The sequence below is a fragment of the Grampus griseus genome (assembly GCF_964374135.1).
Source record: "Grampus griseus genome assembly, chromosome: 20".
In the NCBI taxonomy this organism is placed as follows: domain Eukaryota; kingdom Metazoa; phylum Chordata; class Mammalia; order Artiodactyla; family Delphinidae; genus Grampus; species Grampus griseus.
Window position 1 is genome coordinate 19912523 of NC_139014.1, and position 140415 is coordinate 20052937.

At 51.2% G+C, this 140415-nt stretch overlaps 6 protein-coding genes and 1 pseudogene across 7 annotated transcripts in view; all 7 read left to right on the plus strand.

Moving 5' to 3' along the window:
* Positions 1–568, plus strand: part of LOC309838213 (keratin, type I cytoskeletal 14-like) — a gene marked incomplete at its 5' end in the record, with an annotated part of 4274 nt that extends 3706 nt beyond the window's left edge. The window contains one exon of the mRNA XM_082679234.1: positions 435–568. Within this exon, the coding sequence (XP_082535360.1) occupies positions 435–532 (98 nt within the window). The 3' untranslated portion in view covers positions 533–568. The remainder of the gene's footprint in view (positions 1–434) is intronic.
* Positions 569–38592: 38024 nt separating this feature from the next.
* LOC309838218 (keratin, type I cytoskeletal 19-like) lies at positions 38593–42267 on the plus strand. Its single transcript, XM_082679239.1, has 6 exons — positions 38593–39077; positions 40586–40668; positions 40896–41052; positions 41359–41520; positions 41633–41758; positions 41890–42267. The coding sequence occupies exons 1-6, from the start codon at positions 38658–38660 to the stop codon at positions 42142–42144; spliced, it is 1203 nt and encodes a 400-aa protein (XP_082535365.1). The 5' UTR covers positions 38593–38657; the 3' UTR covers positions 42145–42267.
* Positions 42268–47598: 5331 nt separating this feature from the next.
* On the plus strand, positions 47599–62866 carry LOC309837868 (uncharacterized protein; the record flags this gene model as incomplete). Its single annotated transcript, XM_082678762.1, is given in 16 exon segments — positions 47599–48060; positions 48882–48964; positions 49048–49204; positions 49679–49840; positions 49926–50051; positions 50229–50461; positions 50901–50926; positions 51624–51709; positions 57772–57856; positions 59440–59507; positions 59510–60103; positions 61198–61280; positions 61828–61984; positions 62172–62333; positions 62423–62548; positions 62642–62866. Coding segments are annotated over 16 exon segments (2835 nt in total).
* Positions 62867–76263: 13397 nt separating this feature from the next.
* On the plus strand, positions 76264–79796 carry KRT36 (keratin 36; the record flags this gene model as incomplete). The annotated part of the gene is made up of 7 exons (XM_082679236.1): positions 76264–76722; positions 77417–77499; positions 77760–77916; positions 78461–78622; positions 78724–78849; positions 79017–79238; positions 79626–79796. 7 exons carry the CDS (start codon positions 76264–76266, stop codon positions 79794–79796), a joined length of 1380 nt encoding a protein of 459 aa, XP_082535362.1.
* A 924-nt stretch (positions 79797–80720) lies between these two features.
* Positions 80721–106125, plus strand: LOC309837869 (uncharacterized protein; the record flags this gene model as incomplete). The annotated part of the gene is given in 20 exon segments (XM_082678763.1): positions 80721–80727; positions 84080–84315; positions 84318–84542; positions 85264–85414; positions 85417–85426; positions 85614–85770; positions 85877–86038; positions 86312–86437; positions 86946–87166; positions 87794–87934; positions 92858–93051; positions 93054–93298; positions 93302–93340; positions 93976–94058; positions 94221–94377; positions 95699–95821; positions 95823–95861; positions 95941–96066; positions 97477–97697; positions 105993–106125. Coding segments are annotated over 20 exon segments (2796 nt in total).
* A 7967-nt stretch (positions 106126–114092) lies between these two features.
* On the plus strand, positions 114093–117833 carry LOC309837870 (keratin, type I microfibrillar 48 kDa, component 8C-1-like; the record flags this gene model as incomplete). The annotated part of the gene is made up of 7 exons (XM_082678764.1): positions 114093–114440; positions 114645–114727; positions 115065–115221; positions 116252–116413; positions 116508–116633; positions 116805–117025; positions 117680–117833. 7 exons carry the CDS (start codon positions 114093–114095, stop codon positions 117831–117833), a joined length of 1251 nt encoding a protein of 416 aa, XP_082534890.1.
* An 11835-nt stretch (positions 117834–129668) lies between these two features.
* On the plus strand, positions 129669–133256 carry LOC309837871 (keratin, type I cuticular Ha3-I-like; annotated as a pseudogene). The gene is made up of 4 exons: positions 129669–130016; positions 131258–131339; positions 131832–132033; positions 133203–133256. The product of its transcript is annotated as a keratin, type I cuticular Ha3-I-like (transcript).
* Positions 133257–140415: the final 7159 nt, after the last annotated feature.

Genomic DNA, 140415 nt, shown 5'->3' on the forward strand with positions numbered 1-140415 from the left:
GGGTTTTCTCACCCAGTATCCCTTATGCATCTCTGTGGGTAGAAGAAGCCATTTTCTAAACCCTCCTTATGGCGAGGAGTTGGTGGCCCCCTATATGTGGCAGATCCCATAGTTCTGGCGGTCAGCATCAGGGACAGAGCCCCACATGGGTCTTCCCACCAAGACCAGTCCATTTGGGCAGATCTGGATGGAACCATTTTGGGCTGAGTTATTAGGAAGCTCCAGTCTGAAGACACAGACTCTGCCCCTGACCTTAGGGAGCTCTAGTCTGAAAGAAACGTGCTGATGATATCCGTGCCGGGGCGAGAGCAGCGGGTGAAGTGGTAATCAGGGGAGAGGGCAGCAGGGAGACAGTTTGTTTAAGTGCCCTCGCACTCCTGATTTCTCCATTGCCTATCCGCCGCTGATAACACCCTCTCTCCCCTCTTCCCCAGTGACCTCCTCCAGTCGTCAGATTCGCACCAAAGTCTTGGATGTGCAGGATGGCAAGTTGGTGTCCTCCCACGAGCAGATCGTTCGCACCAAGAACTAAAGCTGCTCTGCGCTGTTCAGGCCTAGAAAGCTCCCCATGTGGACACAGATTTCACTGGGTGAATCCCCTGTCCTGTCCCCCACCCCCCCACCGCAAGCACTTCACACCTGAGCCTTGTTTCACCCTTGCCCCTCCCAGCAATCAATAAAGCTTCATTATCTGAGTTGCACAGCTCTCGCCTCTGCCTGGTCATTGTCAGGAGGGGTGGTGGGGAGAAAGCGGAGGAAGCATCTCTTTGGAGCTCTCATAGCACCTGGCTATGTCATCCGGGACTGGGAGAAAGGACCTGGGGGCAGATCAGGCCCAGGTCCCAAGATGGCTTTCGCCATCGCAGAAGATAGATGTGTGTACCAGGTCATTTGTGGTGTCTCCTGGGGCATGGAGGAACATGCATTCATTTACTCACTGATCCATTTACTTATTCGTTCAACAGGTATTATTGAGTGACTTTTGTAAGCCAGGCACTGTGCTAGGTGAGGGATTTCTTAACACTTTGGTCTTCAGGGATTCCTTTGAGTATATATTGAAAACTGTAGATATCTTCCCATGCCCAATAAGCATACACACATTTGCATATAATTCATGAGATTCACGGGCTCCCTAGAGCTCATCAGTTGAGGTCCATGAACCCAGTCAGAACTCATGTTTTACTGAGAGTCTTGTCTCCCTCCATTCCACCTGCCCTTGCCTTCACAGCTGGGTCTGAATCCTGCCTGCTCTTAGTTGACATAGAGTAAGTTGATTAGCATCGCCAAGCCTCAGTTTCCACATCTGTAAGGTGGGCACAATGACAGTACCTACCCCGGGAGCTTTTTGTGAGGGTTTGCATGTCAGGCCTCTACCACAGTGCCTGGGACAGTGCAGGCTCAGGGCACGGCTGTGTGAGTGACACTGTGTGAGTTACCTCTTGTCCATGGTGGCTCTCGTCCATAATGAGAGCTTTTCTTAGAGGCTTGGGAACAGGCTGACTGGTTTCTAACCCTGGCTTTGTTCTTCTTTTACATTTTAAAAATATCTTTATTGGAGTATAATTGCTTTACAATGTTGTGTTAGTTTCTGCTGTACAACAAAGTGAATCAGCTATACGTATACATATATCCCTCCCACCCTCCAACACTTCCTATCCCACCCCTCTAGGTCATCACAAAACATCGAGCTGACTGTGTCTTTATTCCTGCCCTGCCTGGCTCTGTTCTGAATCAGCTACATGACCTTGGAGAGTCTCTGTTTCCCCATTTATTCAGGAAGCATGGTGAACTCTGCTTCTCGGAGTTATATGGGAATCCAGGGAGTGAGTGCACATCTAGAGCCAGGGCTGTAGGAGGCTCCTCCGGTGGGGAGAGTCTTTTCCTCTCTTTGGGGGGTTGGAAAAGGAGAAGGAAGGGGAGGACATCCACCTGAGTGAGGTGGGGAGGGCTCACCGCCCCAAGCTAGGGAAGAGTTGACTAGTAACTGTGTCACTTTCTACAGCTCATTCATTTAGCCACGTGAATGAAGCTTTGAGGGGGAGTCAAGGGTGGGACTAGGGTTAAAGAAAAGACTTAGTCTTTGAAGGCAAGGGGACTAAAAGCCTGGGCTGGAATCAGACATCCTGAGTTGGAGTCACGGCTCCTACCCTGACTAGCCGGGAAGGATCTGCGCAAGATCCCCTTTTGCAAAACAGGCAACGACAACCCTCCCTGCACGAGGCCGTGGAGGATTAAATGATCTCATGTAGGAATGGGTTTAGCGTTGTAGTTGGCACGCAGCTCGTGCTCCATAAATGGAAGTGTAAGAGTGTGAGTTATTAGGAAAAGGAATGAAGTCATATTGGTTTCTTTGACCTCATTTTCACCTCAGGAAAGGAGGCCTGAAGCTCTGGGATGTCTCTTTACCTGAGTTTTGGCTCTAAAAAGGGTTTATCTGGGGTGATCTCTGGGTGAGGGTGAGCCATTCTGGAGGTGAGTGACAGAGTTTTGGAGGAATGAGGGGACAGTTCGGGGAGGCGGGAGGTTTGAATGACCTTCCTCGGAGACTGGGAAGGGATGGTTTTATGGCCCTAAACGTGATAGGACCCTGGTGGGGAGGGGCTGCGTGATGTTCCTAGGGATGCTGGACCCTGGGGACCAGCGTTCTCAGCTGGGCAATGAGCTCAAATGGCATGGAGTCTGGGGAGTGGTCCACATTTGGGAGGCCACGTGGGCCTGGGCAGAGAGCAAAACATACCCTTAGTCACCGATGAGGACTGCATTAAGAATCCCCAGACATCGCTCTGCCTTGGAGGTGGTACCAGATTAAAGTTTCCACCCCCAGAGGAGAGCTGCTTTAGAGGAATATGGAAATGTGAGATTTCTTAGACCTGACTGTGGGGGGCTGGGCTTCCTGTCCTTGTGGGTAGCTGCTAGATGGGGAAGGTGTAGCTGGGGGCCGCCTGCCAGGAGGCAGGCTCAGAGGTGGGAGGGAAGGAAGTCAAGCAGTGGGCTTTGAGGTGGTCCCACCCTGTATGCTGGGCCCTAGAGGGAAGGAGCAGACAGGCAAGTGTCTCAGAGTCCCACACAGAGCCCACTGGCTCACCACCATACCCCACTAGGGAGAGTGAGACCAACACTTTATGTCCAGCTGCTGACCAGCGCTCTCGTCCACAGGCCCTGGTGCCACAACTACCCACCCAGCTAAAGACCTGGGCCATTCCCTCTGACGAAGGCAAGGCCGCCTACCCCCTCGTCACCCCAGATCTAGATGATAGGAAACTAGGAGAGTGACTTCATAGCACAGTCTAGTGCAGGCAGCAGGAGCTGTCTCTCAGAGTCCTGGGGCCGGTCGCGGGGCCCCTCTGGCTCCACTTCCCCCAAAGCAATTAGGAAGGATGACCCTCTCTCCGCCCTCAGAACACAGCACAGAAGGGCAGTGCTGAAAGGCTGCAGAGATCGCTCCTCCAACCTCCTCCTCTTCGGAGCCGGCTCCAGGTCACACAGACGGAAAGTGGCTAAGCCCAGCCCCGCTTCCTGGTCAGGCTTGTGCTCATTCCTGTTCTGTAGTCTCTCGGGATGAAGCTGAGAGCCCAACAGGACCAAGATGAATTTCTCCTAGCTGACTCCAAGGTTTTTGTTTCATGGGACAGTGCCCATTTTGATATTCTGGGTCTCCTTTAGTTTGGGGGGTGCTCCTTTTATTGTGAAAAGACCTCAAACATGTCCAGGGGCCGGTACAGGCAACAGGTGGTCTACCTCCCTATATGGTTGTCTGATCAGGTGAAGGGCACGTCCTCACGGCAGCAGGTGACCTGGTTTGGGTAATGTAGCCAGCTAGTCCCATGGGCTGGTGTTGGACGAGGCAGCCCCAGGGAGGCCTGAAGCCCAGGAAGATGGCGGTCCCGACGTCCTGACGGGATCCTCACTGAGATCGGATGCTGCCATAAAGGGGACAAGGGGGCGCTAGGGACTTCCAGGGCAATGCCTGGACTCAGGCAGACACAAGACAGGCACCAGCTCCGAGGGCTGCCCTTTGCCAGGCCAGCACTTTCCTGATGGGGTTCCCAGTGCAGTACTAGCCACTGTAGGGAATGCCTGGGAAAGAAAGTTTTCTTCCTTTTTCTGATGAACTTTGGGGTGACGGCATGGGAGAGAGGGTGAAAAGAGACACAGAGAGATGGAGAGAAATAGACATGCATATAGACAGAGAGAGAGAGGAGTCAGAGAAAAGGGGACAGAAACAGAATCAGAGAAAGACAAGAGTGAAGGCCCTGGGCTTCACTGGAGTCTTACCTGGAGGCCTGGAGGGTCTTTGACGGAAGAAACCATGATCCTCCAACCTTTGTGTGCCCTTCTCCTCAGCGCCGCTTAGCACAGGTGGATGGGAGCTCAGCAGACTAGGAGGATGGACTTATTAACGAGAGGGCTGAGAGCTGAAGTTGTCCACATAGTCCAAGGGGAAGCTGGGGGCAGACACTGCCATTGACAGTCGGGAAAACGTCTTGCTGTGTGCCAAACCCCCACCCACAGATTTACAATATTAGCTCTTTTGAGCCTCACAGCAACCCGGTGAGGTCAGAACTGTTTTTCACCACCAAAATCCTTTGCTTGACAACTCACTGCCCTTTGGCCATACTGGCCTCTGTTCTGTGGCCGTATTGCTTCTCCTCACCTCAGGACATTTGCACATGCTCTGTCTCACCGCCCCCCCAACCCACTGCATGGCCCAGGATGCTCTTCTACTGGCTCATTCGTACTCACCCTTCACTCAAGGGTCTCTTTCTCATGGCGACACTCGCTGATCTTCCTGACCGGGCCACACCCTCATTATGTGTATCCCATTCGCCTATGGACAGCACTGCCCTTGTTGCGGAGTACGGGCTCTAGGCACGCGGGCTTCAGTAGTTGTGGCTCATGGGCTCTAGAGTGCAGGCGCAGTAGCTGTGGCACGTGGGCTTGCTCCGCGGCATGCGGGATCTTCCCGGACCAGGGGTCGAACCCGTGTCCCCTGCATCGGCAGGCGGGTTCCCAACCACTGCGCCACCAGGGAAGTCCCGAGAGGAACTGGAGGGAGCTGCAAGTGTGCACATTCTCTGAGGTACACAGGGTGTGTGGGAGCACTGTATGGTTTAGTTAGGGGGTCTGGGGAATTGTGGGAGATGGGGCTGGAATGAAAGATTGGGATGGGCCTTGGATGCCAGGAATGTGGACCCTGTCTTGGGGGTGAAAGGAAGTCAGCGACGGTCAGATAGGAAAGTCTACTCCGCTTTGTGCGTGGAGAAGGAGTTAGAAAGCCTGAAAGAAGCAGGGAGAACAGCCAGGAGCTGGTGGCAAAGGTCTGGGTGAGGGCAGAGTGGAGAGGGACTCAGGGGGCTGAACGAGCAGAGGCCAGTCTAACATTTCTCGGGTGCTTCTCATGCATCTCTTACTAGGAGATGGGCTGATTACTAATATCATCATTTTATAGAAGAGGGAGCAAAGGCATAGAGTAGTCAAGTAACTTACCAAAGTCAAACAGCTAGTGAGCTTTGAGCTGGGATTGAACTCAGGTAGCCTGGCATCAGAGCCCGCTCTCTTCTTGCCTTGTCCACCGGAATATGCTCTGACTTTCTGCCAGGGACAGTGGCTTGTAAATTCCAGGAGGGCAGGATAAGTCACACATCTCAGTATCTTTCCCAGGGCTCAGTATGGGAAAGGTCAATTCCATACCCATTGCTGGGCCCTGCTGAGCCACTTGCCTTCCTGCTGCAAGGTCAGCTAGCGTTAGCAGTACTTTTATTCAGTCTACTCTCTCCCAATTCCTTCGTGTGAACTCTGCTTGCTGTTTTCAAGTATTGGGGGGCACGCTGCTTTGTAACTGTCTCAGCCTTTCTGCCATGCCACTCGTCTCTTCCATCAGACTGGAGACTCTGAGAGCAAAGACTGGGCTCCCCATCAGGTTGGGGCTCCATGAGACCGGGGGCCGGGCTTTCTACCCACACAGGCAGCTCCCCCATCCTCTGTAACAGCTCCTTGGTGGCCTGGTCCCAGCTCACTCACAATGGGCACCAGGTGGGAGCGGGGAGGGGTGCGGACCGTATTGATCCTCAGTGGGGGAGGTGACTCTGTTCCTGGGAGTTTCTATCCCAGAGGGGCCAGCGGAGACCAAACTCTAGGATCTAGATCACCCCCTGGTGGCGGAGCTGATCTATGGTGCCCATGACAGCCTAATATCGTCACGTTACCCCACACGATGGAGAGAGGCTGGGCCGCCTCCGGGCAGTCAGCAAAGGATGCTGAGCCTGGGGCGGCTTGGGGCAGTCCGGCCACCTCCTGGATCTCAGACCTCCTTGGGAGTCTGTCTGGGGGAGAATGGAGCAGATAGCGAGCACAGCCAGGCGTACCACCATCACGGAGGGTATAAGTAGGCAGCTTCGGGGACTGCTCTGCATCCTGGCTCCAGAGCTGGCGGCACTCCTACAACTGCTTTCATCCACAAGCTGCGGGCAGTGCCGTGAGTTACAGACAGTTCTCATCGTCCTGCTGGAGCCGGGTCGGGGAGGCACGAGGTCCTGCTTTAGTCGCTTCAGCTCCTCTGGGGCTGGTGGAGGAGGGGGCCGATTCAGCTCTACCAGTAGCTATGGTGTGGGGAACTCTGGGGCCTGTGGGAGGGGAGGTGACGGCAGTTCTGGCTCCAGTTATGGCAGAGGATCTGGGCGTGGTTTCAGTGTTGGGAGTTTTGGTGGAGGCTTTGGTGGAGGTTCCAGGGGCTGTGGGGAGTGGCTTTGGCGGTGGTGCTGAAGGCGGAGATGGGGGCCTCTTTCTTGCTGATGAGAAGACCGCCATGCAGGAACTTAATAGCCGGCTGTCCCCCTACTTGCCTAAGGTGCAGACACTAGAGGAGGCCAATGCCGACCTTTAGAGTAAGATCTGGGACTGGTACAACAGGCAGGGGCCCGTCCAAAAGGATTACGCTTGTTATTATGACCCCATCCGGGATCTCAAGAACCAGGTAAGCCCGGGAAACTCGGATCTCTGTCTCCCCATCTCTCTCTCTCTCACACGTGTACACACATGCTCACACACTCACTCACATGCTTTATCTCCCCCCAGAAGGCAAGATGCTGGACTCTAAGCTTAGACAGTAGCTGGAGAATCCATTCCTTGGAAACTTTAACTTAAAAATTTTATTTTTTTAAATTGAAGTATACTTCTTTACAGTGTTGTGTTAATTACTGCTGTAAAGCAAAGTGATTTAGTTATACATACATATGTACATTCTTTTTATTTATTTATTTATTTAATTTTTTGCGGTACGCAGGCCTCTCACTGCTGTGGCCTCTCCCGTTGTGGAGCACAGGCTCCGGACGCGCAGGCTCAGCGGCCATGGCTCACGGGCCCAGCCACTCCGCGGCATGTGGGATCTTCCCGGACCGGGGCACGAACCCGTGTCTCCCGCATCGGCAGGCGGACTCTCAACCACTGCGCCACCAGGGAAGCCCAGTACATTCTTTTTAAAAATATTCTTTTCCATTATGGTTTATCATAGTATATATAGTTCTCTGTGCTATACAATAGGACCTGTTGTTTATCCATTCTCTATATAACAGCTGACATCTGCTCACCCCAACCTCCCAGTCCATCCCTCCCCCAACCCCCTCCCCCTTGGCGACCACGAGTCTGTTTTCCATGTCTGTGAGTCTGTTTCTGTTTCATAGATAGGTTCATTTGTGTTATATTTTAGATTCCATGGAAACTTTAACTTTTATCAGAAACAACTCTTGGCCTGGCCTAGGTGGGGAATGCAGAGGCAGCGTGGAGGGAGCATAGCAATGGGGCAACCCGGTCCTGAGTCTGACACCAATTCACTATGTGATGTTGGGAAGCCCGATGCCATGTCTGGGCCTATTCTCCTATCCTTTTTTTTTTTTTTTTTGCGGTACACGGGCCTCTCACTGTTGTGTCCTCTCCAGTTGCAGAGCACAGGCTCTGGACGTGCAGGCTCAGCGGCCATGGCTCACGGGCCCAGCCGCTCTGCGGCATGTGGGATCTTCCCGGACCGGGGCACGAACCCATGTCCCCTGCATCGGCAGGCAGACTCTCAACCACTGCGCCACCAGGGAAGCCTGATCATTATTTTTGACAGAGCCTTAGATAAGGCTAGGACACACATGGCTTAAGTCTCAAAAGCATAGGAGATGAGTTGGAAATGGTGTATTATCTAGTCTATTTCTCCCCACACCCTACGAGGTGGGTATTGTTATTATCCCCATTTTAGAGATAAGGAAAAAGAGGTTCAGAGAAGATAAGTAACTTACTTGAGGTCATACAACTCATAAATGAGAGATCAGCTCTGTGGGGCCCCATAGCCAGTGCTTTTAATCATCATGAGGCTGGGGGTACCTGGGTCAGCCACGGTTCAGGTAGAAAAGAGGCTCAGGGGTTGTAGTCAGTGGTTGGCTTGGACAAGCCAGTTATACGATAAAACTGCCAAAAGGAGCATATATTAAAAATAAAGTCTAAATGCAGGAAAGAGTCATACAGGTGAAGTGGTCTCTAGGTCAGAGAAAGTTTCCCTTGTGCATGTTGAATCTTGCAAAATAAAAATTTACTATGAAGTTGTAGCGAAAGGCTGGGTAACATGATTGGGAATGTTTGGCTCAGAGAAGCCTTGAGGTGCCTGGGAGCTGCTCTTCTCTAGAGAGTCTGGTGTGGTTTGGTGTGTCGGGTGGCACTGCAGGGTCATGGATGTGCATCTATGGGCAGAGGCTGAGACCGTCTTTGCCTCAACATGCAAGGGATTTACTAACAAAGACTGTTTCATGGAGGAGGGGGCTGCCTCATGAGCCTCCATCCTCAGATATGGGAGAGCACCTGCCAGCTGCTGCAGGAGATCTTCAGGAATTGGATGGGGGCCACTAGGGCCCAAGGGTCCTTCCATCTCAGGATTCTCCAGCTCTTTGAGCTCTAGCCTCCTTGCTCCCAGTTGCCCATCTTCCTGCCAGTTGCCCATCTTCCTCCAAGTCTTTCTGTCTCTTGCTCTAAGTCCTCTCTTTTCACTCTCTCCACAGGCTACCAGCTGCGATACTAGAGCCCCTGTAAACTTTCCCAGCCCCGCCTCAGCTGAGCATCCTCCAGACAGGCAGACCTGGATGCAGCCTGCTCATTGCATCGTGACATTGGGAATAGCTAGTAACAAGCCTCCAGGCCCATTTGGAACTGGGCTGACTGGGCATGTCTTTCCTCTGGCTGCCCATTGGCTCCCTCCTCTGAGAGGGTTGGGGAGACCTCTCTCCCTCTGTCTGGTCTGGGAGTGACCCACTCCCTGTCTTATCTCGACTTCCCAATAAAGCTTTCTTACTGCAAATCAAACTTGGACTTTGACCCATTTGTTCTTTGGGATTGAGGTGGGGCAGAAAGGACGTGAAGGGAAAATCAAGTGAGTCCACTCTAAGAGTGTTGGTTAGCTTTTCTATCAGTTAACTTTGGCTTGTAACAAAGCAACGCACAATTTAGTGGCTTAAAATTACAACCATTTATTTACCTTGTGCTTTTGCAGTTGACAGCTTGGACTGGGCAGTTCTGTTTTCCTATAAGCATCTGTGGTCAGCTCCAAGTCAGCTGCGTAGCTCTGCATCAGGGGCTAGGCTGAAAGGACCACATGACTCTCATCCTCCAGCCAGCTGGCTCAAGCAAGTCTGGATAATGAACAGAAGTGTGTAAGGTCTCTTACCTACAGAGGGAGACAAGACAAAAATGATGTGGGTTTTGCTTTGGAAGATTTCACAGATGGTGAAACATATGGGCACAAATAAAGTGCTCCAAGGCAAAGCGAGGAACATTCTCACAAGACAGCACCTGACAGAGTTCTCCAAGGATTCTGACTAGAGACAGAGCCCTCAGCCTGTGTTCCAGATGCTACAGCTGTGTATCAAACCTCCCCAAAGCTTAGAGGCTTAAAAGAACAATGTTGATTTGGGGGCTTGGTGGGAACAGCCCACTTCTGCTCTACTTGGTGTCACCGTGGCTCACAGGCTGGGGGCTGGAGTCACCCGAAGCCTTGTTTGCTCACATGTTTGGCCCCTGGGCTGGAAACACTCAAACCTAGGGGCTGGCCCTGCAGGGGCTCCCTGGCATCTCTGTATGAAGACTCTCAGTGTGATCCCTCCAGCAGGGCAGCCTCAGGGTAGCCAGACTTCTTAGATGCTGGCTTAGGGCTCCCAAGACATATGTTCTAAGCAAGAAAGAACCAGGAAGAAGCTGTTTTTCTTCATTGCCTAGATTTGGAAGTCAGGCAGTGTCACTTCTGCTGTACTCACAGCCTTGCCTAGGTTCAAGGGGAGGAAGCATAGACCTTGCAGTAGGCAGAATTCTAAGATAATCCCAGTTATTCAATCAAAGACAACTTAGGTGTTGCTGTGAAGGGATTTTGGAGAATTCATTAAGGTCTCTACTGTGTTGGCCTTAAGATAGGGAGGTTATCCGGTGGGCCTGACGTAATCACGTAAGCTCTTTAAAAGCAGATAGCTTTCTCTGGTTGGTTACAGAAGAGGAAGTCAGAGATTTGAAGCATGAAAAGATTTCAATATTCCATTGCCGGCTTGAAGATGGAAGGGGGCATAAGGCAAGGAATGTGGCTGGCCTCTAAGGGCTGAGAGCCACCAAGGAAACGGGGACCTCAGCCCTTCAGCTGCAAAGAACTGAGTTTTTCCAAGGACGAGAAAGAGTTTGGAAGTAGATTTTCTCCCAGAGTCTCCAGGTGAGAACTCGACCTGGCCAACACCTTGGTTTCAGCCTTGTGATACCCTGCAAAGAGAATCCGGTCACACTTGCAGAACTGCAAGCTAAGAAATGGGTCCTCTCTGAAGTTGCTACATTTGCAGTAATTTGCTTGGCAGAAATAGAAAACAGAGACCCCATCTCAAGATGGAGGAGTGGCAATGTCACATTGAAGGACAGCATGTGGAATGAGATATATTGATCTTTGGAAAATATAATTTGCCACAGACTCTGAATCATTGGGGGAGGGATTATGTAAGGGTAAACTTAGGACATTAAGCAAACACGGAAGCTCAGGAAAACCCAAGATCCTGGGATTTATAGAGATGGAAGCTGTGTGGTGTCTCTGGGTCCAAGATGGCTCTAGCAAGATGCCCGAGCAGTGAGAGTTTGTGATCCTTTCTCTAGCGCTTTGCCCTTAGTGTGCAACTGGTGACAATCTTCTCTGGTTCTCTTCCTGCTACCAGCTCTCTTCCTCGCCTATCTTCTCTCTATCTCTATTTGGGGAATGCTCCATCTTGAGTCTGAGACTCCCCAAGAACTGGTTTTCCCAACTTCCCTTGCTGCTAGGGCATGGCCATGTGGCATAGCTCTGCCAATCAGGTGCTCCTACAAAAGGCTTCGATTTGTATGGGAAGGAAGCATTGAGTGGCATCTAATATGGCAGGAACAGGGCTGGGGCAGAGACAGGGAGTTTATTAAGGCTACAGTAGCGGTGGTTCTGCAGGGATATGCAGTGCCCAACAGCAGTGGTTCGAGCTGCAATGTCTGTGGCCAGCAGTGACAGCAGTGGTGTCTTCCTGGAGCAATTAATTAGTGTGATTTGGACAATGGCTTCTGTTTGCATAAACCCCAAGTCTGATTCTCTGCAAATGCTGGAAAAGATGTACTGCTTTCTCTGTAGGTGAAAGCAAACACATTCTGGTATTCTTTGCTTATTGGGATAGAGAAAAAAGAGGTTTCCACGTCACGTGCCTAGGATTATTGTGATCCAATGTGGATCAATGATTGCTATTAGAATAGACGTGTAATAAGTTGTAAAGTAATCCTTCCCTAACATCTGCCCATATTCTGCACAGAGAAAACGACAAGTTCATTGGGAAGTGATCAGAGTCATCAACCCTGAATTTATCAGACCTTTCATATGGCACTAATCTCTCTCATTCCCTTAGAGATGTAGTGTTGTTGATGCTTCTCACCACAATAATCCTTACTCCATGGATCAGGGAGCCATTTACTGTCTTCTTCTATTCCATTTCAGAGACTGGGAAAAAAAAACACAGGCTGGGTCCAGGGTACTATTGGGCTCAGGAGAGGCAGACTTAGGTCAAAACTCCATTTGCCGTATGATCCTCTGTAATGGTCAGATTCTCAGCTGCAACCAACAGAAGCTACTCTGGCTATGTTAACAAGTAAGGGATTTATAGCTGCTCTAGATAAATCAAAGAATCATTAGGAGGGTTGGAGAAACAGGACCTAGGCTGAATTTCTAACATCTCCCCAAATGACACAGCAGAATGGGTCTGCCAAGGGAGCTGTTGCCTCTGCTGAGACTAGGAAGTTTTCAAGTCAGGATGCAGCCTTCTGAATCAACAGCCTCCCCAGCCTGGGCTTCAGGACAACACCGTCTCTGCCATCCATGCCAGCAAACTAGATGCCCCAAGTGGAGCCCATACTTCACATACGTCCCTTCTAAGTCTCACATGGTGCACCTGATTGGTAGAACCTAAATCACCTGGCTTATCTTAGTGACAAAGGAAGCTGGGAAATGTAGTTTTTGGATTTACCTGGGAAAGAATAGTGATCGGAATGACAGATATAACCTACCCCCACATAAGGTTTCAGTCTAATTGGTGAACCACAGTGTTGTTCTACATGTTCAGAGATTAGAGTTAGCTTGGAGCCAGAGTCCAATAATCCCCAAAGGTCTGGATATTTTCCTTCCCCCAGCACACAGCTACTCTTGTAAGTGCCCACAGGCTCCTATGTGGAAGGTTAGGAGGTAGATGTACGGTTCTTGCTTGTGATGTTATTGCAGAGCCCTTCCTCGGGGGTACCTGGACTTCCCTTTATTCAAAGTCCTCCGGGTCTAGGAGCTGATTCTGGTCTTGGAACTGGATAAGAGTCTGTCCTTCTCTATCACAAGGCTTAAGACAGGCCTCTTCCTGGCCTAAAGTTTTCTTTTTGGGGGGTGGGGTAGGAAACTATGGCAGATATGACAGACTGACTTACTCATATCAGCTCCCACATCCTTCTAGTGAACTTTCCTATTCTCTAGAGGCAGATAATCTTTAACCCTACTTTTTCTAAACTCCCTTACAGTTACAGATCTAGGTGTAATTTGGGTTTTTCCAATCAGATGCACTTCTGTGGGACATGAGTTGAGCGGAAAGAGATCTGGAGGAAGGAAGTGTTTTTTGTTGGAATAGATCTACCAGTTACTGTATGGTCCTAGGGCCACTTATTGTGGCAGACCAGGAGTTCCTTTGGGGGGTGGTTCTGTGGTGTTAATCTGGGAGCCCTTCCTAGGGGCTCAATCTAGAGTCTGCTCCTCCAGCCTTCTAATGATTTTGTAAGCAGCCAATGCTCTGTATTAAATTCCTTTCTGTTAAGAAAGTGAGATTGTTTCTGTTACTTTAAACTGAATGCTCACTGAAGCAGGATTTTGGTGGTCTGCCCTCATCTTTTGGTCATAGAGATCCATGATGAACTAATCATCATATACATACCTACAGGTCTTATCATTCTGCTTACTATTTCAGCCCTCCAGAACTGAAGGGTCCCTACTTGTCCTCTGCCACCTGGGACCCCATTTCTATAGAAATCAGGGACGCGAATTCAAATGTAGCATCTCCCATCCACAACCCCAAAGAACAACTGCTACCATGTTTTCCTGGTAGCAGAAAAAATTCAGGGTTGATGACTCTGATCACTTCCCAAACAACTGCTACACTGTGTTCCCTCTTGTCTAGGTATTTCTTAATTGTCAGAGTCTAGAAGTGTCTTCTGGGCTCTCATAGTTAGGAATTGGTTGAATGGGTTCTACATGATAACCCCACCCCGACATTTCTGTTTCCCTGGCTGGTTGCATTTCTTCTTCTTTATTCCTCTTCCCTTATTATTATTCCTTCCTTCTTTGCAAGGATTTTATGGAAACTCAAGTTTATTTTGTATAGGCCACTACCGAGTTCAGTCTCTGCCACCCAACTGAACGAATATTTTAGACCCACTCCTAGACAGTCCAACTAGCAGCTGAACTGTGAATCTCTGGTTAATGCCTCTATATGGATGAATTTAGCCTGATCAAAAATTAGGGTCCATTCCCAAACCCAGTATTCACATTTCTGCTGATACAGATTAGTAACATCTTGACATTCTCTTGGCGAGTAAGCCTTTTTCTCTCAGCTTTCGCTTTATAATGGACCTCTTCCCTTGGGGGTCTGATTTATAATTCTGGAGACGATAAAGGATGGTGGGGGGGAGTGTGAGGATAATTTGGAGCTTGGGGGTACTATAAGTCGATTAAATTGACTCATATATTTCTCTTCCAGTTCTGTGGGTGCCCCCCTTGCCTGGTCGATGGTCTAAATTTTACATGAGAGAATTGGCAAGATTATGATTTCAACTGGTGCTGTGGTTTGGCAGCTTGGAGAAGTCCCCCGCTCTCTGCAACTAGAGAATGTCCACACACAGCAACAAAGACCCATCTCAGCCAAAATTAAATAAATAAATTTATTTAAAAAAAAAAAGAAGAAGATGGGTGACTTCCCACACGCGGATTCTTTCCCAGGACCTCAGATTCCCCGCCTAAGGCCCTGGCTCAGTGCTGGCCAATGGGAGGTGTGGGTAACTGAGCCGATAGTGGAGGAATGAGGGTAACAGCTGGATGGTCTCCAAGAATCCTCTTGGCTCCAGCATCTGTTACTCCAACACTCATAAGCCCCGAGTGCCTTGATCTCCCTGCGTTTCCCTCCCCTTCGAGTCTCTGCTACATGTCGAGGCTGCTGCTGGCCCTCTTGGCCTCGGGGCCCTGAGGCTCTCTCTCTGTCTCAGGCCCAAACAGGAAGATAATCAGCTCCCTTCTCTGTAACTCTTACTAGACTGAGAACCACTGGGACTGTCGGAGCGGGTTCCTGTGAAACCGAAAATAAAGTTCAAGGGGACAAGCCACCAGCATCAGCAACAAATAAAACCCAGCAGCGACAGTACGGTGTGAGGTTAAAAGATGGTGAGGAAAGGTGGGTGTGGGGACTGTGATTCTATGAACATCTCTAGCTGGAGTCTCTATTTTAATTGCTTCTTCAGATCATTCATTCATCTGTTGATTCATTCGACGAATATTTATTGGTGCCTTTTCTGGGTCAGGGGGTGGAAATCAATAAAACTGTGAACAAAACAGATGAGGTCTGTTTCCCCATGGGGCTGGCGGTCTAGTGCTGGAGGCAGATAAGCAGCCTGGTCATTGCCGGACGATGTGCTGTGTGTGCAGTCGGTGATGGGAGGGAACAGGGGCTGGGAAAGCACACAGGCCCCCTGACCTGACCATGGCGGCAGGGGACGCTCCCTATGACAGGTGTGGGACAGGGATGTTCTGTAACATGTCATTATTTCTCACAACGCCTGTGAGAGTTAGCTATTGTTGTTTCCATTTATAGATGAGGAAACCAGGGCTCAGAGAAGGAAGGAAGTTGCCCAAGTCACACACACCAAGGTTGTCCTGGCTCCAGATACTGCCATCCTAGTACTGTCTATGTGACCTCTAACAATTTCTAGCACTTTTTAAAAAAAACTTATTTTATTGAAGTATAGTTGATATATAATGTTAATTTCTGCTGTAGAGCAAAGTGATGCAGTGATACATATATATATTCTTTTTCATATTCTTTTCCATTATGGTTTATTCTAGCACTTTCTAAGGTCAGAGATGGGCTTCTGAAGAGCGGAGAAGAGCTGTTTTGAGACAACTGTGCAAATAATTAGGCAAGCTCTGCGATGTCTGGCCTCAGTTTCCCCCATGAAGGCATTTTGTCTGAGCTTGTTGAAGGAATGAATGACACTGAGGAAGGATGAGGGTTTTGGACCAGATGGTCCCTAAGAACTCCTGTGCCCCAACACTGTCTGGTTCTGACACTCATACATCTTCAGACGGCTTTGATCTTCCTGAACTTTGGGGAGCCTCTAGTCCTGGAGACTCTCGATCCATCTTTGCTGCCACCAGCACCCTCAGTCCCAGGCACTTGCCATTCTCACCTTAACTCAGGCCCGACCCAGCCAACTGTGATCCGTCTCATCTGCTCCCCTCAGCATGACTGAGACACGTGGGCCGTTATCAGAAGTACTTTCGTCAAGGGAGAGGGAAACCTCAGGAAAGTGAATCAAGAAAACACAAAACCTGTAAGAAAGAGTCAAGTTTGAGATTCAAAGGTGGGGTAGGGGTGGGGAGGAAGCTGGCTTCTCCGAGCCTCCTGCTTTTGGGGCGTCCCCAGTGGAGCCCCTGTCTACCTTTACCAAGTTATTGACGCCTTCATTCACAACACGCACTTATCCAGGGCCTGCTCTGTGCATGCTGCTGGTTACCGGGGCTACGACAGGGACCCAGGCAGACACGGGCTCTGCCCCGGAGTCTTACGGGGGGAGACCAACGAGTAACAGCGGCACAACCTAGGGTGCTGAGCTCCACTCTGGGAAGCCCGGGGGCTCTGGGGCACACAGCAGGAGTCCTGACCCAGTCTTGGGAATCAGGGAACATTCCATGGAGCCAGGGCTGGGCCGAGACCTGAAGGACCGGTTGGATTCATCCTGGTGAAAATTGATGGAGGTGTGGTGTTTATGTGCGTGTGTGTATTGCAGGAAGGCCAGTGTTCTGGGCAGGGGCAACTGTCAAGGCCTGGAGGTGACACTGAGTGTGGCCTAATGGAGGAACTGGAACCCGCTTCCTGGGGCTGGTGAGAGGGCAGGGTGGGTTGGTGGGGGCCGGGGGTGGGACAAGGGGAGGGCTTGTTCGGTGAAGGGGAGGAGACTGAACTGGATCCCGAGGGCCCCAGGTAAGCCCGTGCCCTCTCTACACTCACGTTTTCCCAGCCCTGTGTGGGGGACAAAGCCCTATTGGCCAAGAAGTGCGACCATCTTTGGTCCAGTTGCAATCCTCCTAGTAGAGAATGAGTCTGGCAAGGAGACACATGGTCTCCAATCTGGTCGGAAGCTGCACTAGAGTTGGGAAGCATCATTTATCAAACTCCCAGCACCTGCTTTCTCTGCGTAAACACCATGGCTGAGTTGTATCCACAGCTTTGGCTTCAATAGCTCCCTGTGTGTGTGTGCCCATGACACTTATCACTGGTGAGGACCCTGCCCCCCAGCTTACAACTGTGCTTGAGTTGGGTCCCTTCCCCTCTCCAAAGTTATGCTCCATTGGTAACTATAAGTCTCCTTGTCGTTTTTGTCCTCCGCCTCCACCCCGTCTGCATGTCCTCATCATGATTGCAGTTGCACCCCTTTTATGCTGGCCCCGTGGCGGGCCTTTACGTAAGTCATCTGCTTGATTGCCCACAACCACCCAACTTCACAGATGGGAAACTGAGGCTCAGACAGAGGACATAACTCAGCTGACTAAGGATCTGGGTTGGTCTGGCTCTCAAGCCCACCCTCATCATCTCATGCTGTCTAAAATAATCCCTGGGCACCTACTGGGTACAGAGATGAACACCTCTCACGAGCAGAAAAGCTTTGGAAATTCTCTTCTTAGGAAGCAAGTAGCCACAAAGGAACAATGAGTCCCTGTCTCAGCTGTTTCTTGTCTCTGGACCTCAGTTTCCCCACTAGAGATCTTCAGTGTGTGGAACAAATGGATTGACACTGAAGGGATGAGGGCACTGGGGTGGGTGGTCTCCACGGACTTCCTGAGCCAGGGAAATCCATCACTCATAATCCCTCTGGATTTTCTCTGCCCCTGGGGTCTTATATCCATCTGTCTTGTTGCTCCCCCCTCAACCTCAGGGCCACACCATCTTCTTTCTCTCAGGCCCAAACATGAACCAAACCAAGTCCCTTCTCTCTGTTCTCTTCAACATGACATGCTGGGATTTTCCAAGGGAACTTCTGTCAGCCCTGGCAGATACCTCAGATAAATACAAAGGAAACAAAATTCAAAATCCACTGTAAATAGTATTGTTTGAGGTGCAAAAAGTATGTATGTGTGTTGGGGTGGGCTTGCTCAAAGCATCCTCTCTATAATAGTTCCTAACAGAAGCCCCTTCCTAGATTCTTTGAGGCTCTCAATTTTCCAATGTATTTTCCCGGGGGTGCCAATAAATATAAAACACAACCCCCCAGCCAAAACTCTTGAGATCAAATCCAGTGGGAAACATGGAAGTAAACAAGTCAAACAGTTTTCTGTATTTGCAGGACTTTTTAAAGCCTTTGTTTTCTTAAAGTGCTTTGTGTGTTTCCAAGAGGAAGTAACAGTACCCAGAATTCCCTCAACAATTTGCTGAAGAGCTGGTGCTCTCTGAAGGAGGCTGATGGGGTGAGTGGGGTCCCCCAACCCACCTTCCTCAGCTGGTCAGAGAACTTCTAGAAGGGGCCCCCACTGAAAATGGACACAGGTCATCTCAGAGTTTCTGAGAAACTCCAGCCCCAGGGCACGTGGGACAAGGGAAAACAGAGTGGTGGCCCTACCTCAGTGTGTAGAAGTGGAGCGTGGGGAATGGTAGAAGGATTCCTTGCCTCCACCACCACCTCCCAGCATATCTCTCCTCCCAGCAACTATCAAGGCACAACCTTGTCCTTGTCCCAACGGATGTCTGTGTCAGTTCATCACGCATTGTTTTCACCATCACGTACATTAAGCCCCTGAGCTGGGGACCTTCTCTCTTGCAACGTGTGCTACAAGAACCATATGACAACTACCACTACTAATAAAAAGAAAACAAAGTAAATGACACCCATTGGTCGAGTTTCAGCTAGGTCCCAGCACTGTCCCAGGCAGGTTAGATATGCTGTTTCATGAATTCTCACAACCACGATTTGAGGAAGGTCTTGCTGTCTCTAGATCCTGAGTCTCAGAGGTTCACCAACTCGCCCAAGGTCACTTAACATATAAGTGACCAGGTTTGGCATGGCTCCAAAGTGGCAGAGAAGACTTCCCATCAATTCTCCGATGACGGGGGTTCAGATAGGTGAGAACCCAAGCTGTGCTGACTTCTAAACCAACCCCTTCTCCTCTGTGGAGGGGCTGAGGTCTATGCTTGTTGAAGACATGTTGAAGTGTAACTGATGAAAGAACAGCGGCAGCGTAACAGTGCTGTTATGAACATAGGGATGTGTGTATCTTTTCAAATTAGAGTTTTGTCTGGATATATGCCCAGGAGTGGAATTGCTGGCTCATATGGCAACTCTAGTTTTAGTTTTTTGAGGAATCTCCATACAGTTCTACCTAGTGGCTGCACCAATTTACATTCCCTACAGCAGTGTAGGAGGGTTAGGCTGAGGAATCTTCTAATGTCACATCTCTAGAGTGATCTCAAGGGTTGCTCTGAGGCTGCTATGAGCCCCTTGCCCATGCCCACATTTCCTATCTGTGCAGGGCAACTGCTGGGGATGGGGGGAACTTGGGGGTGGGTCCCCCAGTTCAAATACTGACCCCACCTCCAGAGGGTTTCCTCCTACCAGGTGGTTTTGGGAAGAAATCAAAGTTCAGAGAGGGTCATTGACTTGTCTAAGGACCACCAGCTAGTTGGGGACTCCCTACCCTCCTGGATTTGAGCCCACGTACACGGGATTCCATGGATGACTGGATTTCCTTTTGGCATCTTGTCTTAGCCCCTTGCAAGGGATTTAGGGGTGTTTCTAGGTCTCACTGGATATATGCTCCTAGCTTGCCCAGCTTTCTGTAGCTGCATCTCCTAATGGTCCCACTAAGCTCCACCCCCAACAGAACTATGAATTGAGGGGACTGTCCTATTCTGGGAAGGTTGTAAACATTTGGGTTACATTATGATTCCAGCAGGGATGGTACTGGGAAGAAGGAGGCTGGGCTGACTGCCCTCGAGGTCGTGGCGGGGCGTGGTGCGGCCAGGTAGTTCAGCTGGGAAGGTGTGTGGCCAGTTTCTATGAGCGCCAGCTTCTTTCACAGCTGTGGCTGCAGCGGCCCCTTGTGGCCATTTTGCGCTGGAGGCAACTAAATGTCAGACAAACTACAAATTTAGAATTGGGAGGGGAGGTACGTTTCCTTAGATGGCCTCCTCCACTCCTCTGTTGCCCAGAGAGGGAAAGACACATGCCCAGGGTCCCACAGCTAGAATCTGGGCCTTTGGACTTCCAGCCCTTCTGGGGCTCGCTCTTTTGTACCACTCTCAGCTCAGGGCCCGTTTGCTCTCCATAGGGAGGCCAAGGAGTAGACTAGAGTGTAGGGCCTGCCCTTGCCCAGACAGACCTCTCTGACCCTTTCTTCTCAGAATTGAGCACAGTCAGAGATGCAGAAAGGGGAGGGCCGCCTCCCGTGGCAGGGCGGCGAGTCCCCATGAGGCCTCCAGAGGGCGCTGTGGCACCGAGTTGGCCTGGTCCTGGGCGCCCGCTGCACAGGCGTAATGAGCTCAGCACGCTGAGGACAAAAGGGAGCTGCACGCGGCCGGGGAGCTTGTAAAGTCAGCCCGGTGGCCCGCGTCCTGCTCTTTCTGAAGCCGTGGCTGGCTCGGGGGCGGACACCACCGCCTCCTTCCGTGGCCCAGATGCCAGCCTCTGATCCGCCTTGCAATTCCCTCTTCTCTCAGAGCCCAGACTCCATCCAGTGCTTAGGGCTCGACACCCAGCGCCCTTTCCTCCATACTGTTGACTTCCCTGAGTTTGGCTCAGGGTAAACGGGAAAGCTGCCGTGGCTGGAGGCAGAGGGCTTTGGAGTCCGCTCCACTGCCACCTGCCCCTGTGGCTTTCAGCAAGTCACTTACCTCTCTGTGCCTCAGTGTCATCTGTAGAATGGGTGGTGGTGATCTCCCTTGGAAAGTTGTGCAGAATGGATGTAACGCGTTACATCCGGGCGCCTGGTCTAGGGTAGCTAGTGTTGGAAATCGGGGTGGGGGTGGGGGCGCCGGGTCTGGGCTGGGACGTCCGAGGCCTGCTGTTTCTCCGTGAGGCAGGGGTGAGCTTCCCTGGATTCTGGGGGTGCAGAGCGTGGGGCAGCATTGCTCAGGCTGTTGGAACCAGTGTGGAGATGGGGCTGACAGGGGCCAGGGCTGGGGGGGTCAGGGACAGGGCAGGGTGTGAGGGATGTGGGGTGAGTCACTTAGCAGCCCAGACCCTGGGGAGTGAAGGGGAAGGAGTACGGCAGCTGGCCAGGCCTGGTGGCACCAGGCACTGCGCCAGCCCCACCCCACCAGCTCCTGCCCTGCCCACGTGCCCCAGGAGCAGGGATGTGGCTGGGATCTGTCAAGGTGTGGGCAGTGGGGTCCAGAGAACCTGATGGGGGTGAGGGCCAGGCTGCTTTGCCCCACCTGCTGCCCACTCCCTCCTGCTCTCCCCCCTTGCTAAGGCTTTTCTCCCTGCCTGCATGGCTGGGGGTGGAGAAGAATGCTCCGTGGGCCTCTCCCAGCCCTGGTGGAGTCACCATCTAAGACAGAACAGACAGAGGCGGTGTCTACATGGGCAGCAGGTCCATTGCAGCTGACTGCCACACCTGCATGTGTCAGGGTGCCCGCAGGATACAATGACTCTCGGGGTCAGCTGAAAGGACTTTAGAGAAAGAACTATTTTTGGAGGTCTGGACAGGAGCAGGGATGGGGTAGCAATGGGGTGGGGGTGGGGTGGGGCGGGGAGCATGGGAGCTGAAGGGACAGTGGAGGAGGGAGCAGTGTGATGGGAGCTGGTGGGGGCTGAGGCCAGGAGGGCTGCTCTGCAGAAGCAGCTGCCCTGGGGGGGGGAAGTATAGGCCCAGCGTCTTTCTTCCCTCCTGTCCATCTCCTGCAGCTGTCCCCCATTGGCTGATCCAACGGGGGCAGCCAGAGATTAGCTGTCGGGGCACGGAGTAGGGCCAAGAAGGGTGGAGAATACATCTGGAAGGATGCAGAAGAATTATCAGGGTGGTGGGGACACAAACCCAAATAGCCAGACCTTGCCCTCAAGGAGCTCACCGTCTAGTAGAGGAGATAAGAGCCAACTAACTCTCACCAGGTGGGGAGAGGATAGCCGAAGGAGAGGGTCAGATAAAGCACCAGATGGGCTAGAGGAGGGAAGGAGCTGGGGTGGACAGGGTGCCAGGGTCGCAGAGGCTTGAAGGAGGAAGTGGTGTATTGGTTTCCTATTTCTGCTCAAAAAAGTTACCTCAAACTTAGTGTCTTAAAACAACACAATCTTAGTATCTTATAGTTCTAACGGTCCGAAGTCTGAAATGGGTCTTCTGGGCTAAAATCAAGGTGTCAGCAGAACCGTGTTCCTTCTGGAGGTTTTAGGGGAGATCTGTTTCCTTGCCTTTTCCAGCTTTTAGAGGCCACCTGCGTTCCTCGGCTTGTGGCCCCTTCCTTCTTCAATGTGCGTTGCTCCAAACTCTGTTTCTGTGGTCACATCTCCTGTCTCTGATTTTAACCATCTTGCTTCCCTCTTATAAGGACACTTGTGATTGCACTGAGCCCATTTAGATGATCCAGGATAATGTCTCCATCTCAAGGTCTTTAACTTAATCACATTCGTAGACTCCCTTTTTGCCATGTGAGGTACATAGTCACGGGTCCCGGAGATTAGGATTTGTACATCTCTGGAGGGTCACTATCTGCCTATCACATCGGGCACTGGAGAAGGGGTAGGGTTCGAGCTCTGATGGCTGAGGGCAAGGACACTGCAGGTGGAGGGGATGGTGGAGCAGAGGCAGGAGCGTGAGGACATAAGCAGCTCCTGCCGGCACCTGATGTCTGGTTGCAGGAAGGTGTGGTTTTGGGGGATAGGCCTGGAAAAGCTGAAAGGCCAGTGCCTGCTCCATTTCCAAATCCAAATAGGTGGCCTCTGAGAAGAGGAGGCAAACATTGCCCCAGAGGGATGGTGGGGCTGGGGCGGGCCCTGTGGGTACCGGTTAGCATCGCTGTTTAGCTTTCATTCCCCTGCTTTATTGAGGTACCAGTCACGGCCAGTTTGGCCTTTGTGATTGTCCCTCAGTGACTGTTCTCCATTTATCCTGCTCCCCTCACACCCATGTGACCCCCGCAGCTGACGGCTTTAGAATCAGTACCACTCTCTCCCCCGCGGAAGTGTGGGTCTGGACTTTGCTCCCCTCCATGGCCTTCCCCAGCCTCCACGCCTCCAACTTTACTCCACAGCCACACTGAACTGCTCCCAGCTGCCGAATGCCCTGCATTCACTGACAAAAACCAGCACCTGCTGAGCGGCCGTCCACGCAGGGATGGTGGACATGTCACATCCTATCCTCCTATTGGTGTTACAAGCTATCGGCTGTTGAAGGCTCTCCCTGTGCCAGGCACTGTTCGTTACATATGATTTTTATTTATCTCGCACAAACCCTCTCAGGTTGGTGCTGTTAACCCCATTTCAGAGATGAGGAAACTGGGGTTGTGAGATGTTAAGTAACTGGCCTTGGATGACATGGCCTTAAAATAAATAGTGGATCCGTGAATCAAACCCAGGCCACATTTTATAGGGGAGGAAACGGAAGTTCGGGGCAGTGAAACAACTGGACCAGGCTAATGAGTAGTTCATAAACTGAGGTGTGGCTCGTTTCAAAGGCCAGCTTGTCTGGCCTACTGGCCTACTACACAGTCACTCATTAATCTTAACTGCTGCACTAAACTTCTTAGCTCTGCCCCGTAGTTATTTGTACGTATCTTCCTTTGCTCCGTCTCCACCTTGCCCGCTATACAGGGAGCTGGCCAGGGGCTGGGCCTGGGTCTCTTTCATCTCTCACTGTATTCTGCACCTGGTGCAGGGCCTGGCTCAGAGCACATGCGTGGCAGAAAAATGAGTGAGGCAGTGAATGATGCTTTCTGGGCATGGCTCTGGACGCAGGTCAGGGAGGCCACCTGCAGCCACCGAGATCCAGAGGGGCTGAAGTCTTGAGGCCCTACTGGGCCCAGGCTTGGGGTCCCAGGTCATCCAAATTTCTTGGCAGGTCTGAAAGCCCAAGTTTGGTTTTTTTTCACAAATGTATTTTATATGTAGTTTTTGGAAGAGGTACTACATGCACAATATAGTACAAAATTTAAAAGTAGGAAGGATAGGGCTTCCCTGGTGGCGCAGTGGTTGAGAGTCCGCCTGCCGATGCAGGGAACACGAGTTCGTGTCCCGGTCCGGGAAGATCCCACATGCCGTGGAGCGGCTGGGCCCGTGAGCCATGGCCGCTGAGCCTGCGCGTCTGGAGCCTGTGCTCCGCAACGGGAGAGGCCACAACAGTGAGAGGCCAGTGTACCGCAAAAAAAAAAAAAAAAGTAGGAAGGATAGACAACAAAATGTTAGTCTTCCTGCATCCTTTGAATCCAATCTCCTAGCTCCCCTCCCAGAAAGCATTCCTTGCCATCACTTTCTTGTGTGTTTTTCTAGAGCTATCCTGTGCATATACAAATATACGTGTGTTCAACTTCTTCCCTGGAGCACACATACAAAGGGTAGCAAATGATATTCTTTGCTCTGCAATCTTATTTTTCATCTAAGTATTTGGAAAATCTTTCCTATCAGTCCCATATAGAGCTGCCTCATTCTTTTTGATGGTTGCACAGTATTGTATTGTATAGAGGTATCATATAATGGATATTTAGATGTTTCCACCTTTTGCTATTATAAATAACACTGCAATGAACATCCTAGTACATCATGTCATTTTGCATGTTTGCAAAAATACACCCAAAAGATAAATACCTGTAAGAGAAGTTGATGGGTCAAAATTTTAAATCAATGTTTAAAATTTTGACGGAAGTTGGAAATCACTGTTCATAGATTTTATACTGATTTTCCTGCTATCAACAATGAGTGGATTTTTCAGTTCCCCATATGCCCAACAAATAGTAAGTTACCTTTTCATCTTTACCAATCTGACATGTAAAAAATGAGAAATCATGATAGTCTAAATTTGCATTTATCTTATTGTGAGTGAGGTTGAACATTTTCATATATCTAAATGCAATTTGCATATCCTGAGATATATTATATATATATATGTATTCTGGAAACTCTTTGCTCACATGCTTGGCTCTTTTTCCCTCCTGGGTTGTTGATCTCTTACTTGGTTATTTGTAAGAACTCTAAATGTCTTAAGGCCATTGGCCGTGGGTTCATGATATAGCTTGCCAATATTTCCCCTTGGTTGTTCCCACAAATTCTGTAGTGAAAGTCTACTCATTAGCCTGGTCCAATTGCTTCACCGCCCTGAGCTTCTGTTTCCTCCCCTATAAAATGTGGCCTGGGTTTGATTCATGGATCCACTATTTATTTTAAGGCCATGTCATCCAAGGCCAGTTACTTAACGTCTCAGAACCTCAGTTTCCTCATCTCTGAAATGGGGCGAACAGCACCAACCTGAGAGGGTTTGTGCGAGATAAATAAAAATCATATGTAACGAACAGTGCCTGGCACAGGGAGAGCCTTCAATAGCTGATAGCTTGTAACACCAATAGGAGGATTGGATGTGATATATCCACCATCCCTGCGTGGGCCCTCAGGTTCCTAGTTGGTAAAATGGGGATATTGCTGTTTGCAACAGTATCTACAGCACAGGGGAGCTTTTATGATTTAAATAAGTCAGTGTTTGCTACATACTTGAACAGAGCCAGGCATGTAGTAAGGACTCAATACATTTGGGCTGTTTTTTTTTTAAGATGTTGGGGGTAGGAGTTTATTTATTTATTTATTTTTGCTGTGTTGGGTCTTCGGTTCTGTGCGAGGGCTTTCTCTAGTTATGGCAAGCGGGGGCCACTCTTCATTGAGGTGCGTGGGCCTCTCACTATCGTGGCCTCTCCTGTTGTGGAGCACAGGCTCCAGATGCACAGGCTCAGTAGTTGTGGCTCACGGGCCTAGTTGCTCCGCGACATGTGGGATCCTCCCAGACTAGGGCTTGAACCCGTGTCATTTGGGCTGTTTTTACAGCACCCTTTCTGGAACTTTCCACCCATCTGCCACCTTGGTGTCCTCACTCTGCTCACCCTGGGCTCTGCTCACTCTGCCTCCTCCAGGGGTGCCTCCCTGCTCACCCCAGGCCTCACAGGGCAGCTTTGCTTCCCTGAGCTCCCGCAGTCCTCTGTACGTGTCCCTCCTCTGCCCCTGGCCTGTCACCTGCTCTTGTCAGGAGCCTGCAGTGTTTACCCCTTTCTCGTCTGTGAGCTCAGCTCTTCCCCTGGGGGCAGACAGCTTGGTTCCAGGGCACCTGCCTGCTGGTCTCAGTTCGGCTGCGGGAAACCAGCTGTGTGACCTCAGGGAGGCCAAGTCTCTCTCCTGTCTCTGTCTCCTGACCTACAAACTGATGGAGTTGGTTGAAAGCGCCAGTCGTTGAGCTTTAGAAGAGGAACAATCCTCTGCTCAAGCACTACCTTACAGGAAGCTGGCTGTGCGAAACCAGTGAGAGCAGAGCTGCTTTGGATGGAGAGTGTGAGTGTGTAAGTGTGTGTGTGTGAGCATGTGAGTGCGTGACTATATGAGTGTGGAGAGTGTGTGCACGTGTGTGAGTGAATGAGCGTGTATGCATGTGACAGTGAGCATGTGAGTGTAAGTGTGTGAGTGTATGTGTGAGCACACAATTGAGTGTGGAGAGTGTGAGAGCGTGTGCACGTGCATATGTACAGGTGTGTGAGTGTGAGCACACCTGTGTGAGAGTGAGTATGTATGAGTGTGAGTGTGTGTGTGTGAGTGTGTGTGGTCAGGCCAGACTTGAAAACCTCAGGGTGAGGAGGTCTCTGCCCTCCTGTCCTACAGGTGTAGGAGTTTCATCTGAGTCCTCTTGCTTGGTGTGCAGCGGAGGTTTACCGTATTTCTTTTCTTTTTCTTTTTTTTACATCTTTATTGCTTTTTTTTTTTTTTTACATCTTTATTGTTTTATTGAGTATAATTGCTTTACAATGGTGTGTTAGTTTCTGCTTCATAACAAAGTGAATCAGTTATACATATACATATGTTCCCATATCTCTTCCCTCTTGCGTCTCCCTCCTTCCCACCCTCCCTATCCCACCCCTCTAGGTGGTCACAAAGCACCGAGCTGATCTCCCTGTGCTATGCGGCTGCTTCCCACTAGCTATCTACCTTACGTTTGGTAGTGTATATATGTCCATGCCTCTCTCTCGCTTTGTCACAGCTTACCCTTCCCTCTCTCCATATCCTCAAGTCCATTCTCTAGTAAGTCTGTGTCTTTATTCCTGTCTTACCCCTAGGTTCTTCATGACATTTTTTTCCTTAAATTCCATATATATATGTTAGCATACGGTATTTGTCTTTCTCTTTCTGACTTACTTCACTCTGTATGACAGACTCTAGGTCCATCCACCTCACTACAAATAGCTCAATTTCGTTTCTTTTTTCGTTCTTTTCGTTTTCTTTTTGTGTATATATGTGCCACATCTTCTTTATCCATTCATCCGATGATGGACGCTTAGGTTGCTTCCATGTCCTGGCTATTGTAAATAGAGCGGCAGTGAACACTGTGGTGCATGACTCGTTTTGAATCATGGTTTTCTCAGGGTACATGCCCAGTACTGGGATTGCTGGGTCGTATGGTAGTTGGGGTTTACCGTATTTCTTAGTGGTCAAGATGCCGGTGAGGACAAGGTAAAGTGGGCCTGGCAGGAATGGCAAATTCCGGGTTCCCGGAGCCTCCCCGCCCCCTCCCCGGCTGAAACCCTTCCTTCTGAAAGCCCGGATACGGATCTCTGCCTGAAGGTGCTGGGTGGGTTTCCGCCTGCCGGGGACCTCTCTGTGTGTTTACTGAGCTAGGATTGATGTCTTTGCTGCATGTTCTGGTCTCCTCAGGCCCCTGCCCTAATCCCAGACCAGGCCTGCAAAGGAAGTCCCCGCCCCCCCCCCAACCCCAGCACATTCCACTGGACAGGGCTGGGGCTCAGGCCGGGGTGGCTGGAGGGCTTCCTGGCCCTCTGGCTCCAGAGCTGATTCCCCGAGCTTCCCTGGTGGCGCCTGGAAGGCCTCAGGCCTGGTGCTTGGGTGCCCCAGGCGCCGGTGAGGGCTGGGGCTGGCATCCCATAGGTCCTGTCTGGAATAGCAGTGAAGTACCCAAGGGAGCCAATGAGGTTTTGTCCTCCATTAATGGGGTGTGTGTGTGTTTGTCAGGGGCGGGGCGCATTTTCCTTCCCAATCGACTGTTCCTGACCAAAATGCCCGTTGGATACAAGGCCCCTGGCAGAGGACGGGGCCTCAGTCGTTCCTTCTCTGGGCAAAGGGCTTCTCCCCCAGCACACCCCAGACCTGGAGCCCTCCTTTGTTCCCCGCTTCCGGCAGCCCGCCTTGTTCTGGGATTCTTTGCGGTTTCTACTTAATGAACGTTTATCCTGCAGCCGGCTGGAGCCAGGAGAGGCCAGGAAGAGCTGAGAGGAGCCAGGAAGGGCCAGGAGGGTCAAGGCTCAGCATTCTGTCTCCAGAGGGCTCTGAATTCCAGCTGCCCTCAAGAATGTACCCGCCCCCCAACACACACCCTGCCATCTGCCCTCCTCCCTGGGGAAGTAGCTCTTTTTCCCGGAGCTTGGCCAACCTGATCACCCCTCCCCCAGTCTGCTGGGCTGCACTTGCCCTACTGAGGCCACTGACGCCTAGGGCAAGTCAGAATTGAAAACATGTGAACACCTTCCGTCCCAGATTATAGAGGTGATACATGTTCACTGTTGCTCTGTTGAGATTTTGAAAAACGCAGGTTCTGGTCAGAAGTCACCTCCCAACTCCTGGCCCTGACTGTGGGCTCCATGTGGGCAGGGCCTGTGTGGACACAGCCTTTGTCTTTCCCCCTCCCTCAGTGGGCATCAGCGCTGGCAGACGTGGGCACAGGGAGTGCTTAGTGAGTAGAACCCAATTAGAAACTAGTTCTGGACTTCATCCAAAGCGGATCCAGGGATGACCCTGGTGGGGGGGGAACCACTGACCTTCTCGGGGTGGGGGGCGGAATCGGATAAGCCACTAAGGACTAAGCCACTAAGTCCTCTGACTGCAGTGCAGATGCCAGGCTCCGGCGCCAAGCTAGGAGCCATCCTAGATTCCTCTCCTTCCCTCCTGCTCCTCGTGACTCCATCAGCTCCACCCGTAGCCTCTGCGTCAGGATACACCCCGCATCAGGCCACTTCTCACCAACCTCTCACATCTCCTTGAATCCAGCCCCCAGCTTCTCCTGCCTGGACTTTTGTCAGAGTCTCTTATCAGATCTCCAGCTTCCTCCCTTAGCTCCTGGTCTGTGATCTGGAAAGCGGCCACAGGGATGCCAGGGCTCCTCGGATCAAGTTCCCTTTACTCTCAGAATAAAGCCCAGCTCCCTAGGAAGACTGCTGACCTGTGTGCCTGGCCTCCCCCAGGACTCCCCTCCTGCACACCGCCCCTGGCACACGCTTCTCAGCTCCGGGCATTCTTCCTCAGGGAGTCTGCCTCTGCTGTGCCCTCAGCCCGGTCCCCAGGGGTCTGGAGGCTCCTTTGCCTCTCTCAGGTCTCTGTCCACGTGCCACCTCCTCAGGGGCCTCTCTTCCATGCCCCCCAACGCCCTTCACTCCTTCCCTTCTTTGCTTCTCCCCGTGTGCCCCTCACTCCTAGAATCACACTGTCTGCCAGTGTGAAAGCTGGCAGAGGCCCAGCATGAAAGCTCAGGAGGGCAGGGAGATTTTGACTGTTTTGTTCTAGAAGCCCAGAGTCTAGAAGGTGACTGGCACACAGAGGGTGATCCGTAATTATTGGTCGAATGAAAACAAAAAAGGTCTTCTCCCTTTTTTTTCATCTTTTCCAGCAAATAATTATTAAGCATTACTAGTGCAGGTGTTGGCCTGGGGCTAGATGCAGAGGGGAAGCTCTTGTCTAGCTGGGGAGACAGAGCCAGGGCATTTGATGGGGCGAATCCGGGGGCTGGGGCCGGGGAGGCTGGGAAAAACTGGCCCAGCCTGAGTGGATCAGGCAGACGTCCCAGAGGAGGTGATGCCCAAGCTGAGCGCTGAAAGAGGGACTTGAGTTACTGGCATCCAGGTAAAGGAGGCAGGTGAGAAGGGAGGATGCTCCAGGCCAGCGGAAGGGCCTGCTTCCCTCCGGGAGGGCAGGGATGTGGCCCTCACGGCCTAGGGTCAGCCTCTGGTGCACAACAGGTGTTTGGTGAAAATGCTGAGATAGCTTGAGTCCAGGAGCCACACCTGATTTTGAGGAAGACAGTTTCAGTTCCCGGACAGGAACCCTGCTGTGGGGAGGTCAGCAAGGGCTCTGTAGGGTTCACAGGATCAGATCAGTTTTGAAATGGAAAGGATCCCACATGCTAGAGCCTCTGCCCCTGAGGGAGGAAGCGCCGGTTCCCTTGAGGATGCTGGTGGGAGGGAAGTTAGCAGAAGTCCACTCAGGGGACCACGGTGGGCTCTAGGAAATCAGGGCAGACACGGGACAGTTTTCTTTCTCTCTGTCCTGTGTCTGGCCCTCCCCATGCCCCAGCTCACGTGGTACGGGCCAAGGTTTGGCGCAGGAATCTGAATGGGGCCCAAGTAGCCCAGAATCAGGGCAGAGGCAGAGAGAGGTACCCCTGGCTAAGTGACCGGCCAGGGCCCTGCCTGTATGGAGAGGAGCTGAACCTGGTCACGTACACTCAGCCCTGTGGGAGGGGCGGGGCAGGGAGAGGCCAGTCCTGTCTCCCTGGGGCGTGGAATGTGGCACTTTGGGGGAGGCTGACCCTCTCCCTCCCCCACTGGTCTGGACCTGGGGCAGTTCCCCAGGACTCAGCGCTCCCTCCCCTCCCCCATGCTTGGTCCCTTTCCTGTCAGGCTGGTTTTTCCTCCCCGGGGGACTCTAAGAGGAACACCTGGGGTCATCCTGGGTCAGCCTGCTGTGTCCCACCTTCCCTGGGTTCCCACTCGTGGGAAGTGACAGCCGCACTGGGTCACTTGAGTTGCCGCAGAGCCTCGGTCCCCGTGACACCACCCACCCGGCCTGAGCATACTGCTCCACAGCACGGCCAGCCATTTCTTGTCTCCATCCTTTACCGTACATCATCAATCCTGGGACTAAGTCCAGGCCCTCTTTAGCCCCAAGGGGTTCTATCTCAGCAGACCTAACCGGGTCTCCCCACCCCTGGCCATGCCTCGCTCATCCTACCAACCATTCAACACATGGAACCCACGGCAATTTCTAAACTATGAAATTGACCACATCACATCCCTGGTTGCAATGACTTTCCACTGTCTTCAGGATGAATCAACCCTTTGGTTGAGAGTTACAGCCCCTGTGATTTCTCCCCTGGCTTCGCCCCTCCCCCACATGCCCCCAACTGAACTGAATGTCCAATGGCTCCCGAGCTGGCCCCAGCGATCCCACTCTCCCAGGACCTTCTGCCTGATAAACACCAACAGGTCTTTCAGCCTCTTGCTCAAGGGTGGTGCCTCTGTGAAACGTCTTGCTCCCAGGCAGAAATGAGGGCTCCCTCCCTATGCCCCCCTCCCCGCCTGCCCGCTGCTGCGTGGGAATTCCCAGCACCCACACACCCGATTATACTGATTTGTATGAGGTCCATATGCCTACTGGTTCAATAGTTATATATATATATTTTTTTAAAAAATAAATTTATTTTTATTTTTTGTTTATGATTTTTTTGGGCTGTTTTGGGTCTTCGTTGCTGAGCGCAGGCTTTCTCTAGTTGTGGAGAGCAAGGGCTACTCTTTGTTGCAGTGCGTGGGCTTCTCATGACAGTGGCTTCTTTTGTTGCAGAGCATGGGCTGTAGAGCACATGGGCTTCAGTAGATGTGGCACGTGGGCTCAGTAGTTGTGGCTCGCGGGCTCTAGAGTGCAGGCTCAGTAGTTGTGGCGCACGGGCTTAGTTGCTCCGCGGCATGTGGGATCTTCCCAGACCAGGGCTCGAACCCGTGTCCCCTGCATTAGCAGGCCGATTCTTAACCACTGCGCCACCAGGGAAGCCTGACTCAACAGCTTCAGAATGGTGGCCCATAGAGTGGTTACTCCCTCCATCACCTCTAGAAACTCCCTCACAAATGTCTCCCATGTGCTCTCAAGGTGGCTGCTGGTTGCAGGCTCAGGCGGGGGTCACTTCAGCTCCAGCCCACCTGTCCATGTGCACTACCTGGGGAGGCTGGCTGCCCGTCGTGAGAACCCCCAGGTCCCTGCCAGAGGATGACACCAGATATTCCTAAGGCTTCCGATCCTTGGGGAACCAGAACAGAAGGTAGACCTTGCCCCCCCAACCCCCGGGTCCAAGTTATCCGAGCTGAAGGAGCTCTCCCGCACCCAGACTCTTTCCAAGTCCCTCTTGAAATGTTCTGTCATGGGACTTCCCGTGCTTCCACTGCAGGGGGCATGGGTTTGATCCCTTGTCGGGGAACTAAGATGCTGCATGCCACGTGGTGTGGCCAAAAAAAAAAAAGAAAAAAGAAAAGAAAAGTTCTGTCGCCTTCTCTTCTTTTCCCTTCTCACCTTCTTGCTTCATAAAGAGGGAAATCAGAGCAAAGGACCCAGGGGTAGGGGCAGGAGCCTAGAAACCTTTTGCGGGGGGCTCTTTTCTCCCCACATCTACTGCTCCTCTTTCCAAAACTTCCTCTCTCCTTTCCTAACCCAAGACTAGAATGTCAGAGTGTATGAGTGGGGACACAGAGGTCTGTGTTGTGGGTACAGGGAGGGGAAGAGGGATTTACTGGATTAAATATGGCCAGTTCTAAATGTCCATCATATAGTGTTTCCTAAGAAATTATTTTTAATTAGCAATTCATCATTTTTAATTAACTAGTAATACGTAAATACATTCTTGTTGTAAAAATTAGAATAGCAGGGCTTCTCTGGTGGCGCAGTGGTTGAGAGTTCGCCTGCCGATGCAGGGGACACGGGTTCGTGCCCCGGTCCGGGAAGATCCCACATATTGCGGAGTGGCTGGGCCCGTGAGCCACGGCTGCTGAGCCAGTGCTTCCGAAGCCTGTGCTCCACAACGGGAGAGGCCACAACAGTGAGAGTCCCGCGTACCGCAAAAAAAAAAAAAAAAAAAAAAATCAGAATAGCAGAGACAAGCCTGGGTTCCTCTGACTATTATCCTTCAATCAGCTTCTCTCCAAGGAAATCTCTGTTGTCAGTCTGGTGTGTTTCCTTCCTTATTTATGTGCTTACGTGCATATCCATATGCACTTGTAGAAATATCATCTTTTAAGTGTATGTCAGCATTAATTATATGTATTGCTCTCCCGCTGCTTTTATTTTACCCAGCAGCTGGCTCTTTAAGATTCTTCACGTGACTAAATATTGACACGACTCATTCTGTTTAATTCTTCTCCCGCCATGTGAATGTTACATAGTTCACTCAACTGTCTCCCTACCTGTTGTTGTTTCCATCTTTCCTTTATTACAAATGATGCTTCAGAGAGTATCTTTTTATATGCCTCCCTGAATATATGAACAAGGGTTCTTTGGGGTAAATGCAGAAGAGTGGAACCGGGGCTTGCAGGGTATGTGGAATTTTTTAAAGAAAGACACAGACAAATCGCCCTGCAAAGTGGCGACTGCAACTTGCCTCCCACGAATGTGCCTGTGGGAGTTCATCTGCCCACATCTTCCCCAGCACTTGACGTTATCAAACTTTGTAATTTTCCAGTCTAATGGGGAAGAGCGAATCTCCCATCTTCTCCTTGTTGCCCTTGGTTGGGCTGGGAGGGGAAATTGGTGCTGGGTTTTGGGGTTTTTTTTTTGCCCATGGGTCATATTTCCCAACTCCTACTTTAGTTTTTAATTTTAATTTTATATTGGAGTATAGTTGATTAACAATGTTGTGTTAGTTTCAGGTGTACAGCAGAGTGATTCAGTTATACATATCCGTGTACATCTATTCTTTCCAGTTAACTTGGTGCTGTTTATAGAAACTTCTAGCTAGCCCTGTTCACAGTCCCATCTTCTACTTCTCCTTTCAGGATCCCTGGTGCCCCAATTCCCGAGCTTCTGGGTTTTGTGTTGAGAATCTTCGTGCTTCTGTGAATTTCCTGCCCTCCCCTCCTCTGTCCCTTCCCTATGCTCCCGAGCCCTAGGTCTCAGCTTCCTCGTCTGCTTTTAGTTACCATTTTCGAGCTTTAAAATTTTTTGTGGCCATTTATCATCTTCTGTTGTCTCTTCTTTGATTCTTTTAAAATAGTCCTTTACTGTCAGCTTAACAGGGTTTTAGGAAGGTGCAAAAATGAATGTGGGTATTCAATCTACCACATTTAATCAAAACGAAATGTCTCTATAATCCCCTGCCAGACTGTCAGCTTCTTAGAGGCAGGAAAGGCTTGTATTTACTTCTGTATCCCAGCATCTAGCATCTTGCCTGGCAAATAGGGGACAGGACTTGATACACTTTTGCTGAATGGAGGAGCGAGTGAGAAAGTATTGATAGCTGAGCATCTTGTGCTGATGGTCCTTAGGAAGGGGATGTTGCTTAGGGAAGGGTTACCAATTTACATGACAGGCAAGTCCATGAAGCCTTGCATCCTTTTCCTTTCTGTCCTCCAGCTTATCACTTCTGTTTACATACATGAGCCCATCTCCTCTTCAAGGCTGAACTTTGAATCTTGTTTGTATGACCCACTGGCTGACCAAACAGATACTTGTGTATCCAAGCAGGGAGGACAAGTTGGGACCTTGGCAGGTGACGCTATGCCTTTCCCAACTTGACGACCCTTTCTCCAGACCAGTAGAAGAAATCACCTTAACCCCCAACTCATGAGAGGAGGGACAGCGTTAGTGGTTGGGACTACAGCTTTCGGGAGTTAAAGATCTGGGCTTGAATCCTGGGCCCACTATTTACTTGTGTGACTTTGGTCAAGTTAGTAACCATTTTGAGCCTCAGTTTTTTGGTCTATAAAATGGGGATGATAATACTTTAAGTCACAGGATTAGTTGAGATAATGTATACAAAGTGTTTAACCTAGAGGCTGGCCCAGTAGATGCTGGCTGTCATCATTTTCACCTTTGTCATATCATCGTCGCCCTTATTGTCATAGTCACACCATTTCGTTCTACCCAGGGACTAGGACTCTCACTTCTTTCCAGTGGTCCCCAACCACTATTTCATTTCCTCAGGGATGATGAAAACTCCCCTACCTTGAATCCCTCCCCTCTGGGAACTGCAATCTGCATTTGCTCTAGTGTAAGAAGCTTCTAGGGTGGGTCCAGGTGGAGATGCAGAGAGAACCGTTGGCCTCAGGACTTGGACACAAGTTAGCCATGTGACCTCAGGAGAGTCACTTTACCTCTCTGAGCTTCCTTGGACTGGACCCGCTTTTCTTGTGATATATGGATTATTAATAGGCATTACCTGACAAAAGACGCCATGGTCCCGTATATTTTGGAACTGCTGATTAAATGAAGTTAAATAATAATACTTAATATAATACTTACATGTATATAATACATTATATACAATCAAATGATAAGTATTTATTGTGTTACATTGTTATTAAATAGTACATCACTATCTATCTAATTAGCACCTATCTAACCACTGAAACAACTCCAGGAACTAGATTGTTATTATGATTATTATGCCTCTTTTACAGATGAAGGACTGAGGTTCTCACAGCCTTTAGTACCATGCATTGTGAATTTCCAAAAGGGAGTGGGGACAGCAGTGTTTCTGATCCTATCTGACAGCGGCCCCCCTTTCCCACAAGGATGTCGTGGGGCTGCGGCTCTGCAGCAACAAGTCAGGGGAAGGCTGGGCACTTTCCTCTCCGGGATCCTTTCATGCTCAAACATTCCCTTTTCATCACTCCTGACCCTGTGTGCCCCTCCTCTGCAGACTGTGGGTCCCCAGGCTGGAGATCAGGACTTGGGAAAGGAGCTACTCCGATCAGGTTCTACAGGTTCTTGCCCTCACTCAGCCAGGGGCAGATCAAGGACTCTGCTCGTGGGCGGTCTGTTTACCTGTTTACCGCAGCTTGATTCCTCAGTTCCGTCTCTGGGGGTGGGGCGGTGGGGGGCAGATGTGCCAGAGAAGTGTTTAAAAGCCACACAACTCACGGTGGAAGGTGCTAGGCATTGTTCTGGCCAGAGAGTGGGAGCAGGGAACTGTCTTTGGGGTTAGCCTAGGATTTGGGGGGAAGAGACTCAAAGGAGTCATTTTGGAGCTGGGACTTCCTTGGAAGGGAGAGTGCAGCCTCTGTTGCACTCAGGACCCCAGGCCATGGGGCTGAGGGTTAAGAGGCTGGAAGCCAGAATCTGACACTCCTGGCTGTCCCTCTGGAAGCTTCTGTTTCCTCATCTGTAAAATGGGCATAAGAATACCTTTTCCACTGGGCTGCTTTGGGGATCCAATGAGATCTGAAAAGGCTTTGTAAATGGTACTTCCCTGCAGTCAGTTGTTCTTATGGCTTTGGGGTAGGGGGCTGGGACTCTAAGCTCTTCTGCAGTTTAGTGAACTCACAACCCGTTAATCTGGAGGAGAACTGCTGGTCCTATTCTTTGTTTCCTAATGCAAAGTCCCTTCCCAAACTCTCCTATCAGGCCACAGAAGCAGAGGTTCCAGCTGGGGCTTGGTGTGCTAGCAACCATCTGGCCCATCTCCCCCTTCCCCTACCAGGAGCAGGCCTCCTCCTTCAGGCCAAATAGTGACTCATGTCAGATCAGCCCTGGCAGCTACAACCTTTGTGAAAGCCCAGCCACACCCTGATTGCAGGGCCAGCCTTGAAGCTCCTTCCCCCTCGGAGCCCCGGGACCCACTTGCAGGTCTGTTTCACTAGTTTGAACAGCCTCAGGCTGGCTTTCCTAGTGGCTTGGGGCTGCTCCTGGTGGGTTGTGTGTGTGTGTGTGTGTGTGTGTGTGTGTGTGTGTGTGTGTGTGTAGGGGGGGTTTGGTGCCCCTGTTCCTGGATCCATTGGTGGGTTATGGGTGTGTGTGTGTGTGTGTGTGTGTGTGTGTGTGTGTGTGTGTGTGTGTAGGGGGGCTTTGGTGCCCCTGTTCCTGGATCCATTGGTGGGTTATGGGTGTGTGTGTGGGGGGGGGGTTTGGTGCCCCTGTTCCTGGATCCATTGGTGGCCAGAAGACAGTTTATTGGGGACAGGTTTCAGAGGCTGGGGACAAGTCTTCATTTAGCCACAGGTGACCCAGGTGATAATATGCAGAGAGGAGGCCTAAGGTTTCACAGGAAACTGAGAATAACTGACCCATCTCCCTACCACTCTGTCAAAAGGGCACCGGGCCTCTGTCCTGAGATTGGGTGGCTGCTTTGACATAAGGATGCAAAGGAACTGCGGGGACAGTTCTGAGGAGGTGTGAGGTCCCTGCGGACAGGAACTGGGGTGAGGCTGCTTCAGGACCCTGCAGTGTCTGGCAGGGGGGCCTCCAAGGCGATCATAAAGGTGGGTGGAGTTACTGAGCTGGATGAAGAACGGGGCCGGGGGCTGTGTATGGAGCGGAGGGACCCCTTCCTCTGTTATCGAAACTCTCCACCTTGCGTGTGGGCGCCCTCCCTAGCAATCCAGTCATTCATCCATGTACTAGGACAGGACTGTTAGGCACAGGAGGATTCAGCCTCTGACACCCTCCTTGGAGATGCTCACAAGGGGGTAGGGATTCCATCCTGTCTCTGGGCGGCAGGTGCTAAAAGTCTCATGGGCGGGCTTCCCTGGTGGCGCAGTGGTTGAGAGTCCACCTGCCGATGCAGGGGACATGGGTTCGTGCCCCGGTCCGGGAGGATCCCACATGCCGCGGAGCGGCTGGGTCCGTGAGCCATGGCCGCTGAGCCTGCGCGTCCGGAGCCTGTGCTCCGCAACGGGAGAGGCCACAACAGTGAGAGGCCCGCGTACCACACACACACACAAAAGTCTCATGGGCGAGTTACTCACCTCCCTTAGGCTCAGATGCCTCACTACAGCATCACTTCAGTAAGTCTGCGTCGAATGCATGCTTTTGGGGTTGGAGGGTAGAGGGTTGTTCTGGTTGGGGGTGGGCATGGGTGGATGGTTGGTGAGAGTACTGAGTCGGGGGTTCAGCTCCCAGGTGGATCTCCGGCTTGAGCTCGGGATTCTGAAGGTGCCTTTTACAGTCCCGCTGCAGAACCCCTCCCAGCAGCTGTTCCCAGGAGCCTATTGTCACCCTGGGGCTTTGTATGGCCACAGCAGGGTGGGGCGGCTTTGTCTCAGGAGGCCTGGGAAGTTGCAGCTCAGAGCACCTCATGTGGGGGACTGAGGGGGGGTCAGGGTGTGGGTGATCCCCAAGGGGCAGGTTCTGAGAGACTGTAATTCCCAGTGGGGCGTAGGAATCAGGTGAATGTACTTTGGGGGGGTTAATTTTGATCACAAGGAAGGGGCTCAGAATGTGATGGGGGGACTCTGAGTGAGGGATCATGGGGTGGGGGGCTGACGTCTCGGCGTGTACTCTCAGAAAAACTGTAATTCCTGGGGGGTGTCAAGCTCTGGGTGATCTTAATGGGGGAGGGCCAGCATGTGAACTGCGGGGATGTCTAAGTGTACGTGTGATGGGGGTGAAGATCCGAACGAGTGTGCCAGCGGGGTGTGTGGCTGGGCATCTGAGTGGGCTGGTGTGGGGCAGCTCTCCGGAGGGCAGGAGCCTCTGGTCCCAAGGAGGGGAGAGTCGGAAGCAGAGCCGCCAGGAACTGACCAATGGGGAGAGCGCCCGTATTTGCTCTCAGGAGCCTGCAAATTCCTGGGCCCTCAGAAATCCGCCCGACACCGTCCCCCCTCCCCCGCCCAACCCCGGGCATAAAAGGCGCCAGGTGAGGGCCTCGCCACTCCTCTTGCCGACTGCAGCCACTCCGACCGGTGTCGCCCGCGTCCTCCTTCGCCATGACTTCCTACATCTATCGCCAGTCGTCGGCCACCTCTTCCTTCGGGGGTCTGGGCAGCGGCTCCATGCGCTTCGGGGTGGGAGGCGCCTTCCGCGCGCCCAGCATCCACGGGGGCTCGGGTGGCCGCGGCGTGTCGGTGTCCTCCGCCCGCTTCGTGTCCTCGTCCTCCTCCGGGGGCTACGGCGGCGGCTATGCGGGCGCCCTGGCCGGCTCCGACGGGCTGCTGGCGGGCAACGAGAAGCTCACCATGCAGAACCTCAACGACCGCCTGGCCTCCTACCTGGAGAAGGTGCGCGCCCTGGAGGAGGCCAACGGCGACTTGGAGGTGAAGATCCGCGACTGGTACCAGAAGCAGGGGCCCGGGCCCGCCCGCGACTACGGCCACTACTTCAAGACCATCGGGGCCCTGCGGGACCAGGTGGGAGGCGGCCCGGCCGCGGGAAGTGCACCTGTCGCGAATACCCAGCCCCGCGGGCCGGGTGAGGCCCGAGGCGGGGGCGGCGGGCGCCAGAGCCACCTCCCGGCCGGGGCGGGAGCGAGGGTTAGGATGGGGGAGGGCCCGCAGGGTGGGGCGGAGGGAAGCCGGCCGGTGAGGAGGGGCAGGACCACGGGGCAGGAAGTGGAGGCCTGGTTGGGGGGAGCGGGTTAATGTGGGGGGACTGGAGGGCGGGAGGAAGAAGGCGCGCCGGTCGGCTAGGCCTGGGAAAGGGGGGAGGAAGGAGGGGGAAGAGATGGGGCGCGCTGTGGGCTGCCCTGAGGTCTGGACCTGAGTCGCTGTGCAACAGGGAAATGCAAGAGTTTGGCCAGGGAGGAATCTGGTTCTCGCCGGGCCAGACCTGCCTTCTGCTGCCCCCGGTGTGAGGCCCTCTGCATTCCTTGTCTCCCGCCGGGCGGGTCTGGTTTCCATCACGCAGAGGCTGAAGCCCCTCCCCCGCCCAGGGGGCCACTGGGGACTTCGAGGTGCTCTAGGAGGAATGGGAGAGGCTAACTCTGGCCCCTGGGCAAGGAGGGACATATGCTGTGGCCCCCGGACTGGGTAAAGGAGAGACGAATGCTGAGCTTGTGAAGACCTCTGTGGAGAGGCCCCGTGCCGTGTGGGTGGAGACCCCAAGTCCCAGCTACAGCCTCTTGCTGGGAGGCCTTCAGGGTCCTTCAGGGTGGGGCTTGGTCTCTGCCCACAGGGAACTCCTCAGAGCTGGGATCTCGGTCCCGAAGAAATGTTTCAGAAGCCAGTGGGACACTTAACAGCCTCACACGTTGGGTCTCCAAACGCACAGTCCCCACAGCGTAGGCCAGGGCCCACCCTGTGCCTGGAGTGCTGCTGGGTGCCAGGGGCCTAGACCAGACCCGTAGATGAGGGAGAGCTAGAGATGTAAACAACGAGCGTAGTGCTTTCAAACTTTATAAACTGTGACCCACACAAGGGAATACACTTCGCCTCAAAGAGGAGGCACAAAGTGTCGGCACATAATAGATGCTCGACAGAGCGCTTTCCCTTCCCCGAAGGCAGAAGGTGCTCTGAGTGGGGGTCAGACCACAGCTCAGACCACAGCCCACCCCTGTGCTCCCTGCATCTGGTTTGCGGATCACTAGAAGTTGCCTCCCTACGAGCATTTAGAGTTTCCCTGGGTGCAGGTCGTGGAGACTTTTCCCCCCAGGCTTACCTCCCTGCCCTTGCCATTTCCCCCCTGGCTCAGCCTCCCTGGCGGTAGTTTCTCCCGCTCCAGCTCCTGGGCCTGGACCCATTCCAAGGCCTCCCAGAGAGCAGGCTGATGGGCAGCCTGGGGTGGCTGAGGCTTTGGTCTCCAGGCGGTGGAGGCACACAGGCACGCACACTCCTTTGCTCTCCTCTCTCCTCTGGGAAGAAAGTGGGTGGACGGTGCCCACGTACGAACTGGTGCTAACCTCCTGCCTTCCGCCTTCCAGATTCTTGGTGCCACCGTTGAGAATTCCAGGATGGTCCTGCAGATCGACAACGCTCGTTTGGCTGCAGATGACTTTCGAACCAAGTGAGTGTCTGTGCCTTGGGGGCTGCAGAAGCCAGGGCAGGGGAGGGGGGCAATCTCAGGCCCTTATGGGGCTCAGTGCCGTGGGGGGAATGGACTCTGCTCTCACCCACCCCGGCTGGTCTGAAGCACACCCCATCCCCCATGGGCCCCTGAACCCAGGGGAGGTGGGGAAGTCTTCAGAGGTGCAGAGGAAATGCTGGCCTGACTGCAACTATTTCCTCCGAAAGGTTCGAGACGGAGCACGCCCTGCGCGTGAGCGTGGAGGCCGACATCAACGGCCTCCGCAGGTTGCTGGACGAGCTGACCCTGGCCAGGACCGACCTGGAGATGCAGATCGAGAACCTCAAGGAGGAGCTGGCCTACCTGAAGAAGAATCACGAGGAGGTGGGTTTCAAGCTGGGCTTCCCATCCACCCCCGCCCAGCTTCCCAGAGCTGCGGACACTTTTCTTTATCCTGTATCCTCTGACCGTGGCCACATCTGCTGCACCCTTGACCTGGCCCTGAGTGTGTCATGTGGCTCCCAAGCGTTCCAGCAGGGAACGGTGGTGACCCCATCTGTACCCCAGTGCTGGCTCCTAGGTCTGCACCTGAAAACCAGACCCCTATGGCCTGGGGGATGGGGGCGTGACCTGGCTCAGGCCCAGCAGGCTCTGGGCCCTGACATGCCCATCTCTGCTGTATCTTTCTAGGAAATCAGTGTCCTGAAGGGCCAGGTGGGTGGTCAGGTCAGTGTGGAGGTGGACTCCGCTCCGGGCATCGACCTAGCCAAGATCCTGAGCGACATGAGAAGCCAATATGAGGTCATGGCTGAGAAGAACCGGAAGGATGCTGAGGCCTGGTTCACCAGCCAGGTATGGACGGGGAGGCAGGTGCCCCTTGGGGAGGTGGCAAGGAGAGCGGGCTTAATGCTCCCAGGCAAGGGTCTGCCTCAGCGCTTACTCCCTCTGCCTCCTCTCACTGCAGACCGAGGAGCTGAACAGGGAGGTCACTGGCCACACGGAGCAGCTGCAGAGCAGCAAGACGGAGGTCACCGACCTGCGGCGTACCCTCCAGAGTCTGGAGATCGAGCTGCAGTCTCAGATCAGCATGGTATGTGCCCTCTGCCCTGTGGGATGCGCACTCGTGTCCTTGCGGCCTTGGGCAGCCTGGATGGTGGCTGGGCCCATGCCATCGCTGGGCACCAGGCTCTGCTGAGTCTCCTTCCCTCTCCCTGCCCTCAGAAAGCTGCCCTGGACGGCACGCTGGCCGAAACGGAGGCTCGCTTCGGAGCCCAGCTGGCGCAGATCCAGGCGCTGATCAGTGGTGTCGAAGCCCAGCTGAGCGATGTGCGTGCCGACACCGAGCGGCAGAACCAGGAGTACCAGCACCTAATGGACATCAAGTCCCGGCTGGAGCAGGAGATCGCCACCTACCGAAACCTGCTGGAGGGCCAGGACGCCTACTACAACGACCTGTCCACCCCGAAGGTCCTCTGAGTCTAGCAACCTCCTGGCCTTCCTACTCTGCTGCAGAGGGATTCCCCTGGGTAGGGGCATGGGAGGGGAGGGACCCTTATCCCTGGCTCTCCCCCTGATCTTCCAATAAAACTTTATGGCCCAAGGGAGGAAGGACGTTGAGTTTGTTATTTCAGCCCATGGTGGGGGGGCCAGGCCTTGGCACTGTTTAGGTTTTATTGTTTAGGTTTCATTTGGACCAGAGTCCACGCTTTCCCAGGAAAGGGGAGGGAGGGCGCTCACAAACTCCAGCTGTTACAGTAATTCCTTTGCAGAGGTCTTCATGTATCTCACCTGTTCCCTAAAACAAGGATGTTTAATAAGCACTGCTCCCATTTTACAGAGGGATAAACTAAGGCTCAGAGAGGCGAGGTGGGTTGTTGTATATATAACTGTTCTAACACATGGCAGAGGTGGGATTTGAAACTGGTTTTTGCTTCCAGATTTAGTTTTCTTTCCACTGAACTCACCCCAAGGGTTGGTGTGTGTTTGTGTATCTGTAATTAATGTTTACTGAGCACCTACTAAGTGCTATTTAATCAAACAACCCTGAAAGGTAGTATGAGTTGTATCCTATAGAGTAGGAAGCAGGCTCAGAGAGGTTAAGTAACTTGACCAAGGCCACACAGCAACTACATGGCAGAGCTAGGACCAGAATTACATTTCCTGATTCTTAACCCACAGTGCCACCCCTGCACCCCATCTCCTAGGATGACACTGCTTGTGCCGTTTCCTCAGTACATTCCAGTCTCGCTCTGTGTGAAGGCCTAGGACTGGGATCCCCTGAGGCAGTTCCTCCTGACAGGTTTTTCCACCCACCTTAAGGAGAAACTGGGGCTTTGGGGTCAGGGGGCAGGAACCGGCTCAGAACAGGGCTGGAGAGGGCGCCCTCGTTGGGGTGTGTGTGCGCACGCACTGACACCTCCATCCATCCCCTGGCAGCCCTGCGTAAGCCCCTTACGCCCACCAGCCCATACCTGGGCTCAGAGCCTGGAATAGGACCCAGCTGTGACCCAGACCTCCCACAGAGACCCCCAAACTGGCTTGCCTGGGGCCCGTCCCAGGCCCCCAAAGGAATGCAAGTCCCAGCTTCCTGGTACAACTCTGCCCTGGGGTTGGTATGGTCCTGTCCCTGTGGTTTACAGCTTAGCAGCCAAGAACGGAGGCCAATTAAAGGTAAACATGTCCCACTTCCCCCAGCAGAGAGGTTCAGGCTGAGTGGGTCTGTTCAGGCCCCGTGGATCTGTGACAGCGGCCGACCCTGTGAGGGAGGGGCCTGAGTGAGGCGGAAGGTCTCTAGGGGGACAGACGGATGCTCTGCCACCTGTGCTCAGCACTGCGCGAAGGAGGCTCAGGACCCCGCCGTACCTGGTGTTCATCCTGAAGGGGGTGCTTTTTCCGCCATTTTCCATGAAGCTTGGTAGGCTCATTAGTTTACTCCAAATCACAGGCTGGTGACCCCCGAGCCCAGCTCTTCCCGCTTCCCCTGCCGCAGCCCTGGGCCAGGAGCCCCTTCTGCCACGTCCCCAGTTATTCCGCTCTGGCCGTCAGCACCTACAGACTCACTCTCCCACTTGACTTAGGAGGCCTTGGAGCTAGAGGCCAGAGGCCTGGCTGCACCCCCAGTCCCAGGCTGGGAGTGCCCAGATATTTGTCCCCTGTTCGTGAAAGCCTCTGTTGTCACAGCTGAAACCCTCCCCTGTGCCCCAGAGGCTCCTGGAATGTGGCTGTGAGGCGGGGTCTGGGCCCCATACAGGTGGGGCTGGTGACTGGGTCTCAGGTCTGGGTGTCAGGAATAAAGCTTTCCTTTGTGTGCAGGTGCGCGCGCGTGCGCGTGCGTGCGTGCATGCGTGTGTGTGTGTGTGTGTGTGTGTGTGTGGACACTTTTCTGTCTCAGTCTGGGAGCTGAAACTAGGGGTACTGTGTTGACAGAAGCAGCTGGGATAGAGGAAAGGGAGCGAGAGGAAGGGGGAGGGGATTTGGGGGGGCAGCCCTGCTGGTCATCTTGACCACTTCAGTTTGCAGCATTTCCGGTCGGTCATCTTGCTCCATCCCCGTGAGTCAGACTGGGTCAGAGTTATTTCCATTTTTCCAATTGGTAGACTGAGGCTCGGAGAGAGGAGGCTTGATTACTCAACGCCATGTAACTAATAAATGAGAAATGAGGAATTCTCCAGGCCCCAGGGCATGCCCTCTCTCTGACCCTGGCATCTCCCTGGGGAGCAGAGGAGATTCTAACATCTATGGAGGTCCCCACTCCCCCTGTGACACTGAATGCTCACTGTGGCCCTGTAGCTGGGGCCAGTGTTAATGGGGTCCGTGTTTTTTGTGTTTTTTTTTTATTGTGGTAAAATACACATAACATAAACATTACCATCTCACACATTTCTCGGTGCGCAGCTCTGTGGCAGTTCTGTGCACTCACATTGTTGTGCAAGCGTGTCGTGCAAGCGTCACCCTCCATCCTCATAACTCTTTCTATCTTGTAAAACGGAAACTTGATCCCCATTAAACCATAACTCCTCATTCTCTCTCCCCACCCCCGGCAACCACCATTACACTTTCTGTCTCTATGATTTTGACTCTTCTTAGTGTCTCATGTAAGTGGGAAAATGGCCCAATTTTAAGTCAGGAACCTGGCTCGGAGATGTTGAGTCAACACACCCGGAGGTGGAGTCCAGCTCAGGCTCTTCCCACTGGGCTGCATCGTCCCATCCCTAGGAGGGAAGGCCGGCTCTGGGACAGCCTGTCGGCCTGCAGTGGGCAAAGGACAGAAACTGGCACAGCATCCCGGGTGGGCTGCTTGGGGCAGGGCCCAGGTCTGCAGTCTGGGCTGGAGCCAAATGGAGCTTGACCTCCACCCTTGCCCAGCCATCACCTTCTGGTGCTAGTGAGTAGGCTCCGGCCACCCAGACCTTGAGCTCATAGGAACTGTTTGGACCGAAACCAGGGATTTGTGACTGGGGCAGCTGCTGCCTGGCCTGGGCCTGAGAGCGTAGGGAAAGCCCCCTTGAGGGGCTGCTGGAGGGGAGTCAGGGTGCAGAGAGAGGCTGGCTGGGGTCCAGCCCTCCCTCACCCCGGGGTGATGCCACATAATTTTTCCCGGGGTAATTGCTGGGGCCGTAATGTCTGCAGAGGCTTTGAGGAGCTATGGCTGATCTGAGTTTGATTATTTTTCTTTCAGAGGAAAAGACAGTATCCTCCCATCCACGAGACAATACCTCACTGTCTGGGCCCAGCACTCAGAGGCGGGCTCACTGTGATACTGGGCGAGGAGAAGCCCACCCCCACGTACCAGGAATACTCCATTACCCCAGCTCAGGTGCAGGAATCTGGAGTCTGGGGAGCGGAACACCTTCTTTTCCTGTCTCCTGTTTGAGTGTGGGGGGGGGGCGGTCAGAGGACCCAGTGAGTCCCGGCGATGCCCTCTTACTAGCCGTGCCACCTTATACCAATCACTTCCCTCTCTGAGCTGCAATTTCATTCCTTCTGAAATAGGGGCAGGGATCATCTTCTTAGCTGTGAGGAATAGAGGCGGCGTGGATGCAGAAGTGCACTGTAAACTGTGAAGGATGTGGTGGAAGTAAGAATTTACTGTTATTAAAGCAATAAAAACAATGACCTGCATTGCCCAGTAGGTGCTGGTTATGGAAGAATATGGCAGAGTGTGACGGTCACTCACAGGGCAGATCTGATGCCCGAGGACAAAAAAAATGTCCCCGCAGGTGATGGTACTTGGGAGTCCTAAGTATTGGACATGCACCCCTCTATCCGGTGCCTCAGAAGACGGGGAGCAAGGAGGAGGCAGGATGGGGGCTCTTGGGCCTCAGGGCTTCCCCGTAAGTGGGAGCTGAGAGTGCCCGTTGCAACAAGGAAACTGAGACTTGAATGGTACCGTGTCCAAGGTTTTCCAAGCAGTGATGGGTAGAGCCAGGCTTGAAGCCAGGTCCCAGGGAATCCAGAGCTCCGTCAGCTTCATGGTGCTGCAGCTGTGGTCCAGGAATCCTCCTCCTGACCCTCCAGCCTGGTCTTGCTCACTTCCCCACCCCTGGCTCTCTCTAAACCTCGCAGCCAAAGCCAGAGGGCCAGGCCACGCCTCCGGTGGCACTGCCCACAGGTATCAGGTATCCCCGGAACATGGGCCCCTGAGCTGGCGGCGGAGAAAAGGGCTCTCCCGAGTGTTGGACTCCCCTCTCCGGCCTCAGCATCCTGCTCTCTGAAGCGGTGCCTCGACCTTCAAGATCTCCGAGGTGTCTTCCAGCCCGCCCTGCGGGCCTCTCTATCCCCCCACCTCCTCACGGTGCTCAGGCACATACAGCTTTCTGGATCGGATCCCTCCTCAGCTTCGTGGTGCTTGACGGGACAAACAGGGTTAATCTAGCGCCGCTGTGCAGCGACTTGCCTCTCCCTGGAGAAAGCAGGGGCTTTCTGGAACTTGCTCCCGTCTTATCTGCAGAGGTTTGCCCCAACTTGTCCCAGGAGCAAGCAAAGGTTCAGTGACATGTAGTTGGCAGACGGTGGGATTATCAATCAGCCCCTTGTCAGCCCTGAGCCCGCTGGCTTTTGTGAGAATGCCAGTGCCATGGGGCTGAGGGCCGGTGTGGGGGAGCTGGAGAAGAAGGAGGGGGACTGGGGGTGGGGGAGGAGAGGAGGAGAGGGGGGAGGAGAGGAGGAGAGGGGTGGAGGAGAGGAGGAGAGGGGTGGAGGAGAGGAGGAGGGGGGGAGGAGAGGAGGAGAGGGGTGGAGGGTTGGAGCATCAGGGAAGTGACAGATGCTGGCCCCTCTGGTCACCTCAGCTGGAACTTGACTCAGGATCCCTCTCCTGTCCTCAGCCTATCCCTGTGGGCCCTGCATTCCTCTGTGTACCTCTGCCCGCCAATCCCCAGAGCCCGCAGGCTCGCACATGGGGTCTGTGAGAGGGACCGCACAGGGCAGCGATGAAAAGTGGATTCTCGAACTGAGAGCGGGGAGCCGGCCACCTGCGGGCAGCAGAGAAGTCCAGCGGAGAGTGGAGTTGGCCTGAGCCTCTAAGAGTGCAGGCGGAGGCCTGGCAGACGTGATGCGAGTTTGCTCCTTTCGGTTTTCTCCTGGAGAGTAGAGATGAACCTGTAATCCAAGTGTTAAAACCATGGCCCGGGGCAAAACACCATTCATTCTGAATCATCTCTTTTGTTGCATTAAAAAAAAAAAAAAATAGAAAGAAAAGAAAAACCCCAAACCAGCCACGTGGAGGTGTGCAGGTGGCTGTGTTTGTCAGGAAGGCAGAAGGAGTTGGCTTCCCTTTGGGGGAGGAGACATGGCCCCACAACACCCTGGGAGGGGTATATAAGGAGCCTGGGGCTGGGGGTGACAGGAGCAGACCTCGGGTTTCAGCCCAGCTCACGCCTCCTGCCAGCTTTGCTTGTACTGCTGAGAGCTCAGGGCTGCTGCCTGGCCATGAGCACCACATTTCTGCAGACTTCTTCCTCCACCTTTGGGGGTGGCTCGACCTGGGGGGGTTCCCTCATGGCTGGGGGAGGAGGCTTTGGTGGGGGGAGTCTCTATGGGGGAGGTGGGAGCCGCAGTATCTCAGCTTCTTCTGCCAGGTTTTTCTCCTCGGGGTCAGCAGGGGGCTATGGGGGCGGCTTCAGTGGAGGGGCTGGTAGTGGTTTGGGTGGAGGCTTTGGTGGTGGCTTTGGTGACTTCGGCGGTGACGGTCTCCTCTCTGGCAACGAGAAGCTCACCATGCAGAACCTCAACGACCGCCTGGCCTCCTACCTGGAGAAGGTGCGCGCCCTGGAGGAGGCCAACGCTGACCTGGAGGTGAAGATCCGCAACTGGTACCAGAAGCAGAGCCCAACCAGCCCGGAGCATGACTACAGCCCCTACTTCAAGACCATCGAAGAACTCCGAGACAAGGTGAGTCCTTGGGCGTGAGGGAGAGGGGAGCAGGTGGCTGGTGCCAGCCGCCTGGGGGAAATCCTTGCCTTCCCAGGTAATGATGTGTAACCTCGGCAAACTTGGAGCGTAGGGAATGCGTTCCAGGTGTGGATGCCCGCAAACATCTGCTCAACCTGGCATTGCTGGGGATCCTGGCACGCGGGTCTCGACCAGTAGGGGCCGAGGTGAGAGCAGTGTTCACACCCTGCAGGGCTCTGCCTAGAGCATTCCTTTGGGTTTTTTGCAAGAACGGAGGTGTAGAGATGAACCTCCGGTTCTAGGAGTCCAGAACACCAGGACTGCCTGCCTCACCCTTCGAATGTCTTGGGTGGCAAAAGCACTGTTGGACCTTCGGAGACCTGGAACTGGGTATGGGCTCTCCCAGCCACTCACTCACCCTTCACTCACCTGCACCAGTTTCCGCAGCTGCCCTCCAGTTTCCCCCTGACTGGAATGTTCTGTAGATGCATGGCTGTGTTAAGGTGTGCAGGAGGCCGGCGACCGTGAGTTGCCTACAGGGGAGGCTGGTGGAGTACCGCCAAGAGGGCACCCTCTCCAGGCCAGGCACTTTCCACAGGGGGTTCTCCTCAACCCTGGTTCCTTGGTCTTTCATGTTCTGGAGACGAGGAGGGTGGCTTGGGACTGGACTGGACTGGACTCTGCCCCGGGGCCCTACAGGCTTCCGTTGCTGGTGTCAGAGGGGAGATGTTTAGTGAGGGGTCCCGCCTGGGGCGCAGGGCAGGGCGAGCAGCAGGGAAGAGGGAGGGGTCCTCTAGACACCAGCTCCCTGTATCTTGCAGATCCTGGCGGCCACCATCGACAACTCCCGGGTTAGCCTGGAGATCGACAACTCCAGGCTGGCCGCGGATGACTTCAGACTCAAGTATGTTCCCTCTGCCCCCTCTCCCAACTCCAGTGGCCCAGACCCCTCACCCTTCCTCACTTGGGTTCCCTCTTCCTTTCCAGGTATGAGAACGAGCTGGCCCTGCGCCAGAGCATGGAGGCCGACATCAACGGCCTCCGCAGGGTGCTGGACGAGCTGACCCTGGCCAGAGCCGACCTGGAGCTGCAGACTGAGAGCCTGAACGAGGAGCTGGCCTACCTCCGGAAGAACCACGAGGAAGTGAGAGCCAGGCAGTGGCTGGGGCTGATGGGAGGCAGAGTGGGGCCTCTGGGGCCTCCTCATAGTTGGGGGAAGGACTTCGTGGTTCAGATATGCACGCCCCCCAACACAGGGGTCTCCTTGAGAGGAAGGGGCACTGTCGACCCAGACCCCTTGTCTCCTCTGATCCACAGCCAGGCCAGGTGGCCAGTGGGCACTGCTGTCCTGATCTGCTTCAGGAACTGACACAAAGGCCCTACTGTCTTGAGGTCCTCCCTCGGCAGGACCTAGAGAGGAGGAGGGACCCTTAGTGCTGAGGGGCTCGTGCGATCAAAAGTCTTCACGTGCAGTGGGAAACAGGGGCCCGGGATGGGTATGGGGCAGAGCCAACGTCACGTGGTGAGTTAGGGATGGAGCCGGGATTGGCACGTGGGACCCCAGACTCAGCTCTGGCTTCCGCCCTCTGTCTCTGTATGGGCCCCACCCACCCTGCAGGAGATGAAGGAGTTCAGCAACCAGCTGGCCGGCCAGGTCAACGTGGAGATGGACGCAGCACCGGGCGTGGACCTGACCCACGTGCTGGCGGAGATGAGGGAGCAGTACGAGGCCATGGCGGAGAAGAACCGCCGGGATGCCGAGGCCTGGTTCTTCAGCAAGGTGGGCCTGACCTGCCAGCCCCGCTCCAGCTCCCTGAGCTCCTGGGAGGCCCGTGGAGCTCACTTGTCTTGTGCGTGACCTACAGACAGAGGAGCTGAATAAGGAGGTGGCCTCCAACACAGAGATGATCCAGACCAGCAAGACGGAGATCGTAGACCTGAGACGCACGGTGCAGGGGCTGGAGATGGAGCTGCAGTCCCAGCTCAGCAAGGTCTGGCTCCCACCCCACCCACCCCAGCCTCTCCCACGCTCCGTGGCTGTGTAAGCCTTGGCGTTCCCGAGCTCCCTTTGGGGCTGTTCCTTGCCATCCATTCAGCCTCTCTCCCCAGGCCCTCGGCGGCTTCCTGTCTAGCCTGATGTGATGTCTGTCGGTCTGCTGCCCCACCAGAAAGCCGGGCTGGAGAGCACGCTGGCGGAGACCGAGTGCCGCTACGCCCTGCAGCTGCAGCAGGTCCAGGGCTTCATCAGCAGCATCGAGGCCCGGCTGAGCGAGCTCCGCAGTGAGATGGAGTGCCAGAGCCAGGAGTACAAGATGCTGCTGGACACCAAGGCGCGGCTGGAGCAGGAGATCGCCACCTACCGCAGCCTGCTGGAGGGCCAGGACGCCAGGCAGGGGCTCGGGTGCAGGGGGCAGCGAGGGAGGGGCCGGTTGTGGTTGAGTGGGGAGAGTCATCTTAAGTGCAGCGTCTACAGTCAAAAGAGAACAGAACAAGGAGTAAGAGGTTCTGGACTCTGCGCTCTAGTCTTTGGCCGCTACCTTGGGCAGGTCCTGTCACCTCTCTGGACCTGTGTACCTTCTGTAAATGATAGCAGTTGGGCTCGTGGTCTTGGATTTAATGCTGGTTCCATTTCCAGCATGAAATAGATGGAGTGTTATCATAGATCAGAATCTGTGTGCTTGGGGGTGGCTCTCAGGATGTCCCAGGCTTTAGAGAAGTCAGATGTGGGAGTGAGGGTGGTGTGAGGGCTGGAGAGGACGGCTTAGCTGTCTCCCGGGGCCTCCTGTAGGCAGACCTGAGTTTTTGTCTGTTGCTTACATCTGCTGCCCCCTCTCTTTCAGAATGGCTGGCATTGGTACCAGAGAAGGTAAGAGGCTTCACTCTTCTTTTCTTTTTTCTGGCCACACTGGGCGGCATGCGGGATCTTAGTTCCCCGACCAGGGATTGAACCCGTGCCCCCTGCAGTGGAAGTGTGGAGACTTAACCACTGAACCGCCAGAGAAGTCCAAGAGACTTAACTCTTCCTGAGTTGAGGGGAGAGGGAAGCTATTGAAGCCACAATTCTTCTTGGAATGGGGAGGAAGGTGAAAGAGGCCAAGCATCCCAGTAGGGTGGGGACATGCCCATTCCAGTAGGTACCTCTTCCCCAGTGGGACCCCTCTATCAGCCCCAGGTAGGGTTGGGATTGAAGATTTACTGAGAACCTTCCAGGATGAGTAAGCTTTGTCCAGGGTATAGACCCCCCCGGCTCCCCCTCCCCCGCCTCCCCCCCCCCGCCCCACCTTCATGCACTTATGGTGAGATGCCCGTGATTAATTTCTGTTTATGTACAGCTTAAAAGCCCTGACATTCTTGCTCACTGCACAGCACACCTGCCGCTGCCGCCGCCAATCTCTTTGATGAGTGATTCCGCACCAGTCCTCCTGGCAGCTCTGGGCGGATTGGCCAATGGCCATTATCAGGGGTGCTGTGCAGTTCTCCCAGAGCTCAGCCAAGGTCCTGGCCCCTTGGGAGGGAGGACAGGGAGAGTCTCCCACTCCAAAGCTCGCCTCTTCTTTCTACAGCCTCCCTGGGAGGTGGTGGCAGCGGCAAAGTCCTCATCAATGTTGAGGAGTCAGTGGATGGGAAGGTGGTTTCTTCTCGAAAGAGAGACATCTAAGTGCCCAGCGCAGGAGAGACACCCCCGTCATCCCCACCCTCCCCAGGCTGAGTGGACAGCTGGCTGGAGGGACCAGAAAAGCAAACTCGGGCTTCCCTGGTGGCACAGTGGTTAACAATCCACCTGCCAGTGCAGGGGACACGGGTTCGAGCCCTGGTCCAGGAAGATCCCACATGCCGTGGAGCAACTAAGCCCGCGAGCCACAACTACGGAACCTGCCCTCTAGAGCCCACGAGCCACAACTACCGAAGCCCGCGTGCCTAGAACCTGTGCTCCGCGACAAGAGAAGCCACTGCAATCAGAAGCCCTCGCACTGCAACCAAGAGCAGCCCCCCACTCGCCGCAACTAGAGAAAGCCCGTGTGCAGCAGTGAAGACCCAACACAGCCCCCCCCAAATAATAATAATAATAATAAAGAAAAAAAATAAACGAAAAGCAAACTCCAGGCACTGCCTTCAGAGGGTCCAGCTCCAGGGGTCCCTCATCTCCTAGTTGGGTGCTTCACGTGCTTTCCCAGACCTCGCTTCAGCTTCCCCACCTCCCTTACAGCAGGGAGGTGCGAGAAGCAGCCGTATTGTGTAACAAGCTCATGGTTTGCACCATGTCCATGCAATAAAGAATTGCTTTTCCTTTTGCAAATATCTCCTGGGAGTATGTCCAGTTTTTCTTGTTGGTGGCCTCTGAGGAAGCCCAGGGCCCACACGCTGCCATCTCCCCCTGGCTTTGAACTCCTCCCTGCGTGGTCGCTCTTTGGGTTCCCTGGGGTGCCTGGGACAAATCAGGTGGCTCAGACGACTTGCTGTCTTGCTTACCCTCTTTAGTGCTCACAGAAGCAGGAGGCAGGGTTCCTTAGAGCAGTGTGTTGTACTTAGCACAGGGCTGGACACACGGACTAATCACTTACTGGATGGTTGACTGAATCGATGGCTCTGGTTCACCACTCTGTGGTTGGCACTGTGCTAGGCACACCCGCCTATGGGTCTCATTTAACCAACTGCCGGTGGTCAGGATTTATTATTCCATCTTAGAGATGAAGGAACTTAGAGAAGCTTACAGATGAGGAGGTCAGGCTGATGACTTGCCCAGAGGCCTCGTGGATGGGTAGTAAGCGGCAGGGCTTGGGCTGGGTCCCACACCTGTATGACTCCAAGATCAGGGCTTGTTCTGGGACCCCAGGCCCTGGTTCTTCACAGCTCATTGACAGGACCTTCCTCCTTGCTTCTGGCCCTCACCATATGTACCCCTGAACCTCCCCTCTTTTCCAGCCAGGCACACCTGACCTCCAGAGCGGCTGAGCCAGTTCCCCTCTCTGCCCCGCTGCAAAGCTGGCCCCCATTCCCCCCCGAAGCTGTCATCTCCCCACAAAGCACTGAAAGTGCCCAGAGGGAAAAACACCAGCTCCAGGAAGTCCTCCCTGATTTCTCCAAGCTTAAGTCCAAAGCAGTACCAACCCCTATTTGCCCTTCTCTGTCTAAATCCTGCTCCTGCTCTCCAGTCACCAGTCTCCACCTGAGGGCTCATTAGAGCAGCGGTATCCACGCACACCTGATTTGTCACTTCTCGTTTGGGGCTGTTTCCTTTAGGATTCGTAGCTCCTGATAGAGGGCAGGGAATGAGGAAGTGGAGAACTCTGGGTGCCATGGCTGGGCTGGGCTCGGGTGAGGACTGTGGGGAGAGGGAGAACCGGTTTCTTTGTTCTGCTGGGAAGAGCAGGTAGGACGTGCCGCTGTTCTCCTTAGAATCAGATCATTTGGGAGGAGGGCCAGGCCCTCTGAGAGGGAGCCCGTAGGTCTCGCTGGGTACAACTCCTCACCCAGCAGCCGTGGCTGGAGAGAAGGTGGCATCTGTTCTTTCTGGGGGAGATTTAATCTAGAATGTGTCTCCTGAGTACACACTTTGAGGCCCGATTTCCCTGGGGCCGGAGGAAGGAAACGGAATTTATTAAGTGTCTGCACACTGCCAGGCTCTGGGCAGGACATTCAATGGATGGCATCTCATTTATTCTCCAGACAGCTTTTGAAGCTGTGGGGTCAGACTTCAGAGGCAGTTGTCAGAAGAGGAAACCGAGGGCCAGGGAAGCTCAGTCACTTGAATGAAGCCATAAACTAGGAAACAGTGAAACTGGGTTTGGGACGGTCTCTCTGATTCCAGACCTTTACTTTTTCCCTGGATGCCATAAGGGTGACAGAAGCTGCCAACCTCTTCCTTAGAGGGTGTGATGGTCTGAACCCCATTTCTTAACCTCTAGGGGCAGCCTGTTCAAGTGTCACACAGCCATTACAGTCAGAAAGATTGTCGTCACATGCCACCTTGGTCTCTCACGCTGTGGTTCAAGCCCAGAGCACCAGGTTCCACGTCCCCAACATGCTGGGCTCAGCCAGGCTCCTTCTGGGAACTCTCCGACCCCACTGTGGCCAGGCTGCTGCTCGTGCCTCACCGGCTTCCGGGCCTCTGTTGGGAGGTCTCAGGCCTCCTAAACGGCCACCGAAGAGCCTTCTTTGCTTGCAAAAATAACCGCGTCTGCAAAGGTGCAGGGTGGCATGGGGGCTCAGCCCTCATCCAGTGAGCCTTCTCTCTGGGCCAGACCCTGAGCTGTGGGGGTGGGAAGGGGAGGCTGCTTCTATCTCCCCTGAGTTCCCATTCCTGCTCTGCTGGGATTCAGGGACAGGCTAGCAGAGAAGCCCTTGGAACTTGCCAAGTCCCGTCCCCTGTCTGACCGTGGAGTGAGAAGCCCACACCTAGGGATAGCTCATGCCTGGCTGAGCCCTTAAATCATCTTCGGGGGGCAGAGACAGCCCACTTCCTGCCCCTGGATGGAGGTGGGGCTGGGTTTCCAGCCAATCCGGGAAGCAGGCAGCAGGCCTCTCTCCTCCCCACAGAGAGGGCAGCTTTGGGACTAGGGATTAGGGCCCTGGGGTGTGTGCTGTGTTCAGGCTGGCTTTCCCAGAGCAGGCGTGGGGCATGCCCACCCCTCTCTCCCTGAGGACTTTGGTCCCTGTTCTCCTCCGGGTCTCAGTTTCCACATCTTTAAATGGAGGTGTCTGACTGGACGAGCTGATCTCGAGGTTGTCTATGGGCTGCTCTGTGTCCTGGGAGCCTGGCCTGTGACAGCAGGGGCTGTGTCTTCTCCCTGCACTGCTGAGTCCTCAGAGGGGTAGAATCTTGGCCCTGTCATACTCAAGTTTGTAGCTCAATAAATAGCTGTCGCACGACTGCATGAACTTTCTTCTCTTTTGCTCTTTCTTGCCTTAGACATGGCTCTGGACATTCGCTCATGTCTTGGGTATGTGCCCACCTGGGGGTCACCTGTCCCTCCGTGGGCAGCTGGCGACACGAGGGGAAATAAGGAGGTGGCAGCTTTTCCCATGAGATTTGCAGCTGGGGTGACCCCACTTGATACCATTCCTGCTAGATATTCCTTCTCACCTAAAGCCAGCAGACAGCGTGTCTCTGAAACAGCTTCTTGGACGGTTAGCCAGAGCTCCCCTGTGCCAGGAGCAGTATTTGGAGGACAAAGCCCTTATCTTCAGGAAATGTAAGACTGAGTGGGGGAAATAAGACAGGAATGCCACCAACTGTCACCTGTCTGGTTGCTGTGGGTGCCGTGCTGGCTGCAGAAACCAGAGAGGGAGGCAAAGCAGTGGGCTGGCACTGGATGGAGGAGGCCCAGAAGAATTCTCCGCCGGGTCATCTAACAACGAGAAGCTCGCATTTCCTCACTTGTAACAGGGAGGGAAGAGTAACCTTCCACCTGCCGGGAGCTCCTGTGGGTCAGGTGTTTCTCAAATACTAACTCCTCTAATGCTTATTTTTCAGTTGCAGTCACCAAGGCACAGAAAGGTTGAGTAACTTTCCCAAGGTCACACAGCCAGTCTGTGGCAGAAGTAGGGTTGAAACAGGTCCACGTAATTCAAAGCCTTTGCTGGCGTCGTTGGGTTTCTGGGGAACCCTGGTGGTATAAAAGGGATTTTAGAAAGCTGATTACGTAGAAACGTGAAGCCCTGAGGCCTTGAGGCTAGGCTGGAGAAGACTCCTGGGGATTGCTGTGTCAAGCAGGTGTCTCTGAGGGTGGAGGGCTGACAGAGGGCCCGGGTCCACCGTCTGGGGTGGGTCTGCCTTTCACAAGAGACTCCTCGTCTGTGAGGGAGCCTTAGGACCCTTTGGGAGGTGGTCAGCCAGCCTGGGCTCCAGGCCCCCTGTTGTCCAGGGAGAGAGGGAAGGAGGGAGGAGCCTGATCCAAGATTCAAGCAAGGAATGCTGGGCTAGGAGCTGGGGGATGAGGTCGAGGCCTCAACTTTGCAGGTGAACAATCTGGTGACTCTGGATAAATTTTTGAGAACTAGAGCCTCAGAGGGCATTGCTGAAGGAAACTCAGAAGCCATTTCAACGTAAGGCCCACGATGAATCACCATATGTACCCCCACATGTACCCCATATGTACCCCCATATGTACACCACATGTACAGTGAATCAGTGGTAGAGCTAGAGATCCATGCGAAACTCTTCCCTTCCCGCTGCCCCGGGCCTTGGCATTCTGGGTCTCAGTTTCTCCCACGTGTGAAATGAAGGAGTTGGATGGGGAATTTCCTAGGACAATTTAGGCTTTGACATTTTGCGTTGAGTAAGTACCCTTACAAGCCCCCGAGCTTTGGAGCTCACATCAGGCCAGACAGGCTGACCATCAGACCAACAGCTGCACAGGCCTAACCACTGTGGGATGCAGGCCCAGCCACCAGCTGGGTCTTGGGTGACAGGAGGCCTGAGAATGGAGAGGGCAAGAGAGAAGGCCCTCTGGATGGGACAGTGCCAACACTGGCCTGAAAGGGATTGACCCGGCAGTAGTCAAGGGCGCAGACCCTAGAGCCAGAGGTTTGAATCTTGGCCCTGACATACTCGAGTTTGGGCGATGTAGTTAACCTCTCTGGGCCTTCGTTTCCTCATCTGGAAAAAGGATACAATAACAATAGCAGAGTTGTTTCCAGGACCGCTCTACATGCATGTAGAGTGTCTCACACAGTATTCACAAATGTTAGCTAGGGGTGTTTTATTATCTTTTAACACATACAGAATGGAACCCTCAGAGATCAGACACCGAGTTTGCAGCAAGCCTCCAAGACACCAACTGGTGGGGTAGAGAGAGCCAGATGCGTTTATGGGGACCTTGGACGAGTGACTTATCTTCCCTGAACCTCAGCTGCCTCATCTATAAGATGGGGCGAATAAAACCCCTCTCCTGTTATTGTGTGACAACCTGTTAAGCTCAGCTTCCTCTGCAGGGGTCACTCATAACGGGGCTTTCCCTCCCCTTCCCTGGAAATGTTATAGCAGAGGTGATTTTGTCAGAACGCAAAGAAGGAAGCTTTAGACGTGTGGGCAGCGCCTCAGCCCCAGCACTCCGTCCTGCCTCATTTGGACAAGGGCTGGGAGAGGAGAAATGGGGTCCCCAGGATGGGTCTCTACCTAGCTCCCTGCAGTAGCACTGGCATGTGTCCCCCCGCCCCATGGGCCCTGGGGTTCACTTTGCGTCAGAGGAAGGCATTCCCGTGCCAAGGCATCAATACCCTGCTCGGGACGGGTGCAGAGGGGCCGTGCCCTGACCCTGTGAGGGAGGCACGTCCTGGCCACCGCGGGGCTTTGGAGGATCTGGGGTTATTGTTCCTCTAAGAGGCGTTGGCTGAACTTGCTCTTCAGCCCCAGGAGGATTGCCATTCCAGGTCTGGCAGGTTCCATTAATTACCTTCTTGGAGGGCTCCTGCTTTGGGCTGAATCACACGTTTTCAGAGAGAGAGAGCTGAGCCATCAGTTTGGGCAGGAGGGCAGGGCACGGTCAGGGGTCAGCCTGAGTCCCTGGCCTCCCCGTGGTCTTAGAGCACCGCAGCCTGGCCTGGCTCTCTCCCTGGCACTGACACCCACTGGGGGAGACGCAGGCCCACTTCCCTACCCATAGAAAACAGAGGCCAAGAAAGCCCTGACCCCGTGCCCTCGTTTCTGGTCTTGCTGAATCAGCGAAGGGGCTTCCAGGACAACCTCAAGCCTGTGTCATCTCACTCCAGCTCCTGGCCTATCCCACCCAGCCCCTCAGGCTGCTGTGGGCGGGCAGCTCCCAGGAGGCCATTCACGGCAACCTTGGCCCCCTTGGTGAGTGGAGGCTTTGAGCCCGAGTCCAGTGTCCTGCACTCTCAGCCCTGGAACCTCTCCTTCTCTCCCGGGCTTCTGAGAGGCCAGCTCAAGGCCTGTTTCTTTTTTCTTTCAGCCTGAGTGGTGAGGCCTCCTCCGCTGGCTTCCTAAGCAGACCCTGAGTTTCAGTCACATCCCAGGCTCCTCGGCAGAGACCCCGGCCCCAGGCTCTGGGTCACATCCTCTATGTGGCCTCTTGTTCAAACACGCACAAGCTGAGGCAGGTGTCACGTGGTTGGGGGGCTAGAAAGAGCCCTGCTCAGTATTACAAGGCTTCCTTTCTGGACGTGGCTATGGCTCTGTGGCTGCTATAATGGAGTAATTAAACCCATGGGCCAGGCTGACCTAGGGCTTTTTGACCTCGACACTACTGACCTTCTGGGCTGGAGAATTCTCTGGGGCAGGGGCTGTCCCGTGCACAGTAGGCTACTTAGCCGCATCTCTGGTGTCTATCCTCCAGATCCCAGTAGCATCCCCCAGTTGTGACAACCAGAATGTCTCCAGACACTATCAAACGTCCCTTGGGGAGCAAAATAGCCCGTGGCTGAGAACATCCGAATTGATCTATGGTGACAGAGTTGGAATTATAGGTATGTTAGGGGCACGGGGTGTATGGGGGGCGATTGACTGGGAAAAGGTGCAATGGGCTTTATGGGGTGCTAGAAATGTTCTGGGTGGCGGTTACACAAGTAAACACGTGCTTACATTTTCATACGTGGGTAAAAATGCATTAAGCTGGATGCTAATGGTTTGTCCATTTTATTGTAGGAAAAAATGCCTAAAAAATTGAGCCTAGTGTAGACAGGACCGGACTTGGGTTTCAGTCCTGACTCTGCCCTTGAGGCTCAGTTTCCTCCTGTGTAAAATGGGGATAATAGGAGTACTCACCTTACTGGGCTGTTGCAAAGATTAAATGAGGCAGTCAATATAGATTTCTTAGCCCAGTGCCTGCATATGGCGAGGGATCTCAGGGTGTTAGCTATTATGATGTGCAGGGTCACTTGCTCTTTCTATGCCTCAGTTTCCCCAGCTGAGGGAACTGTGTTGGATGGTCCCTAAGGTCTCTCGCCGCCATGACTTTACCTGATGGTCTTGGAGCCATTTTTTTCTTAGCCTAAAAGCCTTCAAGGTTGCTGATTCTATAGGACCAAGCAAAGTTCGTCCTTGTTGCTGGGAGCACTGGAGTAGATGAAATGCTGAGAAAGACGCAGAACATTCCAGTCAGACCTTTTAGAAACAGGAAGAAGGGAGGCAGAGGGCTGAAGTGACAACTTTGCAGCCACCCTTCCTCTGCAGAAGCTCCCTGGCAGACCGGTGCAGCTCAGTCCCGGTTCTAACATTGGGTGGGGCCGATGGGAGTGAGTTCCCTAAGTGGAGAGGTGAGACAGAATTCAGTTTTCAAAGGGTAGTCTCAAGCAGAACACTGTTCCCTCTGAATCATCACTTTTGTTAAGGATTAAGAAAAAAAAAAATGCCCCCTCCCCCCATGGCACAACCCACCCTGGAGAACAGAGGTAATGAGCTTGTGGGAAACAGACGTGCAGTTGGCACCAGTCAGAGGGTGGGGAAGGGAGGAGAGAAGATGGGGCAACCGTCCAATCCCCTGGAAGGTGTATAAAAGGCATCCACTCTGGGGAAGAGCCACAGTCCTCGGCCAGGCCAAGCCAAGATCCTACCGCACCAGTGCTCTCTGCCCATCTCGCTCTCACCATGAGCTGTTTCCTGCAGAATTCCTCCGCTAGCTATGGGGGTGGTTCCTGCAAGCTGGGAGGAGGTCGCAGTATCTCTAGCAGCTCAACCCGGTTTTGCTCTGGGGGATCAGCTGGGGGCTTTGGGGGTGGCATAAGCTGCGGCTTTGGTGGAGGGGCTGGTAGTGGTTTGGGTGGAGGCTTTGCAGGTGGCCTTGGAGGTGGCAGCTTTGGTGGGTGTTTTGGTGGTGGCTTTGGTGACTTCGGTGGAGGATATGGTGGTGGCCTTGGCGGCAGCCTCAGTGGTGGCGATGGCGGCCTCCTCTCTGGCAACGAGAAGATCACCATGCAGAACCTCAACAGCCGCCTGGCCTCCTACCTGGAGAAGGTGCGCACCCTGGAGGAGGCCAACGCTGACCTGGAGGTGAAGATCCGTGACTGGCATCTGAAGAAGAGCCCAACCAGCCCGGAGCGGGACTACAGCTCCTACTTCAAGACCATCGAGGACCTCCGGGACAAGGTGAGTCCTTGCAGGTCGAGGAGGGTTCCTCTGAGCAGGGCAGAGACGCACTGGCCAGGAAAAGCAGGGTCCCCAGGGACCAGAAGATGCAGCGTGGGCAGAATTCTTACCCTTTCTTTGGGGGAAAATCTAGTCTTCTACTGCATCTCTCTTCCTGATGGGTTTTCTCAGGCTACGCGTTCTCTCCCATTATTCATTTTTATTGTTCTTACTCATGCCAATATCTTCTACTGCTTTCCAGTTATGTTATTACTGACTTGATCTCTATAATCCTAACCCACTGGGTCATTTGGAAACTGTGCTGGGTTATTTGGAAGTTTTCAAAGCCACTAAGAATGGCTAAAACCAACAGAGAAAGGAATGCATGTTCATTCATTGGTTTGGGAACACTATTTTCTAGGGGCCTCCTTTAAACTGGCATTCTCAATTGGCAGCGACCAGGTAGGGGAGATGCAGGCAGAGGCTTAGGCAGTGCTAAGCTGAGATTCTCTCCGTTAAGGCCTGTCCATCACGTTGTGATGCCAGCTTGTTGGAACAGAAATCCAGCTGCCTGGGCTGAGTCCCAGCTATGTGGGGTGGATTTGAAACGCTTTTGTTTAAATGTCTAACAAAAGTTTAGAAGAGAAATTCAAATGGATGGGGATACTTGTTGGAATTCCACCCTGCTCAGAGGGGAGGCCAGCTCCGGTGATGTTATTATGAACTGTGGGGGCCAGGCTGGTTCTGTCCTGATCTCAAGGAGAAGAAAGGCGCTCAAGGCAGCGGCCACTAGAGGTTGCCAGTCTGTCGCTGCAGAGACGTGACTAATCACAGCTGTTCTTGGTGGGGTCGTTCCCCTGAAATGTACATCCCGATCTCTCCCACCATGACCAGACATAGAATGATGGAGTGACAGAACAAACCAAGGGGACCTGTCGTCCTGTCTCTCACTTTACAGAAGAGGAACCGAGGCCCAGAGAGAAGTGTCCTGTCCCAGCTCGCAGGGGCAGAGAAGAGGCAGGGTCTGATGGCCACCCGTCCTGCCCGTGTTTTCTCAGTCCTGCTCCCCAAGCTTGTGGACCCTCCAGTGGTTGGTTACCTTCTGTGTTTTGCAGATCTTGGCGGCCACCATCGACAACAACCGGATCATTCTGGAGATCGACAACTCCAGGCTGGCTGCCGACGACTTCAGGCTCAAGTGAGTTTATTTCCCTCATTCCCCTTTCCCAGCAGTTATAGTTTTAGACAAATGCTCCTCTGAACCAAGTAACCAGAGTATCCCAGGAGTGAAGGTCTTGCGGAAGTAGCAGAGTCCAGTGCAGGGGTAGTGGAGTGTCTAATACCATTTCTTCCTTCCTTCCTTCCTTCCTCCCTCCCTCCCTGCCTTCCTTCCTTCCTTTTTTTATTGGAGCAGAGAAAGGTTTATTGCAGGGCTAAGTAAGGAGAATGAGTGACTTGTGCTCAAAAACCCAAACTCCTAATACCATTTCTATGTTTTTTTGTTTTTTTTTTTTTTTTCACGGTGCATGGGCCTCTCACTGCTGTGGCGTCTCCCGTTGCGGAGCACAGGCTCCGGACGTGCAGGCTCAGCGGCTATGGCTCACGGGCCCAGCCGCTCCACGGCATGTGGGATCTTCCCGGACCGGGACACGAACTCGTGTTCCCTGCATCGGCAGGCGGACTCTCAACCACTGCGCCACCAGGGAAGCCCTCTATGTTGTTTTTTCAATTTAAAAATCCTTTAGGTATGAGAACGAGCTGGCCCTGCGCCAGAGCGTGGAGGCAGACATCAACGGCCTCCGCAGGGTGCTGGACGAACTGACCCTGATGAAGACCGACCTGGAGATGCAGATCGAGAGCCTGAACGAGGAGCTGGCCTACCTGAGGAAGAACCACGAGGAGGTGAGAGGTGGGCTGTGCTTGCCATGGCTGAATCACCTTCAGGGATGACGGGGAGCCCTCTGCTGCAGCCAGGCTCAGCCCTCCACTGTGGGACCTGGAAGCACTTTCCAGAACATTCCAGTAGCATTCAGAGCCGAGGAGGGCCAGGCTGAGGAACTTCATGCGTCTTCCTTTTCCATCCCTACAGGAGATGAAGGAGCTCAGAAACCAGGTGATCGGCCAGGTCAATGTGGAGATGGACGCCACCCCAGGCATTGACCTAAGCCGCGTGCTGGCGGAGATGAGGGAGCAGTACGAGGCCATGGCGGAGAAGAACCGCCGGGATGCCGAGGAATGGTTCAACAGCAAGGTACCTGGCCCTCTAACCTCGCTGAGCCAGGGGGTGCTCGGGCCCTCCAGCTGGGCTCTTCCATCACCTTGGTCCTGCTTGAATTCCAGAGTGAAGAGCTGGCCAAGGAGGTGTCTTCCAGCACTGCCATTATCCAGACCAGTAAGACGGAGATCACGGAGCTCAGGCGTACGCTCCAGGGTCTGGAGATTGAGCTGCAGTCCCAGCTCAGCATGGTACACCTGCTGCCCCTGCCCAGCGGCTGCCCCCTCTAGGCCCCTCCCCCTGGCCCGGCTCCCCTCTGACCTTCTCCTCTGCTGCCCCACCAGAAAGCCGGGCTGGAGAGCACGGTGTCGGAGACCGAGTGCCGCTACGCCCTGCAGCTGCAGCAGGTCCAGGGCTTCATCAGCAGCATCGAGGCCCAGCTGAGCGAGCTGCGCAGTGAGATGGAGTGCCAGAGCCAGGAGTACAAGATGCTGCTGGACACCAAGGCGCGGCTGGAGCAGGAGATCGCCACCTACCGCAGCCTGCTGGAGGGCCAGGACGCCAAGTAGGTCATGTGGGAAATTGACTGCAGGACCCTGGGCTGTCAGGCCCTTGTGTCTGGGAGGAAAGGACACCTGTCTGAGTTTCAACAGCCTGGACCAGGATCCAGGACCAGCGCTTCCTTCTTGTCTTCTGGCATCAGACTGTAGGGGCATTGCTGTTGACTTTTTAATTCGGGCCTCCAGGTTAGACTGGCAGGACTAGGGACTATGGAGAAGATATCTCATACTGGAAAAGTATTAGCTTGGATTCAGGGCAGCCCAGCAGAGCTGTTAAAATAGAGATTTAACTGCCTTCAGACTACCTGCAGGGATCAGGCCATCCTTGTGGGATCAAGGGAGGGGTAAGGGGTCAAGTGTAGCACAGGGAGGACAAAACACCCAGCAAATGCCTAATAATATCTCCTCCTGAGGCTTCCCAGATGGACAGCACAGGCTGGGAGTCACCTGACGCTGCTGCTCTGTGGGCTGGGGGCACAGCTGGGAAAAGAGCCCAGCTCAAAGTGATGATCTGAGAGACTCCATCTGAGGACAGGTAGGCGGCTGTCCTCAGTTGCCTTCCGCTCATGGCTGCCTCTCTCCTTTCTCCCTTCTCCCAGGCTTCCCGGCTTCCCCGCAGGAGGTAAGGAAATAACCTAGTGGGAGAGGTGATGCGGCTCCTGCTTCTGGCCCTGTGGGCGGGCTGGGCGGCAGTGCTTAGTTCCCCAGTGTAGGGAGCGGGGAATGGTACTGGAGCAGAAGCGGTCACCTGCTCCTCTGTTTTCCTTTCAAAATAGGTGGCTCTGTCCCCACAGCCCCACAGACGGGGCTGTCATGGAGGGAGTCCCCCAGACAATAACACAGAGTCCCCATCAACTACCCACCACGCCACCAGACTGACTAGGGGTTTGGGGCCCTCCTGGGGGGCCTGAGCTGGCCTGAGCTGGGTCTTCTCCAGCCTGAAGTTCTTTTGCCTCTTCCATTGCCCAGGAACCATCTCTACTAGCAGCACCACCTCCACTCGCCGCATTTCAGAAAAAACTAGGCCTTAAATCTGCCGGGCAGCCCCTCGCTCTGTCTTCAGTGCCCAGAGGAGAGAGCTGACGGTTCCCTGCAGGAGCAAAGGAGGGACTGCAGGACCCGAGGCTCGGCCACTCCGCTCTCGGCCCGCACCCTCCCAAGGGGAGCCACTCCCCGCCCTTCTCTCTGGGTCTGCTTCCTCTTCCCCCTGACCTGCCTCCTCTGATTCCTCAGCTTCTCTACTAAAAAGAAAAGCTAATTCAATAAAGTTTCCCACTTTCTTGCAAATGTATTTTTGATTCTGGCTTGGTTTTTGAGGGTGGTACCTGCCAAAGCCCTGACTGGGGGCGGTGGGGGGAGGTGGGTGGGTGAGGTCGGGCTGAACGGCCCACCCTGACGAGGCCCAGCCCAGAGAGCTCCCAGATGGGAGGGACACAAGGCGCCCGGGCCGACCGTCAGCCACGGGGTCGATAATGACAAACACAGGCCACAGGTGGCTCACGGGTGATGGTGCCCTGCAAACATGGACATGCGGGAAAGAGGTACAGAGGGCTTGCGGCAGAATGCAAGGGGCTAGTGCAGGGCTGGTGTGGGGAGAAAGAGGCCTAGGACAATTACTCCAGCCCCAGCTACTGCCTTTCTGCTTTCTGCGGAGACAGCTTCCTTTGGGCACCCTCACCTGCAGTCCCCCCACCCCTCTGCTTGCCCCAAGGTCCTGCCATTCCAAGCCACTCAGTGACCAGATGCACGACTCAAGGAGTGACCTCAGCCTGGGCTGACGGTGACCCTCCTCCCCGCCTCCCCTCTGGACCCCTGTTCCCCCTGCTTCTCTGGACGTCCCAGCTTACACGTGCAGCCTCCTCCGGCTCTGCTTACTCCTCACGGGGACGGGTCCCCTGGATTCTGACGTAGGCAGTCTTCTCTTTTGCTTCTTCGCTGCGCCCCTCCTTGGGCCATCTGGGACATATCCATGGTCACAATTACCAGTATGTCCTGATGACTCTCCGTCGAGGTCGCTCTCCTCTGTTCCAGTCTCACATGCCCAAATGAGCCGGCCATCACCTCCTCAGATCCACTCATCTGAAGGAGCATCCCTCCTTCTCCCAGATCTGGGCCTTCCTGGTCCTCCATCCCAGAGGACCCAGGAGCCTTGGTTCCTCTTGGTTCTGTCTCTCCTTCACCCCCCTCACAAGTCCACCCCATAGATGCTCATGTCCTCAATGTCTTTACTTGCTGGGCAGGTTGCCACGGCCTCCGTGGCCTCTCTGGCCTCCCTGCCTCCAGTTTGAGCTTCCCCTTTATCCGTGCTTCACACGCCAGCCAGGGCCATTGCTGGAAACGGAAAGCCCTCCCGGCTTAGAGATGCTGCAGAAGCTCCCCACAGGCCACTGAGGAAAGTCCAGACTCCTTGCCAGCCAAGAGGCCACCGGGTCCGGCTACTTCCGGCCTCTCTCTGGCCCTAGTTCTACACTGGCTTCTCCCCGCCCACCCACAGGTCCTGCCACTCCAAACCGTTCTCAGTGAGCCAGCCACATGGCTGGACCCCTCCGGCCCTTGTTCAATGAGTGACCTCCGTTCGATCTGAGCTTCCTCTAGCTTCCTCTCCTGTTCTCTTTGTTTTATTGGAGACCACCAGATTTTTATTCAACACTCCGACTGAGATGGACACCCCCTCCTCTGCGGCACCCGGAGAGAGTGGGGTGCACTCAGGTGTTGGCACATCTGTGCCCTCCTGCCCGGGTATTGACCATAGACCGTGTGTGCTGAGGGAGCCGGGCTGTGTCCAGCCGACTGCTGGGGCTCGGCCAGTGCTTATTGAGGGGAGACACCAGTGAATGAACTGGGGGAGTGCCCCTCGGATGCCATCTGAGTTTTGTCACGGGGTGGTAGGCCAGAGGGTAGGGGGGTTCTGCCACTCTTGCCCATTCCCTGCCCCTTCCTCATTTCCCCTCCCCCTCCCACCACCCTGTCCGCATCGTCGCTGCCCTCCTTCATCCTTCTCCACCCCAAGCCTGCCTGGGCACTGGGCAGTTGGTTTAGTCCACAGTGGTCGCTCAGAAGTGACCCGCCCAGCGTGCTTAGCCAGGGGAAAGGTGTCACCGTCCACTCATCCCAGATCCCACCCCCACTGAGGAACGAGGTGCGGCTCAGTTGTCATCCACATGCCCAGAGCTGTGCTAGGAGCTCAGAGATCAAAGACAAAGAGGACATGACCTCCACTCCCAAACCCGGTTACTTTTTGTTAATCTATTTCATCAGCAGCTGTTAATTGAGCGCACCGTGTATCAGACACTATATTGGATCCTGGAGAGAAAGAAATGTACCAAAACTCAGCCTCTCTCTTTAGGGAGTTCACGGACTGGCGGGCGGCAGGAGGTGACACCCGCAACGATAACTTACTGCCATCTTCAAAGCTCAGTTCAGGGTTCACATTCTGCCACAGATCTCTGCTCTTTCCCTACCACTCCCACCCTCCCCGGTCTGTCCTCAAGGCCCCCTGTACTGATGGCCGTCATGGCCATTATCGGAGGGCAGGGCGCGATGGCCACAGGCTCTGGAGCCGCGCTATCCTGGCGTGTGTCCCATCTCTGCCACTGATTCCATCTGTAACACTGGCCAAACCACTGAACCCTGTGGGCTCACTTTCCTACCTGCTAAGTACCACCGCCCTTGCTTAGAACAGTCCAGGCTCGTATTAAGTGCTCAGTAAATTAAGCTTTGTTGTCCTTTTTCCTTCAGGGCAGGGATCGTTTTGTCCTCCTCACCATCCTCCTAACTAGGCTGTTAAAGGAGCTCAGGAAATGTGTTGGATGGAGCAATGAGAGCTGACAAGGAAGACAAACTCGGTAATGAAAGAGGTGGACAAGCACACGGTCCTGCAGACGCGAGGGAGGGGACTGGGCTGGAGGAGGTCCTGAGAGCTGAGCCCCGGGGCTGGTGCACGGCCCTCCCGGGCCTTTCTGGGCTTGGAGCCCCTCTTCCCGAGACCCAGGCCAAGGCTGTGTAGGGAGCAGGCCCCTCCTTTTCTGAGCCAGTGCCGGGGGGCTTGGTGGTGTGTGGGGTGAGTTGCCCATGTGGAGCAGTGAAATGAGCTGCACCCCGGGCCTGGTAGGGGCTCTGGCCTGGGACCCTTCCACCCAGACCCCGGGGAGGATACCCGAGAAGCTGCGCTCCACCCGAGGATCTCTGTGGCCCTATCAGGAATCCCGAGGAGGCCTGGAGGGGACCCTGGGGTGGGGGGTGGGGGTGGGTGTTTCTCTCAAAGCTAATCCGGGAGACTTCCTGAACTGGACAGGGGTGGTGACCTCAGGGCTCTGGTCTGAGATGTGGGAGAGGCTTGGGGGAGGGGAGGGCAATCTGCTCTTTCTATCCAGGACTCTTTTCATCCCCTCAGTCATCTGCATGGGGCGACCATTCAAGGGAGGGCGGCTTTATCAGTCCTGCTTGGTCAATACTGCCCCTCCCTGGGGTTGGCCAGGTGCCCACGTGCCCCACCCCTCCCCCAGGCTCAACACCCCTGCTTCCCAGGGCTGTGAGAAACAGCCCTGTCCATGGAGGCTGACTAACCTCTATGTCAATGGTTGCCAGTTAATGCAAAAATGCCAAAATAGAGGGTTTGCTAATAAAGGGGAAAGTAACGTGTTCAGCATTTGTCTAGGGCTCTTTTTTTTTTTTTTCTTTTTTTTTTCCTGGACGCGGGCCTGTCACTGTTGTGGCCTCTCCTGTTGCGGAGCACAGGCTCCGGACGCGCAGGCTCAGCGGCCATGGCTCACGGGCCCAGCCGCTCCGCGGCATGTGGGATCCTTCCGGACCGGGGCACGAACCCGTGTCCCCTGCATCGGCAGGCAGACTCTCAACCACTGCGCCACCACGGAAGCCCTAGGGCTCTTTTTTATTCTTTATTTCATTTCATCTTTACAACAACCCCGAGTTGGCACTGTTGCACCCATTTTACACATCTGAAGATTGAGGCTCAGACTGGTTGAGAGACCTGCCCGGCAGGAGAGCCGGGACCCACATTCCAACGCGCTTTCCAAGACCGTGGCTGGCCCTCGGTCAAAGCCAAAGTTTCAGCTCTGGAATCTGTGGCAAAAGCGGGCTCTCACTTAAGCCCCAACGCTTAGGGGACACAGTCGTCACCGTGGAATGTGCCCATAGCACCCCAGTGCCTCAGGGCTTGGGAGGGATGTGCCTCCTCCCGGCAGTGCTGCACGAAGGTGGCTGATTGCTGTGTGACTCCTGGCTGCACAGTCAGCCTCTTCCTCACACCCGGCACGAGGTGCTTCCCTCTCCCAAAGGCTCCGCCCTGGGTGGATGGACCAGTGCACCTCTGCTTTCCCTAATGGGGCTGTGTGTCCTGCCTGGGCCCTGTAGGGGGCGGGCTCACTCCGGAAATCATGTCAGTGGCACTTTAGCTACTTGCTGTGACAGGGAGTGGAGGGACAGGGTACTAAACCTGGTCCCGATATGAGACCCTGTCCAGTCCCCAGCCTTGAGTGGGGCGGCTGGGCAGCAGGCCATGGCTAAGGGCGGGGCTGCAGCCCCGAGACCCCTCGGGTGCCTGTTGTCCCTCTGTTTTGGGGAGCAGCCTCGAGGGTCCACAGAAGACCCTGAGTATGATGAGGGTGCCTGGGGCTTCCTAGTAAGGGGAATTTCGCTTGAGGGAAGAGAGGAAGAGATGTCACAGGAGGGCTGTGGTCCACACACTGTCCCAGCTTCCCCACGTCAGTGGCTGTGCCCTTCTTCCCTCCTGGCCTGGGACAGTGTATCTCGGGGTGACTGGGACCTGCCCCCTGTTAGATGGTGTTCCTGGAGCTCTTGGGGGCTGGAGAGGAGCAGGGCCACATCCTTCTGAGCAGCTTGTCCTGGGGGGCTCTCAAAGGGCTGAGCACATCAGCCTCTCCACTCTCCTGCAGCGCTTGGGAGGGAGCAGGTGGGCGGGCACCTGTTGGAGGGGGTGGGGATTTGGGCGAGTTGGCAAGGAGCTGGTATTCACTCTTTCTGGCCCATTTTGATGAACAGCCATAATAACTCCGTGGCTTCTTTCATCCAACTCAACTCAGATGAGTTTGAAAGTAGAACCCCCAGTATACATCCTGGTTAATTACTGCCTGGAGCCCATAGTCTGTTTTGCAGACACAATGTCGTTAGCAGGAAGAGAGTGAGGTCGACTGCAACACCAGCCCCTGTAAATGCAGACGATGGAATCCAATCAAACAGGGTGTTTGGGGAACTTGTTCTGTGGTCCAGTTAAGTGGTACCTGAATCAAGGGGACCCGGGAGACTGAGGCACCAGCTTCTTCTCCCAGCGGGTCTGTGCGTCTCCCACAAACCACAGGTTCTCTAAGGACATCAGGGAGAGCAGTGACAGCTCTGGAATTCTCCATAAAAGCTGGGTTGGGGGGGAGTTAGCAACCGAGTGGACCAGAGCAGGAGGTCCTGGACTCTTCCAGACAGACAGGAGCGGTCAGCCAGTGCAGCTGTGCAGGAAGAGCTGGCCTGTAGGCGAGACAGAAGTGGCCCTAGGACGCAGAAGGTGGAGCCTGGTGTGAGAGAACTGGAGAGGTACGGCTTAAGACTGGGCTCAGGGCAGCTCTCTGGGCCACCCCAATGGCAAGAAGAGTTTGGGGCAGAATCCTGCAGCCCTGGACAATTGCCAAAACCATAGCCCAGGGCGAGAGAAAGTACCTTTATATCTGGGGGGAGATGGGGGTTCCAGGGTGATTCTGGGCCTGGTAAAGGGGGAGTTTCGAGGCCTAATTCGAGTCAGGTCCTGGCCCAGTGGGGATTCGGGACCATCAACAGGGCAGCACATTGAGAAACTGGGTGCTTAGGAACCTGGCAGAGCCCTAGGGTCTTGGGAGAAGCCAAGGGCCGTGGTCATCTTGTTGCTCTCCTGAGGCCCCTAGCACTGGCCCTGGGCCCTGGAGAGGGGCAGCCAGGGCGTGGGGAAGACCTCCACGGTCAATTAGTGTGTGCGCTCAGACTGCCCTGAGGCTGGTGAGGCCTGGCGACAGCAGGGGGTAGGCGCAATCTGGGGGCACAGGCCGGGGGACCAGGAAACGGAGGCGAGAGGGACTTGCCAAATCTTGCCGAGGAAGGACTGAGTCACCCCGCTGAAGGCAGCTACCGTCGGGGTGGAACGTCACTGAGGTGTCCAGGAGACAGAAAGGACACCTTAGCACTATTCTGAATACTGCTCACCGGGCCTGTGGGGGCAAAAACGGCAGCCACTGAGATCAGGGGACGAAGGATGGAAAGTCGCGATTTCCCAAGGGAAGCCCATTATACCTGTTCCTGACACCATCCAGTCATGGTGACAAGTCACAGGGGAAGGAGGGAAGGAACAGCTGTGTCTTGTTTGGCCAAAGTTCTCAAACAGTGATGCTCCTTAGTGAGGATTACCAGAGAAAATGCAGGACGCCTAGTTAAATTGGAGTTGCAAATACACATGAATAAGCTTTTAGTATACACATGTCCCAAATGTTGCGTGTATGTTTATTTGCTAAATCTGGCAACCCTACCCTCAGCAGGTTTGCAGACCGCCCTGAGTTTTCCACCATCAAAACCAAATAAGCAAGACCTTTCTCTGATTCTTTGGACACGTTAAATCGGTGGCTGGAAATGTCATAATTGAAGATTTTTTTTCCCCTGCCATAATGCTTCCTTCAACTTTGTGGACCTGTTCCTGCCTGTCTGTACTAAAATCTAGCATCAGCTGGCAGGAGATCTGGTAGGAGTTTTGATGTGGTTGTTTGACACGGAGTATGTAGTAACCCTGCTGTTCAGGGAGGGGCCGGGAATCCTGAGTGATTTGTTGCTTGAACAAATTCTTTGTTACAAGGAAAAAGCACGAGTGTTGAGGGGAATGAGATCAAGTGTGAGTCTCCCTTGTTCTGGGTGGGTTGTGGGTAGGAGTCTAAAAAGTTTAAGACACAGATGGGGTCAGCACTTCTTAGATCTCACGGGCCCAGCCGCTCCGTGGCATGTGGGATCTTCCCGGACCAGGGCACGAACCCGCGTCCCCTGCATTGGCAGGCGGACTCCCAGCCACTGCGCCACCAGGGGAATCCCCTATTGGGCTTTTTGAATGGTCTTGTTACCTTTGCTGCCCAGTCGTAGGTGATCTGGCTGCCGCATGGTCCACTGTCTGCTTCTGCCCGTGCCACTGGGGCACTGTAGGTGTTGGTACACTCTGACCACAGATCAGAGGAGCAGGGCTCCCTGCGCACACTGTGACAGGCAGTGCCTGAAGCCTTCGACATCGAAGGGAGACAGCTCAGAGCTGGGTAGAGAAGACTCAGGCTTGACTTCTTGGGTCTTTGCCCATGGAGAACCTTGGCTTTCAAATGGAAGCTCATTTGAGGGTGGAGACCTATTTTTACCAAAGAAGGAGTCACGAACTCAGCCGTTGACTTTGAACTTGGTGGCTTTCCAAGGTGGCCTTGGGGAAAGCAAGAGTGTTTTCTGTTCCTGCAGCAGCATCCTCCCTCTTCCCCCTGCCCCCCAAGCTGAGGTCATGGTGGTCAGAGAGCATCCTGTCAGCTCTGTAGCCCCCAAGCTGGCACCTGTGTCTGCAATAGGTGGGGTCAGGGAGCTTTTAGAAGGTTCTACAGTAAAGGTCAGAGGCCAGAGAGTCCTGGATACAGTCTAGGGCCCCTGCAGTTCTGGACACAGTCCCAGCTACAACCTCTTTGAGCAGCTGTCTTTCCTTGCACGGCTGGGTTAGGCCTCCAAGTCAGCACCCCATGAAACCTGGGTGAGCAGTCTGTGCCCTGGAGATAGCATTCAGCTGGGGCTCAGACTACATGGGCTGTAAGGAGACTCTTTTTCTGGCTGCGCCATGCGACTCATGGGATCTCAGTTTCCCAACCAGGGATTGAACCCGGGCCACAGCAGTGAAAACCTGGCATCCTAACCACCAGGGAACTCCATTAAGAAGAGTTTTGATCTCTTAAATCTGTGAAGTGAGTTCCTGTTTATCAGGCACGTTTCAACTCAGTTGTCACAATCCTGTGAATATGGCATTATAGGCTCCACTCAACTTTTGGGAAAATGGAGACTTGAAGGAATTAAGGAGCTCGAACCAAGCAAGGTCTGGCTGAGTCCAGGCCCAGGGCCCCTGCTGTCCTGCCCGATACTTTCTAAGCCCTTCTTCTGCAAAGCCAAGTCTTAGTTGGCTCAGTTGGCCAGAGATATCATTTCAGCCTGGACATGCTGGGATGACTGACTAATGTCCTGGTGACACTGCACCTCCAAATGGACCCTTCTAGGGACCAGCCTTGGGAGGTGGACTCATGTGGCCTTTGCCTATGGAGGGAGGCTGGGAGGAAGCCGAGAGGTTGCGTTTTCCTGGTGTGCAGGTGTTGGAGGGTGTCAGAGGATAGCGGGAAGGATAAGTGCCCACCGAACCGAGAAGGCATCTTGAGACCAAAAAGCGAGGTGGAGAGCTGCACCTAATCCATGGGATCAGTTTATTACTCACAGGGTGGGATGGGGCTGACAGCGATCTGGAAGCACCTGCAGCTGTACTCCGCACCACTGAGGCGCCATTGGGACAACTTTATAGTTAACTTAGGGTATGGGGATAGGAGCTTGGAGACGGAACGTGCATTCCTGAGTCAAGATTTATGAATGGGTAACTAGTCTCATGGATGCCGGGAATATGTCATGGAAGGTTTTCATCATTGTTTGGGAACTAACAGATCACAGAGGCTACCCGGTCCTAATGATTATTAGACAATATCTATTAACTACAAAGTCCTTGATGATAGAGAAGTGATTTACTGCCCAGTACAGTCCTGGGTAGGGTCAGCAGAAGGACAGGAGGAACGGGAAGGGCCCAAGATGGCGTTATGCTAACAGCCATACAGTAGACCTAGAGGCAAAGGGAGACTGAGTTCCATGGGGACCGCAAAGAAGAGAAAACCCAACCGTGTCACAGGCTGAACCTCCATAACTTCACTTTGTCCTGTGGTCAGTGACAGAGAAGGGACAGTGGCTGATGGTGGGTGAGTCACAGACACGTCCAGGTGACTCCTGGCCGGCTCCATGGGAAACATTTGGGCCTTAAATCCTATGTCTGAGATGCAAGGGCCTTGAGCTCACCCTGTCCAGGCCCTTCCTGTTCAGAATGGGGCTCTGGGGCCCAGAGTAGTTGAGGCTCAGACAGAGTGAAGCAGAGGTCGGCCTGGAGTCCAGGTCCCCTGACTCTTAGCCCAGTGTATTTTTGATTCATGTTAGAAAGGATGGTCTCAGAATAGGACCCTATTTTGAAATAAAACCTGATGCCTGGGTACCCCTGACGTACTTAACGCTGAGCAGGTGGATTTTCTCCAGGGCCACCATGGGTGGGGGTGGGCTGAGCTGCCTCGGGAGGTGAGCAGCCCTATGAAACCTGTGTTCTCTCCTCTGATACAGGAAGAGCGTTTGTTCCTCTCGGGCCTCAGTTCATCCCGTGGTGGTCCAGGCTTCTGAGGTGAAAGAGAGCAGAGGAATTCCTCCCATGAGGCCCCCCCACCACACTTCCCTCCAAGAGGTGGCCTTCCCGTCTACACCATGGAGAAAGGCAGGGGACCAAGGGCGACCGAAAGACCTTCTCTGGCCAGCTTGTCACTTGCTCCAGAAGAGGTACGTGCCTCTCTTCACAGACTTGGAGACACCTGTCTGGACTCCGGCCCACAGTGGCCCTCTGGAGGTACGTACTGAGTGACGGGACACAGCCGAAGCAGCAGACAGCTGCTCACTCAATTGCCGAGAAACTTAGAATCAGCTTCAGATACAGATAGCACAAGCGGAGGGATTAAAAAAAAAAAAAAGAAAATGAGAACGTTAACTTCAGATTCCAGCAGCCAGAGACCCCAAAGAGAGAAGAGCCGTGTCAGGGGCATAGGAGGTGGTACCCTCAGGGCGAGCGCTGTGTCACAAAGGAAGTGAATTGGATCATGGGTGCATTAAGGACTTGCCTGAACGGGCCCTACAGTGACAGCCAGACTCTGCACTAGTTGTCCTAGAAAACAAAGGAGGCACTTACAGGAGATCTCCCTGTCCTGATGGCCCAGTGGGTCTCAACTGGGGGCAGTTTTGCCACCCAGGGGACACGTGGCAGCTTCTGGAGACATTTTTGGTTGTCACGCCTGGGGGAGGAGGTTGCTACTGGCATCTGGCGGTAAAGTTCATGCACAGGGAGCCCCCGCGCAGGGAATTCCATAGTCTGCGATGTCCACAGGTCCGAGTTTGAGAAGCCTCAAGACAGCCCCATCCTAGGCCCTGCAGGGAGAGCAGGGAGGATGGGCAGCCATAAGGAACCATTGCTGAGGTAGTGGAGCTCTGGAGGCCTGATGCCCCGGCTGTTCCTCCTAAGAGGGGCCGCATGGCTTGTGCACCCCGGGAGCCCATCAGGTGGCTCTTGGGCCTCCTGTTGAGGTGTCCACTGAACTGGGCAAGGTGTGTGCACCACAGCCAACCCTCCTGAGTAATTTCAGAGAGAAACTTATAATGTGTGTGTGTGTTTTTTTTAATTTTATTTATTTATTTATTTTTGGCTGTGTTGGGTCTTTGTTGCTGCGCACGGGCTTTTCTCTAGTTGCGGCGAGCCGGGGCTACTCTTCATTGCGGTGCGCCGGCTTCTCATTGGAGTGGCTTCTCTCATTGTGGAGCATGGGCTCTAGGCACGCGGGCTTCAGTAGTTGCGGCACGTGGGCTCAGTAGTTGTGGCTCATGGGCTCTAGAGCACAGGCTCAGTAGTTGTGGCACACGAGCTTAGTTGCTCTGCAGCATGTGGGATCTTCCCGGACCAGGGCTCAAACCCGTGTCCGCTGCACTGGCAGGCGGATTCTCAACCACTGCGCCAGCGGGGAAGCCCTATAATGCGTTTTAAGAGGTTGGTAAATTACAACTTCAGAAGCACATAAATGCTTCTGTAAATGCCAGCCTTGCTGTGTGTGTCTGTGTGGGCGAAGAGTAAGCAGGTTGCTCAAGCCTTGGGAAATCCCACTTTGAGGGTGGAAGACGGAATTTACCTTTGGTCCTTAATTCTCAGGCTCTCCTCCTGGCTTGCTTAACTCTCTGGCAGTGTGTCATCTGTTCCTCCCTTCCCTGTCCAAAGGGTCTGCTGCATTGACTGTTTCTGTAACCTGTTTAGGCACCCGTGGGGTGTCCAGGGTCCTGGTTTTACCCCCTTAGGTTCAGGAAATTGGGGGTCACAAAGGAAACTTCCCTCCAAAGCAGCCACGACCCTTTGCCAGCCACAGCCGTAAACCATCATCAAAGACTGTCCTCTTAGCCCAACCAACTTTTCTACGGCACCCGATGGGTTTTAAAACACTTTTACTTCTGGCCTGGTTTGACTCTCCTCGCATCTGTGTGAAGCAGGCGGGGCAGGCTGATGATCTGTCCTGTCCCAGTGAGGACCCTGAGGATGCCTGGGAGGGAGTGATGTGCTCAGCATCACAGGGTACCTCATCACAGAGCCAGGGTTTGAACCTAGGTCTCCTGTCTCGAAATTCTGGGTGCCTGCACTTGACCTTGGTTGTATGGCAGAAGCAGTGGGACAAGGGCATGGGATTTGGGGTCCGAGAGTCCTGGTTTCAGATCCAAGATCTGTACTCACTGCCTGTTCATCTCAAGCAAGCTTTCCCTCCCTCTTTCTTTCTTTTTCTACCTGCCCCTCCCTCCCTTCTTTCTTTCTCTCTCTCTTCCTTCCTTCCTTCCTCCCTCCCTCCCTCCCTCCCTCCCTCCCTCCCTCTTTCTTTCTTTCTTTCTTTCTTTCTTTCTTTCTTTCTTTCTTTCTTTCTTTCTTTCTTTCTTTCTTTCTTTCTTTCTTTCTTTCTTTCTTTCTTTCTTTCTTTCTTTCTTTCTTTTTCTTTCTACCATTCTCAGCAGGACTGTTGTGAGGTGTGAATGAAATAACTACAAGCCTGGCACATGATGACTGCTCCATGAATTTTAGTTCCCTTTGCTCCCTCCTCACCATCCCAGGGGCCCAGGCAGAGGTGAGCAGCTACGAGGGGGTTGGGGTAGTGGACAGAGGTGACAAACACCTGGCTCCTCGGGAAAAGCGTGCAGACAGGGCAGGTACCACATGTCATTTGTGAGGCCACTTCTGATTCATGGGATCTGGTGCAAGAACTTTGAGGAGGCAATAAAATTCGTATTCTGCTAGGAAATGACAACAGCTTAGAGTCCTGACTTAGCAAACTAATTTTTTTTTTTTTTTTATAAGGCAAGGAATTTGGATGGGTAGCAAAAAATCACATTTTAATGAGACTAACTTCCTGGAATGGGAACAGGCTTTCCCAAGAGTAACATGGCAACACCCCACGGAAAGTGTATATAAGTGCCCCAGAGAGGCCATGAGAGTCAGAACCTGAGCTCCTTGCTAAGCTGCAACCTCCTCTGCTAGCGCCATGGCCACCCAGCTCTGCTCTCCGATCTTCTCCTCTGGATCCATCAAAGGCCTCTGTGGCACCACAGGTGGTGTCTCTCAGGTGTCCTGTGTCCGCCCTGTGGGACCCTGCAGAGTCTCTTGCCTTCCTGGTGTTGGGGGGTCAGCCTCCTCCGTCAGGCTGGGCCTCTCCGGCCTTGGGAGTTGCTTGCCTCGTTCCTGCCCGTCCTCTGGGTTCCCCTGCTCCGACTTTACTGGGAGCGGAGGCTGGTTCTGCGAGGGCTCCCTCAATGGCAACGAGAAGGAGACCATGCATCTCCTGAACGGCCGGCTGGCCAGCTACCTGGAGAAGGTGCGCCAGCTGGAGCAGGACAACGCAGAGCTGGAGTGCCGCATCCGGGAGTGGTACAAGTCTCAGACGCCGTACATCAGACCAGACTACCAGTGCTTCTTCAAGACCATTGAGGAGCTCCAGCAGAAGGTAACTGGGACCTGGCCCTTCTCCAGCCCAGCAGCCCAAGCCCTGGGAGGGGTCTGTCTCGTCCCACTACAGATGGGACTGTAGCTCTTAGGGGATTCTCTCTCCTATCAGGGCCAGCTTTTCTCTCTAGGGTCTTGGTTTCTTGGGGGACCCAGACCTCTCTGCTGCTTGTAACCTCCCCTCCAATCCAGCCATTCCTCCCCTCCCTCCGCTGTCTCAGCTATAGATAGGGCAGTCACGTGCACCGAGCCCCTACTGGACACAAGCGCTGTGCCTGACAGCTTCCTATCCTTTCGCTTGTTTATCCCTCATCTTAAAGAGATGGATATTACTGGACCCATCTAACAGATGCGGAAGTTGAATTTTAGGGAGGTGCAGCAACTTGCCCGAGATCCCATAGCCTGTTGCTGTTGGATGCAGAACCTGAATCCAGGTCGGCCTGGTTCTCTCCACTCACCCACTGGGCCACTTTGGGGCTGCGGATGTCAGGACTGAGGGCCACTGACAGCCCTTTGATGCCCCTCCCAGGAATGATGCTCCTTCTACACCTGGGCTCAGGATGTTCAGGGCTGGAAATGCCAAAGGTGCTGGTGGTACTTAGAAGCATGGCCTCCGAAAGTTGGGCTGTCCCCTCCCCACCTGTCCCCACACTGCTGGGCCTTCCCCAGCTCATGGGACACCCCCTGTTCCCCAGATCCTGCTGAGCAAGGCTGACAATGCCAGGATGTTCCTGCAAATTGACAATGCCAAGCTGGCTGCTGACGACTTCCAAACCAAGTGAGTGGCCTGATCTAGGAATGTTTCTGTGCTGCTCCCTTGCCTCTGTCCCCCGCCTCTGAGAGCTGGTGAGTGGGAGTGAGGCCAGATGGAGCCGTACGTGGGAAATGTGGCATCGCTCCTGGATCCCTTTCGGGTGAAGGGAAAGGACCGCAGTGCTGCTGACCCCAAATCAGCCACTGCAGCTGGTCAGCAGGGCAGTGGGCCCTGCCTGTGCATGGCTGCTTTGCTGTAGACTCAGCAGGGCTCTCTGCGTGCAGGTACGAGACGGAGCTGGGCATGCGGCAGCTGGTGGAGGCTGACACCAAGGGACTGTGCTGTACGCTGGACGAACTGGCTCTGTGCAAGGCCGACCTGGAGATGCAGGTGGAGTCCCTGAAGGAGGAGCTGATGTGTCTCAAGAAGAACCATGAGGAGGTGAGGTTGATGCCACGCACCCCCTCGATGTTTTCCATCCAGCAGGGAGCCACTGCTGACCCTTGGGTGTAAAACTATGACAACCACCTCCACAGTAACCCCAGCTGACATTTACTGATGGCCCACTGTGTGCCAGGAGCTATACGAAGCACTTTGCGTTTCATTCTCACGATAATCCCAGGAGTCATATACTATTACAAGCTCCATTTTACAGATGAGAAAACTGAGGCACAGAGAGGTTAAGTCACTTGCCTAATGTCACACAGATCCCAGACTCCTGCCCACGACACTAAATCTCCATTTGGAAGGTAGTGCCTGATAATGATTCTATTTGCCTGGTGTTTGCATTGTCTCACTTTACTCTCCCAAATCCTCTGAGGAGGCAGGTAGAGGTGCACGTGGAGGCTGAAGCTCAGAGAGGTTAAGTATCCTGCTTAATGTCACACAGCTGGCAACTGAAGGAGGAGGGTTTTTACCCAGGTCAGTCGAACCCTCATCCAGCATCCTTTTCACAGCCTTATGCCATCTTGCCTCCTTTCTGCAGGAAATCAACAAACTTCGATGCCAACTTGGGGACAGGCTGAATGTGGAGGTGGATGCTGCCCCGCCAGTGGATCTCAACAAGATCCTGGATGAGATAAGATGCCAGTATGAGACCCTGGTGGAAAATAACCGCAGAGACTTGGAGGCCTGGTTCAACACCCAGGTGGGGTTGGGCCAGCCCAGGACAAGCTCCTGGGGAGGGGTCACCCTTGACAGTAGCTTCACTTGCTCTGACCATGCTCTGGGTCCTCTCATGCTTTTCAGACTGACAAGCTGAACCAGCAAGTGGTGTCCGGCTCGGAGCAGCTGCAGTGCTGCCAGAAAGAGATCATTGAGCTGGGACGCACCGTCAATGCCCTGGAAATCGAGCTGCAGGCCCAGCACAACATGGTGAGTGGCCCCTGCCTGAGTGGCTGGCCAAGCTCGTGGCAGGTACCCTGATCCACCAGCCTCGGTTATCACGGGGTGTGATCGCAAGTGGTACCCAGATACGCAGGGCTGTGGGTCTCTGGGTGGGATTCCCTCACATTGGGAGTGCTTCCTCTTTCCCACTGCAGCGGAATTCCCTGGAATCCACCCGGGTGGAGACCGAGGGCTGCTACAGCTCCCAGCTGGCTCAGATGCAGTGCCTGATCGGCAACGTGGAGGCTCAGTTGTCTGAGATCCGCTGTGACCTGGGGCGGCAGAGTCAGGAGTACAAGGTCCTCCTGGACGTCAAGGCCCGCCTGGAGTCGGAGATCGCCACCTACCGCTGCCTGCTGGAGGGAGAAAGAGTGCAGGTGAGTGGGTTCCGGAGGTCCCGGCTTGTGGAAAGGGCTCACTTGGACCCAACCCTCAGTGCCGCGGTGAGAGCACCAGTCCTAGGGTGGTTATTGCACAGATGAAGGGGGATTAATCAAAGCATCTTCAGAGAGATTCCTTCCAGCCCTGGGCTTTGGGCTTTTGCAGGGGGACAAGTCAGCCCCATTCATGGTACTTCTCCAACCATTGTTTTTGGCTGGGAGTTTCTGGTCTTCATCCCTGCAGCCCTTGGGGATTTCAGAGGCACTGTCTGAGCCCTTTGTCATTGTCACCCACCTGTCTCACTTGACCCCTGTTTACGTTTAACGCAAATGTCAGTCCAATGGCCAATGCCAAACACCCTTGTATGATCTCATTTCCTCAAGCTGCCTGCCCGCCCTTGTGCCACGGAATGCAAGCCTGCCGTTATAGTTCCTTACATCCCAAGTGTGCCCTGCGCCCCGGCTCCCCAGAGCAGCACGCAGATCTGCACCATCACGGAGGAGATCAGAGATGGGAAAGTCATTTCCAGCAGGAAGCACGTGCAGCCGCTGTAACCAGCTGCCCAGCCCAAGGGGCAGGCCCTGGCCCACAGGAAGGAGGACACCCCTCTGGGTCCCGGCTCTAAAAGATCCCCCCTCCTTTCCCTAGAGGCACTCCCTGCTCAACAGATTTTTCTACCTAAAATACTTCTTGGACTGTATTTCTAACCTTTACTGCTTCTATGCTTTGTAAAACTAGGTTTCCCTGGAAATTTACCCAATAAAGTGTGTTCTCTTGGTAAAGCAAACTTGCCTCTGTCGATCTTCTGTGGTTAGTTACTGGGGGTGTTTGATCTGGGCTTGCTGTGAAGGTGTGGATTTTGGTTTCAGGTCTGTCTCCTCTGGCTCTGAGTGGTAAGATGTGACAGAATGATTCAAACTATTTCATAACAGGGATACCCTAGGGCCTGGACCATGAGAACAGACGCTGACCTAATCCGATGGCTGCTGGCCAATAGCCTACAGGCTTGACTCTGCCCATGGGGACCACCTGGGGCGGCCCCAGGAGAGGCAAAGGCTCCCAAGCCGTCCTCCTCGGTAGCCCTGCCTGGTCTGGTGGTTCTCTCTTCCCTTCAGTGTCTCCTCCCTTGTCTAGCTCCTGTCACCTCGCTGGCCACCTCCAGGCCTGACACTGGGGACAGTTTAGGAGAGGGGATGCCACCCAGAGAGGCAAACTCCAAGCAGCCAGCCTGGGCCAACCACTCCAGGGAGGGGAGTTGTGTGAGCTGGGAGATGCAGGTGGGAAGGTTGGGTGAACCCACGTCCCTAACACTGGACACAGGGCTGAAGTGAAGGGCGGCAGGGACAGTGAAGTGGGGAAGCGGGAGGGGACAGCCAGACCTCACTGTGGAGCAAAGTTCAGAGTGCCTCAGATTCCACTGGCTGAGCCATGCTCATCTGGGCATGGCTCAGCCTGGACGCCCCTCTGATCACAGAAGCATGGCCTGTGAGATGTCTGAGGGCCCCATGCCTCCTTTGTCCCCCTACCTCATTCTTCAGTTGAGAATATAGGCCCAGAGAGGGCAGTGACTTGCCCCAGGCCACACAGCGGTGAGTGGTGGGGATGAGGCCGTTGCTCAGCTCTTCTGACTCTAACTCGGGCACTCTTCCCAGCGCACAGATTCTCTGTCTCTGTCTCTCCCCAACCCCCTTCCCTCTTTTCTCTACCTCTGGGCTCTTACTTGAGTCCAAGACCCATGGGAAAGACCTGGTTCTGTCTATGTCACCAGGTAGTTGGTGCTAAACATGAATCTTCAACCTGCTTGACAAGCCAGAGGTGCAGCAAACATATCTTGGACCTCAGGGGAAGAAGCGCTCGGGCGGGCTGGAGCAGCTGGTGCTGAGCCTGGCTGTGCACCCTAACCACATCACGTGACCTCTCTGGTCCAGCTGGTGCATCTGTAAAATGGGGGTGGGGGAGGCTCCAATGTGTGCACAGTGCCCGGAAGTGGTAGCTATGAGCGCTGGTATTAAATGAAGAGTCCCAGGGCGGAGAGTGGGGAATGGGAAAGCCCAGCAGGCGGGCCCAAGCTCTTTGCTTGGTTACACAGCAGGACGCTGGTGGGACCAATACTGCCCTCCAGCAGCACCCTCAGAGCTGAGCCCAAAGGGCTCAACCTCAGACCTGCTTGGCTTTGGGGCAAGAGGCCGGGCAGCAGGGCCAGTCCACGTGGTCTCAGCCCTGCCCTGCCGCTCTCTGTGCTCCGCACTCCTGCTCTGGGGTCTGAGGTCTGCAGCTCCGACTCTGGCAGAGGTTCAGACGAGAGGTGGGAGGCCGGGCATGCGCAGAGCGCACCACACCCCAGGGTGTTTCTCCATAGAAATAGGCAGGGGCTGGGCAGTGGGCTGAGCCTCTGTTCTGGCCACTGTTCCAGCTGCCTGGCTCCTGCGTGGAAACAGCAGACAGGTGGTGCGGGCTTGTGACCTGACAATCAGGCTGTCAGCTCCTCGAGCCACGCGGTGTGTTCCCTGTCTATGTGCATTGTACAGCTTGCCGAGTGCACTCACAGCCTCAGCACATGCATTCAAACAGCCTGTGTGTGGTAGGTGCTTTATTTATGCAGCTTTCTCTACCTTTTTATCCAGTTGTTCAGAGCATCTGTGTTGGTTAAGGAACCCCTGCTCTTTTTTTTTTTAACATCTTTATTGGAGTATAATTGCTTTACAATCTTGTGTTAGTTTCTGTTGTATAACAAAGTGAATCAGCTATATGCACACGTATATCCCCGTATCCCCTCCCTCTTGCATCTCCCTCCCACCATCCCTATCCCACCCCTCTAGGTGGTCGCAAAGCACTGAGCTGATCTCCCTGTGCTATACAGCTGCTTCCCACTAGCTAACCATTTCACATTTGGTAGTGTATATATGTCAATGTCACTCTCTCTCTTCGACCCGGCTTACCCTTCCCCCCCTGTGTCCTCACGTCCATTCTCTACGTCTGTGTCTTTATTCCTGTCCTGCCCGTAGGTTCATCAGAACCATTTTTATTTTCTTAGATTCCATATATATGTGTTAGCATATGGTATTTGTTTTTCTCTTTCTGATTTACTTTACTCTGTATGACAGACTCTAGGTCCATCCATCTCACTACAAATAACTCAATTTTGTTTCTTTTTATGGCTGAGTAATATTCCATTGTATATATGTGCCACATCTTCTTTATCCATTCATCTGTCGATGGACACTTAGGTTGCTTCCATGTCCTGGCTATTGTAAATAGAGCAGCAATGAGCATTGTGGTACATGACTCTTTTTGAATTATGGTTTTCTCAGGGTATATGCCCAGTAGTGGGATTGCTGGGTCATATGGTAGCTCTATTTTTAGTTTTTTGAGGAACCTCCATACTGTTCTCCACAGTGGCTGTATCAACTTACATTCTCACCAACAGTGCAAGAGGGTTCCCTTTTCTCCACACGCTCTCCCACATTTATTGTTTCTAGATATTTCGATAATGGCCATTCTGACCAGTGTGGGGTGATACCTCTTGTAGTTTTGATTTGCATTTCTCTAATGATTAGTGATGTTGAGCATCCTTTCATGTGTTTGTTGGCAGTCTGTATATCTTCTTTGGAGAAATGTCTCTTTAGGTCTTCTGCCCATTTTGGGATTGGGTTGTTAGTTTTTTTGATATTGAGCTGCATGAGCTGCCTGTATATTTTGGAGATTAATCCTTTGTCAGTTGCTTCGTTTGCAAATATTTTCTCCTATTCTGAGGGTTGTCTTTGCGTCTTCTTTATGGTTTCCTTTGCTGTGCAAAAGCTTTGAAATTTCATTAGAGGAGATTTCCTGGCAAGAAAGGGAGCGGGAATGTGTCCCTCGAGGCTCTGCTGTATCTGGGGTGACCAGCTGTCCCATTTTGCCCAGGACTGAGGGGTTCCCCGGTCTATGGGGCTTTATCACTGAAACCAGAATATGGGGAAACCGGGAGAGTTGGTCACCATGGCCCTATTTCCCTGGCCATTCTAGAGTCTTCTGTGTCTCCCTAGGTGCGAGGCTCCCAGCTTCCTGCAACAACCAGGCTTGCTCGTCGATCTCCCAGGAGCCAGCCCGAGGCCTCCTCTACTCCCTTGGGCTCATCAAAGGAGACTATGCTGGAGAAAGTCAAGATGGTGGCTGGGGGCTTCCCGGGTGGCACAGTGGTTGGGAGTCTGCCTGCCAATGCAGGGGACACGGGTTCGCGCCCTGGTCTGGGAGGATCCCACATGCCGCGGAGCAACTGGGCCCGTGAGCCACAATTACTGAGCCTGCGCGTCTGGAGCCTGTGCTCCGCAACAAGAGAGGCCGCGATAGTGAGAAGCCCGTGCACCGCGATGAAGAGTGGCCCCCGCTTGCCACAACTAGAGAAAGCCCTCGCACAGAAACGAAGACCCAACACAGCCATAAATAATAATAATAATAATAATAATATCACCCTAGATTTAAAAAAAAAAAAAAAAAGATGGTGGCTGGACTCCCACACTTAACCAGGCGGCTGAGGGCTGGGTGCTGACCACAGGCCCCTTTGAAGCACAGATTGAAGCACTTGGTCCTCCCGGAGACACAGAGGGGCGCAGATGAGTCTCGACGTAGCCACCGGTCCAACGGGGCTCTGTTTTTACGAGGCCGGGAGATGTTCACGGGAAGCTAAGTAACAGGTTAATGAGGGGCTCTGATAGAAAATGGTATTAACTTTGATGAGGAGAAAACACTTTGTAAAGGCCAACACCCACCGGGGCAGAGATATAAACTCGGGGTGAGGAGCTGCCTCTCTGCACTGGGGGCATCTGGTCTCGGAGATTGATCCCTTGTGCCGCCGAAGCCGTGGCTTCCAAATGCCTCAAGGCCGGCTTCTTGTCGGGGCCTCTCAAGGTCCCGGGAGGGGCCGGTGGGGACTCGGTTTGCGTGTCCACGATGTACTCCAGCAGCTCCTGCAAGCTCCCTGGCCCGTCCCGGGGGGCCTGGAGTCTCTCTGCCCGCTCAGCTGGGCTGGGCAGGAGCGGCTGCAGGGCTGCCAGCTGTCTCCCCTCCGGAGGCTTTGCCAGCAGCTACAGCATGGAGGGGGAGGGGGCTGGGTCCGGGAGGGCATCCTTACCGGCAACGGGAAGGAGACCATGCAGTTCCCGAACGACCGGCTGTCCAGCTACCTGGAGAAGGTGCGGCAGCCGAAGCGGGACAGCGCGGAGCTGGAGAGCCACATCCGGGAGCGGAGCCAGCAACAAGATCCCCTTGTGTGCCCCGACTACCAGTCCCGCTTCCGGACCATCGAGGAGCTCCAGCAGAAGGTGAGGGGTTCAGAGTAGGAGCCTGGTGCCAGCAGCACTGGCCTGGCAACCCTGCTCCCACGGGACACTTCAGAGGTCACAAAGCCTGGTCACATGGGTGGCCTCATTTGCTCCTCTCAATAATCTTATGAGGGAGGTATCATGAGGCCATTTTACAGATAAGAACACTGAGGCTCGAGCTGGTTATTCAAGGTGACCCAGGGGGCTGTTAGTGGAGCCAGAGCTTGAATACAGGCTCTATGAATTAACCGGTCGTGAGAACTTCAGTACCACAAGCCACCTCTCTGAGTTTTAATTTTTTTTTTTTTTTTTTTTTTTAAGGGGAGGGGATCAGGGTTGATGTGTTTGGTGCAGACCAGGTCTCCTATAACTAACTCAGGGAAGGGAGAGCCTGTCAGAAGTTTCCTTCTTGCCCAGCCCGCATTCCCAGAAAGTCCTAGCTGACTCCTGAGAGGGACCATTTGTGTCCAGGGAATTACAGAGTATGCTCTTGGTAATAACCTGCCGTGAACCCCCTGTAGTCCTGGGAGATAGGAAGACAGGAGGAAACCGCCATGTCAGGCCTTTCCTGCAGCATTTCTCTCTCTCTAACCCAGGTGAGAGATGCTCTGCATTGGTAGGGACCTTAGGGGTCACCTGCTCTGATCCCTACAGCATGCCCGTAAGGATCCACGGAGTCTCAGTGCCAAGAGCCCAGGGATGGGTGACCCTCTTCCTTCAGAGGCAGCCTGCACCAGCTTTGGGGAGCTCCTGCCAGAAGAATGCCCTTTCTCTCACTGAAGTCACTTCTTTATTTCCCCTGACCCTGTGCACCAAGGCAGAGAATGCCAGGCTGGTGGTGCAGATGGACAACGCCAAGCTGGCTGCAGATGACTTAGGACCAAGTGAGTTGTCCCACTCGCTCATTGGTTGGGGGCTGGTAGAGCTGGACATGGGTGGTGCTCAGACTTTTGGTTATCGAGTCCCTGAGGCACAAGGCAGGACACACAGAACCAGGCCAGTCTGGGGTGGGATCTGACTTAGATATAAAAAGGAAAAGCAGCTTTAGGCACCCTGTTATGTGCCTGCCAGGTACGAGATGGAGGTGTCCATACGGCAGCTGGTGGAGTCAGACATGAATGGCCTGTGTAGGATCCTGGTTGATCTGACCCTGTGCAAGGCTGACCTGGAGGCCCAGATGGAGTCCCTAAAGGAGGAGCTGCTTAGCCTCAAGAAGAACCATGAGGGGGTGAGCATGGGGGGCAGGTAAACATGGGATCACGTGAGCATGGGGGAGGGGGATGAGTGAGTCAGTCCTCTGGGAAAGTTAGTGCTGACCCTGATCTGTGCCACAGGAAGTGAATTCGCTGTGCTGCCAGCTTGGTGATAGACTCAATGTCGAGGTGGACGCTGCCCCACCTGTTGACCTGAACTGTGTTCTGGATGAGATGAGGTGCCAGTACGAGACCCTGGTGGAGAAGAACCACTGGGATGCTGACGACTGGTTCAACAGCCAGGTGGGTACATTGAAACAGTCAGTGTGACAGAGACATAGAATGGGTCACAAGAGTGACCTTGAGGCTGTGAGTCAGGAAGCCTGAGTTTGGGTCCCAGCTCTGTTTTGACCTCCCTGTGCACCTTGGGCAGGTTGCTGTCCTGAAAGCAACAGTTTCCCCAAGGGTGAAATGAATGGGGTAGACTGGGTGATCTGGACCTGGCCCATGATCCTAAGTGGCCTCTGTCGATCTCTCAAGCTGAGTCCCCAGTGTCCCTGTGTGTGTATGTTTCAGACCGAGGAGCTGAACCAGCAGATGGTGTCCAGCTTGGAGCAGCTGCAGTCCTGCTGGGCAGAGATCACTGAGCTCAAATGCATGGTCAATGCCCTGGAGATGCAGCTGCAGGCCCAGCACAGCATGGTGAGCCCGATGCTGGCTTGGGGCTGCTGCTGGACCAAGCTTAGCAGTGCAGGAGCCCTCCAGCCTCTATTGCTGACCACATGGCAGGTTCCAGAAGGTCAAGTTCTTGAGTGTCAGGGATTTTCTGTGCAGAGAAGAGGGAATAAGGGCCCAGCCCCCATTCACCAATGTCCCAGGGGTAAAGGACAGGAGACCTGTAGCACCAGCATGTCCTGGTAGCAGCAGCTCCTGTATTCGTGTGAGCAGATTCATTCTGGACAATTATCAGTGACTCAGAGATTTCATTAATAGGGGAGCTCCTCTTCATAGATCAGGAGGCTACAGGGGCTAATTGGCTCATCTCAGATGAGATATCTGGCTGTGGTTCATCCAGGCTCAGAGTGACTCTCTGAGCTCCCGTTCCTGGATTCTGAGGCCTCACTGAGACTCAGATGGATTAGGTGTGACCTCCTCGCTCCTCCTCTGACATCTAACCTTTTTCCTCCCTATACAGTCCTTGCCCTCCCAGAGAGATGCTTTAGAACCCACCCTGGCAGAGATGGAGGCCCGCTACAGCGCCCAGCTGGCCCAGATGCAGCGCCTGATCACCAACGTGGAGGCCCAGCTGGTGGAGATCCGCTGTGACCCGGAGCGGCAGAGCCACGAGTACCGGGTGCTGCTGGATGTCCGGGCCTGGCTGGAGTGTGAGATCAACACACACCGGGGGCTGCTGGAGAGCGAGGACTCCAAGTGAGGATCCCTGCACGCTCTCTCATCTTCTGAATACGATCTACAAAGTTCTGGGGATACAGCATGGTGCCTGGGAAGAGCCCAGCAGTTGGAATCAGGAGCCTTGGGTTTTAGTTCAGGTCTTGTTATACATTCATCGTGCAACCCTGGCAAGTCCCTTTTCCCTCTGGGCCTGTGTTTCCCCATTGGTAAAATGAGGGGGCAGGACTAGCGTATTTTTTCTTTTCTTCTTCATTCATTAACAAAAAAAATTTATTAAATTAATTCTTGAATGTAATTGATTATTCATATGTATTTCACTTTTAGTTAAATCAATATTTAGAGTTTTCATCATTATGACTTCATTGTATTTTTCACAGCCGAACTACATGATATATCATAATTACTTCTTTCTTTGACAACCGTCACTGAACTCAAGTGCGTGTGCCCGACGCACAGGGAGGCGAAACAAACCAACACATTGGAGTCTGGAGCAGAGAAAGGCTTATTGCAGGGCCCAGCAAGGAGAACAGGTGGCCCATGCCCCCAAACCCCGAACTCCAGGACGAGGGGGATTTTTAAGGTGCTCCGGGTTATTGAAAACAGCAACTGGAAAATTATAGTCTTCTGGCCTTTTTTTTCTCCTAGGCTCCCCTGTAACCCGTGTGCCCCTGAGCACTCGCCCTCCAAGTCATGCGTCCCCTGTCTTCCTGTGGCTTCCTGTGGGCCTGGTGCAGCCCGCACCACCTGTAGCCCCCGCCCCATTTGTGTGCCCTGCCTGCGGGGCCGGTTCTGAGAGTGGCTAGTCCAGTAAGCCAAGGCCATTATCTCCAGGGCTTGGACTTGGCCTCAATTCAACCGTAATCCTAAAGCCCAATCCCCTGTCTTTGTGCAGAGCCCAGGCCTAGGCCTGGCCCTGAGAAGGCTTCCACACCTTCACCTTCCTCAAAGCCTGTCACTAAGGCTGGCCAACCCTGAAGCCCTCAGCTGCTCATCATTTCAATGGAGGTCAGGGTCTCTGTTCTCAGGCTGCCTCCTGGGCCAGGTTTTCCTTCTGGGTGCTGTTTTGGTGGGGTCTGAAATGCAGCAGAAGGCTCCTGTTGGAGGAACAATAAAGAGCGTTTGCTCTGGTTCTCCATGCCTAACCAGCTCTGTTCTGATATTGTTGGTTTGTGTCTCTGCTGGGTGAGGAGGGGTGACTCTTGGGCAGATGAATGGGGGAGGTTGGACCATGTATGACCCTGAGGATGACAGGGTCCCTGTGCCCCTAGTTGGGGTGGTTAGAGGTCTACAGTGTAGCATTTAGCTCAGCTTTCCTGATTAAGACCCTTCTCCAAGATTCCAGTGTTGTGACAGGTGACAGGTGACCAGACCCCTACTACTACCCTCTTAGTATATATGGTCGCTCTGGGGCCCCAGGAGAGGATGATGAATGCTGAGATCGGTATAATGTGAAGCATTTTAGGCCACTTCATTAGCCTCATGCCTGTGGTCCTTGTAAGAGAAACAGTACGGAATCCCACACCCAGGGGACTCCATAAAAGTCCCATGCTTTTAGAAGCGTGATATCTTCAACCTCTTCACACAGCCCTTCCAGTTCAGCAAACCCCCTTAAAACCCACAGCCCATCCAAAGGAGGAGATGGGAGAGTGAGCCCGCCACTGTGACTTCCACCCACAGTCCAGACAGTCTTGTTCTTAAGAGACCCATCATGTTCTCATGTGCTCTTGACCTCTGATGAGGTGCATGGTGCCTTTGGGTCCCAAGGCATTTCCGCATGGAAGTGGGAGCTCCCAGCATCTCGGACCAAAGACTCACTTGTGCCCAGAATGTCCCTCCTCGACAGACCAGGCAAATGACAAAAGCCCCACCAATCCCAATGGGAAATGGAGAAGGATGAAGGGAAACCTCTGAGATAGAAAGGAAGACAGGTTGTCCCTAGATGGCCATATGCTCTTCATGAGATGCCAAGAGCACTGCTAAGGAGCTTCAGCGACGCCAAGAGAGTTGCGACAGTGCTCCAGGTGGAGAACAGATTGGTGAAAGATGCTGACCAAGGTAGTCCTGAGACCCCCAACCCTTAAGAGCACCCAGTAGAGTTCACCTTGATTCAATTTTAGAATCCTCCCCTTTCCCACCCCCTGTAAAGGAAGGCCTGGAGTTTTGGTTTCTCCCAGCACCCTCACTCCTGGTGCCCGGCACCACCTCAGCTCCCATCTTCTTGGAACCCCTTGGTCCTAAAGAAGATGAGGGTCTCAGGATCATTCAGTTCACTCAGCAAACTTTTACTAAGTGCCTCCCTGGGCCAGGCAGTGTGTCAGGTGCCAGGGGTGGGATTGACCCTTGTCTGAGGGAAGCCTTGGGATGGGACAGGAAGGATGTCCACTCACTGCCTCTCTCCTGTCCTACCTCAGTGGTGGAAGGAGGCCAGCTAAAGGGGGTCTGGCCTTAGTGTGACGAACATGGGCTCCGCATGTGGGCAGCCTGACCTGGGTTCAAATCCTAGCCCCAGCGTTTACTGCTTATGGGAGCTTTAACAGGCGGTAGTCCCTTTGGGAGTCTCAGTTTCCTCATCAGTGAAATAGAGAACAGGACACTTGCCGTGCTGTAAGGTCCCTGGTGCTTTGCCGAGCACATGCTCAGCATCTGAAAACTGGTAACTATCATTAGCTCCATTCCAGCAGGACGCCAGGATTGCTCTGAGGATGGGCGTCCACCTTTTCCTTTCCCCACTTTCATTTCTGGCTTCCTTCTGATTTAGACCCGCAGAGCTAATTCCTTAAAGACTGAAGAGATCCTGTCCTCTGAAAAAACAATGATATGGAAATTACACTTAGAAAAAAGATATATATGCTCCTATCACCCAGTGGTTCTCAAACCCACCTGGAGGACTTGTTAAACACGGATGGCTAGGTCCCACCCTCAGAGTCCCTGATTCAGCTGGTCTGGGATGGACCTGAGAAACCGCTTTTCTAACGTGTTCCTGAGTGATGTTGATGCTGTTGGTCAGGAGGCCACGTTGTGAGAACCACCACTACACGTTACTGCAATAATGAGTGTAGGCAGACCTCACTTTCTCGTGCTTTTCTTTATTGTGCTTCACAGACACCGCGTGTTTTACAAATTGAAGGTTTGTGGCAACCCTGCATTGAACAAGTCTATTGACGCCATTTTTCCAATAGCATTTGCTCACTGCGTATCTCTGTGTCACATTCTGGTAATTCTCACAAACGTTCTCATGATTATTATATTCGTGACGGTGATCTGTGATCAGCGATCTTTGATGTTACTGCTACGACTTTCTGAAGTCTCAGATGATGATTAGCATTTTTTAGCAAGAAATTATTTTTTAATTAAATTCTGTACATGTTTAAAAAAATTTTATTTACTTATTTATTTTTTTAACATCTTCATTGGAGTATAATTGCTTTACAATGGTGTGTTAGTTTCTGCTTCATAACAAAGTGAATCAGTTATACATATACATATGTTCCCATATCTCTTCCCTCTTGCGTCTCCCTCCTTCCCACCCTCCCCATCCCACCCCTCTAGGTGGTCACAAAGCACCGAGTTGATCTCCCTGTGCTATGCGGCTGCTTCCCACTAGCTATCTACCTTACGTTTGGTAGTGTATATATGTCCATGCCACTCTCTCACTTTGCCCCAGCTTACCCTTCCCCCTCCCCATATCCTCAAGTCCATTCTGTAGTAGGTCTGCATCTTTATTCCCGTCTTGCCCCTAGGTTCTTCTGACCATTTTTTTTCTTTTTTTTTTTAGATTCCATATATATGTGTTAGCATACCATATTTGTTTTTCTCTTTCTGACTCTGTATGACAGTCTCTAGGTCCATCCACCTCACTACAAATAACTCAGTTTCATCCCTTTTTATGGCTGAGTAATATTCCATTGTATATATGTGCCACATCTTCTTTATCCATTCATCTGTTGATGGACACTTAGGTTGCTTCCATGTCCTGGCTATTGTAAATAGAGCTGCAATGAACATTTTAAATTCTGTACATTTTAAAAAGACATAATGCTACTGAATACTTAATACACTACAGCACAGTGTAGACATAACTTTTATATGCACTGGGAAACCTAAAAATTTGTGTGACTCGCTTTAGTGCAATATTTTCTTGATTGCCACGGTCTGGAACTGAACCTGCAATATCTCCAAGGTGTAATTATATCTTATATTTTTAGGGTAAGGATTAAATGGGCAATTTAATGCCAAGCATCCAGCACAGTACCTGGTACTTGTACACATTCAAAAAGGCTGGTCTGATGAGTCTCACTCCATGTGGTTGGTGTTTGCATCACCCGTCCTTCTGTCCTCTCTAAACAGTTAATACAGACAGAAGAACTGGAATTTATGGTTATTGCAGGAAATCAAACTGAGAGATGATTTAAGCTAACGCTTTCAATTTGCAGGAGGGAACTGAAGCCCAGAGAGGTAGAGTGACTTTCCCAAGGTCACACAGCTAGTTAGAAGGTAGCATCTCTATTTTGACTTTTCTTAAGCAACACATTTCAGGGAATAGGGCTGGGCGGCATTTTTCCTTCCATGCCCCTTCACCAACTCTTCTAGAAATATATGAAAAAGAAGAAAAGTACTTATACTTCAATATTATATTGAGAAGATGCGTAAATAAAAAGTGGCTATATAACACACCCATAGTAAACACGAAGTGTGTGAACCCACAAGTATTACAGGCAAGACTAAAAACCACTGGTCTCACCTGCTGCTTTCTTAAGAAGTGCCCAGTGGCTTCTAGAATCAGAGACACTTGCTCCTGGTCTCCCGGCTTTGCTCATCCCAGAGCTGCAGTGTCACTTCTCAAGGGAGCTGATTCACTCTGCTCCTGTCTCTGGGGTCCCAGAGTGAGCCCCCCCCATTGCAGAAAGCGAGGTCAGAGCCAGTTCCAGCTTGTTCAACAACAATAATCGAACTCTCTGTACGTGGAGCAGTGAGAAACGAAGGGGAGGATCCAGAGATGGTCGAGATAGAGCATCTGCTCACAGAGATATTCATGGCATTGACTTCCTTTCCCAAGACTGGGGTCCTTACCTCTCTCTTTCTCAGTAGCATCCAGTTGAAAGGAGGCCCCTGATTCTTAGGCTGTGCTGAGTTTGTTCTCTCCTCCCTAATATTATTTCCTTCCCCTGGGAGGAAGATGATGCACATTCATGAGATTCAGAGGCTCTTTTTCTTTCCTCCCTGGATTCACACCACTGCCAGCATCGGTGCAGCCTCCGTCACCCACACGTTTCCTCCGTAAGGGGCCGGGCCTCCTCTTCCCGCAGGGAATGATCTCCTTAAAAGGAGGGGTCGCTGCCCCACAGAACTGTGGCCTCTCTCAGGGACAGAGCAGGTGGGGCCGCAGGGGGCAACGCCACTGGCAGCACAGAGCCAGGCCTGGCAGCCCCACCCTAGAAATGAGGGCCCGGGCCTGGAGCTGGTCCTTTGAAGATGTATCCTGAGGCTCTCGCCCGGTCATCAATGACGGGAGCCCAGAGTCCTGCCTTAGCCAAATGAGAAGCTTGGCCTCTTTCATGAGGAAAGGAACTCCTTATTGGAAACCAAATTACGAATGAATGAGCAGCTTCCTCTGGGACTGGTGATCTTCTAGCATAAGTCCCCTGACTCCAAGGGTACATAAAAAGGCCCGAGCAGAATGGGGTTGGCAGACACTGACACTTCACGCAGCTGCAGCCTCTCGGACATGACGTCTAACTGCTCCCCAGCCTCCATCAAGAGCTGCCCCCAGTCACCCTCCGTCTGCTCCAGCAGCACGAGCTGCCGACTGGAGCTGTGCCTGGGTTACGTCTGCCAGCCCGGGATGTGCGTGCCCTCTGTCTGTGCGCCCACCCCCTACTGGCCAGCCACGTGCCTCTCAAAGGCGCACTAGCCAGCTCCTGCCAGCCCGGCAGCTGCCGCCCGACCAGCAGAAGCTCCGGCTCCACGGGTTCCTACAGCCGATACTTCGAGGGTTCCTTCAATGGCGATGAGAAGGAGACCATGCAGTTCCTGAACAACCACCTGGCCAGCTACCTGGAGAGGGTGCGCCAGCTGGAACGAGACAACGCACAGCTGGAGAGCCGCATTCGAGACGCCTCCCGGTCTCGAGCGCCTGCCTTGGGTCCTGACTAGCAGTCTTATTTCAAGACCATCGAGGAGCTCCAGCGGAAGGTGAGGGCAAGCGGTGAACAGACTCCCTGGGAAGGAGACCCAAAGAGCTGGCCTTCCAGATCTGAATCTCACTCGTTTCTTAAGCTACGTTCAGGGAAAAGAAACTTCCCTAGGGCGCAGGATTATTTCCTAATTCGAGTGCTCAGCCGGAGCCCTTCACGTGGAAAGAGGCCTGGGATCTAGTCTCAGTTCTGTCATGGATTCATTGCGTGACTCTAGGAGGTCCCTTCCCTGGGCCTCAGTTTCCTCATCGGAAAAATGGGGATAATAAGGGTCCTTATGTCAAAGCGTTTCCATGGGTTAATACAGGTAAAGTGCTTAGCCCAGCCCTTGGTACGTGGTGAGTTTTCAGTAAACCTGAGTGCTCGTTAAGGACCCTTCTAACTGTCATGTCTAACAGAGTTTTTCTTCCCACGTTGCTCATTGCATTCAAAATGGGGCATTCAGATTTATGAAGACCCAGGTGCTTGAAAAATAAACCTCACGTTTTCTGAGGACTTGCAGTTCACTGAATATCCCTCAGAGTTCCAGAGGCTTCGGCAGGGATGGCTGCAGGGCTACTGGTTCTCCTCACTTGGGTTCTTTTTCCTTCTTCTTGTCCTGGGCCGACCCCCTCTGTGTGCTGTGGCCCCCAGGTTCTGTACACCGAGGCAGAGAATGCCAGGATGATCGTGCACGTCGACAATGCCAGGGTGGCTGCCGATGTCTTCAGGACCAAGTGAGTGCGGCCAGGGGACGGAGGCGCCCTGTCTCCCGGCACATGCTGGGGGCAGCTTTCTGTCAGTTTCATAGACAGTAGGAAAAGCGCCAGTGGCTCAAGGTCTTCCCTGGGGTTGGCACTCAGTTTCACCCCTCAGTCGCTGACCCTGTCCTGACATAGGTACGAGATGGGGCTGGCCATGTGGCAGCTGGTGGAGGCCGACACCAGTAGCCTGTGCAGGGTGCTGGATGAGCTGACCCTGTGCAAGGCCGACCTGGAGATGCAGGTGGAGTCCCTGAAGGAGGAGCTGATGTGTCTCAAGAAGAACCACGAGGAGGTGAGGCCTGAAGTCCAGCTGAGGTGGTCCTGGGGGGCCCAGTGAGAAGAACGTGGGATTTGGGGTTGGGTAGTCATGGGCTGAAATTTCCAGGCCGGCCACAGATTGTATACGTGACTTTGCCCAATTTATTTAACCCTTCTGTAACCTTTCCTTTATGTTCTCATCTGTAAAATGGGGCTAACTCTATCGACAAGGCTGCTGTGAGAATTCAATGAAGTCACAGGTCTTAAACACCTGTCCTTTGGTTGGTGCTTGGAAATGCTAACGACCTTCCCTTCTGCATTTCCTGGACTGGCGTGACTGCCAAGGGCTTGTGGTGACTTGTTTTTCTCATGAGAGCTGCATAACAGGGGTAGAGTGGCCCACTAGGGCTGGAGGGGGCTGTTTTCTAGAACCAACATGGAATGGCCCGTCCGTCTCTGCTAGGCTGGACTGTGGGGGGTGGCCCCCATCTCGTCTAAGGGAGAGGTGAACTGCAGTGGTTTTCTTCTTTTCTTCTCTCCCCATCCTTGTTCCCCTTCCTCTCTTCTGTTTGCATATAATACACTTAATCCAAAAGCCACAGGTCGACCCTCTGCTTTCTGATTTTTCCTCATCTCCTGCAGGTCCTTGGAGGGGAACCCCTCCACCCTGGGCACCTGTATGCTGTAAAGCCCACCTGAGCGCTGGTGTTTTTTACCTCTTTCCCTGGGTTGACACTCAACCTCTCAATTTGGGATTTGAAAGCACAAGTGCCTCTGAATCCTGGCTGGGTTTCCTCAGGCTGAAGTGTAAAGTAACAATGTTACCACATACTCAATGAGCGCCCGAAGGCACCTGACTCACCCCATCTGGATCAGAGAACTGGGAACTGCCCCAGGAGGCCACTAATGAGGAGTTATCGCTTGGTATCGGCAGCCTCAGCAGCAACTTTCTCTTCTTGGCAGCGGTGGCAGCGGAGCCTGAGAGGCGCCTGCTCTCACTTGGGCCTTGAACCAAGTAAAGCCAGGCTCCTGCGGTGCTCCTTCCCAGACGAACGCAGGCTGGGAGGGGGGCCGGGGAGACAGGGCACAGTTGTCCCATTTTAGTCCAAATGGACCAAACAAACCCTGATGTTGCTCCTGGCTTCTGCCAAAGCTATAGGAAGCCTCTCCCATCACGGGGTGTCCAGGTGGAGCTGAAAGACCCTCGGGATGCTGCAGAGTGGCTGCAGTCCTCACAGGGCCCCTCTAAGGCAGAGATCTTTAGCATCCTTTGCTCCATCTTCTCACATCTCCTTGGGGGAATGATCTAGGATCGCACGACTTCACACTTGCCTGGTGTTCTTGTGTCTTTTCAGGAAGTCGATGCCCTCCGATGCCAGCTTGGGGACCGCCTTAACGTTGACGTGGACGCCGCAACCCCCGTGGACCTGAACAGGTTTCTGGAAGAGATGTGGTGTCAGTACGGGGCCCTGGTGGAGAACTAATCACAGGGACATGGAGGAATGGTTCACCAGGCAGGCGGGCCTCTCGCAGGGGGCTGGCCTCCCCAGGATCCCTGAGAGGCACCCCCAGCCTTCTCCTGTCTCCCCCATTGCAGATGGAAGCACTTAACCAGCAGGTAGCCACAAGCTCTGAGCAGCTCCAGAGCTACCAGCCAGACATCAATGATCTGAGACAAACGGTCAACACGCTGGAGATTGAGCTGCAGGCCCAACACAGCCTGGTGAATGCGCCTGTGGGCGCCTGTCTCCCAGCTCTGGAGCTCAGGCAGCACCGAATGTAGGGGCAGGCATCCAGGAAGGAGGAGGGGGAAGAGGAAGAGGCGGGAGGAGGGGGACGGCGAGGGGGAGGAGGTCCAGATTTAACCACCACCATTGCTTGCCTGGCTGACCTCTCCTGCAGGGAGGTTTCTCCCAAGACCCAGCTCAGAGATAAAAGGGCCATGTTTCAAATCTGATGTGGGTTAGGTGGCCCCTGTCAAACAGTTCCCAAGAAGGCTTGTCCTCTGCTTAGCCTGCCCTTCCAAACCCATGCTTCTCAACCCCACCTGTGCAGATTTTAAAACTCTCCATGCCCAGGTTCTTCCCCAGATGAATTATATCAGAGTCTCTGGAGGTGGGGCCTGGGCATGGGTGTTTTTTTAGCGTCTCCCACATGACTCTAAAGTGCAGCCAGGGTTGAAGACCACTGATCTCAGTGATGCTTGTAGCGGGGGAGCCTGGAGAACCTCAGGTCCAAGGCCTGAAGCCTGAGTAAGGTTGAAGAAGGAATAAGGGATTTAGCGTCACGTGAACGTAGGTTCAAACCCTGGCCTGTCACTTCCCACCTGTTTAACCTTGAACAAGTCACTTGACCTTTCTGGGCTTCAGTTTCCTCAGTGACTCAGGTAGGGAGGGGTCATTCCCAAACCCAAGGAGAGACTTGGCTCTTCTCGGCTCTTTCTTTCTTTCTTTTTTTAAAAAATTGAATGGAAGATTCTTTAAATTCTATAGCGCTTTACAATTTTCAGAAGTTTCACATGCGTGATTTCACATAATTCTCTAATAACCCTTTTTCCCCCTACCCTTATATTGCCCCTCACCTTCTCCCTCTCCCCACTGGTAACCACTAGTTTGCTCTCTATATCTGTGAGTCTGCTTCTTTTTTGTTTTATTCACTAGTTTGTTGTATTTTTAGAATCCACATATAAGTGATATCATACAGTATTTGTCTTTCTCTGACTTATATCACTTAGCATAATGCCCTCCAAGTCCATCCATGTTGCTGCAAATGGCATTATTTCATTCTTTTTTTTTTCATTCTCTTTTATAGCTGAGTAATATTCCATTGTGTACATAAACTCCACATCTTTTTTATACACTCATCTGTTGATGGACGCTTAGGTAGCTTCCATGTCTTGGCTATTGTAAATAGTGCTGCTATAAACACTGGGGTGCATATATCCTTCTGAATGTTTTTGTTTTCTTCATATATATACTCAGGAGTGGAATTGCTGAGTCATATGGTATTTCTAGTTTTAGTTTTTTGAGAAACCTCCATACCGTCTTCCACAGTGGCCGTTTCTCGGTTCTTTCTAAGGTCATGGAAAATAGGTCCTCTCCTCACAGCTATTTTGTCTTTCCTTTTGCCTTAGAGAGACTCTCTGGAATCTACCCTGGCAGAGACGGAGGCCCGCTACAGCTCCCAGCTGGCCCAGATGCAATGTCTGATCAACAACTTGGAGGTCCAGCTGGCCGACATCCACTGTGACCTGGAGCGGCAGAGCCAGGAGTACCGGGTGCTGCTGGATGTCCAGGCCCGGCTGGAGTTTGAGATCAACACGTACCGGGGGCTGCTGGAGAGCGAGGACTGCAAGTACCTGGGGTGTGAGAGGTTTGGAGGAGGTTATAGGAAGCAACTGGATCTACCCATAAGGTACAGCCCTGTCAAGATTAATAAGGGATTAGGAAGCCGGGATGATCCAAAGACGTCAGGCAGGTCTTCATGCTGCCATCCCACACCTGGCCCATTGGGACCATTCTGCTCCACTCCAAGTTGGCAGACTCCTTCTAAGTGCTCAGCGTGTGCCAGCGTGTGCCAGGGGATACTGAGACGGATGATGACAAAGCATCTGTTCTCAAGCCTTTTCCATCTCCAGGGAGACAGACATGCCACTGGAGATCATATTGGGGAAGGGTGGATGTTTGGGGCACTTGGAAGGATTATGTAGCTTCATGTGTTGAGCTGTGGTGGAAAGGAGGACAGGAAAGATCAGCTGGGCCCCATTCAACGGTGAACCACAAAGGCCATGCTGGGGAGGGAGGGCTTTATTTTATAGGCAGTTGGGAGGCCTTAACTTTTTTTTGAGGAGGAAATGATAGAATTGCTTAACTGCCTAGCTCCTCGCTAGATGGTAAACAACTGGAACTCAGAGAAAAAATATTTTTATCCCCTCCATCTGGTGCATAGTAGATGCTCAGTAAACGTTTCTTGACCAAGTCAATGAGAGCTCAAAGCTGCTCTTCAGGAAGATGGCACAGATGGCAACAGGAAGGGCTGAGTAGAGAGAGGGAGGAAGGGCTGGGCACAGGAGCCATCCAGGAGGCCTTGGATGTGGTCTAGGTAATAAACAATGGGGAGGGTCTGAATGTGGGCAGTGGAGGCATCTGCCCCCAGCCGTGGTACAGGCAGAATTGGCAGGGCTTGGTGGCTGTCTGGATGCAGGATACCTCTGGGCCTTGGGTACCTGATGGGCTGATGATTGTAGGTAGACATTCAGCCTTGCTTCTCTGCCATTTAGAATCTTGTCCTCCAGGGCAAGGGTTGCAAAGTCAAATATTTTTCAAGAACTAGGCCATGAACATACGTGAGTGACATGGGTGTTACTGTGGGACAGTGGATAACCAGGGAGCTATGGCTTGTCCAATGAAGGTGGTGCTGCCTCCTCAGGGCCATTTCTACCACATATGATGAAGATTCAGTACTGCTGGATCTTCTCATTATTCAAGGGAAGCTGGGAAGCTGCATTTCTTTTAAATGTTTAGGTTCTTTTAAAACAAATGTTTTAAGTTCTCCTGATTTTTAAACCTTTTCAACAAATTTAAAAAAATACAGGGGCTTCCCTGGTGGCGCAGTGGTTGAGAGTCTGCCTGCCGGTGCAGGGGACACGGGTTCGTGCCCCGGTCCGGGAAGATCCCACATGCCGCGGAGCAGCTGGACCCGTGAGCCATGGCCGCTGAACCTGCGCGTCCGGGCCCTGTGCTCCGCAACGGGAGAGGCCACAACAGTGAGAGGCCCGCGTACCGCAAAAAAAAACAAAAAACCCAGCAACAACACACTGAACATTGGATGGAGGCCAAATAGCCCAGAGACAGGACAGGCAGCCTGAGGACAACATCCAGCCTGAAATGTGTTTCATCTGGCCAGTACTGTATTTTTTTTTGCGGTACGCAGGCCTCTCACTGTTGTGGCCCCTCCCGTTGTGGAGCACAGGCTCCGGACGTGCAGGCTCAGTGGCCATGGCTCATGGGCGCAGCCTCTCCACAGCATGTGGGATCTTCCCAGACCGGGGCACGAACCCGTGTCCCCTGCTTTGGCAGGCGGACTCTCAACCACTGCGCCACCAGGGAAGCCCCTTGTTTATCTCTTAATTTCAACTTCTTGCCCAGTTTCTGAGCCTTTTAATTCTTCTTAATTCTGGCAATGACACAGTTGTTCTGTTGGGGGCTAGGGTAGGGGATTGGGTGGAAGTCAAGTTGAATAAGAATAGGCTTTGGAGTGGAAGGAAACAGATACTGAGAACGGCTTTGACACTTTATAATTGGCTTGAGCCAAGAAAAATGACTTCACATCTCTGGTCCTCAAAACCTTATTTATTTATTTTTGTAAAATTAAGATAAGGATACCCACTTTATACGGTGTAGGAAGGATATAGACAATATGGTTGATAAATCCCCTACACACATGATAGGTGCTCCTAACACACATGATAGGTGCTCCTATCATAAGTCTTTAGAATCGAGGAAGTAAGGCAGGAAGAGGGGTTGCAGTGACTCTGATAATACAAATCTTTTGAGTTTCATGGTCAAGTTCTTAGATGATATTCCAAAAGATTATTGTTCAGTGTTGTTTGTTATTGGCTTCTTGAGCTCTCTGTTTTTGGTCTGGATCAGGCATGGTCTTCAGAGTCACCCTCATACTGATGAGTTTCTTAGACACTATTTAAGACACCCATGGCTACCCAAGTTATTGTGCTTCCTGATGGACAGGAACGTAACCAACTGTGTGTCAGGTATGAGCCTGGCATATAGGATGTGCCAGGAGATGTGCTGAATGAATGGACTTCATAGTCTTTTTGCCCCTTAAAATGAGACCAAAAGGCAAACAACGGAAGAAAGAAGAAATACAGAACTTCTTGTTAATCAAGAAGCCTATAACATCTACTAAGAATCAATTTCTTCCCCGGGTCGGGAAGGCTGGTTGAGTTTTCACCCAGGTCAATGCCACTGTAGTCATAGAAGTTTGTCTCTCTTGCTGCTCCAAAGACCAACAGGAATAGTCATGCCTTCTGTGTGGACACATCAACAAGGAGGCCAACCCCAGTCAAAGCACAAACATCTGATGGCTGAAAGGACTTCTGTTCTTTTAAAATAGTAAAAAGCTTCTGACTTCCCACCCACAGCCAACCTGATATCAGAGAGCCAAGAGGCACCTCAGAGTCTTCAACATTCCTTTAGTGAGATAAGGAACTCCTAATGGTAAACTCAACAGCTGAGTAGCAGGATGATGGCGCAGCAGGAGGTAGAGAATCAAGCAGGGAGGTCAAAGCATGGAGACCACACCCACCTGGGATGGGGTTTAAAAGGGCCGGGAGGGAAGAGGGTTGTCAGATTCAGTGGCTTAGCCTTCCCAGCGGCTCTGAACCTCCTGTGCATCCTCAGCTCACCATAACTTCCTCCTGCATCAGCTCATCCCACTGCCTGGGCTGCACCAACACTCCTGGAGCAAGAAACATCTGTGTCTCCTCCACTGACATTAGAGACTAGCCTGGGGCAGAGGTCAACAATGCCCCCCTATGTCTCTCAGCCACTCTGGCACACGCCAACCGAATCCCAGTGGGAACAACCCCTCTGGGCTGACCCAGCCTCTGTCTGCCCACAGCTGCAATGCCGCCTGCCCCTTGCTGGGGACCTGCCACATTCCTGGCAACATCGGAATCTGCAGGACCTATGGTGAAGGCTCCCTTAACAGCCATGAGAAGGAGACCATGAAGCTCCCGAATGACCAGCCGGCCAGCTACCTGGAGAAAGTGCGCCACCTGGAGCGGGACAACATGGAGCTGGAGACCCAGATCCAAGAGTCGAGCGAATGCCATGTGGCCACCATGTGTCTGGACTATCAGAGCCACTTCTGCACTATCGAGGAGCTGCAGCAGAAAGTGAGGTTTGCGATGCTCTCGATCAGAGGTTGGCAAGCAACAGTCCCTAGGCCAAATTCAGCCTCCTGCTTGACTTTGTAACTAAAGTTGTATTGGTACGCAGCCACGCTCACTCACTGACGTATTGTCTGTGACCGCTTTTGTGCTACAACGGCAGAGTCGAGTAGTCATGACAGAGATTCATGGTCTGCAAAGCCTGAAAGATTTACTATCTGGCCCTGTACAGAAAAAGTTGACTGACCCTGCACTAAATGTTCAGGGCCTGGATTGGCAGTGGAATCAGCCACAGATAAAATTATTTTTAATTGAAGTATAGTTGACTTACAGTGTTGTGTTAATTTCTGCGGAACAGCAAAGTGAATCACTTATACATATGTATGCAAATTCTTTTTTATATTCTTTTCCATTATGGTTTATCCCAGGATATTGAATACAGTTTCCTGTGCTATACGGTAGGACCATGTTTTGTTTATCCAGTCTATATATAATAGTTTGTATCTGCTAACCCAAAACTTGTGGGAAGAGAATCTCTTGAGTGAAGGTGAATGTGAATGCGAAAAGGATGAGATGTAGGATTTGATTCCCCAGGATTCTGAGTTTACGCTTTCTGAGCTTCAGTGCTTACAATTCCTAAATTGTAGTTGCAAAAAACAGTGTAACCTAAGTTCTGGTGCAGCAAAAGGGGTCAGGGGAGTATGTTCTAATGTCTTTTATGAGCCAGTATATATCCATTCAGTAATATTGGTCTCTTATGTATATCTGCTGTCCCCTTTGGTTATAATGCAATACTTCTTAAGAGACTTCATCTTAGTTTTGGAGACAGAAAGACAAAGAATATCAGAATAAGGGCCATGACTCCAAAAAAGATGTTAAAAAAAAAAAAAGACTAAGGCAAAAACCAAAATTAAATTGGGTTTCCCTGGTGGCGCAGTTGTTGAGAGTCCACCTGCCGATGCAGGGGACGCAGGTTTGTGCCCTGGTCCGGGAGGATCCCACATGCCGTGAAGGGGCTGGGCCTGTGAGCCATGGCCCCTGAGCCTGCGCATCTGGAGCCTGTGCTCCGCAACGGGAGAGATCACAACAGTGAGAGGCCCGTGTACCGCAAAAAAAAAAAAAAAAAAAAAAAAAAGGACTAAGGGCCATGGAGCTATGGCTAGATTCAGGGAAGACCTTTGAGGAGGTTGACCAACCAGTGAAAGGGACTTATTAAGAATGGATCCCACCTTATCTACAAGTGTAATAACCAGCCCATTGTTCTGTGGCTTAGATTCCACATCTTGTTTATACCAGGTTAAGCATCATATCTAGCAAAATAAAATTAAGTCTTTGCTATATGTTCAGTTTGCTACTACCTTCCATCTCTTGCTTCTTTGGGCTCTATACCTTCACCTTTTGCCACGCATTCTCTTGCATGTGCCCCTCCTGTACCACACCAGCATAGCTCACATGTTTGGGAGTTCGTGTTGTCCAAGAGGATGTTGTAGTTTGAACCCAGCCAATGGTGCTTCCTTTGACTGAGGCCATAGATGGCTCTGGGAACGAGCAAATCTCTGAGTGTACTTTCTTTTCCCAGATCCTGTGCGTCAAATCTGAGAACAAGCAGCTGGTCGTGCAAATAGACCATGCCAAGCTGACTGCTGATGACAATAGGACCAAGTGGGTTGGGGTACCACACTTGGGGGAGGGGCCAGATGTCTACCTGGACTTCTCTCTCGTGAGGCACTTGGTATAGGAGATGTAATCGACCGAGATCCCAAACCCACAGTTACAGCAGGAGTCAACAGAGGGCATTAAGCCCAAGGTCTTGAGAAAACACCCCTGGCGACCTGCAGTTGTTTAACTTTTATAATTTACAACCTGATTTGGAACGCATCCTCCACTTGATTCTATGTAAGAAGAACCGGGTGAAGTGGGCAGGGCAGTGATGGCATCTCCTTCGTGAGGATGCAGAGGCTCAGAGCCCTAATGGCACTTGCCAGAAGTTGCACGGCGTCGAGCGGTAGAACCAGAACTTGGCCCCGCATTTCCTACCCCGAGGTCATTTCATGCGAAACTCCGCTGCCTTGGTAAAGGATGTGTTTCCACACTGCAGCTCGACCAATTTGTGAGCACTAATTATTCATGACAGAAATCATGGTCCACAGCCTACAGTGGAGGCACGTGAAGGTCAAAGGGTTTATACTCCCTAGAGGGTCCAATGTAGGAGCAGGGAAGGACATTATATATATATATATATTTGTTGTTCTTGTTGTTGTTTTTTGCGGTACACGGGCCTGTCACTGTTGTGGCCTCTTCCATTGCGGAGCACAGGCCCTGGACGCGCAGGCTCAGCGGCCATGGCTCACGGGCCCAGCCGCTCCGCGGCATGTGGGATCTTCCCGGACCGGGGCACGAACCCGTGTCCCCTGCATCGGCAGGTGGACTCTCAACCACTGCGCCACCAGGGAAGCCCAGGACATTATATTTCATTGTCTCTTTTCTGGGCACTGTGGACGCCTCACTCCTCCAGAGTTAAGGAAGCCGTTTCCTTTCTCTCATTCTGCCAGTTTGGCTTCTAATCTGGGAGAGAATCCAGGGTCCATCTCAGCTGGGGGTGTGGAAGAGGACGGTTTACAGTGGGCACACCTGGCTGCTCTGTAGCCTCCCCTTTGGCCATCTGCCCATGAGGGCAGCGTTGACCACGGTCCATCCTGGTATGCTCAGTACCGGCCACTCTGCCTGGTTGTCTTAGGTGCTTAGTATTGAATGAGTGGGGATCACCCTGCTGTTTCTGTGAGTGCACGACACAGGAAATGCCAACTCACAACTGGAGGGCAGAGGGAAGGCCAGCAAGGCATGCTGTAGGTTGTGTCCTGGGGCCCCTCTGCTCTCTAACCCCAACTCCTGTGCCTGCCCTGGTGAAGGTACCAGACGGAGCACTTGCTCTGCCAGCTGGGGAGGGGGCCGACGTCTGTGGGCTGCACAGGGCACTGGACGACCTCACACTCGCCAAGGCCGACCTGGGGGCCCAGCTGGAGTCCCTGAAGGAGGAGCTGCGTTGCCTCAAGAAGAACCACGAGCAGGTGCGGGGCCCTTTGTGTGACACGTGGAGACGTCCTGGCGGTGAACTCAGGCTCCTTCGGAGGAAGCAGTGAGGCTCTTCCTCCTGCTTGGGTGGAAGCTCGTGCCTCGCTGTTAAGCCTTGAAGGGGAGCTCTGGCTTTCCGTGGGACCTTGCCCACTGAAAGGCTCTGGAAGCTGCTATGCTGACGCAGGCAGCACCTCATCCTCAGAGGAGGGCAGGGAAATCGCTGGAGGGGATGGGAAGTGGGAGGTGAGGCTTTGAGTAGAGGGCAGTGGGGGCCCCATGTATGGGACATCCTCCTATGTCCACAGGGAGTCCACGCTCTGAAGTGTCAGCTGGGGGACCAGCTCCGGACTGAGCTGGACGTGGTGCCCGCTGTGGACCTGGGCGGGGTGCTGGAGGAGATGCGGTGCCCGTACGAGGCCCTGGAGGTAGAGCTGCAGGCTCAGCTCACGCTGGTGAGTTCCTTTGTGGGCATGGAAGACTCAGCTGGGCTCCCGCTTCCCATGGGCAATTCCCAGGTTCGGTACATGCGTCACTTAGATACAGACCAGGGACCCAGCTTTAACCTGATTCCTCACCTTTGCAAGAACACTCTCGTAGATGGGGACGCAAGAACATTCATGTGGTGAGGGAGGTTCTGCAAACGTCTCCTAAGGTCTACGAGGAAGAGTCACAGAGCGTTGCTAGTTGTCACAGCTGAGGACTGGATTTTTCTTGGGGCCTGGCAATGGCTTGGGGTGTCATAGCCTTTCTGAAGAGACTGAGGACAGGGTCGATGACTGTTAACCTCTTTCCCTCTTTCTTTGGTCTGCAGAACTGGCTGTGTGAATCCGGGGCCCGCTTCGGCACTGAGCTGGCCCAGAGGCAGTGCCTCATCAGCGATGTGGAGGCTCAGCTGTCGGAGATCCGGGCTGACCTGGAGCGGCAGAGCCGGGAGTACCAGGTGCTACTGGACGTCAAGGCCTGGCTGGAGGGTGAGATCGCCACATGTTGGAACTTTCTGGAGACTGAGGACTGTACGTATGTAGCCTGATGTTGTTTGTGTCAATATCGTGTGTAAAAGCAGAGATGTCTTATTAGGAATGACTCAAAAGGAGGCGTGCCATTGCAGACCCCACCTTTGGGGACAAACTTGCTACCCAGCAAGCCTGGTGGGCTGCCTGGACGTGGAGGAGGGTGTGCAGGGCCTCTGCAGCTCATGCCGTCCATTGTGTGGCCCATGTTATGCTCCCAGGTGCTAGTCACTCCCACAGGGGCTAAAATACTGAGGGCTCTGTGCGTTTAGGTTTTGCTAAATTCTCTCTGGAATATTCCAGGAGCTTTTAAAAATATTGCATGGGGCGGTGGTATCTATTCTCTCATTTTAGTTCCTCAGTAACGCTGTGACAAAGGTAGGACAGATAGTACACCCCTGTGAGAAATAAGGAAGAGGACCAGGGGCTGTGTTTAAATGACGAGAGTGGCCGGCCACCGGCTTTGCACACAGGCGCTCTGAGCTCTGGCCGCAGCCTCACTGTGAATTCCGGGCAAGTCACTCCCCTCTCTAGGCCTAGAGGGACCTGTACCGTCTAAGCCCCCTTTTCTCTTCCAATTCTAAAGTGCCTATTTATTTTGGATTTTCATACACTTCTCATGCCAATATTTAAGCACCTTTTTTTCTTCTGCAGGCTCCCCTGCAACATGTGCGCGACCCTAGCCTCCAGCACCTGTGCGGCCCCTGCAGCCTGTACCCACTGCTCTCCCTGCCTTTTCGGGCCTTCTCGGGCCTCCTGTGGGCCTTGCTCAGAGCCTCGATGCTGAATTACTCCTCAGCCAGAGATGCCAGAAAATGGGAGATGTCTGTAGTCCCTTGGCTCCAACCCCCAGTCCTGCCATCGGAGGCCTTTCTTCCCCAGCCAGCCTGGGGGAGACTGAAGCCAGGCAGTGCTTCTCTGTTGACGGGCTTTCCAGCCCGGTAGCTCAGCCCTGGCCCCTGGATTTGTGCTTCCTCTCTTCAGGATGTCCTGACTGCTCCATTTTCTCTCTTCTGCTGCCTCCTGATCTCTCTGGGATGGGGAGGGTAACCTCGCTTTTATTTCGCTAATAAACTTTACTTCTGCAGCATAAGGAGTCCAGTGCCTGCTGGTCTGTTTCTCCATCCAGACCGTGATGCAACCGTTCCTGTAGAAGCAGGGGCTGTGGCTCACTCACCAGAGTGGTTCTGGAAGATGGCAAAGCCAGTGAGGACCGTGGTTAAAAGTGGAACTGCAGCAAGATGGCACAGATGAGGGATACCCAGCTCTGGACCTGACCAAGCCTGTTTAAGCCAGATTCACAGAGCTTTTAAAATACAGACTCGTTCAGACTAAATAAAGTCCCCCTTTAATCTGGATGAAGCCATCGCAAGGCCCTGTGTCGGGGCTTTATAGACACGGTGACACAGGGTCCCACAAAAACCCTGCAGAGAGGGAGCGGCTGTTACTATTTTCAGCTGGTGGCTGAATCAAGGCTCGAACCCCAGTTTCTCTGAAGTAGATCCGAAGCCCATACTTTGAAAGCTTTGAAGGGGCAAAAAATTAAACACGAGGAGGTTTAGGGTGGTTGTTCTAAAAGTGTGGTCCTCCATCCAGTAGTACCAACATCCCCTGGGAACATGCTGGAAATGCAGATTCTTGGGCCCCACCCCAGACTTTCTGAATAAGCAGTCTGTTTCATCGAGGCTTCCAGGTGATTCCATGCACGCTCAAGCTGAAGAATCACCGTGTAAGGGGGGTTTATTTGGGAAGTAAGATCCCGACTGGCCAGACCCACTGCAGAAGGGATGGGCCTCACTCTCCTGATCTCATGGGTGAGGAACTCTTTATCCCATTGAGATAGTGCTGAACGTGTTAAATTGCTGAGCCGGTGACACCATCAGTCTAGAAAAGGTCAATCAAACTCATCCACCCCAAGCTCCCCCACAGGCTCCTCTGGCAAGTCCTTCAGCAGCCGCCCAGCTTGGAACTTGCAGCCAACAGCCACGTGAACCAGAAGCTCCATGTTTAGGCAGCCACGGATGAGAAGAGCAGGTCTTCAGAACCCAGCATTAGAGCTGACCAAGCAGTGAGTTCCCCATCACTGGAGGCATTCAAGGAGGGCCTTTATAACCACCTGGTGGGGACGTTGAGAAGGTCGCTCAGGCAGCTGATGGAGCTGGATAAGATGGTTGTAGGGGTCTTCTAGCCTCCAAATTCGATGACTCCCTTCTTTCTAGGTCTTATTAATCAGTGAAACTATAAGTGGAGCTAACACACTGACTCCAGCAGCTCGTTCTTGTCTTCCTTCTCTACTCCGTGAACTCTCTGAATCAGAGTAGCTTGCTGAGAAATTTACAAAGTCCAGCTGATGGTTGTTGAGTCCAGCCCGTCCTGATGCGGGAGTGACAACAGTCCCAAGTCCCAGGGGTGGAGAGAGCTTAAGCCAGGCCTCGGTTGCTGTACCTCCAGCTGCTCTCAAGCCCAGAATCCTACCTGTTGGCCACCGTCTGTGTAGACAGGACTGATTTGCTTAAGAGGAAGCTCTTCCATCATAGGAAGCTCTGGAAGGTCAGAGGCTGTCTACCCTTTCCTCCCTTCCCTTCCACTGTGCCTCTGCTCTTTTTCCCAAGCGTAAAGGTGTCTGGGTACAGGTGATGCATCCCTAAGGTACCTACCCAAGAGTAGGTCCCAATAAGAAAGAGCAATCTTGATCAGTCCTAATTTAGCACCTGGCCCAAACACCGTCACCTCTTCCTTTGTACTTAAACAGCTCCTTTCATCCAACAAGTTCAAAGCTGTCTAACAAAATAAAGCCATTTATTCTTGCACCACCATGTTCTTCCCATGTAAGGAGAGGGAGAGAAGGTGAGTCATTCGGTGATGCAGGGATTCTTCTCGTGACATGAAATGAGTCAGTGGGGCCCCAAGATGATGCTTCTTAAGTTCATAGCCAATGCCCTGACCGTCATCTATAATTAAAACATTAGCTTTGATGAGACATTGCTTGCGTGTGTGTGCGTGTATGTGTGAAGTGGTTTGGGTTCCTGGGAAGAAATGCTGAGTAAAGGGGATGATTATGCTTGGGGAGGTACCATCATGACCATCATCACTACCGTCACCGCCACCACAACTATCCTGTTCATCATCATCACCATCACCATCATCGTCATCATCACCACCATCAGCACCACACAGCTTCATCATCATTGCCATGGACGCTCCCATTCACCGGGCTCTTACTATGAGCCAGGCACTGATCTAAGTTAGGGATAAGTTTATATACATATACTCATTTCACCTTTACAGCAATCTGATGAAGCCAAGGTTATTGTTATCTCCATTTTGCAGATGAGGAATCAAGGCTCAGAAAAGTTAAGCAACGTGCCCAGTTCACACAGCTACTAGATGGGGAAGCCAGGGTTCAGATCCAGGTAGTCTGCCTCTAGCAGCTGTTCTTTCAACCACTGTGCTTTACAGAGGCCAAGTCTCAGACTGTGTCAGTAGGATGACAGAACCATCATCACCCCAACGTTTTGATTCTTTTTCCTTGCATGAAATAAGAGAGTGTTTATGCCAGAGAATTCTTTCATGTCTGAGAATTTATGCCATAAAGGCTGGTGCAAAGAATGAACGTTCTATGGTATCTGAAAATAGCATGAGGACCCTGGCAATTAAAAAAAAAAATCTCAATAATATTATATTTTATTTATTTTTTTAACATCTTTATTGGAGTATAATTGCTTTACAATGTTGTCTTAGTTTCTGCTGTATAACAAAGTGAATCAGCTATATGCGCACGTATATCCCCATATCCCCTCCCTCTTAAGCCTCCCTCCCACCCTCCCTATCCCACCCCTCTAAGTGGTCACAGAGCACCGAGCTGATCTTCCTGTGCTATGCGGCTGCTTTCCACCAGCTAGCTATTTTACGTTTGGTAGTGTATATATGTCAATGGACCCTGGCAATTTTAATGGTGGGGAATCACCAAAGAAGGCCAGTCCACCCTCTGTCATTACTATGACCACTTTGTCCATTGAGGAAGAGAAGAAGAGAAACAGTCAGAACCCCTTATGTGTGTTCATCATTTCACCATTTACAAAGCCCTTTCATATGTGTTATCCAATTTGAGCCCCTCACCCCCAAACCCTGAGAGAGACAGAACAGACTTCACAATCCCCATTTTGCAGCGGAAAAAGTTCAAGGTTAGGGAGGTGAAATGAACTCCGCCCCCCCAGTCTTACAGCTGGTCTCACTCAAGCCCAAGTCTTCTCATTCCCGGCCCGTTGCCCTTTACCTGCACCAAATTGCTAAGGACTTTGCTGGATAAAACTTCCTGTTCAGACCCGCTCTCCAAGGCTGGCGTGAGGTAATTGAGACGGATTTTGCAGGGCCCGGGAATCTCCTCGAGGATAATCTTTCTGGTGTTTCCTCCCACCCTGCAATGTCCTCCCCACCCAACCACATAGCAGGCTGAGCTTCTGGCCTTTGGTTATCTCCTGGCCTTCCTCAGCAGAGGCACCCCCTTTAGCCTAGTTTTTGTACCCAAATCTCCCTTATCTCCCTGACCCCTTCTCCCACCCCTGGTTTTCGGACATCCTAAACATGTGTCTTGGTCATTCACATTGGCTCCAAGGCCCTCCACCAAGATCCCTCTACCCCCATTAGCTCTCTCTGATCCTGAGGGTGGAGGACTGTGTCTACTCACCAGCAGGGTCACATGTCACCTCCGTTTCTCTCCACTAGTCTCATTCCCTTTTCTAGAAAGAGGAAACTCTTTCACTTGCTTGACTTAGCATTGTCTCTTTTCTTTCTGCCGCCCCACACCCCAACCCTGGAAGCCTCTTTCACCTGCTTTGAAACTCACCTTAACGACCACAGATCCTACGGGGATCCTGCAGGGCCACCACCCTGTGGACTCCAAAGCAGCAAGAACCAGTATCAAAGTAGCTCATTACCAGGTTTGGTTGAAGAAAAGATTCTTAGAGGGATTAGGACTCTAATGAGATCAGTTGTTTGAATCCTACCTCTGAGTCACCTAGAGAGTGGAATCACGAATAAATCTCCTTTGGGGGACAGGGAGATAATCTGAAATGGCCTCATCCCTCACCTCCTGGCTGAGAATCATGAACTGGGTTGAAATGGCCTGACTGGAGTTTGGGGCAGGGATAGGTGTGGGAAAAATGGGAGGGGGGGAAGGAAGGAATTATTTTTCTTCAGAGGGGAGGTGAAGGGCTCAATTATATTACTTTGCGTTAGAGTTGGTCCACAAGGCTGTCTGCTCAGCAAGACTGAGAGCATGTCATCTTCCTCTCCCCCACCAGCATCCCCCCCCGCCCCCATCCCCCCCCCCCCCCCCGCTGTCCTGGAACTATGCCAGGCGCTTGGTAGAAATTCAACAAATGATTGCTGTCCTTAATGTCATATATACAGTTTTCTAATTACATTAAATACAAACATATTTCCAAACAACCATCTCACACCTTTTAAATATCTCACTTCCTTATCTTCTTGTTATTTCTCATATATTTTGGAGACGCATTTTAGCCTGAGTTATTCATAAACATATAATCTACTAAGGGAACTGTGATTCTTCTGTTTCAATTTTGTCCCATGCCCAGCATGGAGAAGTTGCCCATTAGATGTATTCTGAAAAAACTGAACTAAATAAAAAAGTGGATTTGATAGTCCCTTGTTTGCTCAGTTTCTCTCTGAATGAATCAAATTTGCAAGTATTTCAATTAAGAAATAAGAGAGTGCATGAAGTCTACTCCTAATATGTGCGGGGACATGGAGACCTTATAACCCCATGGTCCCATCTTCCCCACTAATTCAAGAAGCAAATTGACTCAAGCCTATTGATCGTCTGAAAACATTGCAAGAAAGAAGCTAGATTTACAAGGGATGGTAGCATTATGTTTACTTACAAGCCATTTCATCTGCTGTCTTGCCCCTGAATTCTTGGGCCATTCACCTTCTGCAGGGAAAAAAGGCATCTCCAGAGAAGCCGGCAGGTGACAAGTGTAACCTGTTCTTTGCTGCGTCTTCTGTGTGGTTGCCGATTGGCCGTGACCTGAAGCCGTGCTGGCCAGACTACCCCTGTTCCTTTCTTCCTCTCTCCTCCCCACACTCTTATCATTCAGGAACAGGTAGCAGTGCCTCTTTGTAACGTTTTGCATCCTGGGTGTAGACAGCAGTGCATTTCTCAGCCACGAACAAATCTCAGACTGGATTGTGGAGGTAATGCTCTGGTCTGGACATCTTGGAACAATGCCATTTCTGTCTGAGGCCTCAGAAGCTGTGGTCCCACATCTGTAGATCTTTTCTGAGTCTTCATTTGCATCCTGCAGAACACTCCGCAGGGGGAACCGCTCTTCTGTGCATCTATTCAGGGTGTCCTGGCTACGTCTCAGCTTTCCACCTGCAGCTTCCCTCACTTGAAGGTGGGCTAGCTTCGTCTGATCAGCACGGCCTGGCGAGCTCCTGAGGATCCCGTCCAGGCTTCTTCCTTGCCTCTTCTTCGTATTATCTCTCTTATTAAACACACCTCTCCCTGTTTCCATCTCTCCCCATTTCTCTGCTCTCTCTGCATTGTACGCAAAGTCTCTTTTTGCTTTTTTGTCGACCCAATCCTTGAATCTTCTCATACTTAGAACCTAAACATTCTCCTTTGCTTAAAGTCTCCATGTTGCTACACTGGCCAATCAGTAGATAAGACCGAAGAGCTTGGAGGACGCTGCTGGTATTTAGTCTGTGTTCCCTGGGCGGGGAGGAAGGACTGCGGAAACCGCGACTTGCTGGAAAGCCAGTGCTTTGGAGCAGGCCGACAAGAGCTGGGAAGCAGGAGGCCTGTGCTGTTCCCTAGGAGCGAATGCCCATCAGTCTGATTCCCAGGGTCTTTTCCATTTGTCCCAAGCCCGGATGAGTGAGACAGGAGCTCCTACCCTCGCGTCCTTTCTCCGGGACGTCTCAGTGATGCCTGCTCACCTATTTCTCCCCCTTTAACTGCCTTGGAGGAAAACAAAGAGACTTTGATTTTATTTTAAGCCTGGAGCTTTTGGTCTGAATGGCGTTATAATAAGCAGCGATAATGGTGTTGGAGAGGGTGGATGAAGGACCTTTCATCGAAGACTTAAACAGAGCACCACGTGAATACTATCATGAAAGCTTAATGGGGAGAAGGACTCCAATAAGTTGTCAATAAAACTGTCTATGGCAGGCAGCCAAAGCCGCAGTGGCGTTTGGGGTGCGGCTCCCCAGGGTGCAGGTGGTACCTGGTGGTGCCTATAATTATGCAACTTCTGTATGTTCAGAACTTTGGTCACCCCTTCCTCAGACCTTCTGGTGTCTTCCTTCACCTCCCAAATCAACCCTAAACGACTCCAAGCTTGCCTTGCAAAATCCCCTGCCTAAGCCGTGTCTCCTCATTTTCTCTCCAGGGCGCCCAGGTCCTTGGATTCAATGATATGACCACCACCCCGCCCCACCCCTTGGTATTTTTCAACCTTTGGTTCTTAAACCAGATTGCATGTAACACAGTAAGGCTGATGGTGGGAGCCTAGGAGAGGATACGGGGCATCTTCCTGGTGTGTCGATTATACTTGGAGGATTGGGCGAAAGGTTAGAAAGTCTAACCGGGAATTTTAAAACATTTTATGTTAAAGCCAACACGATGTTTTCATGCTTGAGGAAGCTCCTTTGGGCTATCTCCTGACTTTTCCAGTTACCGCTCACTTTGTTCTAATGCTATGGCTACCTCATTGGAAAAGCTTGGCAAGCACGGCCTTATTCCTTTCTCACACCTGCCTCCTGATACTTTCCTTAGATAGTTTCAATGCATTTGTCCGGATCTCTCAGCTTGCATTTTTTCAGCCTTCTTTCTAAATGATCTCTTCTTTCAGAATCTTCCTTGTTCTCAAACTAATTATCAAAGCCTCTATCTTTAAAATTCCTCTCCAGTCCTTTTAAAAACTTTTTATTTATTAAAAAAATTAGTTTTTATTGGAGTATAGTTGATGTACAGTGTTGTGTTAGTTTCTGCTCTACATCAAAGTGACTCTCATATGTCTACATACACATGTATGTTATACATACACATATATCCACTCTTTTTCTACATTCTTTTCCCATTACAGTCCTTTTAAGTGATAGGCAGGTAACATTATACAAACAGCTGTCCATCCTTCTTGGCCATGGCCCAAGTCAATCCTTATCCAGCTCAAGTCTTCAAGGCTTGGGGTGCTAAATCATTGAAGGATTCTTCTCTCAAAGCAGACGGAAAGGGAGTCTACTGCTGCCCCTTAATGCAACTTGTTCCTTGATTCAATCTTGGTCCCTCCCTGGAAATGCCAGGTGTGTCAGGAGATGAGTCTGATTATGGTTTTACCAGATCACGTGACACAAAAGAATGTCATTAGATGGACTAACTCCCAATTAACAAGGGCAGATACTTGGGCTAGGCCGTGTGGCCTCTTTGAAGGTCTACCGCAGGACTCTGATTTCAGGGGTGCCTAGCCTGAAGAGGAGTCCTGACTTAACAAGAAGCCAAGTAAAAACATTTATGGGACAAGGGACTCTTCTGAGGAAGACCAATAACAGATTGAAGGGAAGCCCATTTGAAAAGCAGTGAAGAAGTAAAAAGAAAAAAGACATTACATACTGTGTCCACACCCTCTGGGGATGGGGTATAAATGCTCCACAGACGCAGGAAACTCCAAAGCTCCTTGGAGAACTTGGACTCTGTCTTCCGCCGGTCACCTCACTCCCTCCATCACCATGCCTTACAGCTGCTCCCTGCCCAGCCTGAGCTGCAGCTCCAGTTGCTTCTCCCGGCCCTGCGTGCCCCGCAGCTGCCACGGCTCCACCCTGCCCTGGTCCTGCAACATCCCCGTCAACGTGGGCAACAGCGGCTGCCTCTGTGAGGGCTCCTTCAACGGCAACGAGAAGGAGACCATGCAGTTCCTGAACAGCCGGCTGGCCAGCTACCTGGAGAAGGTGCGCCAGCTGGAGCGGGACAACGCAGAGCTGGAGAGCCGCATCTGGGAGCGGAGCCAGCAACAAGATCCCCTTGTGTGCCCCGACTACCAGTCCCACTTAAGGACCATCGAGGAGCTCCAGCAGAAGGTGAGGGGCCTTGTTGTCATCTCTAAGCAGGGCAAGTTTGCTAGTATTCTCAGTCTGTGGGAGAGAACTGTGTTTCTTGCATCTATGCCATCGTGATTCTTTCTTCCTCCTTTTATCTTCAAAAGGGCTTTTTAAGCATTTTTAAAGAAGTCGATGGTTTCATATTTATTTTCAATCCTCACTTAGCAACCTCTCATTCCCCAGATCCTTTGCACCAAGGCAGAGAACACTAGGCTGGTAGTGCAGATTGACAATGCCAAGCTGGCCGCAGATGGCTTCAGGACCAAGTGAGTTGTTCAGAATTTACACGGGTCCACTTCTTTTGTTCAATCTGTAGTGAAAGAAAAGGGGTTTCCATAGCTTACCGAACAGCAGTTCAATCCATCAGTTGCAAAGGATTCTGCAGAGGATTGGGGGGAACCAAGAAAGAAGCCACAAAAGTGGATGAGGACTCAAATCAATTTTTGAATCAATATTGGGTCTTGACTGAACCTCCAGAACCCTCTGCCTCTTGGGTCTACTCATCGCCGAAAGAGGGAAGAAGAGGTGAATGGGTTTATCCAAGATCATTCTTGTCAGTCTTCAAGGTCTACCAGGTACTGCTCTGACCCTGTCCTTGTGCAGGTATGAGATGGAGCTGGGCTTGCGGCAGCTGGTGGAGTCGGACATGAATGACCTGCGTAGGATCCTGGATGAGCTGACCCTGTGCAAGTCCGACCTGGAGGTCCAGGTGGAGTCCTTGAAGGAGGAGCTGCTCTGCCTCAAGAGCAACCACGAGGAGGTGAGACCAGAAATGAGAAATGAAGAAACCTGACTCAGCTTCAGGCTGAGGGTGGCGTTAGTGATTTGGGGTGGCAGAATCAGGAATAAGAATCTTTTAAATTTCCTTCAAAAACACCAAAACTTCAGGATAAAAGAAAACATTGAGAGATGAAACCTATCCATGTTCCCAGATAAGCTGTCTTTCACTCAGAACTGGTGCCTCACTTGAGTTTCCTAGGGCACCTCCATGGGCTTGTGATTGGTTACTGAGTTGTGGGAGGAGTCCCAGCATTGCTTGTGATTGGTTACTGAGTTGTAGGAGGAGTCCCAGCATTGCTCTGATCATGCCATGCAAAGCCATTTCTCTTTCCCCTCAAAGCCAAAATATCAATCCTGGTGAACTGGAGTCTCCACTTTTTCAAAGTCTTGATGACGAATGATCTGGGGTTCCTTCTCTCTCCTGGGAGGGGCCGTGCCAAGATCTTACTTGATGGCAAAAACGCTGTGATATACAATCTGAAATTATACAGCCAATTCTTTTTCTTATGAGGTCATCTGCAGACAGTCTGCAAACTGGGAAAGTTGGGCATTCATCCATCCTTGAGTGGCCCCCAAGCAAATCCTTGAGAATTTTTTTTTTTTTGCGGTACGCGGGCCTCTCACTGTTGTGGCCTCTCCGGTTGCAGAGCACAGGCTCCGGACGCGCAGGCTCATCAGCCATGGCTCACGGGCGCAGCCGCTCCGCGGCATGTGGGATCTTCCCAGACCGGGGCACGAACCCGCGTCCCCTGCATCGGCAGGCGGACTCTCAACCACTGCGCCACCAGGGAAGCCCGGGAAATTTTTTTGAATCCAAGTGCCATGACACAGTCATGGTGGGAAGGAGCTGAACACATGGAACGCAGACCACTTTGCCTTCTGTTGTCATAGCCGCTCCACTAAAAGGCTTTTCCGAGGAAATAGACAAACAGGACTTTGACAAGCAGTGCCATTCCTTTGGGTCCACTTTTTATTGAGGATAGTCACTCTTGCATTTTCTACATCCACAGGAAGCCAACTCCCTGCGGAGACAGCTTGGAGACCGCCTTAATGTGGAGGTGGACGCCGTCCCCACCGTGGACCTGAACAATGTGCTCAACGAGACCAGGTCTCACTACGAGGCCCTGGTGGAGAGCAACCACAGGGACGTGCAGGAATGGTTCACCAGGCAGGTGGGCCTCTCAGCACGTGGCCTCTCAGGCCCCTCGGCCCCTCAGGGCCCTTCAGACAGGGTCTGATCCTGCCTTCTCCCCTTTGGTGTTTCAGACCGAGGAGCTGAACGGGCAGGTGGTGTCCAGCTTGGAGCAGCTGCAGTCCTACCAGGCGGAGATCACTGAGCAGAGACGCACGGTCCATGCCCTGGAGGTGGAGTTGCAGACCCAGCACAACCTGGTGGGTATCGTTCAGACTCCTGGTGAGAAGGGGAGGTCGGGGAGTCAGAGGCACCAGGCTGGCCTTTGGGCCGTCCTCTCCTTAACTCTTGGAGCTTGTGACTTCTTTGCATCCTGTGGAGAAGCCCTTTCAGGAGCAGCTCTGTGACCTTCCTTACCTTCCGCACGACAGAGAGACTCTCTGGAGAACACCCTGACGGAGATGGAGGCCCGCTACAGCGCCCAGCTGGCCCAGGTGCAGTGCCTGATCAGCAACGTGGAGTCCCAGCTGGCGGAGATCAGGAGGGACCTGGAGCGGCAGAACCAGGAGTACCGGGTGCTGCTGGATGTCCGGGCCCGGCTGGAGTGTGAGATCAACACGTACCGGGGGCTGCTGGAGAGCGAGGACTGCAAGTGAGTACTCAGCTGCTGGTGTTTGGCGAAGCTATGCACATATAGGCGTACTTCTCAGTTGGACTCCAGGCAAAGATTGCATACCCTGGAGAGGAAATTATGCCTTCACACCAGACATGCTCAAACGGAACTCAGAAAACAATGTGGCTATTATTAAAACATAAAGTGGCAGGAACTGTGTGATGTACAAACTGAAATGGCACAGTCAACTCTTTGCATTCTACTCTGATGATACTGATATGTGATCAGTGATATTTCTTACATCTTAACAATACCGTAATGTGTAGAAGTTACATTTCCACATGCTACCTTATCTGCCCTGTTACCATCAGGCAGGCAGGATCAGTATTGTCCTCATTCTATAGGTGAAGGGACTGGGGCCTGGAGAAGGTAAGTGACTTATCTAAGGTCACCAGCTAGGAATGGACGTTGCTGGGAGCTGAGACTGGAGTTTCTGAGCCTCTGTCCAGCACTTCGGACATGATATGACAGGGAGACCGTTAGCATTGAGAGTGAGCTTTGCAGCACGTGAGCCTGTGACCTTCTCTGTTACAGGTCAGGCCAAGTCCCAGAGAGCAGTCCACACTTGGGGTCTCTCTGGTGTATATTACAAGCCGCCCTCAATTCGCTTTCCATATCATTCTTTTTCTCCAGGCTGCCCTGCAACCCCTGCGCCACGACCAATGCATGTGGTAAGACCATCATGCCCTGCGACTCCAGTGCCTGCACCCCCTGTGCTCCTACTGCCCGCTTCTCGCCCTGTGTCCCCCGCCCCCACTGTGGGCCCTGCAACTCCTACACGTGCTAGAGTCCAGTGGTTGCCGGAGGAGCAAGGAGGCAGGGCCCAGTGTTCCAGAGCTTTGACCTGGCCCTGGTCCATTCCACCAAATGGGCCAGAAAACACAATTGCATGGCTGGAGCTGCCCCAGGGAGGTGGTCAAGAAACTCACCCAACTCACCCAGATAATTCCCTGCCTACCCTTTCCTTCGTTGGAGACCGTTTCTTCTTAGCTAGCCCAGAGAACCCTCCCACGTGCCAGCAGTCTTCCCTTGTAACCTCCTAATAAACTTGATTTCCTTGGCAAAGCAGATGCCTTTCTCACTGGTATTCATTTGTCTCACCATGACCATCACTTGAGCACTTTATGAAAGGGCCACTTGAAAGCAGAGCCCTATAACAGCCTCACTCTTGGATATGAGAGCCTGGCAGGCAGATGGCTGGCCTGGCATCCTGACCCCACAGGTGAGGCAGGGAGGTAGGAGAGAGGGTAGGGCAGCTGCTGGGTTGCTCCATCTCCCTTTGGCCATTCCTGGATCTTCTTCCTCACCCCTCTTGACCAGGACATCTACTAGAGCTGATTTTATCCAAATCTAAAGTGAGGAGGCATGAGCTGGGGGCTGGAAAGAGGCTCTGGAAAGCTCATCTTTTCCCAGCAGGAAGTTTTAGGTCCAGCACTGTATTATCTGGGTTACTGCTCGTTCAGGCAGCCTCAGGACCGTGCAGCAAAGGGCCCATCTGGCTTGCGTACTGTGTCCAGGACTTCCTCCTTCCTTCTGATATCCTTCCTGGGGATCGTTGGCAGCCTGGGCTACAGCTGCTCACTTCCCCTCCCCGCATCTGGGGCTCAGAGAACCCACCAACTTTTCCTTTGATACTTCCGCCTTCCTCTATTCAATCCAACCAGTGTCTGTTGGCTACCTGCTCTGTGCAGACCCTGGATGGTGGGGAGGGGAGAGGCACATAATGAAAGACACGGTCCTGGCTGCAAGTTACTTATAATTTCTTAAAAGGGATGAAACTAGTCCCCAGGCAGGGCTATTATAAGCCTAGTCCCTGGCACTGTGAACACTCAGGCTGGTGCTGCAGGAAATCTCAGAGCGCTGAAAGTGATATCAGTGTTCATCAAGAATGGGGCTCTTGGGCTTCCCTGGTGGCGCAGTGGTTGGGAGTCCGCCTGCCGACGCAGGGGACGCGAGTTCGTGCCCCGGTCCAGGAAGATCCCACATGCCGCGGAGCGGCTGGGCCTGTGAGCCACGGCCGCTGGGCCTGGGCATCCAGAGCCTGTGCTCTGTGGCGGGAGAGGCCGCAGCAGTGAGAGGCCCGCGTACTGCAAAAAAAAAAAAAAAAAAAAAAAAGAATGGGTATCTTTCTTTAACTCTAATGAAGAGTTTCCAGAAAGGAGCACAGTCTTGCCAACACCCTGATTTTTAAAAATTTGAGTAAAATATATATAACATAAATTGACCATTTTATCCATTTTTAGTGTACAATTCAGTAGCATGAAGTATATTCATATTGTGGTGCAACTATCGCCTCTACCCATCTCTAGAACTTTTTCATCATCTCAAACGGAAACTCTGGACTCATTAAACAATAACTCCCCAACCCCCGCTGCCCTGAGCCCCTGGTGACCTCTATTCTATTTTCTGTCTATATGACCTCTATTCTATTTTCTGTCTATTTTCTGTCTATAAAGAAATGTAGGACTTCCCTGGTGGCACAGTGGTTAAGAATCCGCCTGCCAATGCAGGGGACACGGGTTCAAGCCCTGGTCCGGGAAGATCCCACATGCCGTGGAGCAACTAAGGCCACGAGTCACAACTACTGCAGCCCGTGCGCCTAGAGCACGTGCTCCACAACAAGAGAAGCCACCGCAACGAGAAGCCCACACTCCACAACGAAGAGTAGCCCACGCTCGCCGCAACTAGAGAAAGTCTGTGTGCAGCAACAAAGACCCAACCCAGCCAAAAAAAAAAAAAAAAAGAAATGGAATTGTATATTATTTGTCCTTTAGGGTCTGGCTTTTTTCATTGTATAACGTTTTCTAGGTTCATCCATGTTGGAGCATGTATCAGAATTTAGTTCTTTTAAAGATTTAATAATATTCCATTGTATGTATGTAATGCATTTTGTTTGTTCATTCATCATTGATGGGTATTTCGGGGCGTCTCCACCTTTTGGTTATTGTGACATGCTGCTATCAACATGGGTGTACATACATCTTCTGTTCAAATCCCTGCTTTCAATTTGTGTGTGTGCGTGTGTGTTTATGTACCTAGATGTGGAGTTACTGAATCATATGGTAATTCTATGTTTAATTTTTTGAGTAACCTCCATACTGTTTTCCACTGTGGCTGAACCACTTAACATTCCCACAAGCAATGTTCAAGGATTGCAATCTCTCCCCAATACTCATTTTCTGGTTTTTATTCTTTAAGTTGTAGGAGTTCTTTATAAATTCTGCATATGAATCCCTTATTAGGTATATGATTTGACAATATTCTCCCATTCTGTGGGTTACCTTTTCACTCTTTTCCTTTTGTTATCTGTGCTTTTGGTGTCATCACCAAGAAATCAGTGCCAAATCCAATGTCACGAAGATTTTCTCCTATGTTTTCTTCTAAGAGTTTTATCATTTTAGCTCTGATGTTTAGGTCTATGAGTCATTTTGCAGAAAAACATCACTGAGATTTTTATAGAGATTGCATTGAATCTGTAGATTGCTTTGAGCAATATTGTTACCATAACAACATTAAATCTTCCAATCCATAAACATGGGATGTCTTTCCATTTACATACGTCTTCCTTAGTTTCTTTTGGCAATGTTTTGCAGTTTTTCAGTGTACAAGTCTTTTGCCTCCTTGGTTATGTTTATTCCTAAGTTTTTTATTCCTTTTGATGCTGTTGTAAATATAATTTTCCTTCTAATTTCTTTTTCAGATTGTTCATTCCTAGTGCATAGAAATGCAACTCCATACCTTGATTTTAACCCAGAGAGAGTAAACCCTTGATTTTAGACCTGTGTCAGACTTCTGACTTATAGAAATTTACAATAATACAGTTTTGTTTTACGCCACTAAATTTGAGGTCATTTGTGACAGCAGGAATGGGAAACTAATATAGCTCACATCTACTGAACTCAACTATGGGTTAAGCAAAATACTAGGAGCTTATCTTAATTAATCTTACTAACAATGCTGCAAATTAAATCCATTTTACAGATGAGTAAACTGAGCCTTAGAAACATGCTTGAAATCATAGTTGGTTATTAGCAATTATGGGATTTGAACCATGTTCTCTCTATAGTTATACATAAGATATCACTATAAAGTATGGAGAATATTTAAAAAATTGGAGCAGGATGATACAATGACATGCTTCAAAGTTGTCTTCTACACACAGATTCCAGCTAATTTTTGGGAAATCTCTTTAGGACTTGGTTTTCCAGTCAATTATGAGTTGCAGTCATATAGAAGTGTGTTTTTTTTTTGTTTGTTTCTTTAACATCTTTATTAGAGTATAATTGCTTTACAAAGTGTGTTAGTTTCTACTTTATACCAAAGTGAATCAGCTATACAAATACATATATCCCCATATCTCCTCCCTCTTGTGTCTCCCTCCAACCCTCCCTATCCTACCCCTCTCGGTGGTCACAAAGCACCAAGCTGGTCTCCCTGTGCTATGCGGCTGCTTCCCACTAGCTATCTATTTTACATTTGGTAGTATATATAAGTTCATGCCACTCCCTCACTTCGTCCCAGCTTACCCTTCCCCCTCCCTGTGTCCTCAAGTCCATTTTCTACGTCTGCGTCTTTATTCCTGTCCTGCCCTTAGGTTCTTCAGAACATTTTTTTTTTTTCAGATTCCATATATATGTGTTAGCATATGGTATTTGTTTTTCTCTTTCTGACTTACTTCACTCTGTATGACAGACTCTAGGTCCATCCACCTCACTACAAATAACTCAATTTCATCTCTTTTTATGGCTGAGTAATATTCCATTGTATATATGTGCCACATCTTCTTTATCCATTCATCTGTCGATGGACACTTAGTTTGCTTCCATGTCCTGGCTATTGTAAATAGTACTGCAATGAACATTGTGGTACATGACTCTTTTTGAATTATGGTTTTCTCAGGGTATATACCCAGTAGCGGGATTGCTGGGTCATATGGTAGTTATATTTTTAGTTTTTTGAGGAACCTCCATACTGTTCTCCATAGTGGCTATATCAACTTACATTCTCACCAACAGTGCAAGAGGGTTCCCTTTTCTCCACACCCTCTCCAGCATTTATTGTTTGTAAACTTTTTGAGGATGGCCATTCTGACTGGTGTGAGGTGATACCTCATTGTAGTTTTGATTTGCATTTCTCTAATAATTAGTGATGTTAAGCATCCTTTCATGTATTTGTTGACAATCTGTATATCTTCTTTGGAGAAATGTCTATTTAGGTCTTCTGTCCATTTTTGGATTGGGTTGTGAGTTGTTTTGGTATTGAGCTGCATGAGCTGCTTGTAAATTTTGGAGATTAATACTTTGTCAGTTGCTTTGTTTGCAAATATTTTCTCCCAATCTGAGAGTTGTCTTTTCGTCTTGTTTATGGTTTCCTTTGCTGTGCAAAAGCTTTTAAGTTTCATTAGGTTCCATTTGTTTATTTTTGTTTTTATTTCCATTTCTCTAGGAGGTGGATCAAAAAGGATCTTGCTGTGATTTATGTCATAGAGTGTTCTGCCTATGTTTTCCTCTAAGAGTTTGATAGTATCTGGCCTTACATTTAGGTCTTTAATCCATTTTGAGTTTATTTTTGTGTATGGTGTTAGGGAGTGTTCTAATTCCATTCTTTTACATGTAGCTGTCCAGTTTTCCCAGCACCACTTATTGAAGAGACTGTCTTTTCTCCAGTGTATATTCTTACCTCTTTTATCAAAAATATGGTGACCATAGGTGCATGGGTTTATCTCTGGGCTTTCCATCTTGTTCCATTGATCTATATATCTGTTTTTGTGCCAGTACCATACTGTCTTGATTACTGTAGCTTTGTAGTATAGTCTGAAGTCCAGGAGCCTGATTCCTCTAGCTCCGTTTTTCTTTCTCAAGATTGCTTTGGCTATTTAGGGTCTTTTGTGTTTCCATACAAATTGTGCATTTTTTTTTGTTCTAGTTCTGTGAAAAATTCCATTGGTAGTTTTATAAGGATTGCATTGAATCTGTTGATTGCTTTGAGTAGTATGGTCATTTTCACAATGTTGATTCCTCCAATCCAAGAACATGGTATATCTCTCCGTCAGTTTGTATCATCTTTAATTTCTTTCATCAGTGTCTTATAGTTTTTCTGCATACAGGTCTTTTATCTCCTTAGGTAGGTTTATTCCTAGGTATTTTATTCTTTTTGGTGCAGTGGTAAATGGGAGTGTTTCCTTAATTTCTCTTTCAGATTTTTCATCATTAGTGTATAGTATTGCAAGAGATTTCTGTGCATTAATTTTGGATCCTGCTACTCTACCAAATTGATTGATTAGCTCTAGTAGTCTTCTGGTAGCATCTTTAGGATTCTTTATGTATAGTATCATGTCATCTGCAAACAGTGACAGCTTTACTTCTTCTTTTCTGATTTGGATTCCTTTTATTTCTTTTTCTTCTCTGATTGCTGTGGCTAAAACGTCCAAAACTATGTTGAATAATAGTGGCGAGAGTGGACAACCTTGTCTTGTTCCTGATCTTAGAGGAAATGGCTTCAGTTTTTCACCATTGAGAATGATGTTGGCTGTGGGTTTGTCATATATGGCCTTTATTATGTTGAGGTAAGCTCCCTCTATGTCTACTTTCTGGAGAGTTTTTTAATCATAAATGGTGTTTAATTTTGTCCAAAGCTTTTTCTGCATTTATTGAGATTATCATATGTTTTTTGTCCTTCAATTTGTTAATATGGTTTATCATATTGATTGATTTGCATATATTGAAGAATCCTTTCAGTCCTGTGATAAACCCCACTTGATCATGCTGTATGATCCTTTTAATGTGCTGTTGGATTCTGTTTGCTAGTATTTTGTTGAGGAATTTTGCATCTATATTCATCAGTGATATTGGCCTGTAGTTTCCTTTTTTTCTGACATCTTTGGTTTTGGTATCAGGGTGATGGTGGCCTCATTGAATGAGTTTGGGAGTGTTCCTCTCTCTGCTATATTTTGGAAGAGTTTGAGAAGGATAGGTGTTAGCTCTTCTCTAAATGTTTGATAGAATTTGCCTGTGAATCCATCTGGTTCTGGGCTTTTGTTTTTTGGAAGATTTTTAATCACAGTTTCAATTTCAGTGTTTGTGATTGGTCTGTTTATATTTTCTATTTCTTCCTGGTTCCGTTTTGGAAGGTTGTGCTTTCCTTGAATTTGTCCATTTCCTTCAGGTTGTCCATTTTATTGGCATATAGTTGCTTGTAGTAATCTCTCATGATCCTTTGTATTTCTGCAGTGTCAGTTGTTACTTCTTTTTCATTTTTAATTCTGTTGATTTGTCTATTTTGAGTGAAGTCAAAGTGAAGAGTGAAGTCTGTTTTGTCTGATATGAGAATTGCTACTCCAGCTTCCTTTTGATTTCCATTTGCATGGAATATCTTTTTTCATCTCCTCACTTTCAGTATGGACATTTTAATAATATTAATTCTTCTAGTCTATGAACACAGTATATCTTTCCATTTATTTGTGTCATCTTCAGTTTCTTTCATCAATGTCTTATAGTTTTCAGAGTGCAGGTCTTTCACCACTTTGATTAGATTTATTGCTACATATTTTATTCTTTTTGATGTAACTGTAAATGGGATTGTTTTCTTAATTTCTCTTTCCAATTGATCATTATTAGTGTATAGAAACATTATAGATTTTTTAAAAACATCTTTATTGAAGTATAATTGCATTACAATGGTGTGTTAGTTTCTGCTTTATAACAAAGTGAATCAGCTATACATACACATACGTGCCCATATCTCCTCCCTCTTGCATCTCCCTCCCTCCCACCCTCCCCATCCCACCCCTCCAGGCAGTCACAAAGCACCGAGCTGATCTCTGTGTATTAATTTTGTATTCTGCAACTTTACTGAATTCATTTATTCTAAATTTTTTTGGTGTCATCTATAGGGTTTTCTATATATAGTATCATGTCTAATGCAAACCATGACAGTTTTCTTTCTTTCTTTCTAAGTTGAATATGTTTTCTTTTCTTTTTGTCTTGTCTCATTGCTGTGACTAAGACTTCCAATAATATGTTGAATAAAAGTGGCAAGAGTAGGCATCCTTGTCTTGTTTCTGATCTTAGGGGAAATGTTTTCAGCTTTTCACCATTGAGTACGAGGTTAACTGTGGGTTTGTCATATATGGACTTTATTCTGTTGAGATATTTTCCCTCTATGCCCGCTTTGTTGAGAGTTTGTATCATAAATAGATGTTGAATTTTGTCAAAAGTTATTTCTGCATCTATGGAGATGATATATGATTTTTAGTCTCCCTTTTGTTAATGTGGTGTAACACATCGGTTGATTTGTGGATATTGAAACATCCCTGCATCCCTGGGATAAATCCCACTTAATTATGGTGCATGGTCATTTTAATGTATTGTTAAATTAGGTCTGCTAATATTTTGTTGAGGATTTTTTTTTTTTTTTGAGGATTTTTGTTGAGGATTTTTGCATCTATGATCATCAAGGTTATTGGCCTGTGATTAAATTTTTTTGTAGTGCCTTTGTCTGGTTTTGGTATCAGGGTAATTCTGGCCTAGTAGAATGAGTTTAGAAGCATTCCTTCCTCTTCAATATTTTGGAATAGTTTCAGAAGCAGGTACTAAGTTTCTTTAAATGCTTGGTAGAATTGACCTGTGAAGACTTTTGGTCTTGGACTTCTGTTTGTTGGGTGTTTTTTTTTTTTTTCTGATTTGATTTCATGACTAGTAATTGGTCTATTCAGATTTTCTTTTTCTTCCTGAGTCAGTCTTAGGAGACTTTACATTTGTAGGAATTTATCCATTTCTTCTAGGTTGTCCAATTTGTTGGTGTATAATTTTTCATTGTAAACTCTTATGATAATTTGGTGTTTGGTGTTGGTTGTAACTTTTCCTCTTTCATTTCTGATTTTTTTGGGCCCTCTCCTTTTTCTTTATTTGTTTGGTTAAAGGTTTATAGAATTGTTTATCTTTTCAAAGAACCAGCTTTTAGTTTCACTGATATTTTCTATTGTTTCTTTAGCCTCTATTTCACTTATTTTCACTCTGATCTTTATTATTCTCTTCCTTCTACTACCTCTGGACTTTGTTCTTTTTCTAGTTCCTTTAGGCATAAAGTTAGGTTGTTTATTTGAGATTTTTCCTATTTCCTGTGGCAGGTCTGTATTGCTATACATTTCCCTCTTAGAACTGCATTTGCTGTGTCCCATAGAGTTTGGATTGTTGTGTTTCCATTTTCATTTTTCTCAAGGTACTTTATGATTTCTTCAATAACACATTGGTTGCTTAGTAGCATGGTGTTTAGACTCCATGTATTTGTGTTTTTTTCCAGTGTTGCTCTTGTAGTTGATTTGTAGTCTCATATCATTACGGTCAGAAAAGGTGCTTGATATGATTTCAATCTCCTTAAATTTACTGAGACTGGTTTTGTTGCCTAACATGTAATCTATCCTGGAAAATGCTCCATGTGCACTTGAAAAGAATATGAATCTGCTGTTTTGGGGTGGAAAGTCCTGTATATAGCTATTAAGTCTATCTGATCTTATGTATCATTTAATGCCAATATTTCCTTATTGATTTTTTCTTTTTCTTTTCTTTTCTTTCTTTCTTTTTATTTTTATTTTTTGGTTGCACTGCATGGCATGTGGGATCTTAGTTCCCTGACCAGAGATTAAACCCTTGTCCCCTGCAGTGGGAGCATGGAGTCTTTACAACTGGACTGACAGGGTTAGGATTCCCTCTAGTGTATTTTTCATTTCTGTTATTGTATTCTCCAGCTCTGATTGGTTCTTTTTCATATTTTTCATCCCTTTGTTGATGTTATCACCGTGTTCCTCCATTCTTCTGAGTTTGCTGAATGTCTTTATGGCCATTACTTTGAACTCCTTATCTGGAAGATTGATTATTGCCATTTCATTTATTTATTTTTCTAAGGGACATATTCCTTTCTTTCACTTGGAACATATTCTTTATCTCCTCACTTTACTTAATTCTCTGTGTTTGTTTCTACACATGAGGTAGACCATCTATGTCTCCCTGTCTTGAAGGAGTGGCTTTGTGTAGAAGGTGTTTTGTGGGGCCCAGCAGTGGGGTCCCAGTTGGTTACCAGAGGCAGGTGCTCCAGGGCTGTGTAATCTGTGTGTGTCTGTGGCTGGGTCACTATTGCTGTAGGCACACTAGTGTGGGGGCTTGTCACCAGTGCAGCTGGCTGTAAGACCCAGCTGCAATAGTTGCAGGCAGTCTGATGTGTGGGGCTGGGCCCTGGGCAAGAACCACTTTGGAGGGATGCTGGTGCTGGCTGAGGTTGTCTGCTTCTCCTCTATGATCATCTGTTACTCCCTGGCTCATACCATCCTTACTAAGCTTTTTCCAATTCCTCTAATGCAGAACTTCCCAACTTATTGAGGTGAATGGGCTAGAGGGAGTCATGGTACTGATGCTCTGAGTCCTCAGAATAGTTGGCCAAGGCAGTCCAGTCACTTTTCCCCAGTGAGCCACAAAAATATCATTTTCTGTTTAAGCTGTTTGTGAAAAATGGGAAATATGGCCAAATGCAATGTGCTCGCTCACTTCTGGCCCTCATGTTTGCCCCAACTCTACCCAGAACAATCTCCTTCCTCTTCACTTAGTTTCAGCTCTCAGCAATATCATCAATTCCTCCAGAAAGCCTTCCTTGACCTCTGCTAAGTCTGGTTAGATCTCCGGCTGCACGTTCTTCCAGCAGCTGGGGCTTCCCCCCATGACAGATGTATCATCCACCTGGCTGGTGTGCATTCTCCACTAGGTTGTAGGTTTGCCTCTCTTGCTCATTGTTGCATCCCCAGTGCCTAGCTCTGTGTCTGGCATATAGGACGGACTCAGTAAATGTTTGTTAAAGGAAGTGAGCTAACTCATCCTTGATGTGCAAAACAGTGCTTTCTCCTGCTCTCTGTGTTTCTGTGAATGGTAAAGTTTTCTCCTGAATTCTTATGCTTGCCAAATTTTGGTTTCATTCTTGACCCTCTCTCAGATTGCTGATTAAAAAAAAATGTTTCTTTGAAAATGGTTCTTACACCAGTTTCTTCTTTTACACTTCCCCTACAGATACCTAAACTCGATTCTTTATTACTGCGGACCCAGACTATTACAATAACCTTGCCGCTCCTCTGCTTCCAGCCTTATCTTCATTTTGCTAAAACAGATAAATGTTTGCTAAAATGTTGCCCTCCAGGGAAGTCTAAGCTCCTTAGCTTTGTCATTGAAGACCTCTGCCATATGGTCACAACCTCCCCATCCAGCTCTATTTTCCACCACTTCCCTTCACTCTCTCCCCTCCCAGTTACCTAGTCGTACTCGACCATGCCTTGGGCTTTCCTGCACCGTTCTGTGTGCACATGATTCTTCCACCTGCAGTATCTGCTTTTCTCCTCTCTGCTTCTTAGAAGCCTCCCCGTCCCGGCACAAATCTATCCCTGTGAACTTCCAGTTCTGGCTGTGCTCTCTCTCCCCATTTTTTCAACTTCTCCCTTATCATCTCTTGCCTCATATTATTATACAATGCTCATTCCTTCATCCACCCAACAAATGTCCATTGGGTCCCTATTGTGTACCATGTGCCTAGAGCAGAGGATTCAAAGATGAACTAGACCATGTCTTTGCTTCTGGGAACTCAAATACACAGAGAGATATGCATATAAGTCATGCAATGTTATGCTCAAAGTGAAATGAAAGCTAAGACAGGAGGGAGAGATGACTTGTCAGAAGAAGTTAGGGAAGGAGTTAGTTCATTAATTTAAGCAGCATGGTATGATGGAAAGAACAGAGATCTGTGTTGAAATCCTGGATTCACAACACATTAACCCCTACTCTCTATGCCTCTGTTTGCCTGTCTGTAAAATGGCAATATTATCATGTACCTCGAAAGGTCATGGTGAGATGTGAATAAGATCGTGTTTGTGAAGAGTGTCTAGTACCAACTTGGGCTTGTACAGGTGCTCAACAAGTGTGAGCTCCTTCTGACCACAGCCCTGATCCTACCTTCCATATTCCTCACGGTGCCCTATACAAACCATGATCCTGGTGACTATCTGCTGTTTCGTTGATTGACATTATTATGGATATGATGACGCCTGTCATATCAGGTAACAGGGCCACTGGGAACCAGGCTATTTTAATGGTCCTAGAGGGGATCTATTCTTCTTTCTGAGAACCATGAATTTGGAATTTGACCAAGGGAGTGATACATGGGCAAGGGCTATACTTTTCCATATCAGCAAGAAGAATCAGGGCTGTCAAGCCAGGAAGCGAAGAAGCCATAGCGTTCCTGGACCTACCACACCCCACAAATGAAGGCCAGGGCTTTCACGAGTCCAGCCCTTTGAAACCACACCATAAAGCTCTTACTTCACTGATGCACAGCATGGAAGAGGAGTTCTGACTTATCAAGAAGCCCAACTAAAGTCTTTTATGAGATGAGGGACTCTTCTGAGGAAACATAACACGCCAAGGGGAAAGGCTTTTGACAACCCAATGAGTAAGAAAAAAGGGCTGTCTTCCACATCCATACCCTCTGCAGAGGGGCTATAAATGCTCCCAAGAGGAAGGAGACCCACAGCTCTGTGGCTTGGACAACTTGGACTCTGTCTTCCGCCGGTCACCTCACTCCCTCCATCACCATGCCTTACAGCTGCTCCCTGCCCAGCCTGAGCTGCAGCTCCAGTTGCTTCTCCCGGCCCTGCGTGCCCCGCAGCTGCCACGGCTCCACCCTGCCCGGGTCCTGCAACATCCCCGCCAACGTGGGCAACAGCGGCTGCTTCTGTGAGGGCTCCTTCAACGGCAACGAGAAGGAGACCATGCAGTTCCTGAACAGCCAGCTGGCCAACTACCAGGAGAAGGTGCGCCAGCTGGAGCGGGACAACGCAGAGCTGGAGAGCCGCATCTGGGAGCAGAGCCAGTAACAAGATCCCCTTGTGTGCCCCGACTACCAGTCCCGCTTCCGGACCATCGAGGATCTCCAGCAGAAGGTGAGGGGGTGGGCACCCCACTACCTCCAGCAGGAAGTTGTAGGGAGGGAATTCGAGATATGATTAAGAAACAATATAAGCTCTCGGTGTGATTGAAACACATGGGTTAAAGTCTTGCTTTTCCATTCTGTTTTCTTGAGGGCTGGTCTTATTCTGGTTCCAGGACTGTTAAATCTGAGTATTTGCATAGTGTTAGTCTGTGTGGAGGTAGCAGCACTTTGCATAAATAAACTGTAATTAAAAGCCGCCTCCGGGGCTTCCCTGGTGGCGCAGTGGTTGAGAGTCCGCCTGCCGATGCAGGGGACACGGGTTCGTGCCCCGGTCCGGGAAGATCCCACATGCCGCGGAGCGGCTGGGCCCGTGAGCCATGGCTGCCGAGTCTGCGCGTCCGGAGCCTGTGCTCCGCAACGGGAGAGGCCACAACAGTGAGAGGCCCGCGTACCGCAAAAAAAAAAAAAAAAAAAAAAAGCTGCCTCCGAATGCTTCCGTGCATTTGCCAAGACTCTGGAACTATTATCCTGAGGTAAGAGAAGAGACTGAGCCCAAGAAGGAAGCTAAGAAAGTGAAATTTTTGTACGAATTGGACCAATTTCTCTCTCTCTTACCTGGGCTTTTGACTGCTCTGACTTCTTGTTGCTGTCCTCTTCTGGGTACCTAATTATCTTTTCATCGTCTTGACCTAGAGGCTTCTGGGCTTCTCATGGTGCACAGTGTCCAGTGAGGGCATAGAAGAGTTGGCTGAAATCAGAGAGTGGAAGCTACCTAGAAGAACATAGGACCAACCCATCCAGGATGGATGGGAGGGCGTGGCTCCATCCATGACTCTGCCCCCTCCAATTGCTAGTTGACATATTTATCTTCTCCACTAAATTGGAAGTTTTTTGTGGGCAGGATCTAGTGCTTACTCATTTTTGTATCTTCAGCTCCTGCTACCATGCCAGACATACAGTAGGTTTTTAAAGAGAAATGTTAGTTATTATCAGCTTCTCAGTATTGCTTATTAGGAAAGAAAAGGAAAAATTGTGTATCTATTGACACTTTTCTTGCATATGTCAGTGTTCTTTTTTCCCCCTAGTTTGATTTCTTAAATATTTATTGAGCAACTATTGCACATGGACAGCATTTAATAATCTTATATAAGATCCACTGTGATTTCTCATTCTGTTCCTTCCAAGTAAGTGAATTAGTAGGGATTGGCTAAAAATAACCAAGCTTATTCTAGAATGTTTTGGGTCTTCTAGATCCTGTGCAGCGGTCTGACAACGCCAGGCTGGTGGTGCAGACTGACAACGCCAAGCTGGCCTCAGATGACTTTAGGACCAAGTGAATGGGTAAGGGGGCTGTTGTCTTCCCTCTTTCCTCTCCTTCCCCTTAGCCTGTCCTCTGTACCAACAAACATTGACAAAGTTTTCCCTAGACGGTTTCCCTAAGATCGACAGAGCCATTGCTAACCAGAGCTCAGAGAACCCTTCTCCAGAGTCAGACTCTGCCTGCTTTTCCTTTCCAGAGGACATCTCCGAATCCCATCCAGTGTAGAAGTCGTGTTCCCCTGATGCTCCGCTATGCACAGAGTCCAATCAGGAGAATGGAGGAAGTGTTTTAATTTTGGAAATCTCACGGTTTATGTGCTTTTATCCCATTAAATCCACTGGCTCTTCATTTATTAAAAAATAATTACCAGTGCCTTTTCCTCCAGGAGCTGTGGTAGCACGTTGGAAACCTATATGAACGAGATGGCTGTAAAAACCACAAGCCCCAACTCCCAGTTGTCTGACAAACTAAACCAGGCCTGCCTCTGATGCTCCTGTATCACAGGTATGAGACAGAGGTGTCCTTGAGGCAGCTGGTGGAGGCAGATCTGAAGAGTCTGAGCAGGATCCTGGATGAGCCGACCCTGTGCAAGTCTGACCTGGAGGCCCAGGTGGAGTCCCTGAAGGAGGAGCTGATCTGCCTCAAGTAGAACCATGAGCAGGTGAAGTTCTCCAACAGGATCGAACTTGCCAAAGCCTGTTTCCAGGTGCCAAGGGGTGTGGGAGAGGCTCAACCAGCTGAGGAATCTGTTCTCCAAACAAAAAGGGATTTGTAGAGAATGAGTAATCTGTGATAGGAGACGAGGATTTTTCTGCCAGTGGCAGGAATGAGGGTGAAGGAGGTTGGCAAGCCCAGTAATGAGGAAAGGTCAACAGCCAGGCGGTGCCCACAGCCGCTTCCTCTCCCAGGCTGGAGCACACGGGCCTGCACAGATCTTTTATTCCAATTCTCCGTTTAGTAACAGGAGAAGCCAGCAGGACCACCCTGCAGAGAGGGCTGAGCTGGAAACACAACCCAACTCTCCCTTTTCTGGTCCGGAGCTCTTTCTGCTGTTCAGTGTTGCCTGGAGGAAACACTGTAAAGTGCTCACATCATTGCTAGATTAGTTGCACAATAAAGAAGACAGATATTTTGTGCAAACCTTAATGCCAGAACAATGTAAATGGTGATAGTTAATATTAATTGAATGCTTACTGTGTGCCAAATGCTGTGCTAAGTGCTTTAGAACTTCATCTTACAGATGAAGCACTTGAGGCTTCTAGAAGCTTCTAGAAGCTTTCTAGTAAGTGGTAGACAAGAAACCCAATTCAAATCTGTCTGACATCCACCTAAGCCCAAGCAGCTAAGCTGTGTTGGGTGTGTGAAGAGATTAGCTGATAGTTACCTCCTTTATCAATAGCTAAACTAGTGAAATCAGCAAATCACCAGTTAAGTCTATTCTATCCCAGGCTGGCAGATTTTGAAGTAAACATTCTTTGTTTCCTCTTTAGCTGCGCTCTATCCTTCTTATTACGCATGGCTAAGAAGCAAACCATAGTCTATATGGTATACTAACAAGAACACTGGATTGGGTGTTTGGGCTCCGGAGTTTAAATCAAGGTCTATTGCATCTCGGCTCTGAGTCCAAATCCCTGCACCTCTTTAAGTGAGGAGTGGTATACTGAGTACAAAGGTGGAAGGAGGTCATGGACTTGAAAGCACTCTGTAAAGTGGAATGTTCAGGTTAGTCATTGAATACAGAAGCCAGTTAATGAGAGGATCAGAGAGAATCGAACTTTCGAAAGCTTAAGAATAAGCACAAGTTGAATTGCACTCTCTCAGAGGAGAGCATTAGGATCCTTTGTGATACTTTGAATTGTCCCCTTCCTCCATCAGGAAGCCAACTCCCTGCGGAGGCAGCTTGGAGACCGCCTCAACGAGGAGGGCTGACATGAGAGGAGGAACCATAGGGACTGGAATGTGATGGAGAGTCTTGGGGTGAGCGATGAAAGGATTATTGTCTATGGGGAAATGTGGGGAGACATGAGGGGAAGGGATGTGGGCCCACCTAGGTGGTCTGCCCCCTTTCTCCTCCTGGATGCACGTTTTAACCTCTTGTCTCTTATAGGCACCTGCATGAGCTCCCTTTTGAGGTTAGTTTTATGTGGGTGGCTCTGAGAAGGAGTCACTCACAGGATGGATTATCAAGAGGCTCAAGGGAGGGCCTTGAGCAGAGGCAAGCTGGAAACACCCAGGACCTACACTCGGGTAAGAAGATGCAGGACATCCGCCCTGTGGGAATTGCTGTTCACTCTGGGAAGTCCTATAGCTGCTAAAACCCAGAAGTCTGGCTCCCTTGTCCTGGAGGGGGTGTTACCAGAATTCCTCTCAGGAGACTTCTTTTTTCATCCAGGTCCTTCACTATTTCTAGAAGCCCATATTGTGTGGTTTTGTGTATCAAGGTGGGATCCACTCTGAGGTCCTTGAATGCAAAACACTCTTGATGTTGAAAGAGACTCAACCCCGAACTCTTCCTCAGGCCACCATTCATTCCTCGTCTGTCCGTTTCGAGGGCTGACCCCATGGCCATGCCTGGTGGGCGAGAGGGCCTTGATTACCCAACTCATGGAAGAGGAGACTGCCCACAGACCGCGTGGTCTGGCTCCAGAGCGCCCATTGCCAGCTGCACCTCCAGCCCGTGGGTCTCGTGTCTCTGAGGGCCCAGCTGCTGATGTGGGTATTTGTACTTCCTTCTCAGATGTCCTCATCCGTGACCACATCTGGGCTTGTTCAATGTGCCAGACAGGGATACATAAGTATCACTATTTCCATTAAAATAAAGCTTCATTGATGGATAATCGACATACAATAACCTGCACATATTTAAAGCATGCAGTTTGGTAAGTGTTGACAAGTATGTACCCTGCAGAATTATCACCACACATACCCACCAGCCCCCCAGATTTCCTCGTGCTGCTTTGTAATCCTCCCTCTGCCACACTGGCCCCTTCTCCAGTTTACAGAAGGGCAAACTGAGTTTTCTGGGCGTCTGGAGCAAGAATACACACCGCCTGGCTCTTGCCTTTTTCCTACACATTGTGGCGCATAAGGCCAGCGAGGTGGCCAATGGCAGTAGTGTGGGGCTTCCAATGATAAGAGAGGAGCTTGATAAGAGAGGAGCCGACATCTATTTACTACTTGTGGGAGGCAGTCAGCCTTGAGAGCAGGCTGTGGACATGCCAGGCATGCCGCCGCCGCTGCTCGAAGGGACCGTCCCTACTTGTTCCCCTCCTTGTTCCGTTCCATGGGAGATAAACCACCAGGGCCCAGGGATCAGAAAGAATGGGAACTGAGACTAGAAGCTGTCTCCCCCCTGCACACGCAGGTTATTCTGCATGATTCTGGGCTTATGGGTTTCCTCCCAGGGAAGTTAACCTTGAGCCGAGACAGTCTCTAGATGATGTAAACCACCGTCTGGCAACCTTCCCTTTTCTAGTCTATATAATCTGCAACTGTAGCGCAATAAAATTTGCCCTGCCAACCATCAGCTGTCTTGGTCCTTCTGACCCCATTCGTCAGTGCTACTTCTGACCCTGGGCGGTGAGATCCTCTTTCTCCGGCTGGTCCATGGCAACTACTTACTGTGTTCTTTAAACCAAGGAGGGCAGTTTAAATTATGGCCATTCCGTAGATGGGGACCCGAGAGTAGATGCTTTAAGGAAACTTGGTCAAAACCTGCAGGTCAGTGGTGGAAGCAGGTTCTCCCCATCCCCACCCCCCACCCCCAAATCTAGCTCTTCTCCCCTGTCCCAGCTTGGATTCGGTGTGGATGGCTTCACCTCCATCCATCCAACGGCGCTTTGACATTCTCTCTCCATTCATGCGGGAGCTGATACCATGGCTTTTCCTAGACGGACACTCACCTGTTCCACTGTACCAGGCCTCCCAGGTATGTGCATTTAAAGTCCCCCTGGAACCTGAGTCTTCCTTTCCTTGCAACAGAATGCCAGCTAACACCTTGGAGATGGTGGAGAGATTCTGGAGTTTGGAGATGGATAAAGTGGGGAAGAAGCTTCTTCCAGGCCAGGTATGTGCCTGTGGTCAGCCCAGAAGGTCTTTTTCCTCTAGAATCCTTGGTGTAGCTGGAGGAGAGGCAGCAGGGTCGCTTCTTCTCCCTGTCCTGCCTTCTATTCCCTTTATCTTAAAACACACCAAAGGGGATGCTGTGGGACAGGCAACTTTTAAAAGAGCAACAGGACTCCTTTTCCAAATAAAAACGTAAACGGAACAGAGTATATAAAAGGGCAATGGTTTACTAGTGTATCTTTAATTTTAAGACATATTTACATTACTTAGAAATTCAACCAATGAGAGCAATAAGATCGTTTGGATTCATTTGTTTGCTCAATGAATCTTTATTAAGCACTTACTCTGGGCCTGTTCTTGTTCTCAGCACCAGGGGTGCCTCAATGGAGAAGACAGGCAAGATCGGGCTCACCCAGAGTTCACAGAGCAGTGGAAGAGACAGGCAGTAAATAGGAGGGACTGAGTAAACCAATACAGCAGGAAGAGGATTTTAAACAGTGGTAAGCACTGAGAAGAAAGGAAAGTATGGTGGTTGATAGGGGTCTGGGCAATAGTCTTTACCATGGTCAGGTCTGGTCTTTCCAGGAGGTGGCATTTGATCTGAGACTGGAAAATGAGAAGAAACAGACCAGAGGGAAGGAGCATTCCAGACAGAGGGAACAGCGCATCAAGGGAGGGAACGAGCTTGGTGTCTTTGAAGGAGGAAGGAAGGCCAGTGATGGAGTGACAAGCCAGGGAGGAGCCATAGGACCCGGGGCTGGCAGTGGTCTCCCTGCTCTGGGGAGCATCTGATTGTATTTTTTCTTTTTTTTTTTCAGTACGCAGGCCTCTCACTGTTGTGGCCTCTCCCATTGCGGAGCACAGGCTCCGGACGCGCAGGCTTAGGGTCCATGGCTCACGGGCCCAGCCTCTCCGCGGCATGTGGGATCCTCCCGGACCGGGGCACGAACCCGCATCCCCTGCATCGGCAGGTGGACTCTCAACCACTGCGCCACCAGGGAAGCCCGAGAAGTTTTTATGATTGTTGCTAATACTAAAACAAGCCTTTATCACCTTTATAGGACAATGGAAGAATCTAAGTCGAGTGTGAAAGGTAAAAAAAATTCTTGCATTGTTTGAATCTACTTTTTTAAAAAGAAATCAGCACATTTATCCATTCTGCAGTACTCATAACCCCTCGTGTACTCCTGAATGTTCTGTGTTCAATTTTCATTTTCTTCCCAAATTGCCAGGAATATTGAATTAACAAATTACATAAGACAGAACAAAGTGAGCTCTCAACATTGTCCTAAAGGATATATATAAAAGCTCTTTGCAAGCAGTAAAGTAGATAAAAATGATCATTAATATTATTATCTCTATCAAGTTATGGGATCTGTTGACCAAACCCCTAGAAAAGTAAGAGGAAATGATTTCACGTAATTCCCCAAACTATATTCTGTTGAACACTAGAGTCCCATGAGATTTTAATTGTGTATTATAGAAGATGTGTTCTACGGCCCGATACGGCTGGGAATACTGTGGTACTATTATCCTCTTTGTGAAAAATCAGGCTGTATTTCAGTATTAAAGATGGAACAAATACTGCTGCAGGGAAGAAAAGGAAAAAGAACGAGAGAGAAACCACAGCAAAAATTCTACTTTGTTTAACCCAGTGTTCCCAAATACCTTTGACCTGGGAACCCTATTTTCTCAGATTACCTTGAACATATCACAGAAAAGTTCTAAGAAACCACATTTTGGGACAGGTGGTACTTTCTGATTTGTTTATGATAAAAATGTTCTAAGGCGTTAGAGGTTCAGGGACTCGGCGTCCAAGCAACCATCACAGAACAGCTGGTCTCATTGCCATCCCTCTGCAAGATCCCAACAGATGGTCCTTCAGCCTCTCTCTGGCCATGTCCAGGGATGGGGAACCCATTACTGGAGGGGGTGGTCCAATCTACTATTGGCGAGGTTTGACTTTAACAAAGTTCTCCCTGGATCTCTATTAATGGTTTCAAGTCTTCCCTTTGGTCTAGAATCGGTTTATTGATGTATCAACAAAGCACTTATTCAAATAAATCATATCTTTGAAAACTGAGACCATGATAAACATTCCTGGCTTCTCACCCATCCTTCATGAGGCATGCTTTCTAGATCTTAAAGTGAGGTCCCCAGAACGGCATTTAGTGCTCTATAAGCTCATAGGATCTGTGGTGCAAGTGTTCAAAGCCCATATAAGCAGAAAGGCCCCCTCCAGCACTTGTGATCAGAGACTAGATTCTGTATCAGGAACACCTAGGATGAAGGCCTTGACTGCTAGAAGGTGACATTGTTCAGACACCGTCATTTCCTGCAGGGTAGGAGGAAAAATCTTCCTGGTAAGATCCCTTTTCACTCCAGCAGAGCCCACCATATGGCTTAGTGATCATTTTGGAAGGCACAGAGAGCCTCTGGGTACTGAGAACAGGGAACTGAAAAGGAGTACAGTTCAGATGGTGGGGAGAGCGTGGTAGTGACCTGTTTGTTCCTCTTTTTTTTTTTCATCTACAGCTCCAAAGATCAAGGTCATCATACAGGAGAGCATCAATGGAAGAATAATTCTTTCTCAAGTGAATGAGATCTAAAAGTACGCGTGAGGCCAATAAAAGTTCCTGCCTATTGTAAAAACTATTCTCCCCCAATGGAAAGTCCTTGCCCAGACACAAATGGGTGAATTCTAAGAGGTACCCTTGGAGTTATCAAACTTAGAATCTTTTTTTTTTCTCTGTAACAATCTCACCAGATGTTCCAAAATGATCTTAATATACGGCTGCACTTTTTCAATCAGAGCATGAGTTCATGAGCTTAAAGCTCTACTTTCCGAATACAATCGTCAGATTCCCATTATTTTGCATCTGTTTTGTAGCCAGTAAAACTCCACATGAGCTGAATCATGTCTTTTATTTTATATCGTAAGGCAAGACAAGACCTCAAGGTCTCATCTTGACGGATTCTCAGAGCATTCATGGTCCACAAAAGAGCCAGAGGGAAGTTAATGCTTTGAATGTGTTTGCAGCAACCAAACACTGGGCGGAATTGTCACCTGCAGCCATGCAACCTAGGGACAAGATGTGGTTCGTAAAGTTCTCCAGATCTCCAGACTTCTGCCTGCAGGAAAGGCGGGGTGGAGACAGAGAAAGGGACACCCAGAAAGGCCTCACTGAGAATGCGAGATGACCAAAAGCTATTCTATCTCACAGATAGATAGATAAATAAATAAATAAATAAATAACCTTCAGGGCCTAAAAGAAAGTTAAAGCTAGAAAACGAAATTCAGGAAAAGAAAGATCCTCCTTACAGATAGATACTAAGACCCTAAGAGGGGGAGCAACTCATCTAAGATCTGAACTGCAAACGTTAGGATCCATCGTATTATGTTGAGGTATAGTAGGGACTAAAACACAGAGACTATGCACCTCTGTCCTCTGAAGAAGATGTCTTTTTCTCAGATTGTAGCCATGCAAGCCGTTGTTCCAAGGCTGGTACAGAGAAGTAATGCTGGAGGAAAGGAAGACAGAAATCCACATATTCACTAAGACATCATCAGAATGTTGTACATGGAATGACAGGATATTAACAAGTTAATGGCCCATAGGCACAGGCTAGTCAAACTCTCCCACTTTACTAATAAACTGAGGCCCAGAACAATAAAGGCATTGACCCAAACAGTCACTGGATTATCACATCTGGGTCTAGATATGGGACTCTTGACTCTATTTCCAGTTGTTAACCTAAAAGTGGTGTCATTTAGTTCCATGGTCATCTAACACATTGGCAATGCCTCAGATATTTTTTCCCTCTATGTTTGAATACTCTCTTGGAAAGGATTGCTTTTGATATTTTCTGAACTGGCCATGTGTTAAAACTGGATCAGCCTTCCCTTTAAGGGAATAATTAGTGTTTCTGATTCTCAGTGCATAAAGAATAGAAAACCAACCCCTAACAATCTGAAATTAGGCAAAAGGAACCCATGTTAATCACATCATTGCAAAAATGTATTACTGGTTTAAGTGAAATACATTAATTCTCTGGGGTAAAATTATATATTTATCTTTACTGTGTGATCACTTCCAAGAATTTCAAAAATAACCAATTTATAACATCTTCAATGAGTTTTCTTTGTGCAGTACTTCTCTGTGCAAACTTTTGATGATTTGAGGGGCAAGAAGAGATACATATTAGAACGTTATTAGTTCTCTTTTTCTATTTCATTCTACTAGGAGAACATCTTTATGTTAACAGGGTACTTCAGTCTCAAAGCAGATCTTAAAATTAATATTTTTCTCTACTTTAGCATCAATTCATTCTGCTATTTTAGACATTATTATCTCTTTCTTAAAATCTAGAAATTAGACATAAAATATACATATTTTCTCAAGGTGAAATTTGAGCACTACTAGCAAAATCTTTTGAAGAATATTCAAAAAACAACAAGTTGAAGGGAAAGTTATAATACTAGACCCAGAAAATAATCACTAACCTTCCATTTACTATCATAATTTATATAGGATTGGTAATCATAAATCAAAACATAATAATTTTTCATTCAAGGAGCTAAGCAGAATCTAACACACCATTGTAAAGCAATTATACACCAATAAAGATGTTAAAAAATTATAATAAAATATTCTTAAAGTATTAATTTTCTCTGTACCAATTAAGGTGATCAACTCATCCCAGCTTGCACAGGAAACCCCTCAGTCCCAGGCAAACTGGAGTGGTTGGTCACCCTATTGATAAAGAATTGCTCTTGTCTTAGTCCGTTCAGGCTGCTACAATAGAATACCACAGACTGAGTGGTTTATAAAAACAACAGAAATTTATTCCTCACAGTTCTGAAGGCTGGGATGTCCAAGACCAAGGCACCAGTACAGTTGCATTCTGGTGAAGAACTGCTTCCTGGTACATAGCCTGTATCTTTGCATGATGGAAGGGGCTTGGGAACTCTGTGGGGTCTCTTTTGTAAGAGCATTAATCCCATTCATAAAGGCTCCACCCC

What these genes read in the sequence shown, in the direction of transcription:
- LOC309838218 (XM_082679239.1), top strand. Translation starts at nt 38,658, where the DNA reads ATGACTTCCTACATCTATCGCCAGTCGTCGGCCACCTCTTCCTTCGGG. An exon ending in TGAAGAAGAATCACGAGGAG is followed by an intron (nt 41,053 to 41,358) that starts GTGGGTTTCAAG and finishes GTATCTTTCTAG; the next exon opens with GAAATCAGTGTCCTGAAGGG. An exon ending in AGGCCTGGTTCACCAGCCAG is followed by an intron (nt 41,521 to 41,632) that starts GTATGGACGGGG and finishes CTCTCACTGCAG; the next exon opens with ACCGAGGAGCTGAACAGGGA.